This window comes from Talpa occidentalis, unplaced genomic scaffold (genome assembly GCF_014898055.3).
Source record: "Talpa occidentalis isolate TD23 unplaced genomic scaffold, MPIMG_talOcc4v2.1 talOcc4.17, whole genome shotgun sequence".
Classification (NCBI taxonomy): Eukaryota; Metazoa; Chordata; class Mammalia; order Eulipotyphla; family Talpidae; genus Talpa; species Talpa occidentalis.
This window is the reverse complement of record NW_023601754.1, coordinates 49,418,606-49,551,850: the sequence shown is the minus strand read 5'-3', so window position 1 is coordinate 49,551,850 and position 133,245 is coordinate 49,418,606. Positions and strand designations below refer to the sequence as shown.

The 133,245-nt window shown below is 56.0% G+C and overlaps 13 protein-coding genes, 1 long non-coding RNA gene and 1 pseudogene across 20 annotated transcripts; 9 read left to right on the top strand and 6 right to left on the bottom strand.

Annotated features, from left to right (window-relative positions):
- The first annotated feature begins 10,498 nt into the window (after positions 1-10,498).
- LOC119249730 (leukocyte immunoglobulin-like receptor subfamily B member 3) lies at positions 10,499-16,013 on the top strand. Of its 3 annotated transcripts, none has more exons than XM_054697384.1 (10): positions 10,499-10,616; positions 10,760-10,795; positions 10,972-11,256; positions 11,400-11,702; positions 11,900-12,196; positions 12,397-12,699; positions 13,456-13,584; positions 14,205-14,260; positions 14,956-15,114; positions 15,193-16,013. In XM_054697384.1, the coding sequence occupies exons 1-10, from the start codon at positions 10,583-10,585 to the stop codon at positions 15,325-15,327; spliced, it is 1,737 nt and encodes a 578-aa protein (XP_054553359.1). In that variant the 5' UTR covers positions 10,499-10,582; the 3' UTR covers positions 15,328-16,013. The 3 variants fall into 3 exon arrangements, with proteins under 3 accessions (XP_054553359.1, XP_037373085.1, XP_054553358.1); XM_037517188.2 differs by having other exon boundaries at positions 10,555-10,616; positions 14,208-14,260; XM_054697383.1 differs by having other exon boundaries at positions 10,555-10,616; positions 15,060-15,114; positions 15,193-15,227.
- Positions 16,014-23,920: 7,907 nt separating this feature from the next.
- LOC119249729 (leukocyte immunoglobulin-like receptor subfamily A member 3) lies at positions 23,921-32,876 on the top strand. The gene is made up of 11 exons (XM_037517186.2): positions 23,921-24,284; positions 24,479-24,514; positions 24,669-24,888; positions 24,976-25,043; positions 25,190-25,489; positions 25,694-25,975; positions 26,251-26,550; positions 27,656-27,784; positions 28,145-28,200; positions 31,131-31,268; positions 31,365-32,876. The coding sequence occupies exons 1-11, from the start codon at positions 24,140-24,142 to the stop codon at positions 31,509-31,511; spliced, it is 1,821 nt and encodes a 606-aa protein (XP_037373083.1). The 5' UTR covers positions 23,921-24,139; the 3' UTR covers positions 31,512-32,876.
- A 7,065-nt stretch (positions 32,877-39,941) lies between these two features.
- Positions 39,942-46,051, top strand: LOC119248729 (leukocyte immunoglobulin-like receptor subfamily A member 3). The gene is made up of 11 exons (XM_054697534.1): positions 39,942-40,067; positions 40,265-40,300; positions 40,455-40,736; positions 40,886-41,188; positions 41,395-41,676; positions 41,953-42,275; positions 43,890-44,057; positions 44,289-44,434; positions 44,512-44,549; positions 44,745-44,794; positions 45,364-46,051. The coding sequence occupies exons 1-11, from the start codon at positions 40,019-40,021 to the stop codon at positions 45,502-45,504; spliced, it is 1,818 nt and encodes a 605-aa protein (XP_054553509.1). The 5' UTR covers positions 39,942-40,018; the 3' UTR covers positions 45,505-46,051.
- Positions 46,052-46,366: 315 nt separating this feature from the next.
- On the bottom strand, positions 46,367-50,941 carry RPS9 (ribosomal protein S9). Its single transcript, XM_037517183.2, has 5 exons — positions 50,883-50,941; positions 50,521-50,642; positions 50,166-50,288; positions 47,500-47,686; positions 46,367-46,617 (listed from the first exon to the last, which is right to left on the bottom strand). The coding sequence occupies exons 2-5, from the start codon at positions 50,615-50,617 to the stop codon at positions 46,440-46,442; spliced, it is 585 nt and encodes a 194-aa protein (XP_037373080.1). The 5' UTR covers positions 50,618-50,642; positions 50,883-50,941; the 3' UTR covers positions 46,367-46,439.
- Positions 50,942-54,852: 3,911 nt separating this feature from the next.
- TSEN34 (tRNA splicing endonuclease subunit 34) lies at positions 54,853-60,811 on the bottom strand. The gene is made up of 5 exons (XM_037517179.2): positions 60,746-60,811; positions 59,951-60,197; positions 59,485-59,728; positions 59,090-59,347; positions 54,853-55,380 (listed from the first exon to the last, which is right to left on the bottom strand). The coding sequence occupies exons 2-5, from the start codon at positions 60,191-60,193 to the stop codon at positions 55,193-55,195; spliced, it is 933 nt and encodes a 310-aa protein (XP_037373076.1). The 5' UTR covers positions 60,194-60,197; positions 60,746-60,811; the 3' UTR covers positions 54,853-55,192.
- LOC119250277 (60S ribosomal protein L37a-like) lies at positions 57,217-57,496 on the top strand (annotated as a pseudogene).
- Positions 60,812-61,557: 746 nt separating the features above from the next.
- MBOAT7 (membrane bound O-acyltransferase domain containing 7) lies at positions 61,558-72,871 on the top strand. Its single transcript, XM_037517178.2, is given in 9 exon segments — positions 61,558-61,605; positions 62,243-62,321; positions 62,421-62,550; positions 63,188-63,314; positions 64,985-65,144; positions 66,916-67,011; positions 67,014-67,275; positions 68,989-69,165; positions 71,831-72,871. Coding segments are annotated over 8 exon segments (1,419 nt in total). The 5' UTR covers positions 61,558-61,605; positions 62,243-62,245; the 3' UTR covers positions 72,222-72,871.
- A 237-nt stretch (positions 72,872-73,108) lies between these two features.
- TMC4 (transmembrane channel like 4) lies at positions 73,109-80,895 on the top strand. Its single transcript, XM_037517176.1, has 15 exons — positions 73,109-73,187; positions 73,623-73,833; positions 75,547-75,692; positions 75,833-76,062; positions 76,193-76,314; positions 77,001-77,148; positions 77,669-77,836; positions 78,070-78,233; positions 78,490-78,616; positions 78,877-78,974; positions 79,239-79,422; positions 79,771-79,901; positions 79,998-80,153; positions 80,460-80,538; positions 80,647-80,895. Exons 1-15 carry the CDS (start codon positions 73,109-73,111, stop codon positions 80,713-80,715), a joined length of 2,112 nt encoding a protein of 703 aa, XP_037373073.1. The 3' UTR covers positions 80,716-80,895.
- On the bottom strand, positions 73,858-81,000 carry LOC119249728 (uncharacterized). 3 transcript variants are annotated; one of them, XR_008552582.1, is made up of 5 exons: positions 79,211-81,000; positions 78,121-78,566; positions 76,262-76,425; positions 75,437-75,676; positions 73,858-75,035 (listed from the first exon to the last, which is right to left on the bottom strand). It is a non-coding gene; the product is annotated as an uncharacterized LOC119249728 (long non-coding RNA). The 3 variants fall into 3 exon arrangements; XR_008552583.1 differs by having other exon boundaries at positions 75,437-76,425; positions 79,211-79,409; positions 79,809-81,000; XR_008552581.1 differs by having other exon boundaries at positions 75,437-76,425.
- Positions 81,001-81,201: 201 nt separating this feature from the next.
- Positions 81,202-84,358, top strand: LENG1 (leukocyte receptor cluster member 1). The gene is made up of 4 exons (XM_037517181.2): positions 81,202-81,391; positions 82,399-82,578; positions 83,158-83,420; positions 84,042-84,358. The coding sequence occupies exons 1-4, from the start codon at positions 81,260-81,262 to the stop codon at positions 84,256-84,258; spliced, it is 792 nt and encodes a 263-aa protein (XP_037373078.1). The 5' UTR covers positions 81,202-81,259; the 3' UTR covers positions 84,259-84,358.
- CNOT3 (CCR4-NOT transcription complex subunit 3) lies at positions 84,298-99,566 on the bottom strand. Of its 3 annotated transcripts, XM_054697381.1 has the most exons (19): positions 99,318-99,566; positions 95,743-95,859; positions 94,976-95,053; positions 94,813-94,880; positions 94,517-94,591; positions 94,318-94,407; positions 93,969-94,097; positions 93,770-93,865; positions 92,421-92,643; positions 92,196-92,329; positions 91,744-91,800; positions 90,016-90,391; positions 89,819-89,942; positions 88,733-88,931; positions 87,191-87,290; positions 86,898-87,096; positions 86,512-86,644; positions 85,854-85,979; positions 84,298-84,665 (listed from the first exon to the last, which is right to left on the bottom strand). In XM_054697381.1, the coding sequence occupies exons 3-19, from the start codon at positions 94,998-95,000 to the stop codon at positions 84,567-84,569; spliced, it is 2,253 nt and encodes a 750-aa protein (XP_054553356.1). In that variant the 5' UTR covers positions 95,001-95,053; positions 95,743-95,859; positions 99,318-99,566; the 3' UTR covers positions 84,298-84,566. The 3 variants fall into 3 exon arrangements, with proteins under 3 accessions (XP_054553356.1, XP_054553355.1, XP_037373071.1); XM_054697380.1 differs by lacking the exon at positions 95,743-95,859; XM_037517174.2 differs by lacking the exon at positions 95,743-95,859 and having other exon boundaries at positions 92,421-92,640.
- Positions 99,567-102,898: 3,332 nt separating this feature from the next.
- On the bottom strand, positions 102,899-115,376 carry PRPF31 (pre-mRNA processing factor 31). Its single transcript, XM_037517177.2, has 14 exons — positions 115,295-115,376; positions 113,170-113,354; positions 113,024-113,084; positions 111,556-111,639; positions 110,621-110,718; positions 109,897-110,003; positions 108,392-108,561; positions 107,288-107,445; positions 106,357-106,446; positions 105,099-105,226; positions 104,952-105,024; positions 104,240-104,368; positions 104,054-104,152; positions 102,899-103,331 (listed from the first exon to the last, which is right to left on the bottom strand). The coding sequence occupies exons 2-14, from the start codon at positions 113,344-113,346 to the stop codon at positions 103,206-103,208; spliced, it is 1,500 nt and encodes a 499-aa protein (XP_037373074.1). The 5' UTR covers positions 113,347-113,354; positions 115,295-115,376; the 3' UTR covers positions 102,899-103,205.
- A 60-nt stretch (positions 115,377-115,436) lies between these two features.
- On the top strand, positions 115,437-122,109 carry TFPT (TCF3 fusion partner). The gene is made up of 6 exons (XM_037517182.2): positions 115,437-115,840; positions 116,332-116,590; positions 118,625-118,695; positions 121,358-121,427; positions 121,513-121,731; positions 121,971-122,109. Exons 1-6 carry the CDS (start codon positions 115,818-115,820, stop codon positions 122,088-122,090), a joined length of 762 nt encoding a protein of 253 aa, XP_037373079.1. The 5' UTR covers positions 115,437-115,817; the 3' UTR covers positions 122,091-122,109.
- Positions 122,110-122,142: 33 nt separating this feature from the next.
- NDUFA3 (NADH:ubiquinone oxidoreductase subunit A3) lies at positions 122,143-124,571 on the bottom strand. Its single transcript, XM_037517184.2, has 4 exons — positions 124,444-124,571; positions 124,157-124,231; positions 122,768-122,845; positions 122,143-122,330 (listed from the first exon to the last, which is right to left on the bottom strand). Exons 1-4 carry the CDS (start codon positions 124,451-124,453, stop codon positions 122,239-122,241), a joined length of 255 nt encoding a protein of 84 aa, XP_037373081.1. The 5' UTR covers positions 124,454-124,571; the 3' UTR covers positions 122,143-122,238.
- Positions 124,572-127,162: 2,591 nt separating this feature from the next.
- Positions 127,163-131,536, top strand: OSCAR (osteoclast associated Ig-like receptor). The gene is made up of 5 exons (XM_037515603.1): positions 127,163-127,199; positions 127,620-127,652; positions 130,038-130,331; positions 130,895-131,176; positions 131,409-131,536. Exons 1-5 carry the CDS (start codon positions 127,163-127,165, stop codon positions 131,534-131,536), a joined length of 774 nt encoding a protein of 257 aa, XP_037371500.1.
- Positions 131,537-133,245: the final 1,709 nt, after the last annotated feature.

Sequence of the window (133,245 nt, the reverse complement as noted above, 5' to 3'; positions counted from 1 at the left end):
TAAAGTGAAGATTTGATCCTTCAGGTCTGGGATGTGTCTCAGGCCTGGTCCTAGCAGATCATCTGCAACCGCAACTCTTTGAACAGTTTCCAGGAAGTCGCCCCCCACACTCACACTTACTCAGGGTAAGAAGACCCCACGTGAGTCACCTTCCGTCTTGTGGTCAAGGCTGGAAACTTACACAAGCTGCACAATCCTTCACACAGGCATTGTCCTCCCATCACGTCCTGTGCACCATCCCTCTGGGCACTGCCTCCTCAGCAGAGCCGCGCCACGGCATCCCGGCTCACCATGCTCGCATGTCTCGGTGAGTCTGGAGGGAAGGGAAAGAGGAAGCACTGTGGCGGGTCCTGGCCCAGACGGCATTGTCCCCCCATAGCAGAGAGCCCCGTGAACATGGGGCGAGGTGGGCCTGGGAGGGTGATGCTGAGGGGGCATGTGGGGGAGGCCGGGGCTCTGTGGGGATGGATGGCCCATGGTGAATGATTGTTTCTAGGGTTCTTCCTGATCCAGAGGATCTGGGCAGAGGCGGGTGAGTCCTCTCTTCTGAATTGAGGTTGGCGTCCACCCCAATGAGAGGGCTTCCTGCAGCGACACGGAGAGAGGGGGCAAGGCCAAATGAAAAAGCCTGCCGGTGGGGGGAGAGGCGACACCCAGGGTCAGGAAGGGCTAGTGCTGAAGCCACCAGGAGGCTTCGGGGACCCAGGAGGGGTCGGTGTTCCTGGGGCACCCTCAGGGGAGCCTCGTGGAAGCCGGCCGTGGAGATGGCCCAGCCGCGGCGGGAGATGGGCCCACCCCGCAGGCACACGCGTGGACAGTGGAGCTACTGCGGCATTGGCCAAACGGCTTCATTCCTTCCTCCTACCGGGACCGCAGGCCATGAAGTCAAGCACGGTCTGGCCCACGAGAGGAGCTGGAAACGCAGCCAGCTGGTTCCCACCCCCACCGCAGAAGGCACGAAAGGGTCCGGCCGTCGGGTACAAGAGCTGCGGGCCCACCGGGAGCTGCCAGAGTCAGAGGCTCAGGAAACGGGGGAGGGTGGCGGAGAGAACCTGGCCAGAACTCGGGCAGAACAGGACTTAGAGACCCAGAGAGGAAGGAGGAAGGCAGGGACAGGGGCCCTCAGAAGCTTCTTTGCCCTGTGGCACCTCTCCAGGGAGGGCGAGACACACGGACACTGGTGCCCTGATGCGCGGAGCCTCCACGGAACATCCCAGGGCCTCTTCCCTTTCGGCCCATCACCCCCACTCACGGGGGCAGCTACAGGTACTACAGCCCTTCAACCACTCTGATCGCGGGCGTCTCACCCCAGTGACCATGTCTCGTGACCATGGGTGTGCCCAGGAATTCTTGAGAGAGGAAACAATAGGCTAAAAAGGAGAGAGGAAAAGAGAGACAGGGAGGGGCCTTCAGGATCCTCCTTCAGTCCTGCACGGAAGCCAGCAGGGCAGTGAAGGGGGGGCATCTATGTGCCCAGGCCCCTCCAGTTGGGAAGACCAGAGGCTGGTCCCTCACGGTGACCTACATCCCAGGAGCCCCTCCTGACCGCTGCCCCCAGAGGGACTCCCAGGCGGTAGAGAAATCCTTCATACGAGGGAGAGAGGCCGCCCCGTGTCCCCTGTCTGCTCGCGCCTCTCCTGTTCTCTCCCTGAGCCTTGAAGTCTGGGAGGGAGACAAAGCCCGCGGGTTATGGGAAGGGATCCCACCCCCAGAAGCTCAGTGTTGGATGACAAGGGGCAAAATGCCTGTTCACTGAGACGTTCCATCCTAATGGCTCCCGTGACCACCAAAGGAAGGAGAACTGCGGTGTGGGCGGTGATGACAGCGCCAGGGCGGCAGCACGGCTTGTAGAAAGACAGCGAAAAAGTTGGGTAGAAGAGGAGCAGCTCCCTCTCCTCACCTCTCGCGTGTCCCTTTTTCCAGGAAACTCGTCAAGTAATTCCACAGACTCCAAAACAGGTGAGTTTAGGTCCCTCTTCATGCGCGAAGCCTGGGAGAGAGAACACTCAGACTTGAGTATCGTGTCGCTCTCCGACTCTGCGATCACCAGGTTCCTCTGCAGAAGTTCGGTCCCGCCTGGGCTCCGCAGGACTCTTAGCCTCTACTTTTCTGCAGCTGACACCTCCTCCGAGAGAGGGTGGCCATCAGCCTGACCTCCTTCCCAGAATGATTCCGGATGTGATCCTTCGCCACTCCTAGCTGGCGACGGGAATCTTGGGGACTTCAGGGAGGGAAGGGAAGGGGGAAGCGGTGAGAGGTGGGACGGGTCTTAGAGAAGCTCCATTTGCCAAGCAACGAGCTCTCCTCTGTCAGGAAGCTACCCTGGTGGTCTCGTCAGAGCAGGAGCCTGGCTGAGTTCATCCTCATGCGTGACTCCGTGAATTTGCTCACGCGAGCACTGCTCCAGGGGCCGCTGTGCGGTGCGCATCCATCTCCTCTAGCTGCTATAACCAATCCCCAGGAGACAGTGGATAGAGACACTTGTTTTTAATTGTTCTATGGGCCCGAATTCTGAAATGGGCCTCACTGAGCCAAATGCAAGATGGTGGCAGGGCTGCTTTCCTTTGGGAAGCCCTGGGGAGGATCCATGACCTGGTTTTTACAGCTGGTAGAGGCGCCTGCTCTCATTCCTTGATCCGTGGTCCCTCCCTTCCACCAGTAATGGTGAGTCAAGTCTACTCCACCCAAGTTACTCAGCCCTTCCTTCCTGTAACACATCTCTTTCACTGACTCTTCTCCTGCCTCCCTCCTTCGTTTTCAAGGATTCTGTAATTACACTCGCACAGCCCGGATAACCCAGGAAATCTCCCTGTTATAATTCAGCTGATTGGCAACCATAATTCCTCCTCGTCACACACAACACACATAAACACAGGCTGCAGGGACTGGAGCGCAGGCGCTGGGCGGGGATGCCTTCTCCTGTGGGCTATACATTTTAAATAAGATGAACCCGGACTCTCCTCTGGGGAGTCTGACATTGCAGAAAGGGCTGGGGAAGGGCATCAATGAATGCATGAATGGGCAAACCCACTGACAGCTGGGCAGCAAGTATAGGTGAAATTAAAAATTAAATGGCATTTAATGGTCAGTGGGTGGTTTAGGAGATGGTAGCAGATCTCTCACTCAGCAGCCAACACCTGAGGTGTGACCTTGACAACAGGAAGTATTTAACTCTTTGAAGACTGGTGGAAGAATAGTTTCGAGCTCTCAGCCATGCAGGGATCAAGAGGAACAATCTCTGTCCAAGGAGGAATCCGTGCATGTCACACCGGGGAGTGGCAGAGAGAATCACAAGACGCACGTGCAGGGACAGCGGGCCCGGTGACACAGAGCTGAGTAAGAACAAAGAGTTTGTCCTGTAAGTTAGCTGTCCCTGACGTCATCAGGGCTTACAAGGAACCCACATTAGTCAACAGTGAGTCACATGATCAGAATGGACTGTGAGGTGGACAACTTGGCCGCACACCAGGCCAGAGTAAGTTCCACCTTCTGGCGCTCACTTAGATCCTGAAGGAGTGACCGCGACGGACATAAGCTGTTCTGCGGTGGTGGAATCCCGTGAAAAGGTTTCCCTTGGTCTGATTCTCCCAGCTGCTCTATCGAGGGCTAATCCAGTGCTCTCCGAGACGCCTTCTCTCTGCATCTGAGTCCCCACTTGGCAAAGGAGTGAAAGCCGCAGGGGTGCACAGGAAAGGCGCTGGCTGCGAGAAGGGGTGGTCCTGTGGGTCCGACCAGCAGCGCACCCACCTCCCAGGTCTGCCTCAGAAAGCAAACACCTCGTTTTCTGCGGCGCTGGGCTCACGGGCTGTTCTTCACTTCCTGCTGTGTGACATGAGGCGTCCGCCCTTGCTCTGACCTAACTTTCACGTTTTTCCCTTGTATGGGAGAGTTTAATTTCTTTGGTTGCCGTGTGTGGAGGTAGAAATGGTCGTGTATTTACCCAACAATCAACAAATGAGGAGCTATCAAGGGGGGGGGGGCGGGGAGAGGGGGTGTTTCTTGGCCCCTCACTGGAGTCACATCTCCCTCCAGAAGATTCCGGAAAATGGGCCGTTCTGCTTTCAGTCACAGTGATCATCAGCTTCCACGCTGTCCTCCTGTTCTTCCTCTTTCAGCACAAGTGCCCTGCCACAAGGAGGAGGAAGGAAGACAGAGGTCAGTACCAGCAGGCAAGGCGGGCATTTGGGACGAGCGTGTGCGGGCACATGCTCTACTGTTACAGGCTGATACCAGGGCAGGGCAGGGGCTCTGAGGGACTTTCTAGAGCGAACACCAGGGCCCCTGCCCCTCTGCTCAGCGCAGACCACTGCCTGGTTCTCCACTATATCCTCTGTCCAGTGCAGGACACTGGACTCCCCACAGATCCAGGGGAGCATCCATGCAGGGGAGGAAGCAGGAGACAGTTCATGAGCTATTAACCAGGAGCTGCTAATGAGGTGGGTCTTGAAACTTTAGAGAGGTAGAATGTCCGACTCTGCTTTGAGGCAGGTCCGTCATCTCGGGCATCCGCTCCAACCCTCTGCACAGGGAGCTGCGGCTCTCAAGTGAGAAGACAAAAGGTCTCTGCCAAGCGTCTTTAGTAACTTCTGTCCCCACAGATGCTGCAATGAAGGACAGCGGAGCTGAGGTGGCCAGCACGGTGACAAGGGAGGTAAGTGCTCCCTAACGGATCCTCCCCACCCCTACTTCAGTCTGTGGGCTGCGGATGCCGGCTCAGCACACCCCCTTCCAGGCAGGCTCACCCGCTAAGTCACCACGAAGGTGCGCACCCCCTCAGTCACGATCCCTCCTTCCAGGCCCCCAGGGCAGAAGACCCGCAGGAGGTGACATACACAGAGCTGGACCCTCGCGTTTTCACACAGAAAATAATCACCCCCACGTCCCGGAGGCCCACGGACCCCTCAGCGGATACCTGCGTGTATGTGGAGCTCCAGCCCGCTGAGAGCAGACCCAGGCGTGGTCCTGAGCGGCAAGGCCGTGTGGGGGACGCCCACGGAAGCCGCGGTCCTTCTCCGCCTCAGCTCCCAGCTCCGTCTTCACCACAGCTGGGGCCTGGGGCCTAAGCCGACGTCCCGGAGGGCTGGAGGACAGGAAGGCGCAGGGCAGGATCTCTGTGACCCGGCAGCCGGGTGAAGGGCGAGTCCTGGAGCCCTCGGTGGCTTTTCAGGCTTTTATCGAGATTTCCCTGGTACGCGGCAGGCAGGGAGGCCGGGGCCCGGGAGGCTGGCAGGAGAGCCCAGAAGGCCGGAGAGCCCAGCGAGAGAGAAGACTTGCTGGCAGCCCTCCCAGCCCCCGGGAAGTCTCTCTCTCTCTCTCTCTCTCTCTCTCTCTCTCTCTCTCTGGGCTCTCCGGCCTTCTCTCACGGCCTGTACTTCTCTGTTGGTTCTCCTTCATGCCGCTCTCTCGCTCTTCTGGCGTCCCCGTGACGCTGCCCTTGTAAACCCAGTCAGCCCAGGTGAATCCCATCTCCAGAGGCCCACACCCCCCCCAGGTGCCGCCCTCAGGCATGCCCAGGGGCCACAGGGATCCACCATCCTTCCTAAGGGCGGGAGGGCAGAAAAGCCTGACACTTTTTCATTTACCCTGCAGTGGGGTTATCCCAGTTCTGTGGCGTCTCCCCGGCCATCAGTCACTCAGAGAAGGGAGAACACCGCGCGACTCCCTCGTGGGTGGTGCGCAAGGAAACAGAAGCACAAACCAAGTTAAACAAAATACACTTTTAGACTCTATGGCCGGATCAGTGGTTACTGGGAAGGAAGTGGGAGGCAGGTCGGGTAAACCAGGTGAAAGGCCTCAACTGTCTGGTGATGAACGGAATTAGATGTTGATGGAAAACAAGATAACAGATCACATCCAGAAGTGATTTATAGGCATGTGTCCCTGAAACCTACATCACCTCGTACGCCAATGGTACTTCAGAAAATAAACTGAGGGCCTCTGGTGGCGCAGGAGTGAAAGACAGCGCTGTCAAGCAATCCAGCCACTGCAGCACGGGTTTGATCCCGGGCCAGGGAGCTGACCCACAGGGCACAGCAGACCTCTCCTGTCTCCCTGCTGCTCCCCTCAGCAGTGGATTTCAGTAGATCTACCTGTTCTGCTCCCCACTCTCTCTGGTGGATCCTCTCACCCCCCACATCTTTGGCCTGCACCCCAGATCTTATGTGCATAAATAAATAAATCTTTAAAAAAAAGAAAATAGGGCCTCCCTTGTGGCACAGGCGGTTGGTTTAGCGCAGTGCTGTGAAGCTGTCCACAGTCTCTGCAGCGCCGGTTTATCCCCGCCGGCCTCGGAGCAACCCACATGGCCAAGCAGACCTCTCCTGTCTCCCCGCTGCTCCCTCAGCAGTGTGTTTCATCAGTCTGCCTGTTCTGTTCCCCACTCTGGCTCTGGTGAATCCTCTCACCTTCCCGCGCATCTGGACTGTACCCCGGCTCTTGTATAACTAAAATAAATCTTTAAAAAAGAGAAAGAAAGAAAGAAAATAAGTTGAAAATTTTATGTGAGTGTTGAAGGGAATAGGAAGGGAACTGGGCACACTGGGTGAAGGTGGCGGCTTGTAGATGACTGGACACTAGACTTGGGGGAAGAGCATGGCGCTGTGTAAACAGATGCTGACACATACGTGTGTTCGTCTAACGCCTACACAATGCCATAAACCCGTGACTTAGGTTTTTAAAAAAAAACAAACTCTGGCACAGCAGAAGCTGAAGGGCCGTTCCTCAGCCTTCAGAGGATGTCTGCAGAAGCCTGCAGCGACCCCCTCTCGGGGGTAACAGCCAGTGGGGCGGAACACTCAGATAGAGATGGAGACAAGCCCCTGGGGCTCATCAGGAGCCTGGACCTTGGGGGCACTCCTCCTAGCCAGAGCCGCCTGTGGCCATCAGAGGGCACCAGATCATCCATGTCTGGTCACTCCCTGTGGGGCTGGCCACCTGCAGGAGGTGGCCCTCAGTGCTCTGTCACCTTCAGGATCCCCAACACCATCCTACTGGAGTCTTCTGTACACGGGGTTATCCATAGAGGGACCCCCAGGGCTGTCCTGCGGGTGGGGCTGACGGGGAGTAGTTGCAGCTGCTCGCCCTGGGTCCAGGGGATAGTACAGGGGAGCCCCACTCTGACACAGGGGTAACACCCACGGGTGAACACACCTGAGCCATTGTCTCAGCACACTGGGACGTGGCCAGTCAGGGCAGATGTCCCAGAAACACAGGGGGTCAGAGCCCTTGGCTACCCCACCCTGTCCCCTCCCCATCTACAAGGCCCCTGGGTTCACACAGGGGAGTCTCCTCCCCATCACCCTAGGTGGTCCCAAACACCAGGGTCCCCAGCTTTGTCCCCCTCCCCTCCTTGCCCCCCAACTGGGGGAACTTCATTTCCCTTTTCTGCATTGTCTGTGGCTCCACATTTCAGAAACATCATAAGCAGCTCTTCTCCCTGTTGGCGTAACCGTCCAGGCAGCGTCACTCACCCCCAGAACCCCACTCCCCAACCCTGCAGTCACTGTCCTCTCCTGAATGTCACTTAGAACTGGCGCATTGCAGTTTAGAGGAAGGGGCTCTTGGCTGCACAAAGGCACGATTGATTTAGGTGGGAGGGGACAGCTAAGCTAATAATTCCGGGAATGTTCCTCTTTCCCAGGGTAACTGGCAACACCTGTGCCTCAGACACTCGCCTGGGTGCCCTTGGGCCACTTCCAGCAGGGATGGCTGGGAGTTGGCTGGCCCGGCTGGTGCCCCGAGGCTGCAGAGAACCCTCACCCACATACTCCTGCCTGCTCCTTGGAAGGCAGTTGCTGCCCCCCTGCCCTTGGTGGCACCATCTGGGGTAAAACCTGGTCTAGGGAATACCCAAGATTCAGCCTGGGCCTTCTAAGCAACCAGCAAAATGACCCAGTTCAGATCGATGATGATGGGAAGAGGCGGGTCCTGAGTGGGCGGATCCACCCTCTGCCTGACTGTGGAGTTGACCCGAACCTCCCGGGCCTGCTCAGTCCGGTCCAGCCCAGCCTGGAAATGGATGGACAGTGAGAGACCCCACGCTGCACTGGGCGGGTGGTGGGGGCGGGGATTCCTTATAACATGACCTGCCACGGAACCGGAAGTCAGAGAAAGAACATGACCCCTCAGGTCACAGAGCAGGAATAATGTCACAACTGAGTTTAATTTTATTGTTATTTTTTAATTTTTTAAAGGTTAACAAAAGGTTTATTTACAAGGGAAGGGGAATGAGGAAATGTACAACTCAGGGAGAAAAGAGGGAGATAAATTCTTAAATGTGTTCCGCCGACCTGGAATCCCCCATGACCCGCGGAGACCAAACCTGCCCAGCCAAGAGAATGAGCCAAGTGTGCCCGACCCCACTAACATGGCTGGGTTTTATTTACAAACAGAGAAAATGGCTGCTTAACTCCACCCTTAGGTCCCTTAGGTCCTCGCCACTTCCCTTTGGGGATCCTGGGATTTGTCGTTCCTGGTGTCTTGATGGAGTGGGGGTGGCATCTGCAAAGCCTGTATGGAATTAGCTTCACTTTTTGCCATCATTTCCATGGTGTTGACGATCAAATGTATGGATGCTGGGGAAACAGTCTTAGATGAAAATTTTTCTCAGGGTTCCCATTGGAAAGCAAACCAGTCTCTCCAGGTATTGTCCTTTGTGGAAAGCAAAAGTCCTCCATTCCTGGGAAATATTTATCAGTCCAAGCCAAAAAAAAAACCAAACAAACAAAATATCTGGAGGCATTAGCCAAAACAAAACAGCAAAGATATCAAATACAGGGAAAATATTAAAATTGATTCAACTTGTGCAAAAACAGGTTCTCTCAACCTCGATCCCAAATTGTTTCAAAAGTGCAGCGAAAATTTGCAAACCAAATCTTCTTTTCAACCATATCATCTATTTTTGCATAAAATCACAGGGCAGTATAACTAAACAGCAATTTTAGCTGCTTTGTTGGAATACTCCATAAAGGAGCAGAGCGAACTCTTGACATCCGGTCCCCGTAGTCTTCAAGAACAAAGCTGGTCTCATCAGACGCCCCCTGGGCTTCCTCTTCTTGAGGGTACCAGGGCTTTTTCTTTTTCCGGGTTGTCCAGTCCTGACCATGGAGGCAGCTTCCCCACCTCCGTTGGAGGTCTCTGGAGTCTGCGAACAAAGCAACAGGTTCTCCTCTTCTTGGTTCAGCTCCGTTTCAACTTCCTGCAAGATTCCACTCAAAGCCACACAATGAAATTCATGCCCAGTTGTTTTGGTTTAAGCAGACAAAATCCCTGTGGAAGTTATGCAAAAACAGACTCTGAGATAAGTAGTAAAAAAATTACTACCACTATTTTCATGCTGTGTTGGTATCAAGGGGAGAGAAAATGTGAACAAGTTAACTTTGCTGGAAAAAAAAAACCAACATTGCTGCAGATCCTGGTCACTCAAAACAAGAAAACTTTGTGGATTCAGAACAAATGCAAAAAAAAAAAAATGAAATTACCAGTATTATGTCAAAGAAAACGTAGTAATAATCGGGTGTATTTCCAGGTCTATTCAGTTCTTTGTAGGAAATTTGTACTCTCAACAGTTCCATCAGTAGGAATCTGTTGAGGACTTTTCTCCCTGTTTTCTCCAGAAACAGTTTGTGTACTACACACTGCTGCAAGGCAGCAATCACCATTGGCAATGCACATTCATTTCTGTGCATGTGAAAGTGTTACCCGTTTCCCCAAGTGACGATGCTTCCCTTCTCGTTTTACTCTACTAGGGAAGCCAAACAGGACAAATTCATCTAATGCCTTTCCCAGGAGAAAAGGGAGAAACTTTGTGGAGTGTCCCAGGAGCTCTACTGAGGTTCCACAGAATTTCCTTCTATCAACCAAATGACAGGCTACCAAATTTGTACTTGAATTTAGACTGAGTTTCATTTTAAACAGAGCAGTTTTCCATCAAATTCAGGGTTCTCACAAAATCCTGTCCCCTAAAACTGAAGACAAGACGCAGGAAGGGAGGGGAATCTGTCCAGGACAGGGGTACCCAAGGGGCAGGAGGAACTCTCAGGCGTGTTCCCAGGGCGGTGGGGGTGGAGACTGCTGCAAGAAAAAAGAGAAGAGGGGAACCGGCTGTTAAGAGAAAAGCCACAGGCAGGCAGGAGAGGCCCGGCCCTTCCCTGTGCCCCTGAGGGTCCCCCTGGGCTGGTCGTTAATGTGGCCTGGCCTGACTCTCAGGTGGATGGTAACGGGGGCCTCATGACCTCAGCTCTGCAGGGGGCAGGGACCCTCCCTGAGCAACTCCAGGGCCTGGGGACCCTGTCCGGGGTGAGACCACAGGATGTGCTGATGGTCGGGCAGAGGGTGAGGAGATCCAGGGGAGGCTCTGAGGGAGTACGCACCCTGGGTCTCCCTCCCCTGCATGGAGCACCTCAGGAGAGCGCTGTGTTAAAACCAGAGCAGGCCAGAAGGACAGTTCCCCTTCCTGTGGGAGATGACTTGACAACCCTATGACAGGAAAGACCAACCCCCAGTGTCCCCACCCCATGTGTCTGTCCATCCTGCCAGCACCCTGGGCCCTCCATCCCCACAGCCAGGTCACAGAGAGGACGCCATGACCCCCAGCCTCACGGCCCTGCTCTGCCTGGGTGAGTGTGAGGAGGGAGGGGCGCCCTGGTCTGGAGGGACCCCACGGCCAGGCCTGGTCTGTCAGGGGACCCAGGACTCGGGAGGCTCTGGGAGGAGGCTCTGTCAGGACTCGCGGCAGGCCTCTCACTGGCCTCTCTTCCAGGGCTGAGTGTGGGCCCCGGGACCCCAGAGCAGGCAGGTGAGTCTGTGCCCAGGTGTCCCGGGTCCCGCCTCCTCACTGGGGAGGGGCCACCCCTGGGCAGCTGGGGTGGAGACAGCAGGTCTGGGGTGATGGAGGAGACATCTGGGAGGGTCTGGGCTGGGGGCTGGGAACTGGGGTGGGGTTGCCTGTGACCAGCCTCTGATTCCTTCCAGGGGCCCTGCCCAAACCCACCCTCTGGGCTGAGCCAGGCTCTGTGATCCCCTGGGGGGACCCTGTGACCATCTGGTGTCAGGGGGCCCCGGGAGCCCAGAAGTTCCATGTGTATAAAGAGGGAAGCTCAGGATCATTGGAAGGATGGACCACACTGGAGCCGGGGGACAAGGCCCAGTTCCGTATCCCACAACTGACAGTGGACTATGCAGGGAGATATCATTGTCTCTATCACAGTCCCGCTGGCTGGTCAGAGCACAGTGACCCCCTGGAGGTGGTGGTGACAGGTGAGAGCACACTCAGGGGTCCAGCCTCAGGCTCTGTCCTCAGGGAGGGGGTCTGCTCTCACGGTGTCTCCCTTCTCACAGCCCAGCCCTGGGGGACGTGGTGGGAGTGTCCCCGTTTAACACACAGTCTCCCCCTCTCCTAGGATCTTACCCCATACCCAGCCTCTCAGCCCTGCCAAGCCCTGTGGTGACGTCAGGAGGGAACGTGACCCTCCAGTGTGGCTCAGGGCAGGGATTCGACAGGTTCCGTCTGACTAAGGAAGGAGAACACAATTCCTCCTGGACCCCGAACTCACAGCAGCTCTCCAATGGGCAGTTTCAGGCCCTGTTCCCTGTGGGCCCCGTGACCCCCAGTCACAGGTGGCTGCTCAGGTGCTATGGTTACTACAGGAGCACCCCCCAGGTGTGGTCACTCCCCAGTGAGCCCCTGGAGCTCCTGGTGTCAGGTGAGGAGCGCTACCTCATCCACAGATGCCCTAGGGTCTGAGTCAGGCCCAGTGGAGGCCCGAGTGTCACATAGAGCACAGGAGCTCAGGGCTTCTGGAACAAGGGGACAGCCTCAGTGTCACACAGACATTAGAGATTCCTGGGAGAAGATGAGGGTATGGGGAATTCACCCCCGCCATCCCTGGTCTCTCCCCAGGTGGGTCTAGGAAGCCCTCCCTCCTGTCCCCGCAGGGCCCTGTCGTGGCCTATGGACAGACCCTGACCCTCCAGTGTGGCTCTGAAGTTGGCTACGACAGATTCGCTCTGGCCCAGGAGGGGGCCAGTGGCTTCCAGCAAAGCCCTGGCCGGGGGTCCCCAGCTGGGCTGTCTCAGGCCCACTTCCCCCTGGGCCCGGTGAGCCGCCTCCACGGGGGCCGGTACAGATGCTACGGGGGACACAGCCTCTCCGCCCAGTGGTCGGCCCCCAGCGACCCCCTGGACATCCTGGTGGCAGGTGAGGAGCCAGGGGCCGGTCAGGACCCACCATCAGCAAAGACCCTGCTGGGGACTCCGGGTGAGGGACAGGAGGAGGGATATGGGGTCCTCAGGGAGGGAGACAGGAGAAGGGGGGAGGGGGAGACCCCAAGACTCAGACACACAGAGATGAGGGTCCCCAGAGCACGGCGGGCCAGCCCTCTCCCCTCCTCTCTCTAGGATGGCTCCCTGACACCCCCTCCCTGTCCGTGAGCCCGGGCCCCAACGTGACCCGCGGAGAGAACGTGACCCTGCTGTGTCAGTCCTGGGGCCCGAGGGACACTTTCCTGCTGTCCAAGGAGGGGGCCACCGAGCCCTCCCTGCGTCTGACCGCAGAGCGCACAGCTCAGAAGCTCCAGGCGGGATTCTCCCTGGGTCCTGCCACCTCAGTCCTCGGGGGCACCTACAGGTGCTACAGCTTCGACAGCAGCAAACCCTACCTGCTGTCACACCCCAGTGAGCCCCTGGAGCTCCTGGTCTCAGGTGAGGCCCTCCCCTGTCCTCTCTGCCGGTCACGCAGGTCCTGTCCTCGGGGCTCTGATCTGTGGGTGCGAGGGGTCCTAGGCCAGGTCACCAGAGGCAGATCGTTCCTCAGAGTCCCTCCCACACTCTCCACCCTCCTCCCCACCTGTATTCAGCAGGTGCCAGTTGGGCAGCTGGAGGAACTTGAGGGCCACTGGGAAGATGAAGGAGAAGAGTAAGGTGGGGGCAGTGGGGTCTGTCCTGCCCTCACTTTGTCCTATCCTTATTCCCTGGAGCCTCCAGGGACCCCAGCCTGTCGCCCACAGGGCCGAGCTCCACAGCTGATGAGTTTGGGGGTCTCTGCTCAATGGGGCACAGACACCACCCCCACCCCCCAGGCAGTTCTGAGTCCCTCGGCTGATCCAGTGCGTCCCGAGACCCTGTCTTTGGGAGGTGACAGGAAAAACCTGCAGCTGCGAGGAGACACTAGGACAGGCCCCGCCTGCAGATGAGGAGCCCAGAGCCTGAGCAGGTGTCCCCTGGGGGCAGCATGAGGACAGCACAGGACCCCCAATCCTGGTCCAGTCACAGCCCTGGCACACACAGGCTGGTGACCAGGCCGGTGATTAACCTCTCTGAGCTCAGTCCCGTCTGTACAGTGAGGGATGGGCCACGCCATGTGCAAGATTGAATTAGAGGAGATGACGCGCAGACCCAGCATGTGCCTGCACACAGGTGCACAATCCAAGTGTGTCCGGTCCATTCATGACTTCCCAGGTGCCCAGGGTCTGGATTGGTACCTGTGGGTTGTGATCGGGGCCTCGGTGGCCTTTGTCCTGCTGCTCGCCCTCCTCCTCCTGCTGCTGCTTCTCCGACGACCATGTCAGGGCAAACGCAGGAAGTCGGGTGAGTGGGCCCGGGGTGACCGGCCGCATGTGGTGGTCGGTCCTCCCAGGGTGGTGGCAGGGCTGAGGGCACCAGCCAAAGGGAAATAACTAGAAGGGAAGGTTAGCGTAGAAAACCTCTCTGGCATTTCCTCGTGAGAGGCTCTACAAAGAAAGCACTTGATGCAGCGCCTGTGTCCATGTTACGGCTCTTTCACACAGTAGGTGTTCAGGTCCCGTCTTCCTCTGGAGTCCCCGGAGGCAGGTGGTTGTCCCCCAGGGTGGAGCCAGAGGAGGGAGATGGCCCAGAGAGACTGATTCCCGCTTCCTTCAGGGGAGGGCCCTGGGACAGGTGACGCCGCCGCAGACCCCAGACCTACCCACCGCCCTTCTCTGCCCCAACACTCGGGTCTCCTCCCCCAGCTCCAGCCCTGCTGCCACCCAGGGAGAGACCCCAAGTGAGAGGATGAGGCAGGCTGCCTGGAGGTGGGGGGCTCTGGGAACCAGGAGTGAACACTGAAACCCCACATATGGGCCCTCAGTCACTCCCTCCCCTTGGAACACAGGGACCATCTAGGACAGGGGAGCTGCACCCCTGAGAGCACTCAGGAACCCCAAGAGACACGCCCTGTTCTGTCCCAGCAGATGCTGCCCAGACAGACACACAGCCTGAGGAAGGGGGGCAGCTGGACCCTCAGGTGAGACCCTGCTCTTGCCCAGGCACCAGGCCCTTCTTGTCCCCACATTTCAGTCGACACTCTGTCCTCACGTCACCCGCTCTCAGCAGTGTCCACAGCGACTCCGCTTCTGGGGCCCTCCTGAGACTGCACCCTCCTGCTTTCTGTGACCTCATACTCTTCCGCGGGGCCTCCTTCTGCTGTCTTGTCCTCTGCCTGACTTTCTGGTTATTGGGGTGCAGCCCCAGGGCTCCAGGGAATGCATGAGGAAGTGAATCACCCACATTCCCCAGGCCCTTCACCATTCACCCAGCATGATCATGGGGTTCCCTGCTCGCCTGGCCCCACTGGGTGCTGCAGGGCCGGCAGGGGCCACACTGTCCCCTCTCCTGAGAGCAGAGAGTATCCTAGAGAGCAAAGTGTACCGAGGGATAAAGCAGAAGGGAGAGGGACAGGAAACAGCAAGTGCAAAGAACCTGAGGCAGGTGCTTCAGGGAGAGGGTGGGTGGGACTGGAGCCACATGAGCAGAGATGGCACATTAGGATAGAATCAGGACCTTAGAAAGATCCAGATGCTCCAGGGCTTTGGAAGTCCCTGCAGATTGCTCAGGAAGTGACCTGATCTGAGTGAATGTCTGAAAATCTCTCTGTGACCACATGGAAAATTTGCTGGAGGAAACACTGGAATCCATTGTTTCCGTTTCACTGTCTGTCAGAACCCGCAAGATGGAGAGACCCAGGGAGTGAGGCCCACCCAGGTGAACAACTGCAGGGCAACACTCAAGGGGGGAGTGGCCACGTCTCCTTCCCCCCTATCCAGGGAATTGCTGGACATGAAGGAAAGACAAGCAGATAACAGACCGGTGGACAGCCAGGTGGGTCCCGCCCTCACCAAGACCCCAGGCTTCCCCCACCCCAGTCACACACTTACTCCCTTGCATCTCCCCCCACAGGCTGCAGCATCTGAGGAGGTGACCTATGCCCAGCTGAACCGCTTGACCCTCACGCGGCAGACAGCGCCCTCTTCCTCGCCGTCACAGGAGCCCCCCGATGAATCCAGCACGTATGCTGCTCTGGCCACCCACTAGCCCAGGGAGGACCGGACCCCACACTCCAGGACAAGATGCTGGGGCCCTGGAAGGCCCAGGAGCTGCCCCCACAGATGCAGCCCTCTGACCCCAGGCAGCCTGACGCCTAACACGGACCCCCAGTGGCTGCTGAAGGCCTTTGAGTCACCTGATTCTGACATCAGAGAGAACTAATGTCCCACATTTTGGAAATAAAGCCACAGACTTCTCATTAAACAATGGATGTGATGAGATTCAAACAGAAACGAGAGAATGCTTTAGACGGAGTGATAACACAAGCACACCGGCTTGGGCGAGAACAAGACGGCTGCCAAGAGCTGGCTGGAAAGCCACAAACGGAGCATGGCGGGAAGCGCAACTGTGCAGACTTAGGAGTAGATTCCTGAACAAATATTCACCAAGATTTGACACTCCATGAAATGGGTGACGCCTCAGGGCCATGCTGGCCTGTCTGTTTCCAGTTCCAAAATCACTCAATACAATTCAAACGTTAAAAGAAGAAATAGAAAAATGGCCTTGTGAACAGATACAGAACATTTGAAAAAAATGCGTGATTGATTTATGACAAAAAACAAGCTCTTCAGGGGCCTCCCCGGTGGCGCAGTGGTTGAGCGCTGGGTTGCGAAGCTGCCCACAGCCTCTGCAGCGCCGGTTCGATCCCCGGCTGCTCCCCGGCCACCGGCGAGGGTCCCACATGGCGCGCAGACCTCTCCTGCCGCCCGCTGCTCCCCTCAGCAGTGTGCCTCGGTCCTTCTGCCTGCTCTGCCCCCCGCTCTGGCTCTGGTGAGTTCTCTCACCCTCCCGCGCTTCTGACTGTACCCAGTGCTTGTATAAATAAATAAATAAATAAATCTTTAAAAAAAAAAACAAAAAACAAGCTCTTCAGAAATGAGATTTCTGATCATTTATCAAAGCATCTTTTAAAATCTTTAACAGAAATAAACTTTAAAAGTAAAAGCCTGGACTCTTTCTGCCTGTGATTGAGACTAAGGCAAGAATGTCCACTTCCATTCAGGGGGCCCTGGAAGAAAAAAGAAAAAAAAGAAAAAAGATGAACGTGATATGCACTAAATGGAAGGAATAAACAGTATTACTCACATATTACAAAATTGTGTGCATGGGAACTCTAAAATAATGTAAAAATCAATCATTCCCATTTGAAAAGATGGTTCCAGAGTCATTGGACAAATCAACAATTCGTAAAACTCAGTTGCACCAGAAACTATGTAATAAAAAGTCAAGGCTTAATTTCCCCGACCTCATATAATTTGAGGAAGTCAATCATAGGGAAGAATATGAAATAAGGATGAATACATTGAAATAATTATTTGCAATTACATATCCTTGCAGCATCCTCCTGCCTGCAAGGAAAAGAATGAAGGACAGAAGCTGGGAGGTCAGGCTGAAGAACGCAAAGGACAGCCCTGCCTACCTGTGCTTGGATCACGCCGTGTCCCAGGCCCGGTCCCGGTGGCGTGAGCTGTCATTGGCTCGCCCGTCTAATATGAATTAATTGGATGCATTGATGTATGTATGATTCCTACGGGAACAATAAAGACTAACACAAATTAAAAATAAAAAACTCGGTTGCATTTCTTTTTTTTTAAAGATTTTTATTTATTTATTTACACAAGAACCGGGGCACAGGCCAGATTCGAGGGAGGGTGAGAGGATTCACCAGAGACAGAGCCGGGAACAGAACAGGCAGACGGACCAAAATCCACTGCTGAGGGGAGCAGCGGGCGAGACAGGAGAGGCCTGCTGCGCCTTGTGGGACCCTCGCCCGCCAACCCGGATGGAACCGGCGCTGCAGACAGCTTCACAGCGCGGCGCCCAACCGCCTGCGGCACAGGGGATGCCCTCGGTTGCGTTTCTTAGAATTTTGGACAAAGAGGGAATAGTGTGTCCCCAGTCCCACAAAGCACAGGGGATCCCCCACCCTGCAGACAACACGACAAGGACTCTCTGAGGACCACACAGGAGGCAGCAGGAAGACTGAGCCTGTTAGCACCCCAGGGGTGCAGCGGGAGGCAGTGGGGACGCCATGGGCACCTGGACTGTCCCTCCACCCACAGGCGGGTTCAGCGCTCAGGTATCAAAGGCTCAAAGTCACATCCACATTGTCAGCACCATATGCACAATGTCCCGGTTCCCATAAAAGTGTCACGGGTCATGACAGGCGCAGGCAGGGAGAGAAGAGACACACAGCGGCTCACAGACGCTGAGACAGTGTAGGGGCTGGAGTAACTGTCGAGGGCGTAAGGAGCTGTAACAAATGCCCTGAGGGGCGATCACACGCACGGAAAATAAACCCGAAGATCCTGAAAGTTGCAGCAGAGAAACAAAGATACAAAGAACCATACAGAAACCGTAGGCCTAAATAGTCACTCAGCGACCTAAAATCCCCCTGGGTGGACAGGCTCAACCACAGAATGCGCGGCCAGAGGAGACGCCAACTTGAAGACAGAACGACAGAAATTACTCTGTCTACACAGCAGGGAGCAGATAAGCTGGAAAAGAAGGAGAGCAGAGGCCCAGGGCCTGTGCAAGCCAAGCCATGCGTGACCCCGTCCGACTGTTATAGGACAGGGAGAGGGGCAGCCCAAACCCCGCAAACCTGCCTATTCTACATGGGTTCTGCCATCCGCCGCATCAACACAAAACATAGGAGACTTTAATGGGAAGGAACTTTAATAAAACTAGGAAACAATACAGGCAAGGCAAAGAGTCTAGTTTCTAAATGAAGCACCCAAAGTGACCTGTCCCCTCGTGGGTACAAGTCCATCCATATGGGATCGGCCCAGAGCAAGGCCCCAAGGCCTGCCACAAGTCTAAAGCATCTTCCAGTGGGGACCCACAGAAAAGGGTCAGAAACTACCAGACAAGCCCGGAAGGAAAAGAGCAAAATCAACATCAAGATAAAAGCTGCCATTGTCACCTCCCCACGGGTCTCACCCACATCTGTGTCACCCAGTCCACGACCAAAAGACAAGCTCAGTTTCTTCACGTGTCTCTAGGCTCCATGCGCCTCCTCCAGGTCTCCTGGCTCCATCCTGCTTCCTTCCTTAGTCTCTTCTGCAGCTTCTCCTCTTCCTGCTCAGCTCCACCCTCCCTTGGGTGGGGCAGGGAACCTCCCCCTTTCCTGGGGACCACCCTGTTGCACGACAAGCTGAGAGAGAGGACCAGACAAGAAACTGCTCAAGACACAATGGCTGAAATGTCCCCACTTGGCAGAAGTCACAAACCTACATGTTCTTGGCACAGGTGACCCCCAAACACACCAGGCCCAAAGAAATCCACGCCAGGCATGTCATAATCAAGCAAGGAAAACACAACTCAGATTCGGCATGGCAGTGAAGAAAGGTGCCTCACCACAGAGGGGCCCTCTCAAGTGACCACAGGCCATGCCGAATCCTTGCGGTGGTGAGATCAGCCTGCGGGAGGAGGGGGCAATGGACACTTTCAGGTGAGGGGGAAAGAGAGATGCTCTAAGCCGACCTGCCCTCCACGAGCAGCCCAGAAGCTTCCCCAGAGGGAAGGAAAGGTGAAGACAGGAGTTGAGCCTTGACTGAAGCGCAAGAATCAAGGCTCTGTGGACCCCAAATAGAACTCGGAGGGTTCCCAGGAACTGTCCTATCACCTCACCTTCTCCAGCCTGGCCATAATCTTTTCTTTTCATAATACGCTACCTCAGCATAAACAACTGGCAGGGTCAGGCAGCAACCCAGTCGGGCTTCTCCACAGCACTGTTCCCCGAATGCAGGACGTTATCTGACTGACTCCGGTTCTGCCACTGAAGCTCAAAGGCACGCGTTTCTGGCAGAATGACCAGACCATGGTGCTCTAACAGAAAACACCCCAACGTCAGGATGGACACCTCTGGAGTCTTGCCATGTTATTATACATCTAAAGAGAAACTGGGCTGGTGTGGATTGGTCAAGGCAACCCCAAATTTTTGGGACTGCCCCTAAGAGAGCCCAGAGGGTAGGAGGTAAGAACCTACAGCCCCTGCTCCCACCTGGCTGGTTAGGGCCCCGGTCTTCCCTGGACACAAGGGCCTGTGCAGGACTCTCTGCCCAAATCTCCAGCTGGCCTCCCTGCTGAGGGGGCCTCCGGGCTAGGCTGGGCTTCCTCTCTTCTGCCCCCCCCTTTTTTTTTGACTGGGTTGTTTACTTTGTTTTTGTTGAGTCTTATCAGCTCTTTGTAGATCTTTGTGATCAGTCCCTTATCATTAGTATTGTGTGCAAATTTTTTCTCCCAATCAGTGGGGTCTCTTCGTTTTGGTTAATGTCTCTTTCGCTACACGGAACCGTGTGGCTTCAGACAGCACCACTCCCAGGTCGGCCTCTGCACTGTGAGTGCGGGATCTGCTGCTGACACACCTGCTCCTTCCCCAAACGCCACTCTCCTCCTCGATCACGCGAACCCCCAAATCACTTCCCGGGACCATTTCCAGTATGCTTGCCTCAGTGAGGCTTTTTTGTTTGTTCAGTGAGAAACCCTCCTATATAATCTGAAACCTGTGGGCAGAGGGCAGGGAAGATGGGTGGGGAACATGAAGAAAATAGCTGGCTGGGGCCATTTTCCCTCCAGACTGCTCTTCTTCTCGGTTAGTCCTCAGCTTTGGCTGTGAAAACAGAGTTTTCCTTTTCTCCACACAGCGGTGATTATTTCGAAGTCCACAGAAGCAGAGACCGTACACCCAAAAGCACAGCCCGCTCACTGCCGGGCACAGACCGCCCCGTCCCGCACCCAGGCAGAACCCCGGCGGTCAGTGCCGTCCCCCCATTCTTGAAGGAGGCAGAGGCAACGAGACCCCGTCACCTCCGTGCGTAGCGCCTCACTGTCGCCCCTGGAAAGCGCATGGAGAGTGCTGTGACTTCATTTTCAACATTTTCCCATTTTTCTTGAGTTGCTCTTTCCCACGCGGATTATTTAGAAGTGTGTTGTTTGATTTCCAAATAGTGGAAGATTTTTCAGTGAGCGTTCCACCGGCAAACTTTAACTTAAACTCCATTAGGGCCAGAGAAGAAGAGGCGTGTGATATTAATTCTCTGATTAAATGTGTCAAACGTTGCTTTACACCAAGGATACGCACAGCCGTGGTCGATACCCCGTGTGCACTTCAGAGTGTAACAGGGGGGTCCCCAGGAAAGGAGGAGGTTCCAGGTTCCCTGCCCGACCCAGAAGGAGGGTGGAACAAAGCAGGGAGAGAAGAAGCTGGAGAGGAGACTGAGGACGGAAGGAAGCAGGATGCAGCCAGAAGGAGCCCTGGAGGAGGCGCGTGGAGCCCTGGAGGAGGCTCATGGAGCCAAGAGTGTAAAGAAACTGCGCCTGCCTTTTGGTCGTGGACTGGGTGACACAGGTGTGGGTGAGAGACTTGTGGGGAGGTGACAATGGCGGGTTTTGTCTTGATTTTCATTTTGCTCTTTTCCCTCCAGACTTGTCTGGTTGTTTTGGATCCTTTTCTGTGGGTCCCTCTGGAAGATGCTTTAGACTTGTGGCAGGCTTTGGGGCCTTGCTCTAGGCCAATCCCGTTTGGATGGAGTTTTACCCATGAGGGGACGGGTAACTTTGGGTGCTTGATTTAGAAACTAGATTCTTTGCCTTTCCTGTCTTGTTTCCTAATTGTATTAAAGTTCCTTCCCACTAAAGTCTCATATGTTTTGTGTTGATGCGGCGGATGGCAGAGCCAGCAGATTTGCGGGGTCTGGGCTGTCCCTCTCCCTGTCCTATAACATTTTGTGTTGATGCTGCAGATGGCAGAACCTATTTAGATCAGACAGGTTTGGGGGTTCTGGGGTACCCCTCTCCCTGCCCTGTAACAAAAGGAGTGTATATTTTTGCTATTGGTTGTGGTCATTTTTTTTTTTTAAGATTTATTTATTTATTTATACAAGCACTGGGTACAGTCAGAAGCGCGGGAGGGTGAGAGAATTCACCAGAGCCAGAGGGGAGAGCAGAGCAGGCAGAAGGACCGAAGTACACTGCTGAGCGGGCGGCAGGAGAGGTCTGCGCGCCATGTGGGACCCTCCTCCGGTGGCCGGGGAGCAGCCGGGGATCGAACCGGTGCTGCAGAAGCTGCGGGCAGCCTCACAACCCAGAGCCCAACCACTGCGCCACCGGGGGGGGGGCCTGATTTGCCATCTATTTGAACTATCAGTTACCAAGACAGGAAAAATCCCTGACTATAATTGTGGGTTTACCAATTTTCCTTTCATTTCTGTCCATTTTTATGGATGTTGAAGTGCTGGGTTTTGTGCAAACTCATTTAGGATTATTATGTCTTCTTACCCAATGGACTTTTTATCATGTAATGTAGCTCTTTACCCCTGATAATTTTCTTGTTCTTGTTCAAAAGTTTACTTTACATGGCATCTTATGCTGTACAGTCGTACGCAACAGAGCACTGTGGTAGATAAGGTCACTTCCTTTCCATTTCCCAAGAAGCCCAAGCCCTTTGAATGTTATCTTACATGACAACAGGAACTTTGCAAATGTGACTAAATGAAGGATCGTGAGATGAGGACACGATGCTGGCTACCTGGGTGAGCCCTGCGCTATGCACAGGCTCCTTATAAGAGGCAGATAAAAGGGTCAGTGTCAATGGTAGGAAACATGATTTCAGAATCATGAGACTGAGGGATGGAAGGAAGGGACCAGGAGCCCAGCACGGCAGACAGTCCCTGGAAGAGGAAAAGGACAAGGACACACATTCTTACCACAGGGTAACAAAAGCAACCAGTCCTGCTGATCCTCATCATCAGCCCACAGAGCTGACTGTGGTTCTGATTTGCAGTACAGTAAGATATTAGATCTGCGCTGACTGCAGTCACAAAGTTTGTGGTTAGCTACAGCGGCCACGGAAAACTGACAGTTTCTCTTGTGGTCGATGTGTGCATGATGTACTCTGAGCCTTTTTCTTTTTGATCTATTTACATCATTGCATTAACTATTTTTAAAATATACCATTATACAAGTTTTTCAGGTGTGCATAACTCAAAATCAACATGTCTATAGATAACACTAATTTTTAAAATGAATTTTTTGTACACTGCACATAGTTGGGTCTTACTACTCATTAACACAGTCCCATGATCTTTGCCATTTAACTGTGTTTTCTCCATTTATATCTAACGTAATTATTGAGAAGGATGATTTTGTTCATTTTCTCTTTGCCACCCTTATAGTTGGCTCTTCAGTATTCCTTTTCCTGCTTTCTTTCAGCCTTCAGAATATTATTAGTATTCATTTTAATTTAGCTATTGGCATTTTAATTATAAATTTCCATGTTTTTTAAAGTGGGTGTTATAGTTGTTACAATATATACAACCTAATTGTACAGTTTCAGTATCTTTGCTTTCAGCAGACATACAGATTTTAAAGAAATTAAAAAGAGAAAAATATGCTATTACATCTACTAGATATTTACCCATTTTTAACTCATGCTTGGGAGCCCAAGTTTCCCTCCGGTTTATTGACTTCCTGCCTGAAGAATTTACCTTTTCACTTCCTTTCAGGTAAGTTGGCTACAGATTTGGAGTTCCTCCTCTAAGAAAGACTTCATTTTGCTTTCATTCTAGAAGTATGTTCATAGAATATTCATAGGCATATGTTCAGAAGAATTACAATTGACTGTTCTTGTCACCCAGAACTTTTAAATCTTCTGAATGTGATGGATTCTATGTGAAATCTGTGATCATTCAAGTTGTTTTGCTTCTGCATATACCTGGTATGTACCTGGTATTATTCACCCAATACTTTTAATATTTCTTATCTTGTTTTCACTAGTCTGATTATGATTATGATCTGCATGAACAGAAACCACCCCCTACAACCATCTCATCCCAATAAACACCCCGTGATTCCGCAGAGCTCTGCCTTCCTCGGCTTGCCCTTGGCCACACTAACCAGCTGACTCCCTTCCAATCTGAGGAGCACGTGACTCTGGCCCCAGTCCACAAACTGCAAATACATGTTCTTATAGTTCTGTGTAGGGGTTCGAGGAGAAACCCCGTAAACCACTCGCACTGCTGATCCACACGCCATCCAGAGCCCTCCTCACCGTCTCCACACGAGGAGGCTGCTGCTCACCATCTCCCCTCTGCCTCAGACTCCAGACAGCGCCTGCGCTCAGGACCCTGGGACCAGGCCCAGCCCACTGGACGCTCTCCAGCCTCAGCGCAGGCAGGGCCGCTCTGGTCAGGGCTCAACCCCACCTCTAAGCTAAGCCCTGCCCAGGCCAGGGCCGCTCACCCCAGAAGGACCCCCAACCAGGACCACAGAGTGCAATGTCCACGGATGGTTACTCAATCCCACGGTCCCATTTTCGTCTTTCTTCCAACTGGCAGTCTCACAGCAAGACGATGACACAACATTCGCATTGAGCACACCATTATGTGTCTCCCTCCACCTGAGCCCGGGGACCAGGGAAAACCTCTGTCACCCTCACCACAGAGGGACATGCTAACTACTCAATAAACACTGACTCACAGGGTAGCTGATGAAAGAAGGGAAGAAAATTTGCATTTACAGAAACTCAGAAAAGGGAAGTGGCTAAGGCAGACTTGAGCAGCCTCAGGGCTGGCCTCCTGCATCCTCAGCCCCTGGTCTGGGCCCGGGTCCCTCTCTGGATGAGGGTTTGTCACGAGGGGGAGGCAGAGCCTATGGGGGTCTGAGACTCACATCTGCTCTGGGAGGTCCCAGAGCCCCAGTCTCCTGGTCAGGTCCTTCAGGAAGAGCAGAGTGAGGCCCCTTAGAGGGGCTGTTCCCCATCCTGTGCAACCGCAGATGAGGAACCCCTACTTGCCACATGGACATAGAACTGGTCACATCCTCTGCATCTGTTTGTGCTGCCAGATTCTGTCTGTCCTGCCAGGCTCTGTGGACTCACATCGTCTGCACCACAGGGGACATGGGAGGCAGCACCCCGACCCTCATGGTCCTTCTCTGCCTGGGTGAGCTTCAGGGGATGAGGAGGGGTGGCTTCTTCCTTCCATGTCTGGCCTGAGAGTCCCCAAGACTCAGGAGCTCTGTGGGGACAGCACTTCCGGGAGGGGAGATGTGCTCAGCCCTGATCTGAGCAGTCCTTGGGGCCAGCCAGGTCTGAGCTCCCCTGTGGGGGGACAAGTCTCACAGGCCTCTCTTCCAGGGCTGTGTTGGGGCCCACGGGACAAGGTCCAGGCAGGTGAGTGCTCCCCACACCTCCTGCCTCAGCCCAGGGCCCCTGGACAGTGGGGGAAGCACAGCGGTGTGGGCGATGGGACCTGCCTGGAGGGGCTGAGTGACGGCTGGGGAAACTGAGGGAGAGGCAGCCCGACACTCACCTGACTCCTTTGCAGGGACCCTCCCCAAACCCGCCATCTGGGCCGACCCAGGCCCCGTGGTCCCCGTGGGGAGCCCTGTGACCCTCTGGTGTCAGGGGTCTCAGCAGGCGCAGGTCTACCATCTGTACAAAGAGAGGGTCTCTGGAGCCGTGGAGACGGAGCGACCACACAGCTCCAGCGACAGGGTCGGCTTCCACAGGGAACACACAAGTGCGCACGATGCGGGACGATACCAGTGCGCCTATAACAGCTCCAGCGCCGCCTCCGAAAACAGCTCCAGCGCCTCCGAAAACAGCACCAGCGCCTCCGAAAACAGCACCAGCGCCTCCTCCGAAAACAGCACCAGCGCCTTCTCCGAGAGGAGTGACCCCCTGGCCCTGGTGGTGACCGGTAAGTGGGGAAACTGGGTCCCCTCCCGCTGGGGCTCCCCCTCACGGGCAGAGGGAAGAAGAGCGGGCTCAGGGGACCTCACCCTCACTGTCCTCACTGGGTATTGGGGTGATGGTCCCCCTCGAACACACTCTCTCCTCCCTCAGGAGCGGGGACCCCACCCTCCCTCTCAGCCCAGCCCAGCCCTGTGGTGGCCTCAGGAGGGAACGTGACCCTCGCCTGCAGCTCACAGAACATATCGGGCACTTTCCATCTGCTGAAGGAGGGAGACTCAGACCCGCCCCGACAAAGAAACTCAAGTTTTCTCCAGGGGAGACACCAGGCCCTCTTCCCCGTGGGCCCCTCGAGCCCCTCCCACGGGGGCACCTACAGATGTTACCATAATTCCTACTCCTACCCCCTCATGTGGTCCGCGCCCAGCGCCCCTCTGCGTCTCCAGGTCACAGGTGAGGCTGCACCTCGTCACGTCCCTCCAGGCCCAGGGACTGGCTAAGCCCGTGTCCCGGGGAGCCGGGGGTGACGTGGGGCCAGTGACGTGGACTCCTGGGTCCAGATCACAGCGCAGGGGCGTGGGAGGGACGGTGAGAACTCACCGCTGCCCAGTGGACAATGCGGGGTGACCCTCGGTGCCACTGTCCCCGTGTCCCCAGGAGCGTACGGGGAGCCCTCCCTGTCGGCGCAGCCGGGCCCCCTGGTGCCGTCTGGACACAGCCTGACCCTGCGGTGCGGCTCGGGGGCCGGCTTTGGCAGGTTCGCTCTGACCAAGGATGAGGGGCGCACGGGCCCCCAGCGTCTGGACGGGCAGCACAGCCCCGACTTCCCCCTGGGCCCTGTCGCCCGCACCCACGGGGGCCAGTACAGGTGCTACGGGGGACACAACCTCTCCCACGTGTGGTCGGCCCCCAGCGCCCCCCTGGACATCCTGATCGCAGGTGAGGAGCCGCCCTGGGTCCCGGTGGGCTGTTGAGGGCCCGGGCCCAGGTCACCTTGGGGGTGATGTGTCCAGGGGGAGGGTCCTGGCAGAGGCCGAGATGGACAGTGGTCGAGGGAGCGCAAGCGAGAAAGTGGGGTGAGGGGCACAGACATAGAGAGACCCACACAGGAGTGGAGGACCGGGCGTCCCAGAGGCCCCGGACCAGGACAGGGGCCCTCGGCGCAGGGTCAGGGGTGTGGGGTTGGGGGGTCTCTAATGCCAAACCTCCCCCAGGAATGGACCCGAAACCCTCCCTCTCGGCCCAGCCCGGGCCCACCGTGTCCCCAGGGGAGAACGTGACCCTGCAGTGTCGCTCTGACGCCCACTCGGACACCTTCTACCTCTCCAAGGAGGGGTCGCCTGCGTCCCCCCAGCGCCTGCTTCTGCAGGACACAGCTGCCCCCTCTCAGGCCCTCTTCACCTTCAGGGCTGTGACCTCAGCCCACGGGGGCACCTACAGGTGCTACAGCTCACACAGCGCCTCCCCCTTCCTGCTGTCACACCCCAGTGACCCCCTGCGGCTCCAGGTCTCAGGTGAGGAGCCCCTGCATCCTTGTGACCTGGGCTGGGGTGGGAGTAAGGTTAGGGGAAGGAGGGGATCAGCCAGGAGGGGAGGGAATCACCTCCAGTGGAAAGAGAAGCCTGAGCAACTCGCTCCCTGGCCCCCAATGCTACAGCCACCCGGGTGACGCACAGAGCCCCCATCCCACAGGCACCAGGGCCCTGGCGACCAGGGGCTGGAGTGGTGGTGACCTGGGGCACAGGCTCCAGGGACTCAGGACTGTGACCTGGGGCAAGGGAGCTGTTGCCCCCCTCACCCAGGGAGGAGCAGCTGGCCAAAGTGGGAACAGCAGCCCCCTCTGCTCCTGGGAAGCTGTTTGATGGCTGTGAAGGGCCGTGTGGGGAGCAGAGGAGCTCAGTCTGGACTGGGCTCAACCCCTTCCTGAGAGAAGGGCTGAGAAACTTCCTTCTTCTCTCTGGGTCTGATTCCTCCTGCACCGGATGCAAAGGCCGCTTGGACACTGCACGTGGGGCCCCGGGTCGGGGGCATAGGGAATGTGACCCCTCTCCCGTAGGCACAGGGGCTCAGCCTTTTGAGGAGCAGAGTACTGTTAGGAAAGACCCCGGATTTTCCAATCCTGCTCTCTACCCCACATGGGGTCTGAGGGTCGTGTCCCTCCCCTGTGTGGGGTCACCGTCTCCATAACCAGCTTCCCACCCCTCCCCGGGTGACAGGCCTCAGCATGGAGCCTGCTCCCGCCCACAGCTTTCCCTCCTGCGTCACCCAAGGCACAAGCCCCAAGGGTGGGCGGTGCAAGCCTCTGCAGAGGGGGAGAGGGGCTGGGGGCTGGGAGGCGGTGGGGACAGGTCTCTGCACTGGGGTTCTGCCCAGAGAGTGAGGGGACAGCAGGACAACAATTATGATGGGGACGAAGTGGAGGCCCACGCCTGCGTCCAGTCCCAGTCCTGCCGTGTACAGGCTGGTGACCTGGGCCAGTTGTTAACCTCTCTGAGCTCAGTTTCCTCATCTGTATGTGGGGGGCGAGGCGGGGAGGCAGGGAGAGCACAGACCTGCATGTGCCTGCACACAGTAGGTGCTCAATTCAAGGGTGTCCTGTCTCCTCCGTGATGTTCACAGATGCCTGGGATGCTGGGTATGTAAGAGTCCTGACCGGGGTCTCAGTGGGCTTCATCCTGCTGCTCTGCCTCCTCCTCCTCCTCCTCTTGCTCCTCCGACAGCGGCGTCAGAGTAAACGCAGGAAGTGGGGTGAGTAGGGGACAGGGTGACCGGGTCCCCAAAGGCAGTGGGCTCCCCAAGTGATGAGGGTGGACAGAGGGAAACAAACAGGTAGGTCAGCTTAGAAAACTTCTCTAGGATCTCAACTCAGAGAATCTAAAAAGAAAATAATACAGTCCCTGTGTACAATTTAAGTCTTTCATTTTTTTTCAATATCATGAAATATTGAGACACGTAAGCTAGGAGGATGAGGGCCCAGGGGTGAGCACTGAACCCATACACAGGACCTCAGTCACCCCTTCCCCTGGACCTCAGTGCCCATCTGGGACAGGGCAGCTGTACCCCTGAGAGCTCAGGAAGCCCCAAGAGACACTCCCTGTTCTGTCCCAGCAGATGCTGCCCAGACAGACACACAGCCTGAGGAGGGGGTGCAGCTGGACCCTCAGGTGAGACCCCTGCTCCTGTCCAGACACCAGGCCCTTCTTGTCCCTGCATGTCATCAATGGACACTCTCTGTCCCTTTGTCACCTGCTCTAAGCAGCGCCCACACACTCTCCTCTGGCAACTGGGTCCTGCTGGGGTTTCACCCTCCTGCTTTCTGTGACCTCATGTCCCTCCTCAGGGTCCCCTTCTTGTCACCTTATCCTCTGACATTACGGTTGTTGGGGAGCAGCCCTAGGGCTCAAGGGGATGCATGAGAAAGTGAATCACCCGCCATCCCTAGCACATATGCACAAGGACCTCACTGCTCACCCTGCTCCACTGGGTGCTGCAGGGTCAGCAGTGGACACACTGTCCACTCTCCTGAGCACTCCTAGGGGTGAAACAATGTGCAAATGAGTGGAGAACCTCCCAGAGAACAGCATACACCAGGGGAATTATGCAGGAGCAGGGGGTGGGGACAGGAAACAGCAAGTGCAAAGGCCCTGAGGCAGAATGTGCTTCAGGGAGAGGGTCAGTGGGACGGAGCTGAATGAGCAGAGATGGCACCTTAGATAGAACCAGGACCTCAGACACATCCAAATGCCACAAGGCTTAGGAAGTCCCTGAGGACTCCAGCACTGAAAGCCATTTTTTAAAATATTATGAAGTTTTATGAAGTAACATAGTAGTTTATAACATTGTGTCGGCTTCACATGTACATTGTAATTTGACACCTGTATCTGCTATGTTATCTTCACCACCCAAAGTCAGGTTTCCATCCTCACCAAATAATTGACCCCTTAACCATATTTGCCCTCTATTAACCACCATTCTGTTCTTGTAGTCTGAATGTTTTGTTTTGTTTTTCTTACTTGTTTTGTTTCTTTATCTTACACACAGAAGTAATATAATATGGCATTTGCCTTTTTTGCATAATATCCATGTTGTTGCAAGTGGCAGAATTCTTTTTTAATAGCTGACCAGTATTCCCTTGTGTATATAGACCATGTCTTCTTTATTCACTCAACATTCAATTTAAGCTGATTTAAGTTGTTTGCAAACCTGACTCTTGAAAATGATGCTGCAATGAACATAGGGCACATAAATATTTCAATTTAGTATTTTCGGCAGCATGGAGATTTCTCAAAAACTAAAAACAGAAATTCCATGTCATCTAGTTATGTCACTTCTGGGTATTTCCCCAAAAAATACAAAACCTTCAATTCAAAGTCATATATGCACCCCCTAGAAACAACCTACATGCTTCCTGATCATGTAAAGAAGACAATGAAATAATATGCAGGTGTTTTTTTTAAAGACGAAATCCTGCCATTTGCAACACAAGTGGACCTAAACAGTAAGTAGTATGCTTAGCCAAAGGAGCCAGGTAAAGACAAACCCCATATGATCTCACTCACGTGTGGGATATAAAAGACCCAACAAACAAATAAACAAATTAAATAAAAGTAATCTTTTAGACTATAAGACCAAATCAGTGGTTACCAGAAGGGAGTTGGGGGGTGTGTACCAGTAAAGGGGGCCAATGTATGGTGAAAGAAAGGCCTGGACTTTCGGCAGTGAGCTAAGGTAGATGTACACATTGGTTTATAATAATACTTCTCTTGGGCCTCCCTGGTGGTGCAAGGGTTAAGCCTCAGCACTATGAAACTATCTGTGGCCACTGCAGCACGATTTGATCCCCAGTAGGAAGCCCACCCACAGGGCGCAGCAGACCTCTCCTGTCTCCCCACTGCTCCCCTCAGCAGTGTATTTCAGTTGATCCACCTCGGATTCTGGGTGTCTCTGTTTCTGTTTCTCCCCATTCTGTTTCTGGGGAATCCTCTCACCCCCCATACCTCTGGCCTGTACCCCAGTTCTTGTATGCATAAATAAATCTTTAAAAAATAATAATAATACTTACGTAGTGAATGAAACTTACAGGTTATAATGAAATGTTACTTCAATAAAAACTAAAAGAAATAGGGCCTCCCTGGTGGCGCAGCGGTTGAGCGCTGGGTTGCGAAGCTGCCCGCAGCCTCTGCAGCGCCGGTTCGATCCCCGGCTGCTCCCCGGCCACCAGAGGAGGGTCCCACATGGCATGCAGACCTCTCCTGCCACCCGCTGCTCCCCTCAGCAGTGCACTTCGGTCCTTCTGCCTGCTCTGCTCCTCACTCTGGCTCTGGTGAATTCTCTCACCCTCCCGCGCTTCTGACTGTGCCCAGTGCTTTTATAAATAAATAAAATAAATCTTTTAAAAAAACAAAAAACGTTTAAAAAAAAACTAAAAGAAACAAATTTGTGTTTTCATATATTTGTATTTCATGTTAGATCTTCTTTGAAAGTTTGTGTCATTCACTGGAGAGTCATCTAGTGCTGGATGTTTTTTGCAGGGAGGCAGGCCTTTGATTGTTTCAATGTCCTTACACAAGATCAGGCTGTACAGATTTCTCTTGCTGACTCAGTCTTAGAAAATTGTTATGTGGGGGGAAGCAAATATTGTCTAAAAAAATTTAAAAAATGATAAATGTTAAAATAAATAAATAAAAAATAAAGACCCCCTACATCTAAAGAAAATCTAAAAATAAAGAATACAGTGGGAAACAAAAGTGAAAAAAACAAAATTGTTATGTTTCTAAGAATTTTCCATTTCTTCTGGATTATCCAGATTGCTGGCATATAGATACCCACACTAATCTTGTAAGGTTCTTTGTATTTCTGTGTTATCTGTTATAACTTTTCCTCTTTTGTTTCTTCCTCTTTTTTTGCTTTCTCTTGTTTGCTGAGTGAGTCTAAATAGATCAGCGAAAACAAGAATTGATTCTTTGAGATGACTGAATTTTTCAAGGCTCACATTGGCAACTGGAGAAAATCCACACTGAAATCAAAGACACCGTCACTGGAAAAAATCCACACTGAAATCAAAGACACCGTTTCTCTCTTGCTGTCTCTCCAGCAGAGCATGAACAGTGAAGATTCCCAGGGGGTGATGTACGCCCAGGTGAACTGTAGAAGACGCCAGCAGGGAGTGACGGCCTCTCCTTACCCCCTGACGGAGAAACTGCTAGACATGAAGGACAGACAAACCGAAGAGGTCAGGCAGATGGGCAGTTAGTGGGTCCCATCCTCTCAGGCCCCCAGGTGTCACCCACCCCAACCATACTCCTTCCTCTCACTCTCCCCCCTACAGGCTGCCACATCTGACGTCCCCCAGGAGGAGTTGACCTATGCCCAGCTGAACTGTTTGACCCACAGACAGGGGACAGCACCCATTTTCTCCCCATCAAAGGAGTCCCCAGCAGAGCCTAGCGTGTACGCTGCCCTGGCCATTCACTAGCCCGGGAAGGACTGGACCCCACACTACAGGGGCAAGACACAGGGGCCCCGGAAGGCCCAGGAGCTGCCCCCACAGACGCACCCTACTGACCCCAGGCAGCCTGACTCCTAAGACAGACCCCCAGGGGCTCCTGGAACCCTGTAGCAGTCGCCTGACTCCGACAGCAAAGGTAAATAACATCCTCACATTTTGGAGATAAAGCAATGGCTTCCCATTAATTGATGCGTGTGATGACCTCCAAGCAGAAGTGAGAGAATGTTGTAAGCTGAAGGGCAGAAATATTACATTAGAAAATAAAAGCCTAAATATTATATCCAGAATTTTTAAAGAACAGCAGACTATTCCAAATGAAGGTGAAAGGAAAGAAATAATAATGATAACAATAGCTACTAATGAGGACAAACAAAAGTAGAAAAAATAAAGCAAAAAAAAAAATAGTTCTTAAACCATTAACCACACTAACAAATCCTCACCACCATGGCCGAATGCAAAAGAAAGGCAGATGTTACCCTTATCAGGATGCTCACAGACTGTGACCAGAGAACAGAACACAGAGTACACTTTTATGTCAGAAAAGTCATGACTTATTTTTTCTGTTTTCTATGCAAAAATGCATGACGATTTTTCCGACAGCCCAATATTAGCAATGTAGTACCAAAAACCTCAAAAACAGAAGGGTACATAGGACATCTGAGACGCCACATATAGTAAGTATATACAACTTAAAATTTTCCTGCAAAGTAAAACACTGCGTCTGAAAAGATTCACTCATGAACTGTGCCAGACACGTGTGCACCTAGGAAACACACGCACTCACACACACGCACAATGTGCATATCAAGCTGACACAGCCTCTCCTGAGAATGGTGAAGGGATATTTTCCCCAGGACATCGTGCTGTCCAGGAATAAAATGCTGCCAAAACTGACAAAGAAGCTACAACGGGGTGGGCCTCCCTGGTGGCACAGGGGTGAAGTTTCAGAGCTATCAAGTTACTGGCAGCCACTGTAGCACTATATGATCCCCGGCCAGCTGACCCACAGGGCGCAGCAGACCTCTCCTGTCTCCCCGCTGCTCCCCTCAGCAGTAGACTTCAGTAGATCCACCTGTTCTGCTCCCCTCTCTGTTTCCAGTGAATCCTTTCATCACCCCATACCCCTGGCACCTCTGGCCTGCACCCCAATCCTGGTATGCATAAATAAATAAAAACAAATTCTGAAAACAAAAAGAAACTGCAATGGGAACATCACAGGAAGCTCTCCCTTGTGGACTTAGGAGTAGAGTCCTAAACAAATACTTGCAAACAAGATTCTACAATACAGTAAATGAATAATATACCAGGACCGTGCTGGCACGCTTTTTTTTTTTTCAGGAATACATTGTTAATATCATAATTAAAAATTTATTAAAAGAATTAAACACTAAAATAAGAAATAGAAGAAATGATCCTATCAATACATGCGAAGCTTTCGATAACACACAGACACCAATGTATAATGGAAAACAAACTCAGAAATGAGGCGATTTCCGATCATTTACCAAGGCACCTTTTAAAAATCTCTCACAGAACTAAATTCTTAAAGTAAAAACCAGAAATTTCCCTGCCTGTGACGTAGGCTGCCCTGGACCGTTGGCTCCTAGGCGTGTGCCTGTGGTGAGGCTGCAGCCACAGCAGCTGCTGGGGAGCGCGCCGGGTAGCCCTCAGCCCTGGAGGCTGCACTCTGGGGTCTAAAGTCAAGAAAAGGAGGGCCTCCCCGGTGGTGCAGCGGTTGAGTGCTGGGTTGCGAAGCTGCCCATGGCCTCTGTGGCGCCGGTCTGCTCCCCGGCTGCTCCCCGGCTGCTCCCTGGCTGCTCCCCGGCCACCACAGGAGGGTCCCATATGGCGCGCAGACCTCTCCTGCCGCCCGCTGCTCCCCTCAGCAGTGGACTTCGGTCCTTCTGCCTGCTCTGCTCCCCGCTCTGGCTCTGGTGAATTCTCTCACCCTCCCGCGCTTCTGACTGTACCCAGTGCTTGTATAAACAAAACAAACAAACAAATAAATAAATAAAACATGCTTCTATAAAAATAAATAAATAAATAAAAATAAAGTCAAGAAAAGGAGCTGCCACCGCTGTTGCTGTTTCTAGAGATGTCGCTTACAAGGAACTTAAACACCTGTTGGATTCCAAAGATGTTACCTTCATTGCTGGTAGAGATGGGGTTCCTGAGCATGCAAAAATCCCTGGGTCTGTCAATAGGAAATTTTTGTTACAGCGTTCAGGAGAGCACATTTATATGCCAGTGGCTGAGGCAGGGAACGGTCTGTAGATGAACCCAAAGACTCGGAAGAGAAGCACAATGAGGTAAAGAGCCCAAGCTGATGGCGTTTCCTTGCTTAGCCAGAGTGAGAAGCAAGAAGGTGAAGGTGTGGATACAGCGAGACCCCAGGCGCCAGCAGCGCTCAGTACGAAGCCAGAAGGTGGAAGGGGTGGGTAACCTGTGAATTTCCAAAGAAGGAACAGGGAAGGTGAATTTTGGAATCAAGCAGTTTCTCTGCATGTATACAGGCGGCCTAGGATAGCAAAATGAGCAAAGAGAATGTCTGCTTCTACTCGGGAGGGCACTCAGTGTTACGCTCTGATGGGTGGAATAAACTGTTACAGGTTACAAAAGTGTGCACATGGAAAATCTAAAACAATGTATAAAAATCTGTCATTCTCATTTGAAAGGATGTGTCAGATCTCACTGGATCTGTGAACTCTAGCAAATGATGGACCATTGCACAATCTACCACCTGCTTCTAGAAGCAGAGGAGAAAGAGGACCAGACCAGAAGCTATTCAAGACATAATGGCTCAAATTTCCCCAAACCTGGCAAAAGGCACAAACCTATATCTTCATAAAACAAGTGACCCCAAGACAGGAAAAGCCCCAGTAACCCACGCCAGATGCATCATAACCTACAAACACAAGTCGGATTTGGGGCTGCAGTGAGCAGAAAGGTGCCTTACCGCAGAGGGGGCCACTCAAGTGCCCCCGGCTTCCATCACTCCCAGCGTCCCTGGGGGTTGGGCACCACTACCCTGAATTTCCATCACTGCTGGGCGAGGGGTGAGCCTGGGCCCACGGGCAGACCGAGGGTGGCGGTGAGTCCCACAGAGATTTGGTTTAGACACGCGTGTTCCCCATCCACCCACCCTGTCCCCGATGCCTCCCCATCACCCACAGCCTCAGGGCCTGGTCACATGGGCACAACGTGATTTATGCGGTGTGCTGTTCACAACCCCACTCAGGGAGCCTAAGAGAAATCTGAGAGAGATGCCCACAGTGAGCAGACCTGTGGAGGATCGGCAGGATAGTACAACTGTGGTGGCAAAGGAGCCAGCAAGGTGTTAAAATGGACAGACTCGGGCTAGTAGCAATGGCTGGCCTGCACTGTCAGGGGGCTGGAGGGACCAAACTGGACAGAAGACCAGGACACCCAGGAAGGAGGTGCCATGGGCAGATGTACAGGGGTGGGCCTGACACCTTTTTAGTCAGCCACTGAGGCGCCCCAGAGAGCCCACTGTGGAGAGGACCTGGACACCAGCAGGTGGCTGGGCCAGCGGGCTCAGCAGTCTCTGGCCTATGCTGCCTAGCATCGACCCGTGAGGCACAGATGCAGGTGCCTAGAAGAGGTGGGTCCCAACTGCCTCTCACCAAGAATGATTGGCTGCAGAAACAGAGGCTCTCCATTGCTGCGCAGCGGTCAGCGCTGTGTCCTGAACACCCTACCCTTCCCAATGGGAGGGACCAGACGTGTGTTTGCAGGCTGATGTTCCTGGTGGGCTGGGTGTAACGGATCCTAGCCAGTAGGTGTGTGTGCCCGTGCCTTTTATCAGCTTTGGCCAAGGTGGAAATTCGTGGCACTATCACCAACACCAACATGTAAGCGTAGCCGTCATTCCTGACGCGTCCACGGCGACCTTTCACTCAATCTGCTCTCCCCACACCCACAACGAAGCTAACAGAGATCGGATTCCTACATGTGGAAGCTCCTTTATAGAGTCCTCAGGATCTCTGCCACTCGCGATTGTGTGGACTGGGAGTAAGACAGTTCTGTTCCTTCTCTCTGTGCTGGGACGCCTTTGTTCCTGTCTCATCGACTGCGCCAGGTGTCACGAGAGCATCATTGCCTGTTCCCAGCCGCAGGGGGATGTATTCAGCCTGACCTTAGCCAAACAGATGATAAATGCTCTCTGTCTGGCTCATGAAGTTCCCTTCTGATCCTGCGTAGCTGAGCCTTTTGTTGAGTGGCGTCTGTGTGCATATATTTATAGACTGACGTGGGTTTTCTTTCCTACTTTCTTTTCTTATTCTGCTAACATGGAGGTTACTTTTGTGGACTTCCACATCTCAGGATCAATCCCACTTGCCTGTAATGACATATTGATGTCTTATTGCTAATTAGACCTGATTTTCATGCTGGCATATTAAGATTGTCCATTGTTGGTACGGCTGGCTTTCATTGCTGCTATTTTGGTGAGGATTTTGCATCAATGCTGTTGAGAGACATTGGTCTTCCGCTCCTTGTCTGAGTGGCGAGGTGTCTGTCTGAGTCTGGAGTAATGCTTGTTCATACAAATCTCGCTGCATGTTCCCTTCTGTATTTCCTTGAAGAGACTGTGTTATCTCCTCCCAAATGTTTACTAGTCTGTGCCGGTGAGACCATCCTGGCAGGGAGTGTCTTTGCTTGAAAGTTGTTTTAACTGCAAATTCAATTTATTGTTTTCAGAATATTCAGATCATTCCACCTGGAGTGAGTTTTTATAGCTTGTATCTTGCAAGAACTAGTCCATTCTGTTTCAGATCTCAAATTTGCCGACACAGAGTTGCTTCTAGCATTCTTTCCTCACCCCCTTGATGTCAGTGGGGTTGTGGCGATAGCCCACCACTTGCTCCAGGCTTGGCAAATGTGTCTTCTCTATTCTATGGGGAGTCTGGCCAGAGCTTTGTCAACTGAGTCTTTTTAAAGACTCAACTTTGGATTTCACTGATTTTTCTTTTTTTTCTGTTTTCAGTTTCATTGATTTCTGCTCTTTAGCTTATTTTCAGGTGAGTTTGCTCTCCTTTTTTTGTGTGTGTCGCAAGGTAGAAGCTTAGATTAGTCATTTGAAACCATCCTTTTTAAAAGATGAGCATTTGCTGCTCTCACTTTCCTTCTAAACCTGGCTGTACAGCATCCCACAGAGTTTAGTGTGATGTATTTTCATTTTCATTCAGTTAAAAATAACTTTCTAATTTTCCAGGGTTCCTCTTTGCCCCGTGGGTTATTTGGAAGTGTGTTGTTTAATTTCCAAAAAATTAAAAATGCCTAAGATACCTTTCTAGTTAATATATTTTAGCTTAAATTCCTTTAGAGTCAGAAAATACGTGTGATATTCCTTTAGGTGTGGTAAACGTTGCCAAGGATATGAACTATCTTGGCCAGCAGTCCACATGCTCTTGAAACAAATGTGCCGTTTGCTGTGGCTGTGTCTTCTCTGTGTCAATTAGTTTGTGTAAGAGGGAGACAGATGGGTCAGTGTGCATGATAGGCAATGAGATGCCAGCATCACGAGGCTGAGGGGCGGAAGGAAGCAGCCAGGAGCTCAGCAGGACAGACAGTCCCCAGAAGCAGAAAAGGAGAAGGACATACTTTCTTGCCACGGAGTAACAAAAGCAAGCAGCCCTGCCGATCCTCAGCGTCAGCCACAGAGCTGGTTGTGGTTCTGACCTGCAGGACAGTGAAAGATTGCATCTGTGCTGGCCGCAGTCACGGAGGAGTTGTGTTAGCTGCGGCAGCCACGGGAGACCAGCATGGCCGTGCTGGCGCTCCTGGATAATCTCACAGTGCAGCTTTGTCCTTCTACTCTTTTTTTTTTTAGAGGCATGTTTTATTTATTTATTTGTTTGGTTGGTTGGTTTTTTGTTTATACAAGCACTGGGTACAGTCAGAAGCGCGGGAGGGCAGGAGAATTCACCAGAGCCAGAGCGGGGAGCAGAGCAGGCAGAAGGACCGAAGGACACTGCTGAGGGGAGCAGCGGGCGGCAGGAGAGGTCTGCGCGCCATGCGGGACCCTCCTCCGGGGGCCAGGGAGCAACCGGGGATCGAACCGGCGCCGCAGAGGCCGCGGGCAGCCTCGCAACCCAGCGCTCAACCGCTGCGCCACTGGGGAGGCCCAGTCCTTCTACTCTTAACCTATTCACAGGATTGTATCAAAGTGAGCTTCTTGTACTGCATTTAGTTGGGATGGGTGACAGCTGTGCTTGGGGACTGAGTTATTCTATTCTTGGAGGGGAGCCGCAGGGAAACAGGAGAGGTCTGCTGCACCATGTGGGTAGTTGCCCAGCCGAGGACTGAATTCGTGCTGCAGAATCTGCACACAACTTCACGGTGCTGTGCTCAACCCCTTGCACCACTACAGAGGCCCAATTCTTTGAGTCGCAGAGATTCATCTTTTGGTTTCTATTTTTGAGATATCGAACTGCATTTGAAGTACTTCCTAAGTTTCGTTTCCCAGCTCGCCAATCTTCAGGTTCCGTTCTCGGATGCCTATTATGAAACAGCTCTTAGGCGTCCTTTCATTTGATGAAATTTTATCTATGAAATTTCACAGCACTTTCCCCCTAAACGCCTCTTCCTGCATCGAGGCTGCCATCTTTTCCTGTAACTGCCTGAGGATTCGAGCATGCTTACTTTCAAATCACTTTTTTGTCGTCACTCTCGCCTTGCTTGAGATTTCCCAGAGAAAAGGTCATTGTCACCTCCGTGTGAAGGCTCACAGGGGAAGCACCTGCTCAATTTGACTGTAAGAAAACGCTTTGCTCTGATTTTGAGTAAAATGCCCTGCTGCAGGCCTGGTAAGGACTCACAGGCCAGAGGGAGAGCTCTGCGCAACAGAGATGGCTCAGGTGTGACGGAGGACAGTGCAGAGAAACACAGTGCAGCCACAGGAGCAAGGTTTGTGGAAAGAAAACCCAGTCCCAGGTCAGGAGGGGGGTGTTCTTCCTTCTGAGAAGTGGGGCCCGGCCCTCTCAGTCTCTGCCCACGCCATCTATCCCTAGAGTCCTCCTCCTGTGAGCCTCCCTGGCCACTCCGGGCTCAGGCACACTGGACCGGCCTCAGCGGCTCCTCTCCTGTGCTCACGTCCACCACCAGTCACGCCACAGTGCCCGAGCCCTTCATCACACCTCCTGTCCATCACTGGACTCAGGTCTGCCTCCTCACATCAGCTTCCTGCCTGGACCTCACTTCCGGCACCCTTCACTCTATCTCAGGCCTCTCACCTCCTCCCAACCACTGTTCGCACGACTCACTCTGCTCTGAGCCTGTGCTGCCCCCATCTTCCCTGGGGTCCCCCCTCAAGCAGACCTCACATTCAAGGCTGAGAACCATTAGGCTTTGGCGAAAACTGCAGCCTGGCGAATACAGCCCCGCCAAACATCAGCGCCCAGCGACAGCCACCACCCCACAGAGAGCTCTGCCTCTGTCAGCTGTGCCCTCAGCCACACTGATCAACCAACTCCCTTCCAATCTGAGCAGACACCTCCTCTCTCACCCCACCCAACTGTGACTCTGTTATGGGTGTCTGTAGGGGTTCCAAGAGAAACCCCATAAACCACTCGCACTGCTGATCCACACGCCATCCAGAGCCCTCCTCACCGTCTCCACACGAGGAGGCTGCTGCTCACCATCTCCCCTCTGCCTGACTCCAGACAGCGCCTGCGCTCAGGACCCTGGGACCAGGCCCAGCCCACTGGCCGCTCTCCAGCCTCAGCGCAGGCAGGGCCGCTCTGGTCAGGGCTCAACCCCACCTCTAAGCTAAGCCCTGCCCAGGCCAGGGCCGCTCACCCCAGAAGGACCCCCAACCAGGACCACAGAGTGCAATGTCCACAGATGGTTACTCAATCCCACGGTCCCATTTTCGTCTTTCTTCCAGCTGGCATCTCACAGCAAGACAATGACAGAACACTCGCACTGAACATGCCACGTGTGTCCCCCTCCACCTGAGCCCGGGGTCCAGGGACAGCCTCTGTCACCACAGAGGGACGTGCTAACTGCTCAACAGACTCACAGGGTAGCTGATGAAAGAAGGGAAGAAAATTTGCATTTACAGAAACTCAGGAAAGGGAAGTGGCTGCCGGGTCACACAGCTTCCAAAAGAGGCTAAGGCAGACTTGACAGCCTCAGGGCTGGCCTCCTGCATCCTCGGCCCCTGGTCTGGGCCCGGGTCCCTCTCGGATGAGGGTTTGTCACGAGGGGGAAGCAGAGCCTATGGGGTCTGAAACTCACACCTGCTCTGGGAGGTCCCACAGCCCCTGTCTCCTGGGCAGGTTCTTCAGGGAGAACAGAGGGGCTGTTCCCCACCCTGTGCAACCACAGATGAGGAACTCCTACTTGCCACATGGACATAGAACTGGTCACATCCTCTGCATCTGTTTGTGCTGCCAGGCTCGGTCTGCCCTGCCGGGGTCTGTGGACTCACATCGTCTACACCGCTGGAGACCATGGGAGGCAGCACCCCCACCCTGACCCTCATGGCCCTTCTCTGCCTGGGTGAGCTTCAGGGCATGAGGAGGGGTGGCTTCTTCCTCCCATATCTGGCCTGAGAGTCTCCAGGACTCAGGGGCTCCGTGGGGGCAGGACGCTGGGGAGGGGAGATGTGCTCAACTCCGGATCTGAGCAGCCCTCAGGGCCCAGTCAGGCCTAGAGCTCCCCTGTGGGGGGACACGTCTCACAGGCCTCTCTTCCAGGGCTGTGTCAGGGCCCACGGGACCAGGTCCAGGCAGGTGAGTGCTCCCCACACCTCCTGCCTCAGCCCAGGGCCCCCGGACAGTGGGGGGAGCACAGTGGTGTGGGTGATGGGACCTGCCTGGAGGGGCTGAGTGACGGCTGGGGAAACTGAGGGAGAGGCAGCCCGACACTCACCGGACTCCTTTGCAGGGACCCTCCCCAAACCCGCCATCTGGGCCGACCCAGGCCCCGTGGTCCCCGTGGGGAGCCCTGTGACCATCTGGTGTCAGGGGTCTCAGCAGGCGCAGGACTACTATCTGCACAGAGAGGGGGGCTCTCGAACCAAGATGAAGAGACCTCAGAACTTCAGGAACAGGGTCAGTTTCCTCATCGAATCTATGGATGCCCGCTGGGAGGGATCGTACTGGTGTCATTATCGAAGCCGTCATGACAGTTCAATGGGGAGCAATTACCTGGTCCTGAAAGTGACAGGTAAGAAGGAGCCGGGTGTCTTCCCTTCTCGGGCCCCTTCACCAGCAGAAGGGAAGGAGTGTGGGCTCAGGGGACCTCCCCCCTCAGTGTCTACACCCGAGACATCGGGGTGCTGGGCCCCTTTCCACAGCTTCCTCCTTCTTCCTCAGGAGCGTACCCTGCACCCTCCCTCTCAGCCCAGCCCAGCCCTGTGGTGGCCTCAGGAGGGACCGTGACCCTCGCCTGCAGCTCACAGGGCACATCCGGCACTTTCTATCTGCTGAAGGAGGGAGGCGCTGACCCGCCCCAACCCAAGAGCGGGTCTCGGTACCTTCAGGGGAGACACCAGGCCCTCTTCCCCTTGGGCCCCTCGAGCCCTTCCCACGGGGGCACCTACAGATGTTACCATAATTCCTACTCCTACCCCGACCTGTGGTCCGCGTCCAGCGCCCCTCTGCGTCTCCAGGTCACAGGTGAGGCTGCACCTCTTGTCACGTCCCTCCAGGCCCAGGGACTGGCTAAGCCCGTGTCCCGGGGAGCCGGGGGTGACGTGGGGCCAGTGACGTGGACTCCTGGGTCCAGATCACAGCGCAGGGGTGTGGGAGGGCCAGTGAGAACTCACCGCTGTCCAGTGGGCAATGTGGGGTGACCCTCGGTGCCACTGTCCCCGTGTCCCCAGGAGCGTACGGGGAGCCCTCCCTGTCGGCGCAGCCGGGCCCCCTGGTGCCGTCTGGACACAGCCTGACCCTGCGGTGCGGCTCGGGGGCCGGCTTTGGCAGCTTCGCTCTGACCAAGGATGAGGGGCGCACGGGCCCCCAGCGTCTGGACGGGCAGCACAGCCCCGACTTCCCCCTGGGCCCTGTCGCCCGCACCCACGGGGGCCAGTACAGGTGCTACGGGGGACACAACCTCTCCCACGTGTGGTCGGCCCCCAGCGCCCCCCTGGACATCCTGATCGCAGGTGAGGAGCCGCCCTGGGTCCTGATGCGCTGTTGAGGCCCGGGCCCAGGTCACCTTGGGGGTGATGTGTCCAGGGGGAGGGTCCTGGCAGAGGCCGAGATGGACAGTGGTCGAGGGAGAGCGAGCGAGAAAGGGGGGTGAGGGGCACAGACATAGAGAGACCCACACAGGAGTGGAGGACCGGGCGTCCCAGAGGCCCCGGACCAGGACAGGGGCCCTCGGCGCAGGGTCAGGTGTCTGGGGTTGGGGGGGTCTCTAACACCAAACCTCCCCCCAGGAATGGACCCGAAACCCTCCCTCTCAGCCCAGCCCGGGCCCACCGTGTCCCCGGGGGAGAACGTGACCCTGCAGTGTCGCTCTGACGCCCGCTCGGACACCTTCTACCTCTCCAAGGAGGGGTCGCCTGCGTCCCCCCAGCGCCTGCGTCTGCAGGACACAGCTGCCCCCTCTCAGGCCCTCTTCACCTTCAGGGCTGTGACCTCAGCCCACGGGGGCACCTACAGGTGCTACAGCTCACACAGCGCCTCCCCCTTCCTGCTGTCACACCCCAGTGACCCCCTGCGGCTGCAGGTCTCAGGTGAGGAGCCCCCACCCGCCTGTGTCTTTGTTGTCTCTGCAGGGTCCTGTCCCAGAGAGCGTGGGCTGGGAGGGAAGTAAAGGCAGGAGAGGGGAATCAACCTGAATGTGAGGGAATTACCACCTACGGGATGGAGAAAGCCTGACACCCCTCCCCCCAACACAGAGACCAGCCTAGAGGTGACCAACTGTGGCCTCCAGCCCACAGGCACCAAGACCACCTGCTCTGGATGGCCTATTCCCCGGGGGCTGGGACTGGCATAGACGAGGGGACATAGAGCTCTAGGGGCTCAGGGCTGGCGGGTGCCTGGTGGGGCAGAGGAAGATGGTGCCTGCCCCCCCACCACGCAGCAGCAGGCTGGATTGTGCAAATGGCAGCCCCTCTTCGCTCCCTGCGTGATCCCCAGGGTTCCGTGATGAGGCGGGTGCGGATGAGTGAGGGTCTGTTGTGGAGGAGCGCAGTTCTGGAGTTGGCTTAACCACTTCCTGAGATAAAGGCCCAAGAAACTGCTTCTCACTGGAACCCATTTCTCAGGCACATAGACCCCGAAGGCTGCTTGGACAATGTGGAAGGGTGTTCTGGGGCCTGGGGGTGTCTGACCCTTCTATAAGCTCAAGGGGTCAGCCTTCCACAGAGAAGAGGGCGATTAGGAAGAAACAGGCTGGAGTCCCACCCTGGTTCCAACCCCAGCTCTCTACTCCACGTGGGATCTGAGGGGCATGTCCCTCTCCAGGGCCGGGAGCCTCCTGCCATCTCCCCAGGTGACAGCCCTTAGCCTGGGGCCTAGTCTCCACAGCCTCCTACCTGCCTTCCCCAGACACGGGCCACACGCCCCCATGGGCTCCTCAGTCCATGGCAGGTACAGGCCTCTGCAGAGGAAGGTAATACCTGGGGAACTGGGAGTGAGGACCGAGATTCAGGGATGTCTTTGAACTGCTCTGTCTGAAGGACAAGGGGACAGCATAAAATCATTATTGAAAAAGTGAACCCTCAGGGGCCTCCCTAGTGGCGCAGGGGTTAAGCACCGCACTATGAAGCAATTGCAGCCTCTGCAGCCTGAGTTTGATCCCCAGCCAGTCAGGGAGCAACCCACATGGCGCAGCAGACCTCGCCTGTCACGTCCACTGCTCCCCTCAGCAGTATGTTTCAGTCTGCCTGTTCTGCTCCCCACTCTGTCTCTGGTAAATCCTCTCACCCCCCGCACCTCTGACTTGTGCCCCGGCTCTTGTATGCATAAATATCTCTTAAAAAAAGAAAGAAAAAAGTGAACCCTCAGTCCCGGTTCCAGTCCCAGACCTGCCGCATACAGGTTGGTGACCTGGGCAGGTTTTGGTTTTTTTTTTTTGGCATAAAACTGGGGTACAGGCCGGAGGTGCCAGGAGTGAGGATTCACCAGAGACAGAGCGGGGAACAGAACAGGCAGATCGACTGAAATACACTGCTGAGGGGAGCAGCAGGGAGAAAGGCGAGGTCTGCTGCGCCACGTGGCTCAGCTCCCTGGCCAGGGATCAAACTCAGGCCACCAACCCCTAGGCCCATGAGCTCTCTGAGCTCAGTCTCCTCATGTATACTTGGGGGGGGAGCGGAGGAGGGGAAGAGGAAGCAGATCCAGCAAGTGCCTGCACACTCAATTCAAGGGGTCCTGGCTCTCTCATCACCTCACAGGTGCTCAGGGTCTAAACGGGTGGTACCTGAAAGTTCTGACTGGGGTGTTGGTGGTGGCCTCCCTCCTGCTGCTCTCCCTCCTCCTGCTTCTCCGACAGCAGTGTCAGGGTGAACACAGGAAGTCAGGTCAGTGGGGTGAGTAGAGGATGGGGTGACCCAGGTACGTGAGGGGGCGTGGCTCTCCCAGTCACGTGAGGAGGGTGGGCCGGGAACCAGGCAGAGAAAAAAGATGAGAATATCGGCTAGAAAATTTTCTAGTATTTCCCCATGAGAAAATCTGGAGAGACTAAATGTAGTGTACACTAAGCAGTTTAGAGGATTCTTTTGACTCCTTTAAAATGTAACCACCGGTTTTGTTTACTGTTTGAAAGTTCTGTAGTGACTTCTGCAAGGCCATGGCGGGAGGAAGGGGTTTGTATTTTTTATCCTCTGCAGTCTCCACGCAGTCAGATTCCGATTTCCAACTTCCCACAGAGGCTGCCGCGTCCACACCCAAGGACAGGGGCCTGCAGGACAGGTGAGACCTCTGCCAGTGACCCCCCCCATTCCCAAACACCCACCCCGCAGGCCATTAATGCCCCCTCTACTCCCCAGTTCAGGCCCAGCTGCTGGCATCCAGGAGGAGAACTTGTGTAAGTGGATGAGGAGACTGTCCTGGGGAGGAGCCAGGGAACCAGAGACTGCGGGAGACGTAGGATTGGGCTTGGAGGTGACAAGGCAATAACCAACCCTGTGTGGCCCTGGCCACGTCACTAATCCTCTCTGGGCTTCTGCTGAGCTCTCAGGAACCTCAGCTAAGGTGGGACCCTTTGCTCTGTCCTCGCCAGATGCTGTCGTACAAGACCCACCGCCGGAGACCAGGCAGCTGGACCCACAGGTGAGCTCCCTCGGCCCAACCAGCACCCTGCCCCTTCTTGTCCAGCCACCGCACACAGCAACCACTCCTCCACCCTCACCCCTCACAGCAAGCAGGGGCACGGGATCCGCCTTTCTGGAGGAATGCTCTCTGGGTGGTTGCACCCCACTCCCTCTGCTGGTCTCCCCAGCCTCAAGCTGCTGCATGCTCAGGCCCAGTGGCGGGGCTGGAGGTTATGGTGGACAGGCAGTGTGCCTTCTGCGACTGACCTGCACGGAGGTCCCTAAGCAGCTCAGCCCCACCTGCCCGGCCTCTTTCCTTCTGTCCAGTGGGTGAGGATGGGCCCATCCACCAGGGCATTCGTTCTGCCCACACTCGCCAGTAGGTCAGACGCTCTTGCCAGGCAGCAGACTCAGAGAGCCGACCACCAGTGCCAGCTGCCGCCACAACAGAACCAAGGAAACCAGACTCCCCTCCCCCGCCCCCCCCACCCTGCCCCAGCCCCTTCGACAAAACCCCCTAGGACTACATCTCTTCCTCTCCGGCTTATCCCACCCCATACCTAGACCCCCACTCTCCCCTTGATCTAGGCTGCTGCACCTGAAGGCCCCCAGGAGATAACCTACGCTCAGCTGAACTACTTGATACTCACACAGGAAACATCATCCCTACCCTCCCCCTCAGAGCTGCCCGGGCATGGGTCCGTGTATGCTGCCCTGGATGCCCACTAGCCCCCATGGACATGATCACCAGGAGCCTTTGGACTGCGAGATGCCGACTGCTTCCAGGGCCTACCATAGGAGGCTGCCTCAAGACTCTAATTACACATGGAAGCCTGGGGGTGAGGGGAGAGGCAGCAGTGCCAACCGAAGCAGTGGACTTGGCAGAGGGGAACATTTGTGAAGCTGGGCTGAGTTGACCTCAAAGCCCAAGGCCAGGCCAGAGGGCAGCTGCAGTTGCTACGGGTTACAAGGGTTTCTCATTTCCTGAAACGAAGCTGCTTCCTCCCTTGCCAGTTACAGCTTCTCAAGGTAGAAAGGCAGCCCACTTCCCTCCAGACCCAGCATCGTCAACCCCAAAGGCAGGGCCCCCAGGCGCTGTAAAAGTCCCTACCATAGGTGACTGAGGGGGAGGGCTTACCTGCCTCCCACCAACAGAACCCAAATCCCAAGATGAAAACAGGAAGTGTGACATCAACCACACCACAGTGGGCTTTGCTACCTGGCTGTATTCTGTGCCATACTCCCCGCCAATAATACTATTAAAAGTTCATTCCACCGGCAACTACAGGTGAGTTGTCTCCGTAACAGCTGTCAGCCCCCTCCCCAAGCACACCCTCCCCTAGGGTTAGAGTTGACGCTGACCTCTACTTCCTCTGCTGGAAACAGAGTGGCCTTTGAGAACTGATTTGTGGTTTTGGCTCTAAGAACTTCCACAGAACACAGCTGCTCTTTGCTGTAATAACACTCAGGCCAGAATTAGCTCAAGTAACTGGTCAAGGAGGTAGCGAGCGGCCTTCCCATCCCCGGGGCTGAAGTTCAAAGCCTGGGGGAGCAGAATCAAGGAGGGAGACACACAAGAAACACCGATTCCAAAACACTGACAACATGTTTACTGTCTGACTGCAAACTGAGACATGCCGCCAGCCCAGGAGGGCGTGGGACCCTTAATCCTCCTCCTCATCGTCACCGGCGCCAGCCCCACCCTGGCCCTTCTTGGCATTCTTCCTCTTCACGCGGCCCGGGCGGCCACCCCCATAAGGCGAGCGGAGGGAGAAGTCGATGTGCTTCTGGGAGTCCAGGCGGACAATGAAGGACGGGATGTTCACCACCTGCTTGCGGACCCTGGAGGGGAGACGGCAGGTGAAGGGACAGGAGGTAGGACCCTGCTCCTGAGACCCCTCTTCTTCAGTTGTGCTGTGACCGTAAGGCTGCTGCTTACACAGCAGCACTGAACCTGAAGCAATACCAGAAAGGGCTCCTGACAGCATACAACTAGAATGCTTCATAAAGCTTCTCATTCATTTCCAGAGGGGCAAAGAAGTTCAGACACAACCCACAGAAGAGGCGAGGTGGCAGCGTATACCCCCGATGTGATTTTCCAATATTCTGAATGGTGCCATCATTAGGTGCAGTTCCGCTCTCCTTGGAGCAACCACCCAAGACTAGATTCTATGAAAGCAGCTCGTCAGGCTCCTGCCTGCAGGTGGCAAGGCGAGGACTGAGGCAGAAATCCAGTATGCAACTGCCCACATGCATCACCTCCCACCTCGGCAAAGAGCAAGCCATTTGGCCTGACTGGCCCCCTGGAACCAACTACCCTGCCCAAGCCTGCAAGCTCCCAGTCCCTGGCATTTTAACTTCAGGCTTTGACAGGTGACTTCATCAAGTGAGCCCAAGAGCTAACTGAACCCCAAGTCACCTGAGGCTCAGCAACTCCAAGGGCTATTACCTGTCTTGCTGATTGCCCAGAAGCCTGGCAGGCAGAAGCCTTCGCAAGGTGTACGACTTAAGCCGCATTGACCCTTGCGCTGGGCCATGGGGGGAGTGGGGAAAGTCTGCTCCCACAACCCCCACAAGCTGTTTGTGGGAGTCAATCTGTACCCTCAAGGTGAGCTCATGCCTTTGTCACCTCCAAGGGCTGCACAGGAGACGGAGAACAACAGGCTTAGCAAAGTCAGGCATGAGGGGAGGGGAAGGACTCAGGGAGCCCACCAGCGGTGGTACCTGATATGGCGCTGGCGGATCAGCACACGGGCATGGTGGATGGACTTCGCCAAGCCCAATTTGAAGACCTGGGTTTGCAGGCGCCTCTCCAAGAAGTCCTCGATCTTCAGGCCCAGGATGTAATCCAACTTCATCTTACCCTCATCCAGCACCCCAATCCTGACAAGCCGCCGCAGCAGGGCATTGCCTGGGGAGAAAAGCATACACCTAAGCTGATCTCACTTTTTAGGTTCAAATCCTCCGCCTTTCATCAGAGCAGAGTGGGGGAAATAGGTAAGAGCTAACACTCATAATATGGGACTTGAGGCACTGGTCACTGTGACCAAAAACCTCACACAACTTAAAGCAGGCTGGGACGGCTACTTCCAGCTTATCCAGGTCAGGTGTCTCATCTGAAACAAGAACCTTCTCCAGTCATTAGGAGAGTAAAGGAGACAATCTTAGGGCCTGGGGCCTCCCCGGTGGCGCAGCGGTTGAGCGCTGGGTTGCGATGCTGCCCGCGGCCTCTGCGGCGCCGGTTCGATCCCCGGCTGCTCCCAGGCCAACGGAGGAGGGTCCCACATGGCGCGCAGACCTCTCCTGCCACCCGCTGCTCCCCTCAGCAGTGTACTTCGGTCCTTCTGCCTGCTCTGCTCCCAGCTCTGGCTCTGGTGGATTCTCTCACCCTCCCGCGCTTCTGACTGTACACAGTGCTTGTGTAAACAAAACAAAAATAAACAAATAAAACATGCCTCTATTAAAAAATAAATAAATAAATAAAGGAGACAATCTTAAATCTAAGTGCTACTGATATTAAACTATCACTTCCATGACAAAGCAGAGTGGTTTACAGGTCGTAGTCTGGAGTAGATAACCGTACAGCAGATGCAGCAACCTTTCTTCCAACCACCTCGGGATCAGAAGGCCATGCTATTTATTTGCCCAATGTCATCCACAGCCGATAGCTCCTGACCACTGGAGTCTGGACTGCCCCAGAACCCCAGGGGCAAACCCTCCAGCCCCAGACTCTCATCACTGGGTTTCTCATCACCACAAGCTAATGCTAATTAACACCTTCATAGTACAACAAATATCAAAAACTATTTTCTCCTTAGAAAGGAAGAGCTTCTGGGGCCTCCCCGGTGGCGCAACGGGTTGAGCACAGCGCTGTGAAGCTGTCCGCAGCCTCTGCAGCACGGGTTTGATCCCAGCTGGCCGGCGAGAATCCCACATGGCGCAGCAGACCTCTCCTGTCTCGCCGGCTGCTCCCCTCAGCAGTGTATTTCGGTTGTCTGCCTGTTCTGCTCCCCGCTCTGTCTCTGGTGAATCCTCTCACACTCCCACACCTCTGGCCTGTACCCCAGCTCTTGTATAAAAATAAATCAATCTTTCTAAAAAAAAAAAAAGAAAGAAGAACTTCTCTTTAATTTATATATCACCTTCATTTATAGCAAAAAGAACATCTAAGCAAACTCCATGAAAAAGGACCCACATTTACTGGGCACTTGAATGTGAAGGAAACCTGACTGTGAAGACAGACAGCAGAGTTAATGGGAGATCAAACCAAAACGAACTCTTTCCCAATGTCAAGTCATAACACGGCTTCGCTTTTTCACACTATTGAACGCTGAACCTGAGACAAAGAGATACACCTGTCCCAAAACTGGGAGAATGAACTTCATACGTGTCAAGAGTGCTCAACAGGACAAATGCTGTTAGCTCATCTTAAAAGAAATATGAGACGCCGGGAAACTTCTTCTTTCCTAAGTAATACACATTAGTGGGAAACGCTGGATTCAAGGATGCACCAGTGAGCAGACAGAGCTTGCAGGCTCATCCTTTCTGTTCCAGGCTAATGATTTCATTTCCTAAAAAAGACTAGTATACCTGAGGGTGCCGCCTTCTCCCTTGCAACTTCCACTTCTACCCTGGAAACCACAAATCCTTTGACACTTGCCCTGCATCACCTCTGCCATGGGGCTAACTATGAAGCCATAGACATACTTGAGTACGTTTCATTGTGAATAGCTCAATCTTCAAAGTCTTTCCTCATAGTTATGCTCTGCTCCCTGTAGACTCTGGAAACTTCCCTGTTCTTTATAATGTCAATTTTTGTTCTGGTAAGTCATGCACTGATTCCCCATCTCAAAGCAGGAGAGAAGACTGTCAGCAAAGAAGTCTAGAAAGACTATAAATTTTCTATGTCTATAAACACACATATATATAAAAAACCAAGTTAGAAAAAGAACTTAAGCTCCTATATAAGATCTGTATTCCCTCCCAAAGTCTTCACCTGAATGTTTTGTTCAGGTCTTGTTAAATGTCACCCAAATGTCCCACATTATGAGAGCAGGCAAATACACATACCCAAACTCCTTCACCCTGTTATTTTCATCCAACATTCCAGAAATCCCAGTATCTATTCCTACCATTAACAAGACACACAAGAAGTATAATTGCTTTCCCAAAACTTTTTGGCATTGTTAGTTCTTGTCAACAATAAATTATAGCCCAGTGTTTGGGTAAAATAGAGGTGTAAGCACATAAGGTATGGGGCAGCGACGGACTAAGCCTCTTGTCCTACCCCAGTCTGTGAAACGCCACTTATTCTATGTATCTCTGACCACTGAAAAGTAAGTCTGGGAGACCACCGTGGCCCTGCACTTCATCCCTTTCCTCTCACGCACCTTCAAACAGACGCCGTGGATCTTTCTCGTCCAGGGTCAGCAGCTCCCGAGCAGCTTTGCGGATCTTGGCCAGGGTAAATTTGACCCTCCAGACTTCACGTTTGTTCCTTAGTCCATACTCGCCTGAAACGAGAGCGGGTGGTTGACGGGAGATCACACTCAGTCCCCTGACTGGTACCAAAGTTGGACTGGTGACTTCGGAAACGAGAAACTTTCTGAAGAATGACGGGCTCTGACCGGGTCGACGGGAACTGGGCGACACCTGAGGACTCCAGCAGGAGGAGCACGTGGGCGGCCTCCCCACGTGTTGGCACTGCCCGGACCCGGGAGGCCGAAACCCGCGTTTGTTACTTACCGATCAGCTTCAGCTCTTGGTCGAGGCGGGATTTCTCGAAGGGTCTCCGCGGGGTCACATAGGTTTTGCGACAAACCCAGCTCCGGGCAACCGGCATGTTGGCTCCGCTCGCCCGTCCGCGCCTGCACAGGAGAAAGGGATGAACGCTGCGGCGCCTGCGCAGTCTCAGCTACGCGAGAACCTCGCGGCGCGCAGCTAAGATCTCGCGAGAACCGCCACTGAAGAGTCGAATAAACTCTTTAATCCGCGGGCCAAACACTCTCGCCTCACCCCCAACTTCTGTACCGTGCTCACTGAAGTTCACAAAACCGCATGACTTCGTAACCCACCCCCTGCCTAGAAACCATGACCACCCGCCTCACCTCAGCGGGACCCCAAGACAACTGAGAAAGAGGCGCGCGCCCGGCCCTGGCGCGTTTTTATACGCTGCCTGTTCGTTACGTCATCACGCACGGCGCACTCCTTCACCAATCAGAAGCAGCGTAGGCGGGCGGAAACGTGGAAGAGGCGAGTAGTTGGGCCAGAGCGGCGGAGGGAGCTGGGAGGGCCGTCATTTCCCCCGCCCGGGGCGGGGCTACAGAAATGGGGACCCTCCTCCAGCCTTGAGGGTGGCCCCACGAGCCCCGCCGGCCTGCTCCAAGCCGCGCCTGAGTGCCCGAGAGGTGGCCTCCCCAGGCTGCAGACGCCTCCCGCTCTGTGAAAAGGCGACCAGAGGCCTGGAGCCTTGCGAACTCGGAGCGCCGGGCCGGGAAGCCCCGTGAATCCGTGACGAGGGAATGTCATCTTTCCTGTCAAAGGGACGCCAACCCCTACACCCCCCAAAACCTGTCAGCTCCTGAGCCCTGCCTGCCAGGATTCGTGCAAACCGGCTTTCCGTCCTCATGGGCTTCCACGTCAGCCCGGTTTTTGTAGAGAAGGGGTGAGGGGAACGACCTGGGTGGAAACCGGTCACATCGGGGTGCTGCTCACCCAGGGCCCTTGGCCACCGTCTAGGGAAGCCGCTTGTCCGCAACCTGGACAAGTGTTTCATTATGTGACGGTCCTTTTTCTATGCACAAGGTAGTACTCTGCCCGAATGCCAGCCTCTCTCCTCAGAGAACAGAGAAGAGGGAACATAATGTTAGATAAACGAGGTCCAGCATTTCAGAGTGTGCGCTATGAACAGCTGAATAGCTGCCAGCACCTGAGCAAAGGCTGGAGGATCCAGCTCAAGCTTGGCATAGTACCAACATGTGGCCCATCGAAGCCTGGAGAAAGTCACCACAGCATTTACCAGCACCAAGGCCTTCTCCGTGAGGTTACAGACAGATTGGGCCATGGTTCTAGAATGGGAAGTCCATGGCCCTGAATGGCCAGCTCAATGTCACCACCTTGGCTTCCTACATGGTTGCGCATGTTGACAGTCTGACTTCCTAAAGCCTCCCTAACATTTGGCTGCCTTCCTGGATGACTGTTATAGACAAGTGTGCTGGCTTCCTGGGCTGTTTCTTAAACACAGGGGGGCTGGTTTCCTAGGCAGGTGCTGCAGGTTGTGGGTCAGAGTTCTATTTTTATATATGATCTGGTCATTGTTCATTTGTAGATCCAGTTTCTCAATAACTAGAGGTGGGGCCATCAGGCTCCTTCCCATTCCTATCATAGCTGGTGCCCTCTACCCTCAACAGTCAGTGTCACTTCCATGCACTCCTCCGTCCTGTCACACCAGCCTGTTCTCTCCAGATGTGTGGGCTCAAACCAACAATCACCACTGGCCAGCTGCAAGACCTTGGACAAGTATCTCTATGAATCTCGGCTTCCTCAGCTATAAAATGGAGGTGGTAGCAGTGCTGCCTTTAGGGCTACTGGAGGGCTAAAGGACCAGTCTCGGCAGAGTGCTCAGGATGGTGTCTGCCAGTAAGGGGGCACTCAGCATTAAGTAGTATCACCACCATTATTTCTGCATCTTTCAAACTACCTGTTCACTTTTTTTTCCTTGTTTACAGATTATCTCCCAGACAAAAAAAAGTTAGAGGGCAGGGACCTCACATTCCCTACTTGTCAATGTCTTAGCGTAGGCCCAACATATGTCATTTGGTGACAGTCAACAAATTGTTAAATATATGATTAATGATATATTAATACTACATGTATCATCTATAGATCAGAGGTTCCCATGACCCCCAACTTGAGTTTGATTAATTTCCTAGAGTAGCTCCCAGAATTCAGGGAAATAGTTGACTTAGTGAGATCACTGATTTAGACTACAGGATGTTACTTAGGAGCAGCCAGCCAGACAAGATGCACAGAGCAGGAATGGAGGACGGGATGCGCAGTTGCAGTGTCAGGGCTCTCTCTACACACATTGTTCTTCCCAAGTTACCATGTGTTCACCAGCCCCAGAGCTCCCCAAACTCCATTCTTTCGGGTCTTTGATTATTTAGGTACGATTAACTCATTGGCTATGGGTTAAACCTCCAGCCCCTGGCCTGGGGGTTGGGGGTTGGTGGAGGCTGAATGCCGGTCCTCTGACCCTGACCCCTGACCCACAGGGTGGTGCTTGGTTACCCTGACCACCTGTCCCTTCTCAAGTGCTTTACAAGTCGCCTCATTAACATAAACTGAGATGTAGTTGATAAAGGTCTGATGTGAATGGGAGGACACCTTTATCTCTTACTTACCACTTAGGAAGTCCAAGAAATATAGGAGCTGTGTCAAGAATGAGGCCAGAACCCAAACATGTATTTTGTATTAGCAATCACAAAATCACATTAGTGCAAGTAGAACAGCAAATAATCAAGAAGGAGGGGAGCATTTGGGAGGGGTGTTAAATTTTAAGGAAGGGTGACTGCCTGAGACCTGAGAAGTGACAGTGAAGGAATGATCAGCCAGCAGCGAGGGACAAGACCAGGTGACCTGCAGGGGAAGACATTCCAGGTAAGGTATGACCAGAGACTGGTTTTGTAATCTTTGCTTTTATTTCCAGATGGGGAATACAGGGGAGTTTTAAATGGTGGAGTGACATGGACTCATTTAGCTTGTGTTGAAAGCGGCTGTAAGAAGGGGAAGGAAATAAGTCAAAGAGATGAGGTAGGAAGCCATCACTCATATGAGTGATGTTCTGGCTTTAGCCAACTTGTTGGAGTGAAGATGGGACGAAGAGGTCAAATCCTAGATCTACTGCATTGAAAAGGTAGTACCTACAGGATTTAGTGGCTGACTGGATGGGGGGACATCAGTCACAAAAGGTGGGTTTTTTTTTTTTTTTTTGGACTTTTAACAGCAGTTTTTAGATATACAGCAAAAATTGAGAGGACGGTACAGGGATTTCCTACAAGTCCAACCACCCTCCCCCCCGCCCCCAAACATACACATAGCTTCCCCTGTCAGTATCTTCCCACCAGAGTACCACTGTCACAGCTGAACCTCCACTGACATGTCATCATCACACGAAGTCCATCGTTTACAGTAGGGTTCACACTTGGTGGTGACATTCTATGGGTCTAGACAAATGTGTGACATGTATTCCATCACAGAGTATTTTCATCTCCCTAAAAATCCCCTGGTCTCCACCTCTTCATTCCTCCTCCAACTCTGGCAACCACTTACATCTACTGTCTCCATAATTCTACCTCTCCTGCCTCACCTGCTGCTCCCCTCAGCAGTGTATTTCAGTCAGTCTGCCTGTTCTGTTCTCCACTCTGTCTCTGGTGAATCCTCTCACCTCCCACACATCTGGCCTGTACCCCGGTTCTTGTATAAATAAATCTTAAAAAATAAAATAAAATTGGGCCTCCCCTGGTGGCGCAGCGGTTGAGTGCTAGGCTGTGAAGCTGCCCGCAGTCTCTGCAGCACCGGTTCGGTCCCCAGCCGCCGGGCGAGGGTCCCACATGGCGCAACAGACCTCTCCTGCTGTGCCCGCTGCTCCCCTCAGCAGTGTATTTCATCACTCTGCCTGTTCTGTTCCCCGCTCTGGCTCTGATGAATTCTCTCACCCTCCCGCGTTTCTGACTGTACCCAGTGCTTGCATAAACAAACAAATAAATAAATAAATCTTAAAAAAAAGAAAAAAAAAGTTAAAATAAATAAATAAAATAAAATTACAACATTCCCTCCCAGCTTTTCTTCATGATATTTTGATGTGTGCATTTGAAATATTTTTTCAAGACTCCTTCCTAGAGGAAGTTTAGTGAGGCAGGAACAGCCTAGACTTCAGAATCAGAAAGACCAGATTTGAAACCCCAAATTCCAGCCCTGCCACCTAGCAGCTGTGTGACCTGGTATCGTCATTCCCCACCCCAGCCTTTCATTCTCTGTATAAGCAGCTGCCAATACCCACACTTCCCAGGATTGTCCTAAGAATTCAAATCACAATCTCCACATTTATTCAACAAGTTTATTGAGACCTCTTGGGACCTATGCCGGGTAGAAAACAGAGATGTACCAAACCCCGTCAAGATGTTCAAGAAGCTCACAGTTTGGAAATAGGTAACTAAAAAAACAGCACAGCTGGCATGTGCTTTGTAACAGGAGGGACTTAAGGAGCACGTAGTGTTCGTGTTCGTAAGTCTGGAATCAAACCTAACCACAGGGAGAGGCAGGAGGGTGCTCAAGCCTCCCCAGCAGAGATGAGTATGACCATCCAGAAAGGCTGCTCTCGCCCCCGCCACAGCCACATCCCACAGGTCTCTGGAGCTCACTGCAGGCTGGCCCACTGCAGGGAGGTGTACACCACCTTACCATCCGGCTGTGGCGAACACAGGAGCAGTGTCTTCCGCACACTGGTTCCCAGGCGGCCGGCAGAAACCAGGTCCTGGAGTGGGATGGGGTCCCCGGGAGCCCAGCACTGAGCAATGTAGTGGGCATGGAAGCGGAGTGGGTCACCTGGGTGAGAAGAGAGGCATGCAGCCATTTCCAATGGCACAGGCCTGGACGACACTGGAACATGTCTTAGCAACTGCTATGAGTGTCCTAAAACAGAGAGCCTTGGACACATCAATTCTACCTCTACGAATTTTTTTTTCTTACAAGAATAGCAGCACTGGGCCTCCCTGGTGGCGCAAGGAGTTAAGCACTGCACTATGAAGCAATCCACAGCCTCTGCAGCACGAGTTTGATCCCCAGCCAGCCAGGGAGCAACCCACAGGGCGCAACAGACCTCTCCTGCCTCGCCCGCAGCACCCCTCAGCAGTGAATTTCAGTCAATCTGCCTGTTCTGTTCCCTACTCTATCTCTGGTGAATCCTGTCACCCCCGCCCCCCCCCCCCAGCATCTCTGGCCTGTACTCCAGAACTTGTATGCATAAATAAATAAATCTTTAAAAAAAAGAAAAGAATAGCAGCACTAAAATATACCTATAAAGATGGTCACTGTTATCATTTACAATGCTAAGCAATGGAAACAAACAAACCAGAGATGGGTTAAATGCATGGTGTGTCCATAAAACTGCTAAGGTTAAAAGAATGTACCAACTTCAACAACAGTCCATGATACCCTGGATGGGGAGAAAGGGGAGAGGAGACAAGTTTTCACGCATACATAACATAACCTTACTTAAAAAACAATAATTGAGATAAAGCACAAAAAACAACACACACACAAGAGAAAAATACCACTCTCATGACCTGAGAACTAGGACCACAACGTCCATGCAAGCCACGAGGAACTCAAAAGTACAGTGTGACTATCCAATGAGAAGTGACTTGAACAGATTTGAAAGAAGAAAAGAAGGATGGAAAAATAAATAGATGGGACAGAGAATCAACAAAATTTTCCAGAAACGGGCCAGAGAGTAAATGTTTTCAGTTTTGTGAGTCACACTGCAAATACTCAACTCTGCCACAGTAGCCATGGACCATACACAAGTGGACAAGCTGGCATTCCAAAAAACTGTATTTAAAAAAAGTCAGTGGGCCAAATGTGACCGAGGGCTATAGTTTGGATTAGAGGAATCTCAACAAGTGCAACAGGAACCTGAGCCTGGGCATCATACAGAAGATCAAGAAACAGGTCATATAAATCTCAAAGAGCAAGCCAATGAGATAGCCCACTGAGCACTGCCTTAGCAACCTACACAGGCGTTTCCAGCAAGAACCAGGGGCTGTCAGGACACCTTAGTCAGCAGAGAAGGGAGCATCAAATGCTTGAGAAGGGGGCCTCCCTGGTGACCTGGAGGTTGAGTCTTAGCACTATTCACCTCTATGGCCTGAGTGTGATCCCCGGCAAGGGAGGTGACCCACATGGCGCCGCAGACCTCTCGTCTGCCCACTGCTCCCCTTAGGAGTGTATTTCAGTCAATCTGCCTGTTCCGCTCCCCACTCTGTCTCTGATGAATCCTCTCACCTCCCCACACCTCTGGCCTATACCCATTCTACGCAAAACAACATATTAGAGAAGTTAGGTCAAAATTATTTTCTTGAGGCTTAGCATCTTTTACCTTTGGAAAATTTAGATTTAAAAATATTTAAGAGATTCAGAGCATGAACACTAATCCTTGGAAAACAAGATTGTATGTACATCTTATATCATGAGTATTGTTTTAGAAATGTTGAACTATTAGGCCAGCGTGTGGTTCAGTTTCAAATGAATGACTGAGTAACTGACTAACTTAACCTTGCCATTTTAAACTGAAAGTTTTTATAAGTCTGTTAACAGTGTTAGTACATACGCGCTTAGAGATTCACCCCATTTACTCTCTGAGCGCTCACCTAGTTTGCAGACATGACCACAAACACCAAGAAGGTGGGTATCACTGGTAACTACGGGACCCATTATAGTGCCTCCCTCAGGAAAATGGGTGAAGGAAATTGAAATCAGCCAACATGCCAAATACACACGTTCCTCCTGTGTCAAAACCAAGATGAGGAGTTGTGCTTTGGGGACCTGGCACTCTGGTTCCTGAATGAAAATGGTGGCTGGGGGTGCATGGACCTACAAAATCGCTTCTGCCATCACAGTCAAGTCTGTCACCAGAAGACTGAAGGAATTAAAAGACCATTAGAAGTTCCACAATTTGAAACACTGCCAGCCTATATAATAAATGGGTTAACAAAAAAGAAAAATTCACCCCATTTATAATTGACTAGATTTAAGTTATTTGCAAGTTCCAAAATATGAAAACTGCAGGACTTAAAAAGGAAACTATCCTCAACTTTAAATTGCAGCAGTTTATAATACTTAAAACTATTAAACTCCTTTTGCAAATGGGATGAAACATGAACTTATGATCCCTTAAAATCTGCTAGATTAGAAAAGATTAGAAGGTTGAACTGAAGCTTAGAAGAGAACTAGGCATTAGCACTTCTATGTTTAGTAAACTCAATGTTCACGTTCCAAACCAAAGTAAGTCTTTTACATACAAGAGTCCCAAGAAATAGTACTGAAGTAATTAAGCCGAGGTAACCCGTCTTAGCTCCTAGATCAGTCACTTTATTATGCTTTTCACCCATGAAGATTTCACGGGTAGAAGACTTAGTGGGCAAGTTCCAACCACTTATCAGATTCTATATTTCTGTATTTCCTTGGTTCGTAGGGGAACAAAAAGGGTGATTTTTGCAGGTTATCTTTTTAGCCTCTTTTTCCACAATAAAGGCACTCTGACTACAAATTTGTTTTTTTGTTGTTTTTTTTTTTTTGACTACAAATTTGTAAGTTAACTAACCTATATCTGATACAAATTCCCTCCCAGAGGTAAGCACTATTGTTGGTATGGAGTTCATCCTTTGTTTTTTTGAAAGATTTATTTATTTATACAAGAACTGGGGTACAGGTCAGAGGTGCAGGAGGGTGAGAGAATTCACCAGAGACAGAGTAGGGAGCAGAACAGGCAGAAGAACCAAAGACACTGCTGAGGGGAGCAGCAGGCGAGGTAGGAGAGGTCTGCCGCACCATGTGGGTTTCTCCCAGGCCGGCCGGGAATTGAACCGGCGCTGAAGTGGCTGCAGACAGCTTCACAGAGCAGCACTCAACCCGCTGTGCCAGCAGGTAGGCCCTGGAGTTCATCCTTTGACACGCCTTCTAGCTTGCTTGATAGGACTCTCTTAATCTACTTAGCACTCAATTTTAAGTCCTTCTCACAGGCTTTCACAGAAAGCATGATTTACAAGCTACTTAATGCCTTCATAACTACCAAACAACAAAAACATGATCTGCATTTTACCATACATGTTTTCTACAAACTACTCTTTTTTTCCTCCCTACAGTCGTTTTTTCATAAATGTATGTGGACCTGCATCAATTTCTGGCAACTACTGCAGTTTCTCTGACAACCAACAGGAATGTTTAATCGCTGCCCTTCTAATAATGACTCTGGTTGTTTTCTAACTTTTCAACAAAGCAAAGAATCCTGTAGTGTACTTTTTTCGTATATTCTGTACACATATCTAAGTATTTTAAATGAAACTTCTGAGTCAAACCAAGGGTTTAATAAGAATCATTAAACTGCCCTCCATGTGATCTTGGATTCCCAAGGGTTTCTTGTCCGTCCTTGGTTTCAGAGGTTACCAGAATATGAAATAAAAAAAAGGAAAAATGTAGAATAGAGTGGCATTTGTGAAAAGAGAGACAGCAACTAGAAGTCCCAACCCAAACTCACCAGGGTAGACCAGGAAGTCACCCCCAAACTTGCCAGCAGCACTGAGGAAGAAGCCTCGTTCCCACAGGTCTCTGTAGATGCTGTAGCGCAGCTCGTGGGCAGGACGGCCAGCATGGGGCCAATCTTTGGACTGGACACGCCAGTCCAGGGGCCTAGCCTTGATGGGACGAGGCCTAGCAGTGGCCAGCTGGACCAGCAGAGCAGATCTGGGCAAGGGGGTTACCCCATTTGAAGGCCCTGGCTGCGGAGAGGAGGAACCTGGGGAAAGTGAATTCAAGGCTTCGGTAACTCTAGGGACCAAGAACTCCCCATCTCCAGGGAGTCCCAAGCCCTGCAGCCCAAATCCTCAAATTCCCTCCGTCCCTTGGTCCCTCAATCCCAGCTCCCACCCTCACCTGCTTCCTCGGTCTCTCCAGAAGTCCGGCTGGCACTGGCCTCATTCTCTCCCACAGGTGGGTTCCCACCGGCCTTCTGGCTCTCGTTAGTCCCTGAATCCTGTTCTAGCTTCTGCTTCTTCGAAGCCTGGCCCTCTGCAATCTTCTCTAGGAGCTCCTGCCGCCGGGTCTCACGGGCCTCAGCTGCCAGGGCGCTTTGCTCCTGGAAGCCCTGCTCTTGCTGGCTCTTGAAGGATGCCAGAGCCTGAGAAAGGAACTTAGCTGGAATCCCAGGATCCAGGCATGCTCCAGTGATCCTGACTCCCTGGCCCCTCCCAACCTAAGAGCCCGAACCAGGGGATCCCAGTGTCCAACTCGCACATTATTCCAGAATTCAAGCCCCTCCCCACCCAGAGACCTGGATTCCGGGCGTCCAGTCTCTCTCCCGCAGGCCCAGGGAGTTCCCGCACCCAGCCCGCCCCCTTACCAAACTGTGTTGCCGGGGATCCGGGCGCGGGGCGCTGACCAGGGTCACGGCGCCGATCTCCGCCAAGAGCCGCGCCTCTTCGGGCATTAGCAGCAGCGGCAGGCCCAGGCGCGAGTTCTGGCGGGGCCCACGGGGCAGGGCGCCCACCGTGCGGCCCCCAACTCCCAGGCGCTCCCGCAGCGCCTGGACCGCCTCGGCCCCCCACACCAGGGAGCGGCCGTTCGCCACCTCCACCACCAACATCCTCCTGCAGGAGCCGGGGCACAGCGGTCACCCCACCCGCCGCGCCGCCGGAGGACCCCACCGCCTCCCGGGCCCCGGCGAGGCCCCGCCCAGACGCCAGGGGCGGAGCCCCGGCCGGGCCGCGGTTCGCCGCCCGCCCCGCCCGGAGGCCGGGCCCCGCCCCTCGTGGAGCGGCCCGGGTCCCGCTCGGCCCTGGGCCGCCAGTCGCACTCGGGCCGGCCCCGCGCGCAGCACAAGGTCACGCCCCCGCGCAGCGTCCATGTTGGCGCCGCCCCCTCGCGCCGCGGGCGTCTCCTCGCCGGAGCTCCCGGCAGGTGTCGGCCACGCCCCTCGGAGCTCGGCCCCTCCCCTGGCCGAGCCGCCGAGGTTGAGCTCAGGGCGTCTCCCTCCGAGCAGGACCCCCCGAGAGCCGCCCCGCCGCCGCCGGGCCCGGAGCCGGCGCGCGACGCCCCGCCCCCTACGTCACGGCCTGCGCGGCGCCCTCGGCCCCCGCCTCGCCGCGCGCGCGGCCCCGCCCCCGGCGCCCGCTGGCCTCCGCTCGGGCGGGCTCACCCCACTCGGAGCTCTCGGTCGGCCGCCGGCCCCCCTGCGGAATGTCGCGCCGTCCTCCGACGGACCCAGCGAGTCGGCGCGCGGTCCCGGCCGAGCCACCGGCTACGCAGCGCGCCGCGCGCCGCTGCCTCCACCCCCCATGCCGACCCCTGCGTCAGCCTCGTCACGCAGCCACCTCAGCGAAAAGGGACAGCCGGGACCCGCCCCGCGGCGCCGTCGCCCCGCCTCCCCCTGAAGGGGCGCCCTTGGCCCGCCCCCTTGAGGCGCGCCCCCTCCGCCCTAGAATTCGGCGGGTTGCCCGGGTCCCGCCCTCCGAGCCCGCCTGGCCGGAGCCCCGCCCCCTTCCCCGGGCCGCCAGCCCTAGCCCCGCCCCCTCCTGGTGGCGTCCAGCCTGTGGCCCCGCCCCCTCCCGAACACGCGGCTCCGCCTCCAGCAAACCCGGGCGCCGGTCGGCCACGGCCCCCCCCATCGAGCCGACGCTCTCGGCCCCGCCTGCGGCCGAGCCGCGCGCTTCCGCGCTCGCCCGTCTCCGAAGGAGCCCGAAGCGGAGGCCCCGCCTCCTTCCCGGGCTCCGACGCCTGCCCCAGCCCCCCCGGTCCCGGCCCGGCCCGCCCCTTTCCGGGCTGCCGCTCGGCGGATCCGATCGGGGCCGGCCGCGGGCGCGTGTTCCTCGGTCGGGTCCGAGCGCCTCCGGGGCCGCCGCCGCCTGACGGGGCCGTGCCCGGGCCCCGGCCGCCTTCCCGACAGACCCCCGACGGGAGCGGGGGCGCGGGCCGGGCGGGGCGGGGGAGGCGTGGCGGGGCCGGCGGGCTCTGCTCGGCCGCCTCCTGCCCGCGCGCGGCGCGGAGCCGCGGGCCCAGGTGGGCTGCGGGCCCGGGGCGCCCCCGCGGCGCGGCGGGGCGGGGCGGGGCGGGGTGGGGTCGCTGCGGGGCGGCGGGCGGCCGGGTGCGGGGGCGGCGCCGGGCGCGCGGCCGGCTGGAGGTGGCGTAACTGCCTGTGGCTTTGCCGGGGAGGATCTGACCCGCGCGGGGTGCACGCGACCCGGCTGGGCTGGGGGCCGCTGCCGGCCCTTAGGGAGCCGGGGCCTCAGCTCCCAGAGAGGGGGCGGCTGGATGCTTGGACTCCTGGTCCTCTGGAAGAAGGTCTGGGGGGTCTGGAGTGGAGGGTTCTCGAAGAGGGAGGGGCGGGGGGAAGGAATCTGGCTGGAGCGGCGGTTCCTGGATCCTCGAACGAGGATGTTGGGGGCCTGGAATCCTGGGTTCTCAAAGGAGAAGAGAACTGGAGGCCTAGGATGTCAAACCAGGGGGGCCCGGGGGTGGACGACTCCATCCTCCAAGGAGGAAGTACCTGGAAAGGGTCCGATTCCAGTGTTGTCAAAGAGCCGAGACAGGCTCCATGAACTTCAACAATGGGGGGGGGGTGCGGATTCATGAATTTCCTGAAGGAGAAGGGGACCCCCCCTCAGTCCTGGGTTCTTATCACCTGCCCCTCCCCCAGACCATGTCGCCTGAAGAATGGACATATCTGGTGGTTCTTCTTATCTCCATCCCCATCGGCTTCCTCTTTAAGAAAGCTGGTGAGTCAGGTTCCTTCTCCAGTGGAAAATAAGGGGGGAGGACCCAGGCGGGGGACCCTTTGGAAGGTTCTAGTCTTATGCTGTCCTTTCTCCCTGCAGGACCCGGCTTGAAGAGATGGGGGGCAGCAGCTGTGGGCCTGGGGCTCACCTTATTCACCTGTGGCCCCCACACCTTACATTCTCTGATCACCATCCTTGGGACCTGGGCACTCATTCAGGCCCAGCCCTGGTGAGATTTGGGGGTGGGTGGAGGGAGACTGGAGGGGGAGAAGGAAGCAAGAAGCAACCTGTTTCCCCTTGGGGGCTTCCTTCATTTCTGGCTGGTTCTCTGGGTGTCTTGTTTATCTCTGCAATTGCCGGGTCGTTGTGTCTTCAACTTTCCTTCGCCTCCTGCCTTGTCTGGGTCTTGCCCCGTGTGTTTGTCCCCATCCTGTGCCTCCATGTCGTGGACTAGGGAGAGAGGGGGACCTTACTTGTCTGCTGGTTCTGCCGTCATTCATATTCCTCTTCCTTCCCCCTCTCTCCTCCTTTTCCTCCCTCTCTCCATCTCTATTCCTCTTCCTGTCTCTCTCCTCTCTCTGTCTCTCCTCCCTCCTCTTTTTTCCCCTTCTTCCAGAAAAAAATGGAGGGTTGATGCTCCCTGATGCTTCACCCTGATGCTCCCCTTAATCCCTCTTCATGCTCTTCTTTGTTACCTCACGTTTCTAAGTGGCTGTGCCTTTTATTCTGTTTCCGTCATGCTCACATTCCATCTTCCCCGCCCCCATTTCTGGTCTGGGGAGGTGGGGAGACTTTGTAGCTAGAATCTGGGGGAGGCCAAGGCCAGATCCCTGTGCCCAGCACAGCAGCCTCCTGCCTTTGCCCAGCTCCTGCCATGCCCTGGCCCTGGCCTGGACCTTCTCCTACCTCCTGTTCTTCCGCGCGCTCAGTCTGCTGGGCCTGCCCACTCCCACGCCCTTCACCAATGCCGTCCAGCTGCTGCTGACACTGAAGGTCAGACTCCATCCTGCCCTCCATCCTCCCCAACTTCACCCCCTCCTGGAAGCCACTGTGGGGAGGATACATGGGGGTGTGTGAAATTTTATCTCCCAAACCCTGGGGCCAGGTGGGACATTGCCGCTCTCTCTTCCCTGGGGTAAAGATGTATCCCCAAGTAACGTAACAGTGGGAGCCAGAGCTAAGGGTCCTACCCATGTGCTCCTTGCATCTCTGCAGCAAGCCATCTTGCTAGGGAGAAAAGACCCACACTGGGGAGGAAAGGCTTAATAGGACTTCAAACCGGAACACCCAAGTCTGACTTGAAACCACCTGGGAAAATGGGTGAAAACAGAGTCCCAGGCCTCGGCCAGACTGAAAAGTCATGCCTCCCTACTCAGTGCCGGGCCTCAAGGACCTATCAGTGGCCAGAACTGTGTGACAGGTAGTGCAGTGGGTGTCTTTGGATTCCAGTGCCCTATGGGGGTTCAAGGCCAGGCTTGGTAGGCTCAGGGGAGGCTTGGAGGAAGAGCCTTTGGGATGCAGGGAGCAGCGTGTATGCAAGGTTGCTCAGCCAGCCGCCTTGCATCCACGCCAGCCTTGCCGACTTTCCCTCAGGAGAAGGAAGGAGAGCGTCCATAGGGCCTCGTTGGCCAACGTGAGGAGTCTAGACACCTTTTTGTGGATCCAGGAGGCACCGGAAGAGGTTTTCTGGTTTGTTGTCACCTTTTTGGCACGAGAGGTCATGCAGGCAGATGTACACATTTAAAAACGCTCACTTGAGGCTGAGAATTTCGCACAGGCTGGGATGAGAAAGGGTCCTTATCCCAGTCCAGCACAGTCAGGCAAACTTGGAGCCCGCTGCATTTAGGGCAATTTGAGGCATTCCTATTTACACCAGTGGGGCAGGATGTAGAGGAGCCAGGAGGGTCGATGTGGGAGCCTGGGCCCAAGGGGCCGAGAAAAGGAGCCAGTGGTGGAACCTGGAAGGAAAGGCTTGGGGAGGCCATAGATCCACCACCTGGAGACAGTCCATAAAGGTCTGTCAACCCAAGATGTTCTTACAAGGGAGCCCCAGTGCTGCCCTCATCCTGCCTTCCTCCATTTCCACATGGGCCTCCCACCAGACAAAGCAGAAGAGGCCTGAAGACCAAGGCCTGTTCGCGCATAGCAGCCTGGGGTCTGGGAGGGGCAGTAGAGCATACCCAGTCCACACTCAGAGACTTGAGGACTTACAGATCAGGGGTCCAGAGAGGATGGTGGTGACATTTACGAGGGGGAGACTGGAAAGAGGATCAATTTGCGCTTCAAAGAGTAGGTGAAACCACATTCCACAGTGGAGGTGGGAAATTTGAGAGGTGCCCAGAAGACATCAGAGTATTGATGACAAAAGGCACGTTGATGAATAAGTTTGAGGTGGGGGAAGAAGTCTGGACGGGACAGAATTAGAGGTAGTCCGTGAGGATCTGGGTAGTATCTAAAGGCTCAGACTTCAGGGAAAACCCAGAGCAACAGGAATGATCCCAGGGGAAAGCCCCCCAGCTTATCGGACTAAAACCCTTACTCACCACTCGAGATTCTCCCAGCTGCCCTCAGTGCAGACGCTCAGCTCCCTTTTGCAGCTGGGGAGGTGGGTGTGAGGAAGGACCCCGGTCTGACCTGTCCCCACCCACACCCCCTTCCCCCAGCTGGTGAGCCTGGCCAGTGAAGTCCAGGACCTGCATCTGGCCCAGCGGAAGGAGCTGGCCACTGGCTTCAGCAAGGGGCCCAGCCTGGGGCTGCTGCCGGACGTGCCCTCTCTGATGGAGACGCTCAGCTACAGCTACTGCTACGTGGGAATCATGACCGGTGAGCGCTGGCTCCTCCCGTCCCCAGGGCTGTCTCCTGTACCCCATCTCCTGCCAGCGTCCCTGTTGTGGGTTCCCACCCTCTGTTCCAGCATCTCCAGCTCTGGGGATGAGCCTCTGCTCCCAGGTCTGGGTCTGACTCCCCCACTGTCCCATGGCTTCTCCAGAGTGGGGACAGACTGTTCTGCTAAGTGATTCCTTGTAGCTGATGGGAAGCAAACAGATGAAGAGAGAGATCAACTTGAACTTGGTGTTTTCACCACCCTGGCAACATATTCTTAGTTTAGGATCCCATTTTCTTTTTCCTGAGATTTTTTTACTCATTTTGTGACCATGAAAACCACAGTTTGACCATCATCACATAATTGACTAGGTAGATGGTCTGAACCATCCTGTCTGGCTCACTGTAGAGACTCTGTAGATGTGTTTGATCTTTAAAAACATGTCTTAATTTTTCATTCTTAATTTTCAGAAGAGCAGAGACATTTTACCACTTAATCTCTTGAAGTGATTAAGTTGCTCCTACTTTGTGAGTGCTATCTCAGGGGCTGGCCACCACATTTGTAGCTTTTGGCCACTGGGGCATGCTTTGTTTTTATATTTCTTTTAGATTTATTTTATTTATGCATACAAGAACAGGGGTGTAGGCCAGAGGTGCGGGGGGCGAGAGGATTCACCAGAGGCAGAGTGGGGAGCAGAATAGGCAGATCCACTGAAATCCACTGCTAAGGGGAGCAGCAGGGAGACAGGAGAGGTCTGCTGCACCCTGTGGGTCGGCTCCCTGGCCAGGGATCGAAATCAGGCCGCAGTGGTTTCCCATAGCTTGATAGTGCTGAGACTTTAACCCCTGCGCCACCAAGGAGGCCCACTGGGGCACCCTTTGGTTTGCTGTTACTATCCCATGTTCAATTCAGAAACTATTTTATTTTCCCGTGTTGACCATATAGGTTTTCAGTGTTTTTAACAACTTTTCGAGTTCTCCCTGCTGTGTTGCTTGGTGTTAGACTAGCCACAGAGTAGGGTAACTTTCACCACTGCGGAGGAGTGTCGTCGCCCCAGAATGAAACCTCGCACCCTTAGCCGTCAGCCCCCAAACCTCCCTCTTCCCCCAGTCCTGACAACCACTCACTTTCTCTTGTCTGAGCTTTTATCAGTGGTGCCACACGCTATTGGTGTGGCTTTGTGACCTCTCTGGCTTTCAATGCCCGTCACGTGTCTTAATTCCCATGGCTGCCTCCTCGGCCAGGCCCTCTTCTTACCATCGCTGCCTGTCCCGTTCCTGTTAGTGTCCCGCTCTGCGCAGCAGCCAGAGGAGTCTTAAGAAAGGGTGACTGGGGTCCCAACACTTCCCTGCTGGAGATCCCCCGTGAGTCTGCCCAGCACCCCGACTTTTCACACTGCTCACTTCCTGCTGTCCTTTAGACCCAGACCACCCCTGTCTCTTGGGGTCTGTCTCCACTTGTCTCGGCACCCCGGTACCGCTCATTCTTGGGAGTCTGTGTCCCTCTCTGTAATTGTCTGTCTGTCTCCCTGTATTCCTCCCCGCCCCTCCAGTTCTTTGTGCCTTTCTCTCTGGGTGTCCGGCCCCTCCCTCTGGACATCATGCCTCCACCCCCGGTCTCTGCTGCCTCTCTCTGTCTCTACCCCATTGTCCTCTTGCTCTGAACCCCCTCACCCCCTCACCTCCCACACCCCAGGCCCGCCTGCAGACTGGAGCTCTGCCCACTTCCCCATGGGTTCAGACTCTGACCCCGGCCTCCCTCCTGCCACAGGCCCGTTCTTCCGCTACCGCACCTACCTGGACTGGCTGGAGCAGCCCTTCCCCGGGGCCGTGCCCAGCCTGCGGCCTCTGCTGCGCCGCGCCTGGCCGGCCCGCTCTTTGGCCTGCTCTTCCTGCTGTCCTCCCACCTCTTCCCACTGGAGGCCGTGCGTGAGGACGCCTTCTACGCCCGCCCGCTGCCCGCCCGCCTCTTCTACATGATACCCGTCTTCTTCGCCTTCCGCATGCGCTTCTACGTGGCCTGGATTGCCGCCGAGTGCGGCTGCATTGCCGCCGGCTTCGGGGCCTACCCCGTGGCCGCCAAAGCCCGGGCCGGGGGCGGCCCCACCCTCCAATGCCCACCCCCCAGCAGGTCAGGCGGCGGGAGGGAGGCTGCCCAAGACCAGGCTGGCCCCCTCAGCGGGGGCTGGCCCTGCCCCTAGCCGGGAGGAGAGTGGGGAGAAGGGGGCGGGCCCACCACGAGTGGTTGGCAGTGTCACTTCTCGCCACCACAGCCCGCTTTCCCCTGTCTTAGGGAGACAGTCCTCCTGACACCCACAGACTGCCCCTGTTGCTAGCTTGTCATCCCCTTGGGATGGAGACTCGGTCTCTGTGACTTGAAAAAGGAAAGTGGGATCTTTAGCACCTGTGCCGCCCTAAAGGATTACCCCAATAACCAGATGATTCCTGGTTGCCCAGGATGGGTAGCCCTTTGTTGCTAAGGAAGTGGTTCCCTAGCAACTGGACCATCCCAGTTTGCTAGGGAAGCAGGTTTCTTAGCAACCAGGGTCCACCCTTTCCTCACAAAAGGCATGTTCTTTGTTGCTATAGAAATAGCATCCCCTTAGTTGCTACGAGCCAGCATCCTCCCCCTGGGATGTCCTCACAGCCTATCGTTGCCCCGTTTCTATGGAAATGGCATCCCTAACTGTGCTGTCCTCTGGTGTGTTGGAGGGGAAGATACCATTCCGAGCAACCATTGCTCAGGAAGCCCCCTGGTAACTCTGGGTTGTCCTTGATTCTGGTATTGCCACCCCCAGCACCTTCATTGCTAGGTAAGGCAGACTGCTGATAACCACAGGCCCTCTTGTTGCTAAGGAAGTATCCCTCCTGTGTTGACAGGGAACTGGCTCCCCCTAGCAACTGGGAGTGGACTGTGCTCTCCGCTCTTAACAGCCATAGTCTCTACCACCCAGGGCTGGGGTGGGACTAGGGGAGCAGCCCTCTGTAGTTCTGAGGACGACTCCTTGCTAGGGCCATGCCCACAGTGAAATGCCATTCAACACAAATTTATCGTCACTGCTCCTGTGGCTAGAGTGTACCCCAGAAAAAGGTGAAGCAACCTGATGAAGCCAACCCTGATGGCATCCCTCCTGTGATCAGAAGCAGAGTTCACGGGGCCAAGCATATTCCCCACTACTCAAACAATCACAAAGACCAATAGCAGGAAAGGCCCTTTTATGTTTTTTGTTTTTTTCTCCTTTCTGTTGGTCGGAGAGTGCCGGCTTTGTGGGTGGGGGAGGGTAGCAGGGTTCTGATCAAGGAAAGGTCCTTGTAGAAGCTTTTCTAAAACCAGCTAGACCTGGTTGCCAAGGAATGCCCTTTCCCTAGCAACAGAGATCATCCTGCTGTCCTTGGGCTCGGCACATCTCCCTAGCAATCCACGAACCCCCTCGTTGTTAGGGATGCCCTTTCATTAGCAACCACAGTGTCTGACCACCTAGAAGGGCGCACACTTACAGGTATCTCTAAATACCCTGAGCTCAGGTGCCAAGGAATGGCCCTTCCCTAGCATCTGAGACTAGTGAAGGGTGAGGCTGCTAAGGACTCGTAGCTTCGCAACCGTAGCCTTTCCACGGTTTTCGTGGCTGTCGCAGGCCCCGTTTAAGAGAAACCCATTGCTGTTGAATTGTGCCCCCAGGACTCCCCCCAAAGGCTCCCTCTGGGCTACCCTCCCCTGTTGCCCTAGCAAATATGTCAGCCCATGACCCCCTCCTTAGCAGCGGGGCTGGGACAGTAGCCAGCAGTGGGAGGAGGCCTGGCTGAGCTGCATGTCTGTCCCCCACCCTCATCCTCCACCCCCCAGTCCGGAGAAGGCGGCCTCCTTGGAGTACGACTATGAGACCATCCGCAACATCGACTGCTACGGCACGGACTTCTGCGTGCGGGTGCGGGATGGCATGCGGTACTGGAACATGACGGTGCAGTGGTGGCTGGCACAGTACATCTACAAGAGCGCGCCTGCTCGCTCTTACGTCTTCAGGTGAGTCCTTCCTGCCCGGGAGGCCGCGGCAGAACTACATCTCCCGGGAGCACCCTGGGCAGCCTCTGCCTCTTCAGCCAGCCTCTCCCCAAGGCGCACGGGAGTCGGAGTCGCAGCGCCTTAGGCCTGGGGTTGGGCCGTCAGGTTGGTGTTACTCTGGCATCAGTAGTTCCCCTTCTGTGACCCCTGGTTTCGATTTCTGTAAATGCAGCCTCCTTCCAGAGATTCAACCCTGTGGACTCAGTAGCCGGACTTTCCCAAATGTTGGCCTCGACCCTTCGAGGGGGTTAATGCTGTTACCATTTCCTAGGCTGATGGGAGGACCGTCAGGTCCAGTGCGACGCGCGCTTGCCGAGGTGCTGACAGCCGCGCGCTCGCTTCGTGTTCGCTTTCACCACTTCACCCTGCCGGTATTTCCTGGGTGGTCAGTTTATGTGGGACATGGTTATTTTTACAACCTTAGGCAGTAGGGACCCTTATCACCCCCAGAGTAGTATTTTTTAAGACAAAAAGTCAAACACGTCTATGTCCGTCACCCATGGGTAGAGACCCGCGTGCCTCCATATTTTACTCCCTTGGCTTCAGTCCCCATGTAAACAGCTGAGACAAGTCATCCCCCAGTTACAGATGAGGAGACCGAGGCTCAGGGGTTGGGTTACCTGCCGAGTGCCACCAGATGCGCTCAGAACGCGCATTCTCAAAATAAAGCCATTGATGATGGCTACTCGGGAGCGCCACTACCTGGGTACGTGACCCCGGGTGTATGGTTTAAAGTCTGCTCGGCTTGGTGTGGGGAGTGGAGTGGGGGGGAGGGGCAGGAGGTAAAGCGGGGAGACAAATTCAGAGGCCTGTGGGGCTGGCCAGGTGGGAGAGGATGTCCCTGCAGAGGAGTGGACAGTGGCTGGAAATGAGTGGATGGGTCGGACATGGCACAAACTGGACGTGAGGCCTGGTGCCTGATGGAGGGCCAGGTGGGCCATTTGCCTGGAAGGGGGACAGCCTGGGCAGGAAGAAGTTTCTGGAGTGGGGAAGATGCGGAAGTGAGACTTGGGCTGAGTCCCACTAACTTTGAGGCAACTCTTGGATTTCTGGGGCGGGGGTTGTGCGGGGAGGCCATTAATTATGTGATTCTGGTGTGTACAGGGAGGGTGGTGTGAGAAGCAGACACTTGAGCACTCTCAGGTAGAGGTGATACTTGCAGCTCCCGTCTCAGGATAAGGTCAAAGCATGGGGTGCTTCAGGTGTTAAGACAGGGGACTACCAAGTGCGGGTGAGAGCCATACCCCCAGGGGGCATTGGGTAGTATCTGAGAGTTTTTTGGTCTTCAAAGAGAGGTTGTGCTGGCACCTGGTGGGTGCCACCACCCTCCTCCCCAAGTGATCAGCTCCAAAGAGCAGTAACTCTGAGATTGAGACTCCTGGTGGAGACTAGGGACCTAGAGAAGGAGCCAGCGGAGACGCAGCCAGCAAGAGGGAAGGAGAGATTAGGGAAGAGCTGATTCCTGAGGGAAGCCCAGGGCGCCAGAGGCTCAAGGAAGGAGGGATCAGCTGTGCTGCAGGTATAAGCTCTGGGGCAGTGGGATGAGAGGCTGTGGGCTCTGGTTACCTTGGCAACCCTGATGGGCGCCTTTGGAGAGTAGAAGGGAAAGCTGGAACTGTGTGGGCTCAAGAGGAGCAGCAGAGGAGAAGCGAGGGGCACATTCACTGCACCGGGGAGAGCCAAGCTGCTGTCCTGTTCCCCGCCTTAGGGGGAATTTTTAAATCCCACAGAATCTTCTCTCCACCATGAGTAGGAAAGAGAGGAGCCAGTTTCGTAGTGAATAAGCAGTCAGCCAGATTGCAACATTCTGTCTATGTTTGAGATAGAATCTAGAATTTCTAGAGCGCAAGGATGCTTTGGCCCCAAATTAGAGGACTTCCCAGCCTGCTTGCTGCGCCTTTCATCCCCGGTTCGCCGGGTACTGTGGGCAGCCAAGTGTCTATCTGAAGGAAGAATAAAACTCCTGTCTCTAGGATAAGCAAGTGGTCACAGCTGGGGCCAAGCTTAGGATGAACCCCAACAGGGGCGGGGAGATGTGCGCCCTGTCTCCCTTGTCTTGTCTGGTTCCAAGAGATGACTTCCAGGCCGCCGGGGGCAGTTCCTGGATGGCAGTGCTTCTGGAGGCTTGTTAGGCTTTTTTTCCCTGAAGATTTACATTTATCTCCCAAGGACACAGAAATCGTCCCAAGGACAATTTCAGGGAAATTGTCTAAGAAGGGAGGGAAGGAAAGTTGAAGGAAAGTTCTCCCTGACAGCAACAGGCCGGTTCAGCCTTTTCATGGACGCTGGGCCCCCACGCTGGGGACCGCAGAAGAGATTGTGGCCAAACATCTCTGAATCTTCACGGGTCAGGAATATACCCTGCATCCCTCAAGGAGGAAGCAGCTAGAAACTAGGGTTCCTCCATCCTGAGACAAATGGATGCTGGGGAGAGTTATTGGGCTCCAGAAGAGAGTCTCTGGTCTGATGGAGAAGGGGCTGGGGGTCTGGACTCCTGGTCTGAGGGAGGAGGTGGCTGGGGGTCTGCATTCCCTATTCGGAGGGAGGAGGGGCCGGGGGCCTGGACTCCTGGTCTAAGGGTGGAGGGCAGGGACTATCCTGGTCCTAACTCCCAGCCCCTCCCCAGGAGTGCCTGGACCATGCTGCTGAGCGCCTACTGGCACGGCCTCCACCCTGGCTACTACCTAAGCTTCCTGACCATCCCGCTGTGCCTGGCCGCCGAGGGCAGGTTGGAGTCGGCCCTGCGGGGGCGGCTTAACCCCGAGGGCCAGAAGGCTTGGGACTGGGCGCACTGGTTCCTGAAGATGCGGGCCTACGACTACATGTGCATGGGCTTCGTGCTGCTCTCGCTGCGCGACACGCTGCGGTACTGGGCCTCCATCTACTTCTGCATCCACGTCCTGGCCCTGGCTGCGCTGGTGCTGGGGCTGGCTCTGGGTGGAGGAAGCCCCAGCCGTCGGAAGCCGGCCTCCCAGGCCGCTGCTGGCCTCGCGCCGGAAAAGCTCCGGGAGGAATAAGCTGCCATCCTGCCCCTTCTGCCTGCGGCCCAGCCACCAAGCTTTTGCCTGGGAATTCTGTGAACCAGGCTGCCGCCTCCTTTGCCAGAAAGAACCCTCATTTGACTTGGGGCCTGGAGAGGATTCCCACTTCCCCAGCACAACCCTGGCCTCCCATAAAGCACAGGTCTGGGTAGGGGGACAACCCCCTGCTACCTCACCTCTGGCCCGGTCTCCAGAAGGGCAGTTTCCCGCCCGTAAAGTGAAGCTGTCCAGACAGGAGTGTGCCCGGGTCCCTGTGCCTGTGTCCAGATTTTCAGAGCGTGCTGCCCTTCCCACGTGGTTTCAGGGACCAATTCCCTTTGGGCCATGGTGTGGGAACGTAGCTTCAGGACACGTTCTGGGAGTGGGAAGTGCCTTTCTCGCAGCTCTTGCTCCTCCTCAGCCAACCAGTATTTCAGAGCTGGGAGGGGTCTAAGCTTCCCTTCCACGTGGGGGAAACACGGGCGCTGATGAGCAGGCCTTGGGCCCTCTGATCCTACGGGTTGCATCAGCTACCACGGGGTCCCACCGCTCCTGCCACCCTTGTCATCCTCTGGCCTAAGACAGGCTCGGAATTCAACAGTCTCCCCCAATAAAGTGTCACACAAAGATGCTGTGTCCGAGTGTCTGTGGGGGTGCCGGCTGCCAGCCCGATTCCGATCGTGGGGGTGCCAGCTGCCAGCCAGGCTCCCAGAAGCCGGGCGGGCACCTGCGGGCTTGCCTGCCCAGAACTAGAGAACAGGAAGTGCTCGGCAGTCCTTGGGCCACCTGGCGGCCAGGTGCAGACCCGCCCCATTCCTCCCGCACCTGGGGCAGTCCCCGCCCCAGTGGCTCCAGGAGACGGAAGCGCAGCAGTGCCTGGGGCCATGGACGAGAGCCCAGCCTGGGACCCTGAGCCCCGGGGCTCCTCTGGGAGGTGGCCTGCACCCCGGGAAGCCCGAGCAGGTCGGGGAGCAGGGGGGAGGTCAGGTCTAGCCCCCCAAATTAGGTAGAAGTCCCCAGGGAGGAGAGCCACCAAGGCCTGGGCTCTGGGTCCAGAGGGCGGAGGGGGAGGGGTTTCGATTGCTGGGTTTCTGGGGAGAAGGCTGGGACGCCTAGTTGGGGGAGGAGGGGTACTGAGATCCAGATTTGAGCTTTGTGGGAGGGAAGGAGAAGAGCTAGGACTGGGACACAGATATTTGAGGAACAAGAGGAGCCAAGGTCCTAAAATCCAGAATACAGGGGGTAAAGTTGCAGGATTCATTGCTGGGGTAGCAGGGTTCTGGGGGTGCCACACGTGGGCACTTGGGGAGGGGCTGGGGATCTGGTCTCCTAGGTCTGACAGAGGAGGCTGGGGATCTGGACTCCTGGGTCTTCCCAGCACCCCGCCTCTTGCTCCAGGCCGGGCACTGTCCTCTGTGCTGAATGAGCTCCCCAGTGCTGCTACACTTCGGTATCGAGGCCCCGGGGTGCTGCCCTGGGGAGCCCTCCAGGAGGAGGACGGGGACCAGCAGTGGAGCTCCCAGGCCTTCGCTGAAGCTGCCCAAAATGAACTGCAGGCCCACCCTTCCCGGGAACTGCCCTGGCCCATGGAGGCCAGGCGAGCACACAGGTGAGGCCCTCCCCCGCTGTGGGGGATACCCCCGCTGTGGGGCGCGTGCCACCTCCGCCTTGTTGGGTCCCTGTCCATCAGTCTGCCCTGTTTCCCTCTGCCCGGGTGGATTCCTTTTCTCCCGTCCGAGTCTGCTTCTCTGCCTCCCAGTTTCCATGTCTCAGGGACGCTCTTCTCTGCCTCCAAGCCCACCTTTGCCTCAGTTTCCCGCTGCATCTATTGTCTCTATCTTTCCTCTCCCCTTTGTGTCCGTCTTGGCCTCCCCCTCACAGCCTGTTGCCCTTCACTTCTTCCTCTCGACGCTACATGATTTGCCAGGCACAGTGTCAAGGGAAACGCTGGACCTGTTGTTGAACAACTATGGCCCTTCTGAGAATGGAGTGCTGTGCGCCTCTCTGAGAGGCCTGGAAGTAATCATCCTTTTGTTCTACAATTCTGGGATCAATCCCTGGGGGGAGCAGCTTTTCCAAACCACCAAGCTATTTCCTAATACCAGCAGCGTGTCTGACTATTGAAATTCTCCCATGATTTACTGGGGGACAGTGTGAAGTCCCGGGGTGCTGCCCTGGGGAGCCCCGGAGGAGGAGGAGGAGGAGGGCCAACAGTGGAGCTCCCAGGCTTTCGCTGGGTAAGGGCTTGGCCAACCCGCTGCCTCCCCACCTCAGATGCCAGCCCACGTCCAGGCTGTAGCCTGCGCTTCTGACTGACTGGCTATAGGCGGCAGTTAGCTTGCCAGAGCAGCTCACAGGAATCGGGGAAACCTGCACTCACTAGACCACCGGTTTGTTATAAAAGGGGATAACTCAGAACAGCCACATGAAAGAGATGTAGAGAGCGGGATATGGGAAAAGGGCACGGAGCTCCCATGCCAGCTCCAGGGCACCACCCTCGAATCTCCATGTGTCCACCCACCCAGAAGCTCTCCGAACCCGTCCTTTGCGGTTTAGTGAAGGCTTTATTACCTGGGTGTGCCGGATTACCTCACTGGGGGCAGATCCCATCTCCCGCGGTGCTCCTTCCCGCGCAGGCCCCGCCCTTTACGCTCAGCTCGGTTCCCAGACAGCCTGTACGCATCCTCCCTGCCGCCAAAGCCAAGGCCTCGAGGTAAACTCGGGTGCCGTTGAAAGCGTTGTCAACGCGCAGACACCTGGACCGCTCTCAGTATCACTGAGGATATGCCAAGGTTTTTAGGAGCTGTGTGCCTGGAATGGGGGCAAATGCCAAATATAAATATTTCTTGTTATAAATCACAGTATCACATTTTCCTCCTGTCTTTTTTTTGTTTGTTTGTTTGCATTGTTTTTCTTGCAATTAGCCTATAGAGAAACGCAGAAGCCTTGACATAGGCGCTAAGTACTGAGAAAGCAAATATGCTGGGGGGTGTGGAAGGGAGAAAGAGGAGCAAGGTTGCAGCGGGGAGCATGCACTGCCTCTCTGCGTCCCTCTCTGCACCTCCCAGAACCTCTTCCCAAACTTGCTTTTCTTTCCCGTTTCACCCCCATGCTCGCTCCTTAAAGAGCAGAGCTGCTGCCCTGTCGATCAGTAGCCAGTTGCAGCCTGCTTCCCCTCCACCCGAGGTGGGAGTCTCCCTGCTGCGGCTTACCTGGGCCCCAGGACCACCCCATCAATGGCACGATGTTTCTCCACTTGAGTGGCTTCCACGTGGGGACTGCTGGGGCCTTCACTTTCTGTCTGACTCTGTTTCCTGCCCAGGCAGAGATACACCAGGGACCAAGAGGCTCAAGCCTCGGGATCCAGAGCCACCCACTGGGCCCGACAGCTTCGGAGATCCAAAGAGAAGCTTCGGAAAGGCCTGCACACCTTGAAACCCTGGTCGTGGACGCTGAAGAAGATAGGGGGTGCGGTGGGGCTGCGGGTGGCATCTTGGGCTGTGGCCAGACTCCTGGCTACGTGGGAGGAGGGGCTGGGGATCTGGACCCTGGAGGCTGGGAGGGGAGGGGTTAGGACCCCAGGCCTTTCTGCTGCACCCCCACCGCAGGCCAATATGGCGCTGGCACCGAGTCCTACTTCTCGCTGCTGCGCTTCCTGCTGCTTCTCAATGTGCTGGCCTCCGTGCTCAAGGTGTGCTTGACGCTGCTGCCCACCTGGGTGGGACAAGCTCCCCCGGGGCCCCCAGGTGGCAACTCCACGACGTGTGGCACCTACAACCCCACACAACAGGGCCTGGTCTCCTTCTCCAGCCAACTCTTCAACTTGCTCTCGGGACAGGTGAGTGCCCTGGTCCCTGGGAGCCGACCTCTGAAACCCCCAGTGCCCTGGTGGCCCTTCCATCTCCTGCTCCCGGTACCCTCCAGCCGCCTTACTCCACGGTGACCCCTCTCTGTCCTCCCCTCCCTAGGGCTATCTAGAATGGTCACCTCTCTTCTACGGGTTCTACCCGAGCCGCAACCCCCTGGCGGTCACCTACCTGTGCTCTGTCTTCGCCATTGGCCTCCTCTGCCTGCTGCTCATCCTGCATCGGTCAGTGACACGTGGGATCCCAGACCCCCTTCTCTGGTGGGTGGAAGGGGAGTCATGGTGGAGGAGGCCCTCTCCCCAAGAATCCGGAGCCCTTCTCTGTTACCCCTTTCTCTGTGAATTGAAATCAATTTTAAAAAAATGTAAAATGTATTTATGCAGACAGGAACTGGAGTACAGGCCGGAGGTGGGGGTGGCGGTGGTGGTGAGAGGATTCACCAGAGACACAGTGGGGAGCAGAATGGGCAGATTTACTGAAATTCACTGCTGAGGGGAACAGTGGGGAGACAGGAGAGGTCTGCTGGGCCCTGTGGGTAGCTCCCTGGCTGGGGATGGAACCCATGCTGCAGAGGCTGCGGACATCTTCACAGTGCTGTGCTCAAGCCCTTGCGCCACCAGGGAGGCCCTCTCTCTTATTTCCTGGACTCCTGCTTTCTAGGTCTCTTTTCCTCCTTCTGAGTCTTTGTCTCCTGTTCTTTAGTCTGTCCCCATTGGAGTCTCAATGTCCCCTTGAAGTCTGTCTCTCCCTAGTATCTTTGTCCCTCTCCATCCACCCCTGGTCCTTCCCTCTGGAGTTCTGTCCCTGAGTTCCAGTATGCCTTCCTCGGGGTATCTCTAAACTCTTCCGTTGGCCCTGGCCCAACGGCTCTCCCTCAGGCTCCTGCCACACCCCGTCTCCTCTCTCTTAGCTCCGTGCGTGGGCTGAAGCAGACATTGTTGGCTGAGTCGGGGGCTCTGACCAGCTACAGTCACCGGGTGTTCTCCGCCTGGGACTTTGGCCTCTGTGGAGATGTCTATGTGCAGCTGCGACAGCGCAACATCCGCTTTGAGTTGCAGGTGGGCCTAGGGGGCAGGGTCTACCGCCAGAGTGGGAGTGGGGCCTAGACCAGAGTCGGAGCTCCAGGTAGATGTTGAGCGGAGCTTTCTCCTCAGGAGGTGGGCCTTGGGGGAACGTGTGGGCTGGGTGGTGACCAGGGTAGGCTTGCCTAAGGTCAAAAGGTACAGGAAAAACAGCTGCAGGAAGGGGATGGGGCCCAAAGCCCCTTGGTGTAAAGAGATGGGTACGGCCAGGAAGGGCTTGATAAAGTAGACCTGTAATTCTCACCAGGCTCCAGTGTTGTATGGAGCCATGCAGGGGTGTGGCTGGGGTGCTGAGCAGGACGATGAAGGGGTGCAGCTAGGGAGCCCGGCAGGGCCGTGGAAGGAAGGGGCCGGGAGAGCTAGATCATCACCGGGAGGGGTATGACAAGGATCACAGAAGTCTAGAGGGGCAGTGTGGCTTCCCTTCAAGTCAAGGCGGGATGCTGGACCACTGGACGTAGGGGAATGGGGCGTGATTAGACATCTCTCCTCTCAGGTGGAACTGGAGGAAGCGAAGGTGCGGCAAAAGGCTGCAGTGCGGACCCTGGGGCAGCAAGTCAGGCTGTGGTCAGTGAGGGTGCTGCTCAACCTGGTAGTGATGGCGCTTCTGGGCGCCGCCTTCTATGGTATCTACTGGGTTACGGAGTACACCGTGGAGCTAAAGGTGCGGAAGGCTCTTGAGGGGAAAGAGGGGACACAATCTTGAAACCTACATTTCCAAGGGTGAAGGGGATTAACTTTATGATTCCCGGGTTCTTACAGAGGAGGGGTTGGGGAGGCATATTAGGACCCAAGGCTTCCGGGTCCTCAAGGAAGAAGAGGCTGGGGGAGCACCTTAGACTGGCTCCTGCAAGACCCAACAGCGTCATCTCTTGGCCCACCCTCCTTCCCTCACAGAAAATGGCCTTTGTCCAGAAGACACCACTGGTAGCGCTGGGGGTGGATTACCTTCCGTCCGCCTTCATTTCCGGGTTCAACTTCGTGCTGCCACCCGTGTTCAAGCTCCTCGCCCCGATAGAGGGCTACACCAGGAGCCGCCAGATTGCTCTTGTCCTGCTAAGGTTCCAGCCTTCTGGGGTGGGCGGGAATGCTGGCGAGGCTGGTCAAAAGACACAGTTTAGCAGATAAGACATCTGGGGGACATGGGATCCAGTGAGATGTGAGATCTGGATGCAAATTCTCATGCTCCGTCATTGAGCCTCAATGTCTTCATCTGTGAAATGGGAGAATTGTGAGTGTTTCCCAGCAGGAAGGTCCTGGCACGCGGTGGATGCTTGGTCCGTGCTGATTTCCCTTCCTCTTGCTTGCCCTTGCCAGGACGGTGTTTCTCCGCCTGGCCTCCCTGATGGTCTTGCTCTTCTCTCTCTGGGATCAGATCACTTGCAGCGGCAATCCTGAGGAAGAGCAGTGCAAACTCTGTGGCTATAATTCCAAAGAGTTTCCGGTAGGAAGGACTGGGGTGGAGGGGCGCTAGGACTCCTAGGTCCTGGAAGGAAATGGGAAGCTGGGGTCTAGACTCCTGGTTCGGGGAGGAAAGAGGAGCTTGAGGTGCTAGAATGTCCTCCCTTTGGGGACGGGGGTATGGACCTATCCAGACAAAGTGCTGATACTATGCCCATGTGCTAGCAATTTGGAGACTCAAGGGCTCAGGCCTTTAGGTGCCTGGGTCCTGAGGTCTTTCTGCCTGGTTTCTTCTTTTCTCAGTGCTGGGAGACTCGACTGGGGCAAGAGATGTACAAACTTATGCTCTTTGATCTGCTGACTGGATTCGCCGTCACGTTCCTCATCCAGTTGCCCCTGAAGTGAGATCCCCGCTCCTCATCCACTCCCTTTGCCCCGCCCCTTTCCATCCCGGCCTCTGACTGCTCAGTTTCTTTAGGCCAGGTCCTCAGCCTCTGCCCCTTTTAGTGTTAGGTGATCTTCTCTCTGACCACACCCCTACCTGGCAAGCAGGCGCCGTCCCTTGGGCACACCCCCTCCAGAACCGCACTTCCCATAGGGCGGGAGGGGAGAAGCTTGGAAATCACGGGTGGCGCACCCCTGACTCAGCTGGTCCTGCCCCTCAGGCTGTGCGGTGGCCTCTGTCCCGGAGCTCTGGGACGCATGTTGGGATCACGGGAGTTCCAGGTGCCCGACGAGGTGCTGGGGCTCATCTATGCACAGACGGTGGTCTGGGTGGGCAGTTTTTTCTGTCCTCTCCTGCCCCTACTCAATGCGGCCAAGTTCCTGCTGCTTTTCTATTTAAAGAAGGTGAGGGGGAGGGAGGATCCTTGGGTGCGGCGAAGCAGGAGGGTCTGGGTGCTGGGTGAGGTGGGGACTGAGGGGTGTGACTTCAGGGTCCTACAGGATGAGGATGCTGGGGCCCCAGACTACTGAGTCCTGAGAGGGGAGGGCACTGGGTGTGAGAGAAGGGGTGTAGGTCATCCTGACTTTTAGGTTTGAGGGATGAGGGGCGGGGTACTGACTCCTGGGTCTGATGGTGGGAAAAAAATGAGGACTCCTGGGTCCTGACTGAGACAGGGCTGGGGGCCAGGGTTACTGGATGGTGAAAAAGGAGAGGCTGGAGCTCACACTGCTTTCCCCTCCTCTCCCCTCCAGTTCATACTTTTTTCCGCCTGCTCCCCGGCCTCGCGCACCTTTCGAGCTTCCACTGCAAATTTCTTCTTCCCTTTGGTCCTCCTCCTGGGTCTGGCCATGTCTGCTGTTCCTGTTCTTTACAGCATCTTCCTGTAAGTGTGGGAGGTGCCTGCCTCTCTCCCTTCCCTCACCCTCATCCAAGACGCTGACTCTTGACTATGTTGAGCTCTGCCTGCCTCTGACTTCAGGATCCCACCTTCTAAGCTGTGCGGTCCATTCCGGGGACAGTCATCCATCTGGGACCAGATCCCCAAATCTATTTGTGACCTCCCTGAGACGGCCCAGAATTTTCTCTTCTTCCTGGGCACCCAGGCTTTTGCTGTGCCCCTTCTGCTGATCTCCAGGTGAGGAGGTTCAGACTTTCAGGTCTGAGTTTGAATGTGTGGGATCTGGGGACCCTGCTGCATGTGTGTCTAAGAAAGGAGGGAACTGGGGACCCAAACTCCTGGGAGGGAGAACGGGGGCCTGGACTCTTAGGTCTGAGGGAGGAGGCTGGGGGCCTGGACTCCTGGTCAGAGGGAGGAGTCGGATGGAAATTGGCCTTCCTGGGTCTGAAGTTAGAGATCCAGGCCCGCGGTTTCAAAGGCATCGTAAGTCAGTGACACTGGCAAGAGCGTTTCGCGAGCGGCTGTCATTCCGGTCTCCTCTAGCATCCTGATGGCGTATACCCTGGCTCTGGCTAACTCATACGGACGTCTCATCTCTGCACTCAAACGTCAGATGGAGATGGTGAGCCAAGTGGGGTGCCTGAGAAGGGCTCCCCGGGAATATGGATGGGAAGGGGCTTGGGGGAGAGGGATGCGTCTCACCGCCACCTCTCTTTATCTTTCACCCCAGGAAGCCCAGAATAAAGTCTTCCTGGCACAGCGCGCCGTGGCGCTGAGCTCGGCCCGGGCGACTCTTTGACCTCCCAGACCGGCTGGGGTGACGTCCCACTCTGAGATGCCCCAGGCGACGTCCTCTACAACACGGCACAACCGGAGAAGGCCCGCGCCCTTCCCACCCTGCGATTCGGAGAGTTCCAGGGCCCCCAAGTCCCTGCCCAGTGTCTGTCCCCCCAGCATCAATAAACAGCGCTGAGGCGTCCGAGCGGGCTCTGAAACTTGCGCACGGAAGTCCGAGGGGCACAGGCCAATGAGATGGTGGGCAGGGAGACCGGCAGGCGAGCCAGCCAATCGGCAGCCGAGCCCGCTAGCGTCGGGGGCAGGGCCACTAGTGATTGACTCAGGCCCGCGGGAGGAGGCCGTCGCTAGGCAACATCAGAGCCACGCGAGATCCTGGCGAAGGGAGGGGGCTTCTCAGCCAATCAACCCGCCCCGCACCCGCAGGGGGCGTGCCAGCGGGCCCGGGCCAATCCCGGGCGAGGGGGGAGCGGCAGGGACGGGGCCGCGCCTCACCAATCGGAAGTGCCGGGAGGCGGTCCCGCCAGGCCGCGGACTCCTCCGGCGCCATGAATATCTTGCCCAAGAAGAGCTGGCACGTCCGGAACAAGGACAATGTGGCCCGCGTGCGGCGTGACGAGGCCCAGGCCCGGGAGGAGGAGAAGGAGCGCGAACGCAGGGTGCTGCTCGCCCAGCAGGAGGTAGGCGCGGCGGCCCGTCGGCGGGGCGCCCGGGCGGAGCGCGCAGGCGCGTCGTGGGGGCCGGAAGTGGGGGTGCGCGCAAGCGCGGGGCGCCCGGTGCGGATGTCGGGGCCGGGTACCTGCGACCACCTGCGCCGACACCCCCTCGACCGCCTCGCGCCTCGGTTTCCTTCACGCGTGTGCTTCCCGTCGCCAGAGCAGCACCTGGCACACAGTAGGAGCTTGATAAGGGACTCGTTGCGCGTGTACGTGAACCCTCGGGCAGTTCAAGGAAACTGAGACCGGTTTTTTTTGGTTTGCACCCCCGTTTGTTGAGCGCCTGTACTGTGCGCTCACCCCGTGCAAAGTGCTTGACTTGGCGGATTCTCTCAAGCGCCGTTCGTTCCTGTAAAGGCGCGGTGGTCATTAGGCAGAGACATGAGATGGTGCCAGAGAGAGGAAGCCACTTTGCAGGGACCACAGTGGGACAGCCAGCCCCGCCCCATCTGGGGAGACTGTTCCCTGACACCCCCCCCCACCACCACCACCATTGCCAGAGACTTTCTTTATAGCGCCTAACGTGTTTCGTTTACACTTAGCTCTCCGTCCTTTCAGGTAACGTGATCCTCGACGCTGTCTGTGTGGTGGTAGGGATTTTAAAAATTAATATATCCGTAGCAGCTCAGATTTTTCCGGGCTGACTTAGAACTGTCTGGAATAGAAATCGCTTGACCTGAAATGTATTTTGGCTGCCTTCACAGCTGTTCTTACTGTGTTACAGCTGTTCTTACTGTGGGCTGGGAACCCCTCTGGCTTACTGTTTGTTTGATCTGCAGCTTACAAACCCAGGCATTCCCTTACTCCACTCTCACCAACTGGGACATGGATCCTTCTGGGCTCACAGTCCCTCTGCTTCCTGTAGCCCCCAGCATCATGGACTGAGATTTCCTGTGGTTTGCACTAGATTTGCAGTTAAGTTGAATCCCATCTTGGCTCTCAGTGTACTGCCTCATTTCTTTTCCCTCCAGGCTCGCACAGAATTCCTTCGGAAGAAAGCCAGGCATCAGAACCCGGTACCTGAGCTTGCAGCAGCCGAGGCGGGAGGCTCAAGTTTTGGCCCCGTGGACCTCTTCCGGGAGCTGCTGGAAGATGGCAAGGGGGTGACCAGTGGCAATAAAGAGTATGAGGAAGAAAAGCGACAGGAAAAAGTAAGCTGGCTGAGCCCACTTCATCAGCAGGGAGAGTACCTCAGGTTGTGACACCATGTGGGGAGCAAGCAGGCTGACAGAGATTGTGGAGAACGTGAACTGTAGTCAGGAAGCTTCTGTTACTGCCATCCAGGCCTGCACCGGGCTCAGTAGATGCTGGAGCCCCCAGAGGTCTCCACTCTGGTGGCAGCCCCCACAGCGATTTGGTTGGGAGGTGGTAAGGAACTTGTCAGAATTTAAATTAGGCCCTGCCACTCCCTGGCTCACAGGGATTTATTTCCCATCGAACTCGGCACTGGCCTTCTCACATCAGTCACTCCTCTGCTTTGCTTTTCAGGTTTTCTCCAAGTGTCTCCCAAGTTGCATCTCCTGCCCTGTCCTCCCTTTTCTGGGCTGTTACAGAACCTGCCATGCCCACAGGGCAGGACCCCATCTATGCTGATTTGTTGTGTCCCCATTCCTGGCAGTTGGCTCAGTGACTGCTTTGGCCTCTCCAGCAGCCTTGAGTATCCCCATCCAGGGCTCCCAAGGAAGATACACTTGAACTTTACACTCACTTCTATTTTCTAATTCTCTTAGGAGAAGCAAGAGAAAGCTCTGGGCATCCTGACGTACCTGGGACAGAGTGCAGCGGAAGCCCAGACCCAGCCCCCTTGGTACCAGCTTCCTCCAGAGCGAGGGGGTGTCCCATCTGGCCCGAGTCGAGATGACAAAATCAAGAACCACCTAGACCCTCTGCGGGAGATGCAGAAACATTTGGGGAAGAAAAGAAGGCCCAGCAGTGACAATGGGAGTCGCAGCAGGAAAGAAAAGTGGGCACCTGAGAAACAGCAGCCTAAAGCGTAAGCAGGAAGCTGGGTTCCAGGCCTGGGGGGGTGGTTTTATAGGCCCCGAGGGAAGACTGTGAGCTGAAGGCACTAGGCCAGGAGCTGACTGGGTGAGTGGTTCTAAGAATGTGGCCTGTTGACCCCCACTGTGTCCGACTTCCCTGCAGAGGCGTTCAAGCCTGTTTCCATAACACCATCCAACCTTCTCAGATTTGTTAAGCGCAGAGGGGTTTGTTCCTGCTTGTCAGAGCAGCCAGGGGAGCATGTACTTGTGCTTTTAAGATTTCTCAAGTTTCCTAATACGCCAAACGTGGCAGATAAAACCGAGACAGCTCTTTGGGATCCTCCACTTTTAGACCAGAGTTTGAGAACAGGGTTAGAGTAAAAGGGCTTGTGTGCCAGAGTGGACTGTTGTTTCCTATATAAGGAGAGACTGAGGCCCAGATGGTGCTTGGTATCCTACAGCTGGGTTAGGGAGGGACACCCAATTGAAAAGATGGGTGAACACAGGATTGCAGAAAGGGAGGCCCTGATCCTTGTACATGGGTGAGGGGTCTCACCTGCAAGTTTCATCAACTAAGAGGCAGGCAGGGGGTCTGGAGGACCTATTTCTGACCTGGCTTCTCTTCCCCCTAGATCCCCTTCCCTAGAGCAGCTCCGAGCTGAACGTCTTCGGCGGGAAGCAGCCGAGAGGGCTCGGGCTGAGGCCCTGCTGGCTGGGGTCAGAGGCAGAGTGCCCCAGGAAGACCAGCCAGAAGAGGAGACAGATGATCGTCGCAGGCGATACAATTCCCAGTTCAATCCCCAGCTGGCCCGGCGGCCCCGCCGACAGGAAGCCCCGCTTGCTCACTGAGTTCTGGGGTGGGTACAGGAGAGGCCGCTGCCGCCAGCCTTCATATAAAACTATTTATTCATAAATATTTTCCAAAATGAAAATAGGTTTACCAAAAAATGTCCCTCACTGGGGAGGGGAGGAGGGGGCAGCCCTCGCCCCCCCAGGATGGGGCTGAGAGGAGAAAGCCTCCCAGCCCCCTCCCTGCTTCCTGGGGGAGGGGACTGCCCCAAGGCCTAGGGCCACCCCTGTCTTCCAGGGCAGGGCCCTCACCTGGGCAGGGGGATCAGCATGCGGGGGAGAGGGGAGGGCAGTGGGAGGGGCCGGTGTCACTGGAGGTCCCGGTCCTCCAGGTAGCGGTACTCAAAGGTGAAGCCTTCCTTCTTCCGCTGGCCCCACTTCTCGTAGTCAAAGTAGATGTAGGTGCCCTGGCCAGGGGAGAAGGCGGTCAGTGAGTGGACGAAGAGGTGGCCGGGGATCTGGGCCAACTGAGACAAGGGACAGTTCCTAAGGCCTGGCTGGGCCAGCTTCTCCCTGCAGTGCTCTTCTTGGGTGGGAGATGTGACCAGCCTGCTGGAGAAGCTGCAGAGGTCGTGCCCAAGGTCCCAAGGCTGAGAGTGAGGCCTTGACCTGGATACATGTACTGAGTCTTCCACGGATGATCAAGACTCCTGCGGCTTTTTGGGCTACCGAGCATTTGACATGTCCTAGCATTTAGTCTTCGAGAAACGTTGAGACATGACACCACCCTAGAGTGGAAGGGGCTCAGGAGAAAACTCTGGGGATGGGGGTTTTCTTGGTGAGGGTGTAGTGCGGTGTGGGACTTTGAAATGTACTAAAGTGGAGGATGACTCGGACCAAACCAGGGTGGGACAGGAGGCTGCATTTAGTGTCAGGACGTAAGTGGGAGCAGAGCTGGCCTCGCCATGAGGGTTAGTCTGAAACGCTCCAAGAACTTGAATGAGGCAAGGGGAAGGGACTGAGCCCTGAGGATAGGACTGTCTGGTACTTGGCAGGTGAGTAGCTGGTGGAAAAATCCACCGTGGACGCACCAACTAACAGTAATCTGAAACGAGACGTAACGTCCGTGACGCTCACTAGGTAGCAGGCAGCACTGAGCACTCACATGTTATTAACTCGTTTAATCCTCATGACTGCAGGTACCCAGTCCTATCACCCCATATTTACAGAGAAGGAAACAGAGACAGCTGCAAGTAACGCCCAAGGTTACCAGTGAGATCTGGGTTCAAACCCAGGTGGCCTGGCCCCAGAGTGTTGTGCCAACGGGAGGTTCAATCAATGAACCAGCTTTCCCTTTTGTGTCTGCCAAGCCCCCGCTCTGCTGGGGACTTGTGGGACAAGAGCCAGTCTCAGGCACTGTGCAAGGGAGCCGAGGCTCGGGCAGGAGACACCACACCTGCTCGTGCTAACGGAGGTGTAGGCCGAGGGGGGCTGGGTTGGGGCTGACGGGACAAGGAACCAGCCAGGTGCACAAGGACGAGACCATGTCCCAGGCAGAGCGGTGGGCCTGAGAGAATGAGCTGGGGTGCAGGGGGAACTCTTCCCCTGACTACCCCCTGAGGTCAGGGGTGTGGGGTATGGGAAGGGGCCCTCACCTGCTCAAACTCATCAGTGATGGTCTTGGGCTCCTCATGCCTCTGGAACCACATCATGTACTTGGTGTGGAATCGCCACGACTGCTTCTTCAGGGCCTTGGCTGCCAGGTACTGTGCCTTAGTGCCCTGGGGAAGGAAGGGCAGAGCAGGGATTAGCAGGCCCCTGAATGGGGAGGGGGCCAGGGTACCAGGGCTGAACCTGGGCCCCACCACAGACGGAGGTTAGGCTGGATGGGCCTGGCGCACAAAACATACCGATGCTGGCCAGAAGAAACATGAGACTGAAGAGGGAATGGCTTTCAGAGACTTGCAAAAGAAACTACTGTGTGAGGGGAGCTAAGGGAGCCGGTTTAGACAGCTCCCTGGGGGGGTTCCACAGAGGCCTAAGAATGTGCACTGAGCACCTGTAGGGACAGCTGGGACCTAGCAGGGTGGGGGCTGCGGGCCCTGGTGGACTGACCTAGCTCACTGAACTAGGTCCTGAAGTGGGGCCTGGGGCAGGTTTGGTTTGGGCGGGTCCAGGTCTGGGGGACAGGGTAGGGGTTTGGTCCCGGTGGCCGCAGTGGGACACCCACCTCACCCCTCCAGCCCGAGGGGGAACGGCGGCGGTGGCGGCGAAGCCGGGGGTGCCGAGGCTGCCCCGGGGGCCCTGCTGTACCTCCAGATAGTAGAAGATGAAGAAGAGCGTCTCGGTTGACAGGCGCTGGTAGAACTCCACAGTGTCCGAATGCGGGGGTGGCATCTGGTGGTGGTAGGGGGGCGTCGGACAGGGGTTCCGGGGGAGGTACTGCCTGCAGGGGAATAGCAGCATTGGCGCGTGTGCCCACTAGCCACCCGTCCCATGTCCCAGCACAGCCTGTAGGCTGGGAGCACCTGATTACCTCCACTTGGTCTGCTCAGTCCCCACTGCTGTGTAGAGACCCATGCTGATGCCCATTGTTCTCTGAGCCCAGCACGCACTCCTGAAACACTGCCCGGCAGCCAGACCCCCAGTCCAGACTCCTCCCTCAGGTTCCCGGTCCTGCCCCTCCTATGTTCCCTTACCGGATACGCTCGGAGTCTGAGGGATGGGGCATGTGGTGCCAGGCGGCCTCTTCCATGGCCTGCTGGTAGAGCTGCTCCTTAGTGAGGGGCACAGGTCCCAGTGGACACACCCCCAACGAGAGTGGTATGTTCACCTCTGACAGCTGTAGAGGTGGCTGGGCCGAGGCTGGAGGGGCCGACGTGCTGCTCAATATGATGTCTGCAGGGAGGGGTGGGGCCAGGCCCCTCAGGTGAGGCCAGCTCAGGACCAAGCCCTCCTTGCTGGTCCACACCCACCGTGCCCGGACCCTCACCTCGCTCAGTCAGGTGCAGTGTTGGCACAGGGTCCTCGATGCCAGAGCTGATGGCCGCCCGCTCTGCCATGGACTTCAAAGAGCTCAGAGGTTCGGGGGCCTGTAGAGGGAAGCAATGCCTGGCCTCAGGCCCAGAGAACGTGTAGCCGTCTGCAAATAAGGATGTTCACCAAAGCACTGCAACAGCAAGGGAAGCCAGACACCAACACCCCCAACAGTGGTGCACGCCGTGTGTGGTCTTGCTGGATGATGCTAAACACATCCACCACATTACAACACGCAGAAAAAGCTGCTGCTGTGTGTCTCCAGATCCTGTGGTACCCGCTCCTGAGTGCACCCCAGGGAACACCAACACACTGGCCAGCCGCAACACTGCCAAGACCCAGGGGCTGCGCTCTCCTCTCTGTCTCAGGCAGGCTCCCTCCACCTCCACCCCCACTCCCCTGCTTGGTAGAACAGGCTGGGCCACCCGCCTCAGGTACCAGGGACCCACCAGGTCTAAACAGTCTCCCCACTCTGGAGGGGTCCCTTCCTGTCTTCCCCAAGTCCCAACAGCCCAAGTGTTCATGCCCCACCGCCCCATACTCAAAGCCCTAGGGACTGTGCCAACATCTGATCGTGTCCTTTCTGTCAGACGTGTTCCAGGCCCGCCGCCCAGCCTTTACGTCACTCTTCTGATGGCTGCACCACTTCTGAGACTCTCAAAGCTACGGACCCCCTTCTCCAGAAAAATGCACACACCGCAAATTTCCTGTGCACTGTACTCTGAGAATTTCCTCACTGTGGGGTGGAAACTGTTCTAAGAGCCTTCAAGGGCCACTTAGCTTCCAAAGACACCGTGTGTGAGGGGTGTGTGTGTGTGTGTGTGTGTGCCCTTGAGGAAGGCAGCACTCGAGAGCTGGGCAGCTGGGCGCGCTCGCCCTGCCTCCCGTGAACCCGAGTCACAGCACACTGGCCCGGAGACAGCCCCCCAACACATCCTGGGCCTCAGGACCCCCACCACGGCCTGCAGCCCTGCACCTCCTCCCTCCTGTCTTACTCCCAGGTGGGCAGCACTACTTCCTCTGACACTGACCCCAGCTGCCCTGGGCCCCACCGCCCCAAGCCTTGCAGGGCCATCTCCCAAGTTGGGCCAGATGTGCCCGTGGGACCACCATGCCCCCACTGCCTCCTTCCCAGCACAGCACATAACCAGGAGGGGCCCCGGAGGTCACCTTGACTCGGGACTTAGGTACGTCAAGGAAAAGGGAAGATGAGCTGGAGAGTGGCCCAGGTGCAGCAAGAAGCAGGGTTACGTCTTAGGAGAAGGGAGATGACGGTGCAAACCCAGAGAGCAAAGGAGCAGGGCGACAGTCCAGCGGAGTGGGGGAGGCCCCCCAGAGAGCAGAGGGAGGGGATGGCGGGCAAAGGAAGACCCAAAGGAAGAGCAAGTGTGTGGAGACAGGTCAGAGGGACAGTGCCAGGGGTGGAGAGGGCAGGTAGCGGCCTGGAGGGACAGGAACATTCAGTGCAAAGCTGCAGTCCAGGACACAGGAGGCCCACCTTGATCTCCGGGGCGGTGCTGAACTGCGGAGGGCCGTTGAGCAGGGCGCCGGCCGTCTTGGCCTCACTGAAGCTGGGTGTTGGGGAACTGGGAGGGTTCACGGGAAGTGGCACTAGGAGGCTGGGTCCCCCAGAGTTGTTCCCTGAGCCTGGGGCAACGCCCCCAGCCCCCGTTGGGGCTGCCGCACTGGGTTCCTTCCTGGGGAGAAGGGGAGTCGTCTTCAGAGGAGGGTCGCTGAGAGCAGGGTGGAAAGGCCCGGGAGGTCAGGGGCAGGGCCACACAGAAGAATGCAGAGACAGGCCCTGCCGGGGGCAGTATGAGGGACACAGATGGAGAGCAGGGTTCTGAGCAAAGGTGGAACCAGCCTTTGAGACCTTCCCCAGAGCCCGTCAAGTCAAGTGGTGCTGGGAGGTGGCAGGCAGAGAGGGGTCTCAGGATGCTCCAGAGCGCACACAGGGCCCAAGGACAAAGGAGGGGATGGCTCCTGAGATGTTCACTAGGGGACAGGCCTTCTGGAGTGATCCGCAGAGGTGTGAGAAGTGAATGTTCCAATCATGAAATAATCCACCTTGGCTAGAGAGCTGCAGGCAGATGCCTCTTGGGGTGGCTCCCCGAGAGCCTGGGTGAGGTGGCCCAGGTCCTCCCTGCACGCCACACAGGAGGTCGGGCTCTCCTGATGGAATGGCTGGACGCAGGTTTGAGGCTATCTGGGAGGAAGGGAACTTGGGATCGTCTATTGGGAGAAGTGGACACTGAGCCCACCAATGGAGCAGGTGAGCCTGGGGAAGGGAGCAGACACGGGGAGGCGGTGGAAGACTAGAGCTCCTCCAGAAAGAAAAGCTGTGCCATCCAGCACCAAGGACACGGGCCCTGACAGCAAGCCCACTGGACAAGGGGTGTCTCTAACATTCCCAAGAGCAAATGTCCCAGCCAGAAAGAAGTGGGAATGGAGCACCTGACCGGGAGGGGGGGGAAGGCCCAACTGGCAAGGGCAGGGCCTGTATCCTGGAGATGTGGCCTCCATCAGGGCAACCCCAGTCTGTGCCAAATCCCCGCCTCCGACTCTGCTGAGGTCAGACACTCACGAGGTGCTGGAAGGTGTGTTGTGGGGGCCCGTTGGGGGGCCCAGAGCCTGGCTGCCAGTGTTGTTGCCCCCACTGCTGCTAAGCACCACCTCTGCCGGGATGTCTGCCACCACTGAGCTGTAACCTGCGAGAGAAGACAGCATGAAGGAGGCCATCACGACCACCCTGGGTGCCTCCCCGCCAGCCTCCCTACTTACTGGTGGCGCCATTCTGCTTGCCGGTGCCTCCACCTCCACTGCTGCTACTGCTGCTGCCACTGCCGCCTCCACTGCCGCCGCCTCCACCAGGCTGGACGCTGGGGGGCCGGGGCTGGGCAGTGCTGGGCCCACTGGGAGCAGGTGGGGCCACAGCTTGGGCGTAAGGGGCAGGGGTGCCTGAGTTGTGGCTGGGGGCTGGACTGGCCTTCGGGCCCAGAGCACTTGGGGGTGCTGTGGGGGTGGGGGCCCCATTGTTGCCAGAGTTGGTGCTCAGGGGAGCAGCAGGCGAGGGACCAGAGGAGTAGCTGGGTGGCACGGCTGGGGACTGAGGGTGCTGGTTGCTGTGGACTGGCTTGGAGCCGTTTTTGGCTGGAGACTGGTGGAGAGAGATGACAGTGAGGGCCTCCTGCATACACTCCTCACCGCTCCACCTGGCTGCCCCAGTCTGCCTCCCCTCTGAGGCCTGGGTGGTCTCCTCCCCCTCCTGAGTTCAGGTGCAAACCCCTCAGGTGCACTCTAGCTCACACCGGGTCCCCACGCCTGCCCCACGTCTCCCCATGCTGTCTCTCCAGGCTGTGACACACAGCCCGCTGTAGGCACAAGAAACCACCCACTCCAACCACAACCACAGCCTCGACATCCCAGGGACGCGGTGAGCTGTCGGCCAACGTGCAGGAGGGAGACAGCAGAAAACCTTTTGGTCACTGTGAACGACACTTGAGGGCCACAAAGCCACCCATCAACACCAGCAGGCAGAGGCCGCAGCATGCGCACGGCACCCCACTGCTGCGGACCCCCTCGGGCTGCTGTCCTCACTGCTTCCCGATGGTCCCCCTGACTCATGGGCACCAAGTGGGATTCACAGCTGACTCCTTCCTGGCACCAGACCTGCCTGCTCACAGATCCCACACCAGCCTCAGGGGCCTCAGAGGGCCCACCTAAGCACATGGTTCTCATGCAGCAGTTCCCTGAGGCGGGAGCTGTCAAGAGGACCCAAGGGATTCGGAGAAAGACACTCCGCAGAACGCTTCCTCTCTGACACTCAGTGAAGCCCAGGCCTTGACAAGCCCCCACCCCAGGAAACCTGCTTGACCCCGAACCACAGAAAACAATGAACTGTTAGGCGATGAGACCTAACTAGGGGTACCCAGAGGGGGAAGGACTGGGTTAAATCGGGTCAAAGGCTCAATGTGTTGAGGATGGACAGGACGTGATCCCAGGGTGGTCCAGACAGACACCGACTTACCACGCGTGCCTGAGACCCACGTAATACTAGAATCAACGTTACTTCAATTAAACTAGCGAAGTAATTTAAAAACCTGTCTGATTTTTGACCTGTAACCACTCAGGCGAGTTGGACCCTTTCGGAGTTGATCCCCAGGTCTGGGCCCCTCAGTCTGCACCCCTGCTCACTTCTAAGCTCTCACTCAGGAAGCCAGCAAGCAAGCATCCACTGCCTAGGCCAGGAGCGGCCCCTTCTCCTGTGCGCAGACTCCACTTGCTTACGACCCCTCGGGGGCAGCACCCGCTGAGCGCCCACCAAGGTCTGAGGCACCCGTGCCTCCCCACCACAGCACCTGTGGGCCATGCCTGCCCCTGTAACTCGGCAGGCCCCCAGGGCAGCACTGCCTCCTGACACATCTGTCCCCAAAGCCCCACACTCGTGCCCAGACAGGCTTCAGGGAACCGATGAATGAGTGACCATCCTGTCTGCACCACTGGACCCACCTGGCTGACTTCACTATCCGTCGAGCGTCCCCTCTTCTTGTCATCCTCAGAGTTCTCCTAAGGTGGGAAGGAGGCACTGTCAGGCACCACGTGACCTGCATCAGCTGGACCTGGCTGACAGGCCGTGGGCCCCAAAGTGACGCAAATACCTAGGCTCTGATCTCTACGGAAGCCTAAATCCTGCAGCCCAGGAGCCGGCGTCACTGCCAGCCCCCGCAGAGTCTAGGAACCTGCTGTCCTCAGGGAGCCCAACCTGACCCCTGCTTCCTCGGGTCCCTTCACCATCCCTCTGCCACCAAACCCAGGACCCACACGTGGCTCTGGCTCGCTGGGATCCCCAATCTCTCCAGCACTTGGGTGGAGAATCCTGATGATGAGACACGTGCCCACCCTGCTTTTCGGCCGTCTGAGGCCCTGGCCCAAGCACACCGCTGTGGCCTGCGCCTCCTCACCGTGGTGCAGTTGGCTGGACTGGGTGGGATGGGGGAGCTGGAGGTGGTCGAGGTGGGTGTGCTGCTGGACTGGTTGAAGATCTCATCCTCCATGTGACTATGGCTGGGGGGGGAGGTGGCGACCAGCGCCTGTGCTGTGGGGGCAGGGGGGCGTGCTTAGCCGGGCTGGCGCCCGCCCCAAGCCCACCCCGCCCTGTGTGCTCCAGGTCAGTCCCCCGGCCTCACGAATGTCCTCGAGGTCCAGGTCGTCATAGAGGAACTCATTCTCCTCAAAGTCAGGATCCTGGGATGAGTCGACATAGTACTCGACATCGTCCTTGATCTTGCGGATGGCGTCCACCAGGATGGAGTCGTTGTCCAGCATGCGCAGGATGGTCTCCAGCATGCGCACGTGGTAGCGGTGCTTCTCGATGTGCCGCTTCAAGCCCTCAATCCGGTCCTGCTTCTGCTGGCGAGCCCAGGGCCAGGCTCAGGGGCCGCAGGACACCTGCCCAACCCCGCCTGCCCCACAGAACCCGTCCTCAGTCCCTGACCCTGTGAGGCCCAGGGGCCCACTCCAACCCCTCCGGCCCTGAGCAGTGTGGTGTCTGCCCAGCCCTCAGGCACCCCTCCTGAGATGCCCCAGCGCCACCCTACAACACCTGACTGCCCCCAACTCTCCATGCAGTCTCCACCTCTCTGCTGAGCCACCCACCAGGTCTGACCGCCTTCTGGTAGATGCACACACCACTCCTGGTCTCCCCTAGCAGTGACAAAGAGGGCTCCCCCGTGGGGGTCCGGGAGGCTTGTAATCTTTGTCATCCCTGTGGTTCCCCACCTATGGGCCCTAAGGGAGCCCACATTCAGAAGTCAAGCTCTGAGGCACTCCAGGTGCCTGACTCCCATCCCTAGCCCAGTCCCTTTAAGGTCTGACATTTTAGCTCCAATATCAAATCCTCCCTCTCTGTGAGGACCTATTTTATTTCCTCCCCAAGCTCATGGTCCCCCAACCCTCAGTCTGAGACCCCCACACTCTGGCCCACCTCCTACATCTTGAGGCAGCCCCTGCCCGCTCTTGCTCCCTGTATTTCCCGTGCCAACAGGTAAACAGTCTGCACCCCTCCAGACCCACAGCCTATAGCTCTAGGTCTCTGGGAGTCCAGGTTACAGCACGCAGCCTCCGGCATGTCCGGACTACTGAACTCCTTAGGCCAATGAAAACACTTCTCCACATGGCCCATGTACCCTTATTAAGCCCTCCCGAAGTCCTGGGGCCTCCCATCTAGGACTGTGGGGCCACAGCTTCAAACCCTGACCTGTCTGCCCATGGTGCTCACCCTTCCACTCAGCAACCCCCTCCAAGCCCTCCTCTTCCCGATGGTCCCACTCTGTGCCCAGACACCAAGGTGGAGCACTGAGGGGGCCCGCCTCCTCCCTGCACCACACCCCTCCATCCTGCCTCTTGAATCCCTTACCCCAGTGCAAGCCTGGCTTCCTCAGGAGCTCAGACCCCCAACTCCCACAGGCCCAAAGAGCTAGCCCCTCCTGCTTGCCAGCCTGTCTACGTCGTCTGAGTGCTGGGTCCCCCCACTCACATCCTTGTCACCCTTCTTCTTGCGTGTCTGCACTGACAGTGACTCCACTTCACTCTCAAACTGGTCCACCTGCATGTTCAGTGTGTCGATGGTATTCTGGGGGTGGGCAGGGATGGGGTGGGGAGGAGAGGTTAGCCATAGTGCCTTCACATCCTGGCTCAGGGACCGCACCCACCTTCTCTCCTCCACCCCAACACACCGTGAGCCACTGGCCGACCTCTTCCTTCTCCTTCTGGGCGGGGTCCACCTTCTGGGCCAGGCCCAGGCCCTCCTTGCTATAGGCTTTGGTTTTGGTCTCTCGTTCCACAACTTTGAACCGTTCCATTTGCTGTGGAGAGTGCAGTTGGCAGGGGGCTCCCGCGGGCAGGAGAGGAGCTGGCCAAGGGCCAGTGGACGTGCAAACCTGATCCCACTCGGCGCCAAGCCCGTCACCTCTCCCCTTCCCTTGGCGCAGGGACCTTGCTCTTCTCAGGACCTCTGAAGTCTGGCTGTCCTACCTCTGCCCTCTGGGGACCCAGGAATCTGACCACCAGGCCCTGGGCGCCTACCGTCTCAATGAGCTTGCGGTTATCTATGAGCTGCCTCTTGTCCTTGATCTCGTTGGATGCCACCCATGTCTTGATCTGGTCCCTCAGCCGCTGCAGATGGGACAGACTTCCTTAAGACTCGGAACTGAGGCCTCCAACCCTTCTTCTCCCTGCTCCCTCCACCCTCAGGACACAGGAATCCAGGCTCCAGCCCCCTCACTTGAAGCTTCTTAATCTCCTTCTTCAGGTCAGCCTCATACTTTTCTTTCTGGTTCGCATTGGCTGCATTGTGGAGCTGGGGGGAGAGAATCCCGGCATCAGGCTGGGGCTGGCTGCCCCGCACACACTCCAGAGGTCAAGCTCCAGGCTCTCTCCCCCAAACCCACCCGAACTGCTCCTCCTAGGTCCTCAGCACCTGGACACACAGTACCCCATTCTGGCTGACACCCAGAGGGGAGGCATTTGCTATGCTCTCCTCCTAGAGACCCAGTGTTTTGGGGGTGCCCGGGCACTTACCTTCTGCCAGATATCTTCAAACTGCTCCACACCCTCGGACACTTTCTTGAGGCAGCGATCAATCTCACCTGGCCAGGGAGGAAGGCAGGCTATTAGAGGCCTGTCTGGGAAGCAGGCATCCAAGAGGAGATCTGAGGGCAGTGGGCAGTCCACCTCATCATACCCTGGAGTTTGCGCTTGTCCGCCATCTTCCCTGCCCTACAGACGCCCTCTCTTCATACTCCCTTGAAGACAGACGCTGCTGCAAGAATCAGGAAGGAGTACAGTTAGTCCCTAGTCCGAACCCAGACATGGACCAGGCTGGGGACAGTGGGCCATGTGGAATCGTAAAGATGTATTTTCTATCTAATGACAAAGACGAGGCCCAGTTCTCCCTATACTGCCTCAAGTACCCACAGAAGAACCCCAGAAATCTGCTGAAAAGATACTTTTTGTGTGCCTCTGACCCACGAAGCGGACAACTCCTAGAGCACGGAGTACCTTTTCCCCAGAGGACACTCAAATGCAGTTTCGAGCAGGAACCCATCACTGCCCACAGCCGACTGCTGGGGATGAAAGTATTAGGAACCACACTGCCTATAGGAATCAGGGACACAGGTGACCAGAATTCTGGCAGAGGTATCCCCTCAGACACATCGGGGGTAAGGCTATCCCCTCAGGCACATCAGGGGTAAGGTTATCCCCTCAGATACACCAGGGGAAAGGCTATCCCTAGACATATCAGTGGAGAGATTATCCTCTCAGACACCCCAAGGGACAAAGAGAACCCACAGTGCACGGCTGCGCACACACACATGCATATGTATATGGGCTGTAGAGGAGGCCGGAGGGAGGTCGGGCTGGATCTCAAGCAGAAGAGGGCCTCAGCCCGCAACGAGTTTATTCTGGGACAGAATCTTAAAAGAACATCCTTAACCTAAAGAACCTTACCCAGAAGGGTTATAGAGGTCTGGGGGCAGAAGATCACACCCAAGAGAAGGCCGGGAGAAGACGACTCTTACAAAGACAAGAGGGTGGAAAGGGGGCCTTAGCTGTGAGTGAGCTGACCTGCAACCAGAAGGAATTACGCATCAGAAGACTGGATTTAGACTTGGGAAACGTGACCCAGCAAATACTCGATACTCAGAGCAGCAACTTCACCCTAAAGGAAGGTATTGGCAACCTACAGGGGACTAAGCTAAAAGGGGAGGTAACAGGAGCGTTAGCCTAGGGTAGAAGCCAGGTATGGATAAAAAGAAAAAAAGCCCCCAAAACTTCACCCAAGGGGCGATGACATCATCACACAGAGGCCAAAGAGAAGCAGGGCTGAGGCGCAGCTACTCCCCACCCCTGTCCAACCCAGGGCGCTGTCACATACGTGAAGGCCTGACACTGAGACCAGGGGAGATACGGGTACTATGGAGAGAGACAGTTATGCCAAGAGAACGCCTGTGGTGCCAGCAGAGGCCATCCCACAGAGGGGGCCTATACTGCAAACATGACGCTCTGACACTGGAGGAGCTGCCACCCTACAGACCCAGCGCAAGGCCATCCCAGGACAGCATGCCAACCCCAGGTGAGGCATACCCACAGGGTCTCACCCACAGGCAAGGCAACAGCTTGAGAGCAGCAGTCTAAGAGGGTGGAGAGTTTGCTATCGACCACTGGACATTTGTAGTGTGGTCACAAAACAGAAGGACAGAATTTCCACTTTCAGTTTAAATCACACGTGGCTGGTGGCTACATCCAGCACACCTGGGCACAAGAGACCCAGAGACCAGGGCAGGTCCCGCACCCTCAGGAGGCTGTCCCTGATCTCCACAGGGGCCCATTTGTTACACGGCAGGTAGGTGTGACCCCTCAGTCCTCCAGAGACCAGCTGGGGAAACGGCCACACTCAGTCAGGGCGAGAGCCACATGCTAGCCTCGGGGGCCTGGACAGAGCTTGACAGAGGAGATTCATGGGAGGCGCCGTGTGGGCACTTAGGGGCCTGGCCCCAATGCTACGTCCTGCAGGCGCATAGACCCAAACTGTCTTAGCCCCAATACAGAGAGGCCCCTACCCCTGGGGGGAAGGAGGGGAACAAGAACCTTAAACAAGAGCTTGTTCTCACTGACCTCCAAGCGCCCATCACAGGGGCTCAGTCCGGAGAGAGCAAACACCCAGTTCCTACCCCTACTAGCGCACTGCTCTCCTTAAGGGGGGTGGGCAGGACACCCAGCCCATAGGCAGTTCCTGCCCCACTCCCGAGAGGGGAACAGCCGGGCAGCTGGCAGTCCTGGAGCACGGGACGCAGGTTTCAGGGGAGAGCAGTCCGAGCTTGGGGGATGGTGGTTCCAACAGAACCTCAAAGTACCAACCTGACGTGGGGGAGACCACTTCTCCCTGGAGCAGGGCAAGGGCCGTGGCCCGGAGCCCTCACCCCTAAACAGGTAGCCTAGCGTGGGCAGGAGCTGCAGTCACAGAGGCCACAGCCCCTTGAGAAAAAAACTCCACATCGAGGGCCCCCCAGCAAAGAGCCGGAGAGAAAGGAAGCTGGGGCTGCAGAGGCCACCACAGACAAGATCCATGCGTACAGGGCTGGCAGCCCACTGATCTAGGAGGACCCACCAAGGTCCCCAGGATAAGGAACCGAGGCAGTCCTGCTCTGAGACAGGCAGCCTGCTCAGACAGCACCAAGGAAGCTGGGAATCTTGGCCTAGGCAAGCAACCAGAAGTTCCAGGGTGGGGGAGGAGCATGCGCCAGACCCACAGGAGTCAACAATCCTAAAAAGAAGGGAATGATGGGACAGCACCAATAAAAAAGCACCCAAAACCTCACCGAGGGGTGATGACATCATCACACAAAGCAGCCAAAAAGAGAAGCAGGGCTGAAGCGCAGCTACTCCCCACCCCTGTCCAATCCAGGGGGCTGTCATGTCTCTAGAGAAGTCTTCCGCCATGGGAGTGAGGAGACCTGGCCTGCTGGGAGGCCAGGGGCAATCCTTAACTAGGGGTGCTGCCCCACCACAGAGACGATCTGAAACCCTGGAAGAGGACAGTTACCACCCCTCTGCGGTGTTCAACACCAAGGGCTGGGAACCCCACCTTGGAAAGTTACACTGGAGGGATCGTCCTAGGAAAGACGACAGTGTGTGGGGGGGGATCTTTTCAAGTCAGGGACACCTCACAGCACCCACAGCTAGGAAGCTCTGCCTCCCCAGAGCGGGCAGAAGCTTCAGTCCCATACACGGAGACCACAGGAGGGTTGTTGGCACTTTAGTCCTTGACACCCACTCCTGAGATGGTCCTTTGCCCCACAGAGGAAGGCTGGAGAAGACAACACACAACTCCATTACCAAGGCTGGCAGAAACCTTACCCGAGGGAAGGCAACACCAAGAAAGTTTCCTTACCCTGGAGAAAAACCACAATCTGCGCCAGAAAGGCCAGGAAACTCAGGTCTAGGAAGTGGGACAATTCTAGGGGGTTCCAGCAGAGTGGGTGTGGCTAGGGCTGATCTCCAGCTCTACTACTGCTTACACCAAGAGGTGCTTAGTGTCCACCACACATCCAGTGAGGGAAGGACAGCGGGGGGTAGGAACTGGCCCCCACAAAAGACTGTCACCCGCAGTGGAGGATGTGAATGGGGGTAGAAGCCACAGAAGTGACAGCCTCCTGGTGAGTGCGGTGGACAAGGTGTCAAAACACCTGTCCCGAAAGGGTCGCGGCAGTAATCTTGGGGAGCGGGAGTGTGACAGCCCCTGCAGGGGAGACTGGTGCTCAGGAAAAGGGGCGCTCGCATGGCGCACGAGAGCGAGACCGGCACAGAGAAAGCGGGCGCTGGGGACGCTGAGCCTCCCCAGGCGCCCGACCCCAGGGGTGTTGCTGCCCAGGCCCCCGTCCCCCGAGTGGCCTGGGCCGGCCGGAGCCGGGGGCCGGCACCCGGCAGGCAGACAAGGGCTCTCCCGGGTGGGCTCTGCTCAGAAAGCGCGGCGGGGACCAAACGCCGGGTCAGAATCAGAAGGCGGACGGCGGGGAGGACGGTGCCGGGGGCCGGGTCCCGCGGCGGGGGCCGGGCCAGCCGCCGCCCGGGGGCTCCTCCCGGAGAGGGGCGAGCTGCACGCCCAAGAAGTGGAAACTTTGCGCCGGCTCCCGGTGGAGCGGGTTCCCGCATCCGGGGAGCTCAGCCCCCGGCCCGTCGCCAAGGACCAGAGACGCCCCGGGACCGGGAACCCGGCCCGCCGCCCGCCAGGTCCCGGCCCCGCCGCCCCCGCCCCGGCCGCCCCCCGCGGAAGGGGATGCAGCCCTCGGGCCCGGGGCGCCTCCAGCCCGGGAGCCGAGCCCGCCGCGGAGAGGGGCGGCGCCGCGCACACCCCACGGGCCGCCGCGCGGGGCGGGGGTCGCCGGGGCCGCGGGGGCCGAGGGGCGTGGAGGAGCCGGCCGGCGGGCGGCCATGTCGCGACAGGCGGCGGCGGGGCGCGGGGGCGGCGGCGGGGCGCCAGGGGAGGGGAAGGGGCCCGGCCCAGTCGAGCCCGACGCTCTCACCACAGGAGCTGGCGCCGCCGCTGAGGAGCGTATCGCGACAGGCGGGGGAGGCGAGCACCCGCCGCCTTTTTCTCGCGCCCCAGGCCCGGGTGCTATCGCGATAGCGGCGCGGAGCGGAAGTGGGGTGGGGGTAAATGGGCCCGGGTGGTTCTGAAGACGGGGTCGGGGCTCAAATGAGGCCGCGGCGTCTGCCGATGGCTCCGCGGAAGCTGACCGGGCCCGGTCCAAGATGGCGGCGGCGGAGGAGGCCTCCCCTCCTCTCTTCTCGCCTCTGGCGCCGGCCCGCCCCCCAGCTCCGAAAATAGGCCTCTCATTGCTCCTGCCGCACGTCGCTCTAGCCCTTCGGGCGTGCCCTATTGGTTCTTGTCAAGGATGCGGCCGGCCCTCTCTGCCGGATTGGGCAGTCGCTCCAAGGCGCGGCGTTCGATTGGCCTCCCGCGCAGGCTGCTAGGATTGGTTCAGGTTTTCGTCTCCGCTCCTCCTCCTCCTCCTCCCGCCTCAGGGCACAACACGCCAGCGCGAGGACCAACACGTCAGTCAAGGGGCCCGTGTCGTGCTGATTGGATGCACCCGCCCCCCTCTCCTGCACCAATTGGCGGGGGGGAGGAGTTAAACTGATCAGGGGCGGGCAGTCGCCCGTCAAGTGAAGGGCCGTTTGTAATTGGCCCTGTGCGCGGGGGCGGTCTGCCCTGTCCCGAGCCATTGGCTGATCTTGGAAGTGGGTGGAGAAAGCGGAGGAAGGCATGGAGAGTGGGCGTCAAAGGCCGCGTACCTAATGGCTGCCAGACAGGTGCCTTAAACGCGGGGGCGGAGCTGAAGCCCCCTGCCAATCAAAGCGGGCCCCGGGGGCGGGGCCGAGCAGGAGGGCCCGCCCTCTTCCCGTCGTCGGCTCTGACTGTCACCCTTCCCGCTTCGCCCAATGGCGTGGCGCGCGGGCGGCCAAAGCGTGTGAAACGGGGCGTAGCCGGAGGCTCGGGACGGGGGCTCATCCCTCATCTCTGGGTAGGCAGGGTAGGCAGGTCCGTTCCGGCCTCGCAAAGGCACCGTCTTCCTCCAAGCGCCCGTTTGGCGCACCTGCGGTTCAGCACCTGCGGGAGGAAGGAAGCCCGAGACGGCGTCCCTGGGCGCTGGCACCTCCCGCTAGCCACATCGCTGGGAGGCGTTTCGGTGCTGTTCGCGGTTAGCGGCGAAGGGCCATGGGGCGGTAATTCCCCTCTGCCTGCCCCGTCCCTCTCCTCCCCTCCCACCCCGTTTCCCCGGGTTGTGAGGACGCTGCAGAAGGTACAGGAACTACCCGGTTCCCGCCTCCTAATCCTGCAGATCTCAGCTCCGTGACTTTTTTGAGGGGGAGAAACTTCTTGACGAAATTCCTGAGTACCCAAGAGACACCGGTTCGCTCGGAATGATGTCTGCACATATGCCATCGTTCTAATTGTCAGCGTCTCTGGATGCTGCATCCCCAATGCTCAGCAAGAAGGCAGGTTCATTGACCGCCTGCTGAATGAATGAATGAATGAACACATTCGAGGCATGGCTAGTGTTTAGCTATTGTGAGGCACTGCTTTCATGAACCATGGAGGCAATCGCCAGGGTCCCAGTCAAGATGGGACACCAGGTGTGCCCATCTCCAGCTGGAGGGAAAACAGGGAAACTGGAACAAGAACCGCACCCCTGTGGCAAGGGAGAAAGACTGCTGTAACCATGCCATGTTCTGACACTGCCACTTCCACAGACTCAAAGAAGTGACTCCCTGATCTGAGTTTCCACAAGGTGTCCAGTGCACCCTGTGCTCTCTGGCATTTCAATTACTGACCTAGAGATTCACTGTTCAAACTGTGGTCCCTGGAGCAGGGCGCCTCCTTGGGGATCTCGGGGATTTACTGAAATATTGATTGATTCAGGGGGCTCCAGGGAGTGCTTTTCTGGCATCTTCCTAGGTGATGATTGACCACACTTGGAATAACAGGGATCCGGAGTAGTGGTTCCCAAACTTGACTCCTCCTTGGAGGGGGAGGAACTTTCTTACTTTGGAACAATGAAATCAACTTGTGGGGATGGGAAATGGCAATTTCTTAAAATCCTAAGAATACATGATGCTGCTGATCTGAGAACCACTGATAGAGAATTTTCTAGAGCAGTGGTTCTCAAAGTGTGGCACCTGGAAGCCTAATGGAAATGCTTTTGAGTCCCCCCACAGAGAAATTGATTCACAAATTCTGGGCCTGGCAACCCGCTTTAACAAGCTTTCCAAACAATTCTGCTGCATAATCAATTTTGAGGTGCTGTCCAGAGCATAAATGGGGTAGTAGCGCCAGGTGACTCAGATTCTTCCCTGAGGTCTCCCGACCGCCCCATTGGATGGGCCCGGGGGGGCCATAAGCAGAGGTTGTCACCCTCTAAACAGGGTTGATCTAAAGGCTGTGATAAATGTGGGAAAAGTTATGTGACCTGGGTCATCTGGCCAGTAAGAGGAACTTCTCAGCTGTGTAGACACTTTGACCTGGGGGTGGGAGACTCAGAGTAGCTGATGCCCAGAGATATGAGCTGAGGGAAGGACTGGGGTTGAGAAATAGAGCCCAAAGTGGTGATGGCAAGAGCCCAGAGAGGAACAGGAAGAGCAAGAGCTCGGACAGGCAAGCCAGCAATTCAGAGACCCCCAGGGAGAAAGTATGAGCTGGAGAGTAGGAGATGGGCAGAGATACAGGCATCACCTCCCACTGGGAGGATTATTCCCAGTGCAGCCACCTCCTGGGTAAGGGAAGTGCCCAGGGCTCCCTCTTTAGAGCTCTGTGAGCGCAGCTCAGACCACAGGGTCTCCGGGCCCAGCACAGGTGGCAGGTGGTCTTGCGTCAGGCACTGGGACTGCTTGAGCTGTTCCCTGCCACCTGGCCCCTCAGTCTAACCTTTCTGCCAAAGTGAAGGAGCCTGCTTCCCCAAGACAGACTGGGGTCTCCTCTGGCTTCCCCGGCAGGAGCACTGATAATGAAGGGAGCCTATCTGCACCACCCTAGTCCGAATTTGGCACCCCACGGTGGGAGCAAACATTGATTAGAAAAGAGAGTGTACTGATGGTGAGGGGGCATCCTACACATAGAACGGGGAGGCCCTGACCTACCTGTCAGCCTGTGTCAAAAGCTGGGACTTTTAGCAACCACACTGCTTGGGCATCAAAATGGTGGATGTTGGGAACTCCCTGGTGGCGCAAGGGTAAGTTAAGCTTCAGCATTATGAAGCGATCTGCAGCTACTGCAGATGAGTTCGATCCCTGGCCAGGGAGGTGACCCACATGATGCAGCGGACCTCTCCTGTCTTGCTGCTGCTCCCCTCAGCACTGTATCTCAGTCAGTCTGCCTGTTCTGCTCCCCACTCTGTCTCTGGTATGTCGTCTCACCCCTGCATCTCTGGCCTGCACCCCAGCTCTTGTATGCATAAAAAAAAAAAAAAAAAAAAAAAAAGGTGGATGTTGGCCTAAGGGTCTACAGATGGAGGGAACTTTTCCTTGGATCCCCCAACAAGGAAGTGACAGGCGGGGCTTGGCCCAGACTCCACCTAGGTCAGGAACCAAGCTCTGTCTCCTCCAATAAATAACAATTCCCCAAGCACAAATCCCAGTAATGTGCTTTTAATTGTACTTTTTCCAAAAGTATCTCCTCTCCCAGCTAAAAATAAAAAAGACAGTGTGATAAGACTGGCTCTGCCCTCAAGTGGGGCAGCAATCTTGGTGCTGGAGGCTGGGTCCTTTCCGGTGCCTCCCTGGACAGACCTGGCACAGGCGGAGGGGAAAGAAGGCTCTCTGGGCCAGACCTCCCAGCTCTACTCAACCTTGCTCCCTTCGGAAGGGCAGGGCCCCAAGTCCCTTCAGTGGGCAGCTGCCGAGGGCATGGCCCCTCAGGTGGACATGATGCCGCTCTTCTCACCCTTGACCTTGAGAAACTCGGCCATGCTGGAGAAATACTTCTGGTTGGCCTCAGCCACCTTCTTCTCAGCAGCTTGTGGATTCACAATCTCCAGACCCTGGGCAGGTGAAGGACATGGGGCGATGAGGACAGACAGTCCGGCCCTCGCCAACACCTTCCCAGCCCCCCAGTAAGAGAACTATGAAATGCCAGGGCCCCACAGGTCCTTTTGGTGGGATTCAGACTCAGGCAACATGAAAGGCACTGACCAGTCCCCCAAAGCTCCTATTTAGGGAACTCACGAGGGCGAGGCTTTCTGTCTCCTGTCTGTTCTCTGTCCTTAGACCTTGACCATTTGGGAACCTCCTAGGTGCTCAGAAGATACTGCTGACAGTACAGGAGCTGTTACCACGCACATTGCCATGGCCACACTAGCTGCTTGGCAGGTGCGCACCAAGGTAGAAAGGTGTGACAACCTGCCTGGCCCCATCCTGTGCTCAGTGGTGAGGACTGGACTTCCTAGACTACCCCAACAGTCTCGTGTGGGCCCAGGTGGCCCCAACACATCAGCCGTTGGATAGGTTCGAGGACCCTGAGCTTCAAGGAGGGGTTGCAGCCGGCTCAGGGGAACAAAGGACCTGGATGCCCCAGCAGGGTCCCAACCCAATCCTATAGACAGCCCAAGCTCATGACCATGGCCGTTTCCTGCCTCTGGTCCCAGCTAATCTCGACACTCAGTGTATAGAAACCACCTGTGTCCCTCAAAAGCCATCGCCATTCCCCGCAAGCTGGAGCGTGGGCAGGAGAGGGGCCACCAGTGGCAGGGAGCAGAGCAGGTACCTGGAGTGGGGTGAAAGCCACACTTGAGGCAGTCCCTGAGGAGCGGTCGCGGATGGTGGACTTGCCGCCGTACACCACACTCTGCTTCTGCAGGGTCCGCTGTGGGGGGAAGACAGGGGCGATCCGTGCTGTCAGGGGCTGTCCCATTCATGTCCAGGCCTCCCTCCCCTGGCCCCACACCTGTACCTGCAGTGTCTTGGAAATCCTGGCTTTGGTGGCCTCGTTCACCTGTGTCTGCCGCACACGCCCACTGCCCGACTTGCCCAGGTGTCCCAGGCTGAAGCCCAGATCCTCCTGGTAGGCGTCCTCCTCAATCTGGAGGGAGAGGCATTCTGGAGTTAGCTGCCCCCTCGAGCAGCCAGAGGCCCAGGCTCACTGACCAGCCGGTCCTACAGGCACCAGTGCAGGTCCCTAATGAGCTGGAGCTCTCAAGGCCCAGTGAGGCACCCCAGGGCACCTAAGCACGGGGTGATGCTGGGGACCCAGTGAGGAGGTGGGACCGGTTTCTTCCACCTGAGCTGAGAGATGAGGGGTCGTGTGTGTGTGCGCGTGTGCATGTATGTCTGAACGGGAACAGATACAGAGGCACTGAAGTTAGTCCTGCAGGCCCAACGCGATGTCGGATGATGACTCCAGCAGGCATGACGCTGGGAAGGGACATGCGTGGCAGGGCAGGGGGAAGGGAGTGAAAGGGATGATGGAGGCCTGCAGCAGCCTGGGCTGACAGGCAAGCACAGAGGGTGGAACAGTGCCCCTTGGGGCTGGCTGGTTGGGTGGTAGCACCGGTATGAGCTAGACTGGAAGACGAAGAGGAAGAGTGGGAGGCAGGTGGGCAGGAAAAGGAGGAAGCGGCGCCCCCCCAACCCCCCCACCTCCACGGCAGGAGTTGGGCACTGACCTCGCCAAAGCTCATGCGGTTGGCCTGCTTCCGGATCTCAGTCAGCCCCAGACGTTCCTTCATCTTGCGGTACCTTGGGGTAGGGGCACCCCAAGTCAGCTGAGTGGGTGCAAGCCCCTCCCCACCCCACCACCCCCGGGCACTCACCGGCGGCCGCCTCGCTTCTTGCGCTGCCCATCCAGAGGTGCAGGCAGCGGCTTCACCTGCTTCACGGGTGGCGGCTCCTGCCACTTGTCAAACTTGCGCTCAATCTCGTCCTTCAGCTCATAGCCCACCTGGGGAGGGGAGGGGGCGCAGGGGTCTGTAGCCATTCCCAAGGGTGGCCCCACATGCCCCTACCTGAGCCTGGAGGCGCCTGTCTGCTCTCGGTTCTTAGGGTTTAAGCTCTGCCTGCAGCGTAACGCTGGCTCGAGTGCAGACCTCTCCTCTGATGCCGCACCCACAGCCAAGTGTTCCCTTGACCTTGGCCAGGAACCAGCCCCGTACTCAACACAACCACCCACCCAAACTCCCTGCACTCAGTCAGGCAGTCAACCTCAATACTGCCATTTCTCCTACACCATCTTCTCCCGGAAATCTCACTAGGTACTTGCTTCAGGAGAGCCCTCAAATCAGTCACCTTTCAGCACTTCCACGGCAGCCGTGTTCTCCCTGGGGCACACGGAGCTCCAGACGATCTGCCCCAGGTCCCTTAGCTGCTGCTCCTGGGCTTACTGCTCTTCGGCCTCAGGGCCTTTGCACTCACTGTTTTCTCTGCCTGGGTCAGTCACTCTCTGCCCGAGGAGTCAAGGGTTGCATCTGCTAACTTCACTCAGTTCAACCCAAACTTTGCTTGCTCAGAAAAGCCTCCCTGATGGCCTGGCTAAGTCAGCCTCTAGCTGTCCATGCCACCAATATCCTATGTTCCTCTCTGGCATTTGCCGGACAGGCCAGAGATATGTTGCTTCTGCCTCCTCAACTAAAATGGCAGTGCAACTAGAATGGGAATTTCTACACCCAGGCACCCATTGCATGGCTCCCTGCAGTGTCCTGGCACGGAGACCAACAGTCAGAGGGAGTGAGTACTACACCTGGAAGCAATGCCCGCCTGGACACCAGGAGAGCAACTATGCCCGCTGTGGAAGTCAAGGGTTGACTAAATTTTATCCAAAGGTGTCCTCGTCCTAATCCCTGACCCCAGGAGTGGGTGCCCTGACATGTGAGCCATGGAACCGTCAGATGACAAACCAGACTGCTGAAAGTCTGTGGGGATTTGTTGCAGCAACTACAGAAAACAAGTGTACCCGAGGGAGGGGAAGCCAACCTCGTGGGGGCCGCAGAGACAGGCCACGAGCACAGCACTCTTGTGGGTCTCCTGGACAGACCACTGGCCCCATGGACTGACAGGCAGCCGCCCGCTCCTTACCTTCCCCTCTGCGCTCTCATGGAAGCTGTCCACACGGGCTGCCAGCGTGCACTTGGCTGCCACCAGTCGGGCTGCTTTCCGCCGGAGATCCTGAAGCAATGCAGAGGGAGGCAGAGGTGAGGGTTTCCAGACCCCCACCACTGCCTCTCCCCTTGCCTGTCGGCGCGTGGCAACGGGGCACATCAGATCACCCAGGCTTGCTTTCAACCACCTTTTACAGAATTTTAAAAACTTACACTGGTTGGCATAGACAACCGGGCTCCTACAAAAAATGATTGGAGACAAGAGTCTGTACTTAAAGGAACAACTACCCATCTGGGCCAAGAGCTATGACAGGAAGATGGCTGGGAAACATCAAGATGAGCATGTGAGAGCCACAGCCACAGGCCGCGGTGACAACAGAATCAGCAGCAATGATAAAACCAGCACAGCTGTATGGCGAAGAACCTCAACTTACCTGAAGAGTCTGCCCTTGACTCTGGCTCAAGGGCACTGATCTTCTCTGGCCTGGGCAACTATGGCGTTCAGGGTGGGGTCTTTGGGTTACAAGGGTTCAGCCCCCCTCCATAGCCCCACGCAGGCAGGCGCGGAGCCTTGCAGAGGACACCAAACTCCAAGGCCTGCTGGGCTCCCTGCGCACTGGCACGTGGAGGCCAGAGGCTGGTGCCTCCTGGGAAGAGGTCTCGGGAAGCCAAGTGCCAGGCTCTGGACCCTGCGCTGCAGCTTCCCTGGCGGGGGCTACTGGCTGACACAGACCGTAGTTTCGCGAATCTTGGGGCAATGTTGGGGATGCCCTGGACTCAAAAGCTAGTGTTCACATAGCTTGGTAGGCGCTAGGCCTGAACAAGTGTTGGGGCACTCCAGTCCCCAACAGACCCAAGGCAGGTGCTGTTCTCCCCACTTACAAATGGACCCACAGCCCGGGCCTCACCGGGGGCAGGGACTGCACGATGTCGCTGTGGTAGATGTAGCCAGTATGGGGCAGCACGGAGGTGGATGAGAAGCCAGACAGCGTCTTGCGCTGGGCGCCGAGCAGCATGATGTTGCAGGCAGGCATCTTGGAGAGGTTGGTCAGACCACCGGCCACGCCTGCAGTGGGGGAGGGAGATCAGACCACGCGTGGGCATCTGTCTGGGGTTCAGCGAGTACTGCACCCTTGAAGTTTCTGGTTGGTTCCCCATTGGGACCACCCTAGGGAGGGCTCATGTGTCTCGCTTCAGAGGGGGGACTCAGAGAGGCTCAGAGAGGGAAAGCAAGCGCCTGAGAGTGAACAGGGAGTCAGTAGCCCGATAGGATCCTGGCCCCAGAGTCCTGAAGCCCACATACCCCTGCTTTGGGGCTGTGTCCTATGGGTGTTATAATGTTTTCACTACCCAGGGGGTGATTGACCCAACCCACAGACTAGGTGTGATTTAGCTCGGGGCTCCCTGGGGGCCCGTCTGCGGGAAGAGCAGCCGTGGGTTTCCCCGTGATGGGATCTGCTGTGTGCCAGGCCCCAGCTGGATGCTTTGAAGGACTGGGAGGCCTGTCTCATCAAACAAATGAATCAAGACCAGCCCCTAACACAGGCGTGGTGAGTGGGCAGTAGCAGAGCTGGTGGTGGCAAAAGCCACCCATGACTCGACCAAACTCCCCCAGCTGTCTTTTTGGGTGGAAGGCTCTAGGAGCCCAAGGGGGCCCTTGAAGACTGCAGACAGTGCCCCAGGAGCAGGGAACCTGCCCTTAGTCCTACCATGCCACCAGGCAGGAAAAACGAGGTTCAGCGCAGAGCCTAGGGCTGCCGGCCTCCTCACTAGGCTTGTGGTCACCTTCCTTTATAGCCTGTGTGCCCCCAGCTGTGATGGGGACGGCAACCTCCCTGCATCCATAAAAGGCAGGCTGGCTGACCCCTGAGGTCTCCAGGAGAGGCGCCAGGGAGATGGCCTGGGATGTGGTGCTGGGACCTGGGGCCAAAGCTGCTGTTATACAGAAAAGGTGAATGACTTCCTGAGTCACCAATTCTGGAACCTCCCTCGACTGGGGCCTGGTACCTCACCCATGATCTTGGCAGCTGTGGACGCCCCAATAATGATGGAGAGATTGGGTGCGATGAAGGACATCCGGGACTCCACGTACTCATAGATGCGGTGCTTGGAGGCGTTCAGCTCCAGGGCCATGTCGCAGGCCTCCTCCAGCCGCTCCAGCTCCTCCTCGGACAGCTGCTGCCTGCGGGTGGGGAATGGCTGGAGCAGACTATACCCCCCAGCCCCGTGGCCTGCCTGTGGTGGGGAGTCCCAGGCACTCTGCTGTGCTGCACACGCACATGGGTACACATGTGTGAGGCACCAGGACAATTACAAGTCCCAGGGACTGAGGCCTGGAAGTGAGGGCAGCTGGGCATCGCTGTCCTGGGCAGCAACCATGCTTGCTAGCTGGTGTGGGGCCTTACCCTGCCCACTCTGGTCCCTGCTGGAGGGAGGCAGCCCTGTACCAGGCCTTTGCATGGGTCCCCTCTTTTTGGACCTCCCTTCCCCAAGCTCGCCAGCCTAGTCCTCCTCCTTCAGCTTTGAGTCTCACCACGGCCACCACCAACGTGTTCCTCAGAGACTGACATTGGCTGCTATTAGTCAGGCCTAGTGAGAGCCTCTCCACGTTTCAGACCTCCTGTCAGGTGAAGGCTGGGCCTGCCCACCTCTCAGGGGTGCCTGCACTCAGAAAGTGCTGGGTGAGCACTTGAGGGAAAGCGCACAGGGTCGATGGCTGACATGGCTGCTTCCCAGGGGCTGAGCCCACTCTCCTGCATCCCAAACCCCAGCCCAGCCCCCTCAGCTCCCAAGGTGCTGCAAAGCACACAGGGGAGGGCCACGGGAGTCATGGGAATGCTCAAGGTCACTGCCCAGCAGTGGCAAGCTAAGACCAGCCTGTTCTTCCACTAGAGAGCTCAGTCTTGCTGAGGGTAGGTTGCAAAGCTCCCCACTCCCCAGTGACCCCGTCAGGCTGCACCATAGCCCTCCTGGCACCTGCCCTTCAGTCTTGTACCTCTGTATACACCTGCTTCCTTCCAGACAGGAGGTGTGAGAGGGCAGCCCCCCGGGCCTGCTACATTCTGCGCCCGTTCCCAGGACAGTGCCTGTGTCCATGTCTGTTTGAGGGACAGGTGACGGCCCAGGGAGATCTCCTTCCACAGGGCTCCACCCTGGGTTTATAGACAGTCCCTGATCTTAGGTGTGCGCAGAGACCCAGAGATCCAAAGCAAATTCCCGTCCCTCTGTTCCCCGCTCCCAACCACATTCGTTCCAGCTGCACAGGACACAAACACTGCTAATGACAGGCTCCTCCTCTGCCTCACCCTCAAGACCAGACTCCAGGTGTCCTCATTCACTGGGGACACCAGAGCTTGGCACGGCGCCTGGTTTGCAGGAGGCACCTATTAAACATATGTGCATTGAAGCAGACTGTCCTGAGATCGACTCTGTGCCACCAGGACTCGAAGATCATCGTCTGCCGTCATGGGGGCTGAGGCTGGCCCTGATGCCCACCTTCTCCCTGCCAGGTACGCACCCCTGGGTGGTGGAGGCAGTGACGCTGACGACCATGATGGTAGCGTTGGTCAGGATCTGCTGCAGGTTTTCATTGTTCTTGCACTTGTCGAGGCTGTTGCCCAGCTCCTGGGGGGTAGCCAGAGAGGGTATGGGCCTCAGGAGGGGCCTCCATCACTTGGCCCGACCCTCCCTCAGCACTCCCTAGGGCCCAAAGTCAGAGGCATCGGGTCTCTTCCTGCCGCCTCCTTGCTGTCTCATTCCCTGAAGGTGGTCTGTGGCCACCTTGGCTCTTAGGATTCTTCCCTTATCTCCACAGGGCTACGCCGTCAGCCTCTGGGTCTGATTCAAACGCCACTTGCTCTGACCGATGTGGGAGAAGCACTGGCTGGGGCAGTGGGGGGAGGGGGACTCCTCTCAAGCTGCTTCAGTGGGCTCTGATCCTCTCAGAGATGCTGAGGCAGAGTGGATGGTGGAGCTGGAAAACCTTCCTTCCAGGCTCCAATCCCTCCCAGCCTGGGGGTAGGCAGTAGAGGATCTGGGGCCTCCAGCATCACTCCTTCTGCCTCTTTCACCTGCTCCCATTCTAGCCCCGCCAGGAGCATTCTGGCCAAAAGCTGAGTGAAGGGAGCTTCCCCCACTCCCCCCAACTGAGACAGGGGTCTGTTGGCTGGTGCTGCTGGCCTCCACACTTGTGTTGGCAGAGAGGCTGCAGTTCTTCCAAGCCTCCCCTCCTCTGCGCTCACCTTGACCGTGCGGATGTAATCCAGCGCATTGGGGACCAGGGATTCCAGTTCAGGGAATCGCTTCGAGTACTTGTCCCGGATGAACTTATGGATGATGTCTAAGGAGGACAGGATGGGAGGTGTCCGGTGAGGGGGCAGGGCGACTCTGCTGCTGTCATCTCCCCCCTTCCCATGAACTTTAGTTGGGCACTGGGCACCAGCATAAGGCTCCAAGTCCTGGTGACCCTTGCTGCTAAATGCAGCCACGCCAGTTAGTTCAGGTTCACGAGGTGTGGGCTGAAGCCACATGTCAGCCCCTTAGAGAAAAGAACTGCGCTCTCCTCTTCGCTCCCATTTTGCTGGTGAGATGTGAAGAGACGGCCGATTGACAAGACAGAGCCGGGCGTCTGAGGGCAGCAGTGACAAGCTAAGGCCAGCCTGTTCTTCCACTAGGGAGCTCAGTCTTGCTGAGAGTAGGTTGCAAAGCTCCCCACTCCCCAGCGACCCCGTCAGCCTGCACCACACCCCTCCTGGCACCTGCCCTTGTACCTCCATAAACACCTGCTTCCTCCCAGACAGGAGGTGTGAGAGGGCAGCCCCCCTGGCCTGCTACATTCTGCATCTGTTCCCAGGACGGTGTCTGTGTCCATGTCTGTTTGAGGGACAGGTGACGGCCCAGGGACATCTCCTTCCACAGGGCTCCACCCTGGGTTTATAGACAGGCCCTGATCTTAGGTGCCTGGAAGGCTCACCCAGACTTGCGCAGGTGAGCCTCCTTCTGACTTTAGTCACCTCCTTCTGACATAAGCCACGGTTGCACCTGGGCCAGAGCTAACAGGAGAGCTTGGGGCAGCACCCCAAGAAAGACCTGAGTTCTGCCTGGCCCTCCTGGGAGACAGCAGTCTGCTGTGAGGGAGAGCAGGCAGGCTGGCTCTGCGGCCCTCCTCGACACTCACTCAGCTCATTCTCGATCTCCACAGTCAGGTTGTTGGCATCCACAATAACGCGGTATTCAGGGGCTGCCTCCACTGGTCCCATCACTGTGAGGGCAAGAAAGCCTGAGTGTGAGGGTGAGTTTAAGCACTCCCTTCCGGGTCCACAGCCAGGGAGACAGGGGGTGGGGAGGAAGCAGGGGCTAAAGAGACAGCCAGGGGAGATATTACATGTCCACAAACACCCCATTTCTCCCTCCATTCTGTCCTCTAGGTACACGCAGACTAAGCCCTATCTTGCCCTGAAACTAAACACTCTCCTGGCTCCCCAAGCTCCCCAGAACTTGGAAGCCCCTTGAGGACAAGCAGTGTCCATTTCCCAGGCTGCCAGGAAGACTCGGGACATGAGGAACTTTCCCTCAGCTCTGGGGAGGATCAGCGTCTCCTCACTCCCCCTGCATTTCCATCACAGCCATTAAACTCAACTGCTACCCAGTTTTGACATTTCCTGCTCACCTCCCCTTCCATGTTCTAGGCGACATCAGAAAATGTCACTTTGTGCCTCCCCACAGCTCTCTGGACTGAGATGAGATGACGCCCCCCCAAAATGCACTTCTTTCTCCCATGCATGTGGCACTCAGCCTGGCCAATATACTCCAGCTTCAAAGGCCCACCCAGAGACCAGGGCTTTACTGCCCCTGAAGCAGGCTTGGCACCCTCCTCACAGCCAGCCCTGCTCAGCAAGCACCCTGGGCCTGGCCTAGCTGCACTAGTCGCCGTACCTTCTCAGAGCAGGCTCAGCCCCAGGGCATCCCAGGAAAACTTTAAAGAGTGAGTCACCTGGAAACTGCTGATAACACCCCACAGCCATGCCCCAAAGCCTCCCTTGGCTCCCTGTTACCAACAGTTCTGTCCCAGAGTCCCACCTCAACAGGAAGGACAGGAAAAATAGGGGCGGACAGGATTGCCCTCTGAGAGCTGAAGTGAACACCCTAGACGTGACCCGCACAAGTCACGCCTGGAAGGCAGAAGAGGTCCCAGGCGATGCTCTGACAGTCTAAATGCTCACGAGCACTATCCATGTACCAAACAATACCAGGTCCCCAGTCGCAGCAGCAGTGACCCCCCTCCTTAGGTAAGCACCAGGAAAAGAAGGTACTGACTTCAAAAAAATGTTCAGTAAATCATCTGACTAGCAGTTTCCAGGTGTGGGGAAATCCTCTGACTGGACAATGAATCAGTAAGGTCAGGGAAACCTCAAGTTACATCCAATCACAATTGCTCAGCACAGAGCAAGAACCTAAGAAGTGTCAGATTTATAATACGAGATATTTTCAGGGAATAGAGGCTGGGTTGAGATGAAAAAGAGGCCTCTGGAAAAGGTTGAGAGGAAGACAGACCCAACTTTCAAGGTCACAGGCAGCCAAAGAGCCAAGAGACGGGGGTGGGGTGGGGGCGGGGGAACGTACAAGAGTGAGGTGGAGGTAAATACCTTCCGAAGCTTTGGCTTGCTTACTGATGTAGTCCTCGATCTTCATCATGATCTCAGCAAACTGGTCAGGAAGGAGATGGGTCAGAACCCAGGGCCGGGCCCATGTCCCCACCCCCCCGATCCCCACCTCTTTCTGGTCTGCTCACCATCTTGCTGTCCCACAACTTGGCAATGCTCTTGACCGAGTCCCCAGAGAGATCCAGCTGTGTTTCTTCCTGCACATCCTCAATAGTTGGCTCCTCTTCCTCCTCCCCATAACTTCCTCCTTCCTCCTCATCAGCCGCCTCCTCCAGGTCAGCCAGGAGCTCATCTGCCAAAGACATCCTGCAGCCTGTAGTGGGAGAGTAGGGTTCCCTGAAACTTCACTCCCCACCACGCCCCTCCTCATTCACAGTAGGGGCTTCTCCCTCAGGAGGCCCGGTCCTCTTCCATCAACCCCACTAGCAAGCAGGCACCACAGGAACATGTAACTCCATTGGCTTTGGTCTCCAGCTCCCAGCTGTGCCTGGTACATAACAGGCGCTCAGCAGACACCTGCTGGATGCATCCACCTACACGCCTCCTGAAACCCGTATGGTCCCCAGTCACACCCACTTCCCTTGACAAGACTCATTATGCCCTACAGACCTCGCCTCTCTGAGACATCAGAGAGACCTCCGTTTATGAGAGGTGACCTCTGCTCATCTCTTTTTCCCCCCTATAAACTTACCCCCCTCCCCGTTTGACCCTAAATGGGTGACAGATATGCTAAAATACTGACCTCCTTAGCCATCAGGGCAACTAGGCAGGGTCTCATAGTCTAATGCCCCCAGGAGGCCACCACTAACCACAAGATGCCTCCCCTTCTAACCCCAGTGCTGTACAAATGTATTTTCCACAAGTCCTGTGAAGTCAGAAAGGTTGGCAGCACTCCTTCACAAGGGGTACCCCACCACTTTATCTTCCCCACTGCTTTTAGTTTTTCTTTTTTTTTTTTTGTGGGACCCTCGCCAGCGGCAGGGGAACGAACGGGCCACTGCAGAGGCTGCGGGCAGCCTTGCAGGCCAGCACTCAACCGCTGCGCCACCAGGGGAAGCCCACTTTTTGTTTTTCTTAAAGAACTCTTCCTCTCCTGGGGCCTCTCCTCTCCTCTCCATAAGACCAACCCCTTCTTTGTTCCCTCCCCTTCTGTGGCCAGCTTCCTAACCAGTATAAAAACAGGGATGCACAGCTAAAATCCACACACCATGAATCTTGCTCTTTTATTCTTTCTTTTAATTTGCCATTCTACATATTTTTCTATATCTAATATCTTCCTACTTTTTCTCCCTTACATCCACTTGGCCCTCTCTCTTCCCTCTTTCTCTTTCCCTCTTTCTTAGAAACCTCAATTAGGTAGGTTATCAGTATCCATTAGTTTACAGATTACTTGTTTCATCAGCTAACCTGCTTTATCTTCTTATGTCACTCATAGACGTGAAATTGCTAGATATTTCTCTTTCTTGCTAACTTCACTCTGAATACTCCCCTTATTTCATTTTGCTGTAAATGACAGCATTTCATTTTTCCCTATAGCTGAATAGTATTTCATTATGTGGACAAATCACGTCTACTGGATCCAGTCCTATCAGTGGGCTCTTAGGTTGCCTCTATAGCCTGGCTGCTGGAAATAATGCTAACTAGACATTATTTCTTGAGTTTGAGTCCTCTGACCCCAGACTAGATACTCCTGGACTGTGATACATCTTCTTAATTCTTTAGGTTGCCTGAAGGCTTCCCAGAGACTCTAATTTACTAACATTTTGTTTAATGCCTGTCTTTCCCAAGAAGGCCAAATTTCTGCAAGAAATTCACGCTCACTACCCCAACTGCTTGTCACCGAGTAGGTAGAACGACCTTGCTTGATTCCAGCCAACCGCTCCAGCCGCACCTCTACCACTATGCCCCTGGTCCATGGGTCTGACTCACATTCCCTGAGCTCACGAACTTCGTCCCCAACACCTCGTTAGCTCTAGTCTTACATTCCAGCTCCCTGACCCAAGAACCCCAGTGCAGACGAGACAGGTTCTCGGTGAGACACCCGCACGCCCTGTGGGAGCCCTAAGGCGCTTCCCCCCCACCCCCCGAGTGGTTATTTAAATAATTGTAAGCCGAAGCCTCTCCCCACCCCCAGGCACCAAGCAAAGCTCTCCGAGCCGTCACCCGAGGGAGGAAGGCCCGCCTTCCTGACACACGTCCTGCCCCGGCCCGGGGAGACGGCTCCCCTGCCGCCCTCGTGTGCTTCACACTCACCTCTCGCCCGCTCGCCCGACTGTTTCTAGGAAAACCGCGTCCAGACACCGCTCGGCGCTCACTGATGACGTCTCAACCCGCGCCGCGAGCGAGACAAAGCTGCGCGCTGATTGGTCCGCGTCACGGCCGCCTTTGCAACAACAACTTTATTGGCACCTGGCGCGAGGCGGAGAAGGGAGAGCAGGGGCGAGGAGGCGCAGTCGGCGCACGGCCCGCCGAGGACGGAGCCTGCCAAGCGGAGGATCGCCGGCGTCGGACGACAGGGCGTCGAGTCAAGCATAAAGACTGAGGCCACTCACACGACGGTGGGGCGTCCCACGACAGAGCGAGGCCTTCAGCGGGGACTCGGGGTGGGGGTGGAGGGGCTGGGAAGCGGAGCCGGAAGCAGGAAACTACGACTCCCAGAAGGCGTAGCGGCGGCCGCGAGGCCTGATGGGACAGAGAGTTTCTCGGGCTCTTCACCTAGAGGTTAGGTTGCGAGGTTGAACGTTCTGAGGCCGAGGGCGCCCGGAGCGGGACGGAGATGGAACTGGAGCAGAGAGAGGGGTAAGTGGTGTGGGGGTGAGCGGCGAGCCCCAAAAGGCCGTGCGCGTTCATTCCGAGGGCTGCTGGGGTTGCAGTTCATGCGCGGCTCCCGCTTAGCCCTCCGCAGCGACGGGGTCGCCTGAGCCGGAGCATCCCCGGGCCGGCGCCGGGGGTCTGGACCACGGGATCTGAGCGAAGAGGAGGTTCGAGGCCTGGGCTCTCGGGTCTGAGTGAAGAGTCGGGGCCTTGAACTCCTCGAGCCCTTGGGGAGCAAGATTCCGGAGTCCGCATTCCTGCATCCTAGAAGCGTTCGGGGTTCGAACGCTTGTGCGCCCTGGGAAGAAGCGGGCGGGGGTTTGGACTCCCGGGCCTGAGGGAGGGGGGCTGGGGGCCCGGACGCCTGGTCTGAGGGAGGCCGGTTTGGGCAGTGGAAACCCACGTCTGGGGAGGAGGGCGCTCGAGCAGGGTGTTAGGGTCTCTGAACCCAGCTCCCCCTCCCCGCATCCTCCCAGGACCATGGCAGCCGTGGGCTTTGAAGAGTTCTCGGCGCCGCCGGGCTCCGAGTTGGCGCTGCCTCCGCTGTTCGGCGGTCACATCCTAGAGAGCGAGCTGGAGACTGAAGTAGAGTTTGTGGCTGGGGGTTTGGGCGGTTCGGGGCTCCGGGAGCGAGAGGAAGAGGAAGAGGCTGCCCGAGGCCGGCGGCGGCGCCAGCGGGAACTAAATCGCAGAAAGTACCAGGCCCTGGGTCGGCGCTGCCGGGAGATCGAACAGGTAGGTGAGTGCGGACCCCCCAGTTTTGAGATCCCGTGGCCTAAATTACCACCCCCTCCCGTTCTCAGCCTGTGCGCCTGCCCAGCCTTACTCACTTAGCTGAATAGAACGGCACTCATTGCTCCTTTACTCTGCGTGGATTATGGGCCAGTCACCCGGAGAGCTCTCCAGGACCCCTGGCATCAGAATTGGGGGGAGATGACACTTCTGCTCCCCACTGATAAAGTTCTTCAGATCTCCCCAATTCCCAATGCCTGTCACTCCCATCCATCCCGCTTTTGGGTCTTCTTGTGTCTCTGCCCCTTCATCCCCATGGCCCCTGCCCTGGACCTAGGTCTTTGGGCCGAATCACTGTTATTAGTCTTTCTGGTGAGAATGATGTGGAGCAGTGGGCAGGGCCCCACCCTGAAAGACCCCCAACATTGGCGCCAGAAGCTTGGATTTCCTTTCTTTTCTGGAGAGAGGGAGACTGCTGCTGAAGTGTTTCAGACAGAGGGCTAATGCTGGGGCTGGGTGTCTGAGACTGAATTGGTGGTATTTGTGAACAACCAGTTCATAAACTGGGTGACTGAGTGGCCAGATTCCAGACAGGTATCATAGTTCTGGAGACTGGAAGCTCAGGGTTGCTCCTGAGCACTGGTGCCAGGTAGCCCTGCTGCTCCAGGTGTTTTGCAGGGTGCTAGCTGGCATTTTGACCTGTCTTCACTTCATGTGGTAATCTCACTATATGTATGTCCCCCAGCTTTCCCTTTTGATAAGGACACCTTTATATTGGGTTAAGGCTCATTCTCGTGACCCCCTTAACTCGATCACCTCTGTGAAAAACCCCTGTGTCTAAATAAGGTCACATCTTGAGGTCTTGGTTGAGGACACAGTACACCTTTTTAGGGGAACACCATTCAGTCCACCACAGTGGTGCTGGAGGAGTTCTGGAAGGGGGGCCTAGAGGCCAGAAGACTAGGCAGAAGGCTGGTTTGGGAATTCAGGTGGAATAGGAGGGGCTGAGCCGGGGTGGGAGTCAAAGAAACAGGAGGGGATGTAGCCAAGAACAAATAAGGAAGCTCTGTTGGAGCATAGTCATAGGCCAAATAGGAATGTTTGGGGCTGACTGGAGGGGAAAAGTGCACTCAGTATCCTGGGGAGCACACTGAGGACTTTGGGGAACACTAAACTCACCCAGGACTGGAGAAGAGTTCGGCCCAGAAGGGAAATGGCCTGCATGCCAGGCCAAGGGTAGAAGGGGCCGTGGGAGCACCAGGAGCAGGTCTGCTCTGGTATTAAACATAAGTCCCTGAAGCTACACCAGAGCCAAGGGCTCACACACCCTGTGGCAGCCGTGCTGCTGCTCAGCACCTGGGACAGCGACAGCCACCCGCCTGTTCAGTGTCTTTGTAAGGCGTGAATATACACATGTGTAGTTGTGCAGTGACACTGTAGAGATGGGCCAGGCATAGAAACTGGATACTGTGTATCTTACCAGGCAGCTTTGGCCTCTGCTACAACCTTCAGCTCAGGGAAAAATGGTTCCTCCTTCCACAACTACCCCTGTCCTCTCCGGTTTTTCAAGACTCCCCAGAGTACCTGCATCTGCAGACATGGGCCTCCACGGCTCTTCCGACTCTCTCTCCTCCTTTCCCAAGCTAGTCTTACAGATGAGTGGCTGCCTGAAGGAACTTGGCCCTTGTCTCATACAGCGCCCCATTCCCAGGTTCTGCCAGAGGTACTAGGGACCCAGCCACAAACGCCATCCTGGAAGGGGAGACTAGAGAGAAGGGCTCTTGGGCACTAATGAAGCTTCAGAACAAGGGAACAGAGAAGTGGGGATGGGGTGCAGGTGGGTGAGCAGTCTGGGAGGACCCAGAGTTGGTTACATTGAGCTGAGATCTGAGGGGTAGAGCTACGAGGCGTGAACCCTACATCACCTTGGAGGCAGCAAGGGAGGGCACAGGTGGGGAAGGGGTGGGTGCAGGAAGCTTTTTAGCCACAGTCACAGCAGAGAGTCAGATGACAGCATGCTGTCTCCACCTCCCACAGGTGAACGAGCGGGTCTTGAACCGGCTCCACCAGGTCCAGAGGATCACTCGGAGGTTGCAGCAGGAGCGGAGGTAACCTGGAGGGAACCGGGCGTGCCCTCCACCTGCCTGCCTCTGTTACCTAATGTCTACACCACCTTCTTCCCCATCTGCCCAGCATCAAGGGCTGGGAAGTGGCTGGGGGAGTAGGTGGGTGAGACCAAAGAGCCCAGGAGTGGAGTTGGGCCTGGGAGGGCTGCCCTGGGCTCCGACTGGAGTGTGTACACCACCAGGGAGCATGGCCCTAGAGGTTCACACCTGGTCGAAAGCATTTTTTACTGTGTGACTTCCCATTAGCGAGTCCTTCTCTGAGCCTCAGTTTACTGTCAGCTAAGGGTGCTACCCAAATGACCCAGAATCACAAGGCAGCTGTGAGTGAGCGCAGCATGTCCCTCCTCACGTCACTATGACCCTGGAGGCAGGAACTCTGGGGCTAGCCTGCCATGCACTGTGTCCCCATCTCTGCCACCCAGGAGTGAAGGGCACAACAGTGCTGGCCTCAGTCCCCCCACCTTGCTGATCCTGGGGGGGCGCACCTTCTTTTTTGAAGCCCTTTCTTGGTGGCCAGGTTACCCACCTGTCTAGAGCCCCCCCACCCCAATTCCTTCTTGCCTGGCTCATCCCCTGTTGCCCAAACCTTAACCTAGTGGGCCCAGGGCTGCACCTGCATCCTCTTCCCCCACCCCCGCAGTGTGTGGTATAGTGGCCACAGATGGTGACATTTAATGAAAACAAAATGTAAGTTCATTAAAATAAACTTTAACATGATATTGAAAATCAGTTCCTCTGCAGCTTTTGCTACAACAGCGCCCAGCAGCCACGCCTAATTATTCAAGAGAATGCAGAACTTCACTTCCTTGCTGGCACTGGCCACCTACCCCTGCTCAGTGGCACAGTTGGTGCTTTCATGAACTGAAATCTAATGACAAATCTCAATTCCTCAGTGGCCCCAGGTGCATAAATGGGCCATGTAGCTGGTCCAGTCCTCAGCCATGCCCCCACAGGCTAAGGGCTTGCTAAGAGCAGCAGTTGGCAGTGGTCATCGCAGCGGACAGCACAGATGCAGGACATTCGTCCTCCTGATCTGTGGATTGGTGCCTCTGGGAGGCCTCAGTGCCACTTGGATGCTGCCAGCCTCCCACTTCAGCTACTTTCTCCACGGGTCTCCAGTCCCTTGTGAGCTGCTGCTGGAGAGTGACATCACTCACATGCACCCAAAACAAACCCTCTGCCTAGAGATCCAACTCTCCCCTTTGCTGCTTACTGTTACCACACAGCTGACCTGCTGGATCGTTGACTCTACCCCCAAAATCCATCAGGCCCCTGGTCTCATCTGGTCTCTGAGGCCACTCACATGATTATGGCCTCCACCTAATCTCCCTGCACCTCCCCCCTCAGTGTCCTCACAGCTGCCTGCGGGAACCCCCTTTTTCATGTGTCCCACTAGCAAAGCTTTTACTTTATGAAAGATTCTGGTGGCTGACTTGGCCCCACTTTCTGAGCCAGCACCTGGAGCCCCGCCCAGCGGGTCTCAGTGGTCGGGTGCTCTGGAACACACTATTGCAGTTCCCCAAAATTTAAAAATAAAACCACCATTGGGTCCAGTGATCCCATTTCTGGGCACATAAGCAAAGAATGAAGCAGGGACATGGACAGATAATGCACATCCTCGGTCACAGCACCGTGACTCACGCAGCCAGAGGCGGAAGGCCCGAGGGCCTCTGCAGGTTAATCACGAGGTCTCTCCTGGAACATTACTCAGCTTGAAAACCTAGTGCCACTGCTGTGTACTTTTCAAAATGGTTAAACTGGTACATTTTATCACATCTTTTACCCCAGTTTTTAAAAAGAAAATTGATTTTTTCGAAAGTTAAATTGTAAGGCAGACCAAGTCACTCCTGCCCCAAGCTCTGCAGCAGGGATCCCACTGGCTCAGGGTGACATCTTGGCAGCCAGTGGGCCCTCCATCAACACTCCCGGCACGCTTGCACCTCTGGGTCCTGGCACTTGCTATTTCTTAGGCCAGAAATGTTCTGCTGCTCCCTACCCTTCTCAGGCGACCTGCCCCACTGTCCTTTTGAGGTGCCCATGAGTATCACCCTCCCCTTTGCTCCCTTCTGACCTCTTGCAGTGCTTATGGCTGGCTGCCCCTGCTGACTCCAGTTCTGTCAACACAGGAATGGCTGTGTGTCCCTGGGGATCGCCCCAGCCCCAGCACACTGATGGGCACACAGCAGGTACCCAGTCTGCACTGGTAAATGAGACTGGACGTAAAATGCTCGCCTCAGGCGATGTCACACAGGGAGCAGTTCCTCAGAGCTTGGGAGAAAATCTCCAAGGGCTTTTTGAAGCAGGGCTGGGAAGAAGGCAGAGTAGCAGGGTCACCAGAGACTGGAGGTCACCAGCCGGGGAGCTATGACCGGCGCTGATCCTCGCTCTTAGAATTACGTACATTCCAGCATTTCCTAAGCCACTGCCTGTGGGGTGCCAGAGACAGCACCCGGTTACAGGGTGGGACGGAGGCTCAGGTCACCCTGTTTTGCCCAAAGCTCCCCTGGCGTGTCAAGTGCTCTCAGCTTCAAACCTGGCTGAGGACACCTTGGCTTCAAAGGGAGTAGAGCTGAGTTGTAGTGTCTGTCTGTCCTTCCCCACCTCTGGGAGACAGTGATCCTACTGGGGCTTCTCTCGGGTGCAGGTTCCTCATGAGGGTGCTGGACTCCTATGGTGATGACTACCGGGCTGGCCAGCTCACCATTGTGCTGGAGGTGAGGGGGACTCCTGGCGGGAGTTCTGGGCGGGTTGTGGACAGGCAGGCTCAGGACACAGCCTTACCTGCTGTCTCCCTGCCAGGATGAGGGCAGCCAGGGCACTGATGCCCTCACCCCAGGCAACACTGAGAACGAGCCTCCAGAGAAAGAGGGGCTGTCACCGCCCAGAAGGACACCGGCACCCCCTGAAGCCAGCAGCCCAGCTCCAGGTGAGGGGCCCAGTGGGCGAAAGAGGCGGCGGGCTCCCCGGGATGGACGCCGAGCAGAGGCCATACTGACCCCAGAACTGGCCCCAGTACAGGTAGGCTTGGGGGCCCATAGGCTGGTCTGGGGAGTGGAGGTGAAGCAGGAGGGACTGGAATGGGGAGGGGAAAGCGGGCAAGGAGGAAGTGGGAAAAACTGGAGCAGGGCTTGGGAGGACAGGACGGACCAGAGGCCATGACGGGGAAGGGGCTGGGGGTAGGACTGCAGAGCTCCGGGCCCAGGCCAGGAGGAAGCCACCAGCTTCCTGCCCACTCACCTGACCCTGATTTCTCCCAGATTAAGGTCGAGGAAGACTTTGGCTTCGAAGCGGATGAGGCCCTGGATTCCAGTTGGGTTTCTCGGGGGCCAGACAAACTGCTGCCCTACCCAACACTAGCCAGCTCCCCCTTTGACTGATCCCCCAATAAACTCACCCTTCCGTGCACCTTGGCTACTGTCTACTGTTCCCACCTGTAATTACACATACTCCCAGGTTCTGCAGTTGGCTTTCACATTTTTATTGGGGATCCAAGGAGAGGGGTCTCTCCCTGTCAATGGAGGTTGCTCACAGTTTCTTCAGCCACTCCAAGCTGCGGCCCTGGGGATCCTGGGGGTGGCTGGGCACATCGGGCATGTTCCCATCGTCCCGGACGGGCACTGGGGACAGAAGGTTGGGCCACTGAGACCAGCAGATCTCTGGGGGCCCACAAAGAGGGACCGATCTGTTCAGTTTATAGTCAAAGAGGAAACAGGACCCTGGGGTAGAGATAAGAGTGTGATGGCCAGAGTGAGACATGCAGATGCAGAGACATGGAGGAAAGAGGGAGGTGGATACAGAAAGACATCTAACAGAGCTAAGGAAATAGAAGACAAAGACCTGGAGAGACCCAGGAAGCAGCACAGATGGCAACCCAAGGACAGCAGGAAACTGAAGTGCAAAATTGGACAGGAAGTGAGTTTCATGGCATATGAATTCCATCTCAGGACAAAGAAAAGAAAAAAAGGAAGTCCAGACTGCACTGCAGATCTCAGGGCCTAGCTGAGGAAAGCCCTGCCCAGAGTTACCCCCCACACCCAGCGAGGTCCCCACTTACCTGGGTAGGTGTAGGGTGTGACCTGGTTGATCATGATGGAATACTTGGTATAGGGGCTCAGAGGGGGCAGAATTACAGCTGTGGAGAGACACAGGCATGAGGCAGGTGGGGGAAGGGGAAAAGTTGAACCTTGGCAAAGTTGGGGTCAAATGCACGGGGAGGAGGGCAGTAGGGCATGACCTGGTTGATCGTAACAGCATACTTGGTATAGGGGATCGGTGGGGGTGGGGGTGGGGGTGGGGCAGAATTACAGCTGTGGAGAGACACGGGTGAGGCTGGGGGGAAAGGGGAAAAATTGAACCTTGGCAAAGTTGGGGTCAGATGCATGGGAGGAGGGCAGCAGGGAGGTTCAGCACTCCCAGGAGGCCCCTTGGCACCATGGGACCCCCTCCCCGCCATAAGAAGGGTTGAAACCTCTTATTGGAGGAGGGACCCAAGTACTCATGGATAGTGAGACACAAAGCAGGTATGTGGGGGTGAGCAGGGAGTGAGTGCAGAGGGCCATGGCACATGGATGGGCAGTGTCTTGAGAAAGTTCCAGAGAAATCATGAACTTACAAACTGAGGGAGAGAGGATTGCACAAAGAATAGTTGCTGAGAAATTACACTCCAACCAGAGTAGGAGCTAGGAGTTTTGGGGGGTGGGGTAGGGTGTACAAAAGGTATGTTCTAGGCCAGTGCTGTCTCATAGAAATAGAGCGCCACATATATAATTTTACATTTTCTACCTGCCACATTAAAAACATCTAAAAGACACAAAATTAAAGTATATTTATAACTGAAATGTCCAGAAACATTTCAACACTAAAACTTTGATATTTACATATACTTTAAACCACAAATCTTTGAAATCCAGTGTACACTTTACACGAGCATAGCACTGGACCATCTCAATTCACACCAGCCCCATTTCAAATGCCTGTTGCAAAAGAGACAGCTGTGTTCTAGAACAGAACCCCCTATCTGTGTGGGGCCTGTGCACTGGCAGTGTTGACAGCACCTGGGAACTTGCTGGAAATGCAGAGTCCCAGGCCCCACCCAAGACCTACTGGATATTAACAAGAGCCCTCAACAGGACCCAAAGGAACACCAAGTATGAGCAGCTCTGTTGTAGAAGGGCTGGATCCGGATATAATCTTTGAATTTAAGAGATTGTTTTTCAAGCTCGGCCTCCTGAGAGGGATGATGGACGGCTCCGGTTTATGGGGTGGGGGAAGCCAGGGGACGTCGTGAGGTGTTGGCACCGGGTGAGGGCACAGCGTTGAGGGCGGCGAGGGGGCCTGGCGGGTACAGGATGGAATGCCAAGGGGAGGAACCTTGGGGGGGCGGAAGGTGAAGCCAGGACGCCAGCGGGGGCGACGCACATTGGCGCCTGGAGCACTCACGCACCGAGGCCCGCAATGGTGAAGGACGCGACCAGCACCGGCTCCTTGGCCCAGGCGTTCTTGAGGAAGGCGGCCAGTCCTGGGGAGGCGGGGAGGGAGGGTCACCCCTGCGCAGCGTGCCCCGGTGACCTCTAACCCTCCCCTCCATTCCCGCCCTGGGGGAGGCCTCTAGTGACCTCTGCACCCCCCTCCGGCCGGACCCCACCATCCTCACAATGTCTCCGCCACAACCTGCACCCGCCACAGCTCAGGGTTCCGGCAGCCACCCCTCGCCGCGGCGCTCACACTTACTCCCAGCCATCTTGGTCTCGGCGGCGGCGGCGGCGAGGCGCGGAGCACCCTGGGAGTTGTGGTCCCTGCGAGCCAGGCGCTGCCGTCCGGGTCCGCGTGTGCGCACTAGCACACAGCGGCGGTCGTAGGCGGTGGCGAGGGCGCGGGGCACCCTGGGAGTTGTGGTCCCTGCGCGTCAGGCCCCGCAGAGTAGGCGCGTGAGTACTCGCGCAGAACCGTAGTCCCACGCGGTGACCAGACCGCGGCGCAACCTGGGAGTGGTGGTCCCGGCCGGTGAGGCGCTGCCGCCGCCGCCTGACCCCGCGCGTGCGCAGGACGCAGACCAGCGGCCTAGGCGGAGGGCGGAAAGATGGCGGCGCCCCAGGGCGGGTCCAGTGCTCACCTGCCTCGGCCCACCTACCGCCGCGCTCTCTCAGCCGAGAAGCCGCTCCGGAGGACACACTCCCAGTACTTCTGCCGCGACCCTCCTGAAACAGGATGCAAGGGTGGCGTGTCACAGTTGACTGTGGAAACCCATTTTTTTAAATTTTTTTTTTATAGAGGCATGTTTTATTTATTTATTTGTTTATTTTGTTTATACAAGCACTGGGTACAGTCAGAAGCGCGGGAGGGGGAGAGAATTCACCAGAGCCAGAGCGGGGAGCAGAGCAGGCAGAAGGACCGAAGTACACTGCTGAGGGGAGCAGCGGGCGGCAGGAGAGGTCTGCGCGCCATGTGGGACCCTCCTCCGGTGGCCGGGGAGCAGCCGGGGATCGAACCGGCGCCGCAGAGGCTGCGGGCAGCTTCGCAACCCAGCGCTCAACCGCTGTGCCACCGGGGAGACCATGGAAGCCCATTTTGCAGAAGGAGAAACGGAGGCTGGGAGAGGGCGAATGGCTGACCTGTCATTTGAGGTGGCAGCTCAACACGGGCTCTATCCCCGAGGATGGGGGTACTTCTGTGCATCTAGACAACGCCCTATGCGACCCTCATTATGTAACAGGGTGGTCCCCAGGAAAGGGGGAGGTTCCCTGCCCCACCCAAGCGAGGGTGGAGCTGAGCAGGGAGAGGAGAAGCTGCAGAAGAGACTGAGGAAGGAAGCAGGATGGAGCCAGGAGACCTGGAGGAGGCGCATGGAGCCTAGAGACACGTGAAGAAACTGCGCTTGTCTTTTGGTCGTGGACGGGGTGACACAGATGTGGGTGAGACCGGTGGGGAGGTGACCATGGCAGCTTTTATCTTGATGTTGATTTTGCTCTTTTCCTTCCGGGCTTGTCCAGTTGTTTGTGACCCTTTTCTGTGGGTCCCCACTGGAAGATGCTTTAGACTTGTGGCAGGCTTTGGGGCCTTGCTCTGGGCCAATCCCATATGGATGGACTTTTACCCACGAGGGGACGGGTCACTTTGGGTGCTTCATTGAGAAACTAGACTCTTTGCCTTACCTGTATTGTTTCCTAGTTTTATTAAAGTTCCTTCCCATTAAAGTCTCCTATGTTTTGTGTTGATGCGGCGGATGGCAGAACCCATGTAGAATAGGCAGGTTTGCGGGGTTTGGGCTGCCCCTCTCCCTGTCCTATAACAATTACAGCTCCCGTCACTTAAAAAAAAAAACAAACTCATCTTGTTAGGGGGAAAAGGCTGTCCTAAAGCTAATCCCATACAGGCTTTGTGGACTCCACCCCCACCCCAGGCCAAAGCCAAAGACACTGGGAACTCCAAATCCCATCCCCACCAAAGGGAAGGTGGCTGGGACCTGAGGGTGGGGTTTAGCAGCCAGGTTGGTATAAAGCCAGACACTGGGCTTTGGGGGGGGGGGTTCCCCCATTTTGGCTCTCTGCCAGCTCGCAGCATCCGGCCAGCTCTGAGAGTGCCTTTGGGTTTCCAGGCCGGCGGATCGGGTAGGACGCATTAAAGACTTTATTTCCCTATTTTCTCCCTGAGTTGTACATTTTCCTTATTTCCTTTTCCCTTGTAAATAAACCCTTTATTAACCTTTTGTGTGTGCCTGCAGTGGAGTATTCATAAGTCCCTTTTAAGCACGCAGGTGAGGACCCACAGCCAGGCAACCCGTTCAATATAGGGGCTGCCTAAAACAATCTGTCTAGGTCCCATCTATGTCTCCATCAGATGGGGAGCTGCTTGAGGGCAGTAATGGCATCTGATTCATCTCTGCTCCCAGAATTGCGCAGCAGGTCTGGCATATAGGTGCCGGTTGGAAAAAAAGGGGGAGGACTCTGGTGGCGCATGTGGTTGACAGCAGCGCTGTGAAGCTGTCCGCAGCCTCGTTAGCATGGGTTCCAGCCCAGCGGCTGGAGCTACCCACATGGTGCAGCAGACCTCTCCTGTCTCGCCCGCTGCTTCCCTCAGCAGTGTATTTCAGTCAGTCTGCCTGTTTCTGCTCCTTGCTCTTTCTCTGGTGAATCCTCTCACCTTCCGCACATCTTGACCTGTATCCCGGATCCTGTATGCATGAATAAATAAATCTTTAAAAAAAAAAAGAAAAGAAAAGGGGGAAGGTATAATGAATTAACACCACCAGTTATGACTACCCTTGCCTCCTGATATTTTCCCACAGTACCATGGGGCTGTGACACAACCACCCAGCCCGTCCCCTCCCCAGCACGGTTCCCTTCCTAAGCAGGCCTCTGACTTTGATGAGTTCTCATTTCCTGGAAGAGGGGAAGGTTGGCTCAGCCCTGGCTCCTGCTCCTGCTCCTGCTCCAGCCAATACCTGCCCATCATGGCCCTCCTGCTGATTCTTCAGCTGCTGACCTGCTGTGAGCCACCCCTTCTTCCAGAGGATGGGAGTGCAGAGTCCTACACTCTGATGTGGGCGGGGATGGAAGTCAGGACACCAGAGTTCCTGGTGAAGGAAGGAACTGGGGCCCACACTCCTGAACCCCACGGAGAAGAAACTGTGAGCTCAGATTATTGTCTCCTGGAAAAGGTCTGGCCTTTTCCAAGGGCCTGACCTCAGGTACAGAGACAAGAGGGGGCTGGGTCCAAACTTCTGGCTTCTTAAGTAGGTGGGGGCGGGAAGTCTGGATTTAAAACACCCAGGCGAGGACAAGGGTGGGTAAGATCCCTGTTTCCCAGAGCAAAGAGAGTCTGGGGACTTAGATTCCTGGGTTTCCAAAGAAGTGGTGCTGGGAGCTGCCCAGGGCTTTGAGGAAACCTAGCCCCTCAACCTTCTCTAGGGCCTCTGTGTCACGCAGACATCACTCCGACTGGTGAGTAAAATCCCCCATCGGGTCTCTTGTGCTTCGCTGACATCCCCTTTCCAACGACTCAGATTTTATTTTGGTGCCAACCTCACCCCAGATTTCCTTATCTACCTCGCTTCCTCCTCCCTTCCTAGTTTTCCTTTCTTCCTTTTGTTGTTTCCTCCCCCCCCCACCCCCCACCCCGGTTTCTCTTTTCTTTCATCTTCCCTCCCCTCTCTTCCCCTCCCCTCTTTCTTTTTCACCTCACTCCGGTTAGTGTCCTCTGGGGGTGAGGACTGAAGACCATCCACTTTGGAGCTATAGACTTAACCTGGAACCCCTTTTTCACTGCCTTAATCACTTTAACAAACCTCTGCAAGCTAAGACTCAGCGTCCTTCTCTGTGAGATGGGCTGTTGTGAGGATCTGATAAAATCACAGGTATGAAAGCTTTCACTCAGAACTTCACATACTGCGGGGCACAAGACAGAGGACCTCCCTTTTCACGAGTGTCGGGCCCTCCGCCTGGGTTTCTTTCTAGGTTTTCTGATGGCTGAGACCGCTCCTTTCTCTCAAACCTCACGCCCCACACACTACAACTTCAGATAAGAATCTCCTAGAGAACAATCGATTACCTTAGCTGTCAATTTATGTTAAATGATCATTTCCAATGATAAAGCTGATGTGTATTCACTGTTTGAAAATTAAGAAATCACAGACTTTTCCTTCCTCATCTTTCGTAAATAAGCTCTGAGCCCTCACCGAGAATTTCCAGGCATTTAAACATGCAATTGTACTTCTCTATTTTCTGACTCATACCGTTTTACCGCTTACATTTTTCAGCCCACAATCTCTCTTGAAGATACTCCCGTGTCATGATAGCTACCTGTTTTTCTTTTTTAAAAAACTGCTGTCTAGCATTTGCCAATATTTGGCTGGATTCTAGTTTATCTGGTTTTTCTGTAGCTTTAGGTGGTTTCCAATCCACACACACACAATCGCTGCTGCAGCCAGTGCCCCTGTATGAAGTTTTCATACCCATGTGTCTTTGTGTGGAGTGGAGCGGGGGAGTCATTAGACCATGGGTCATGTGCTTTGTATATCCTGCGAGAAATGGACAAAATGCCTTCTAAACACGCACTCAAGTGCACCAAAGTACCTTTTTTCATTGTCTCTTCACCCCAAATGTGCACTAACAATTGTTTTCATTTTTTAAAAAATGGTAGGTGAGGGCCTCCCCGGTGGCGCAGCGGTTGAGCGCTGGGTTGCGAAGCTGCCTGCAGCCTCTGCAGCCGGTTCGATCCCCGGCTGCTCCCCGGCCATCGGAGGAGGGTCCCACATGGCGTGCAGACCTCTCCTGCCGCCCGCTGCTCCCCTCAGCAGTGTACTTCGGTCCTTCTGCCTGCTCTGCTCCCCGCTCTGGCTCTGGTGAATTCTCTCACCCTCCCACGCTTCTGACTGTACCCAGTGCATGTATAAACCAAACGGACAAATAATAAATAGGTAAGTAAATAAGACATGCCTCTAGAAAAATTAATAAAATAAAAAATGGTAGGTGAAAATATCCTTCAGTTGTTTTAATATTTTAAAAATAACTAAATACGTGTAAGCTATATTTTAGAAGACATATTAATATAAAGTAGGAGTATGTAAGCATTTTAAACTACTAAAGTATCATGGATGTTTTTAAAGATTACTACTAAAGTTGGGCAGTCCCCACCACCAATGTGTTTTGGTCAGCTGGCTTCCATCTGTGAATTACCTTGCCCAGCTTTCACTTGGATTTTGTTCTGTACTCTTCGTGTATGAGATTTATAAGTCATGTCCATCAGTACTGTCTTTTCAGCTTAATTTCTTGGGTCTTTTATCATACACACCTTAAAAATTTTGAAGTGGTCAAAAATATTAACCTAGAACCTTCTGAAGTTTTCATTTTCTATTTTAAGACAACCAGCCCTATCCCCAAGACATATTTTCCTCTTCAATATATTTCTTGCTAATACTTCAGTTGTTGAAAAAGCACCTGTAGGTCTTTAATTAATATGGACTTTGCTGGGGGACTGGTGTGATCTATGGCTCCAACAACAGGTACCAAGTTTTGGCAAATGTTGAAAGATGGCAAGTAAGTCACAGCGTAGAAAGACACTGATAATTGCGGATTTCTGGGGCCCAACCTCTTGTAACTATGCTTAAAAACTGCAGAGTAGGGCTCAGGAATTAGTGCCCTACTTGATTTGCGGCTAGTTTTGTCAAGCCACAATTGGGGCCCCGCACCTCCCCTATTTTACAGTCCAGGACCTGAGGGTAAGAAAGGGGCAGTGACTGTGCCAGGTGCTGTACCTCCTCCCTCAACTTCCCCTCCATTTCCTGGTGCTCCAGGCAGTCAGAGAATCCAGAGCACCCATTTATTCAGTCCTCCCAGATTCATACCCCAAGCCATGGCTGGGGGTTCAGCCAGCTGCAGTTGTGACCCCAGGGGTGAATGTGACCTTGAGGTGCCAGGCACCCCAACCTGCCTGGAGGTTTGCGCTCTTCAAGTCTGGAGATACCACAGTGCACCAGAACGTGTCCCAGGCGGTGGCAGAGTTCTTCCTGGAGGAGGTGACCCCGGCCCAGGGGGGCCGTTACCACTGCTGCTACCAGAGGCCAGGCTGGGGGCATGGTCTCTGGTCCCAGCCCAGCGATACCCTGGAGCTGCTGGTGACAGGTGAGGTCCTGGGGTGGGGGACGAGAAGGCACACAGGGGTGGTATGTGGGCCGGAGAGGAGGGTCAGAGAGATACAGGAAGGGAGAGAGAAGCAGAGAAACAGGACTGATTCTTCAGCATAACTGACGCTGTCCCCCAGGGGCTCTTTGGCAGTAAATCTGGAGGCATGTTTGCTTGTCACAATGGGCACTGGGTGGTGGAGCTGGCATCCAGTGCGTAGAGACCGGACATGCTGCCCAGCATCCTGCAGTGCACAGTTCAGCTCCCCGCCCCCCAACGATGAATTATCCAGATATGTCCAAAATGTCCCCAGTGCTGACACTGAGACGCCCTGGGGGGGGGGGCACATAGGAACACAAGGAGAGAAAATCAAAGACCCAGGGCGCGGGACACCCATGCACGGGAGCCCAAATCAAAGACACCCAGAGGGAGGTTAGGCGCGGTTTGGGGAAGGGGTGTGAAGTGGGGCGAGGGGCACCGCCAGGCGGGGAGGGGCGGACGGAGGCCGGGCAGGGGCGGGCGCCGGCAGGCCGGGGTGGCCAGCGTCCTGTCGTCCTCCCCAGACGAGCTGCCGCGCCCGTCGCTGGAGGCGCAGCCGGGGCCGGTGGTGGCGCGCGGGGCCAACGTGAGCCTGCGCTGCGCGGGGCGCCTGGGCGGCATGAGCTTCGCGCTGTACCGCGAGGGCACGCGGGCGCCGCTGCTCTACCGCCGCTCGGCGCTGCCCTGGGCCGACTTCCCGCTGCCCGCGGCCCAGGCGCCCGGCACCTACAGCTGCTACTACCACACGCCGGCCGCGCCCTACGTGCTGTCGGCCCGCAGCCCGCCGCTGGTCGTCCGCTCAGAGGGTGAGGGCCCAGCGCGCCGCCAGCTTCCCCCCCAGACCCGGGGTCCAGGCCCCCCCCTCCCCTGGCCTCCTCCCTCAGACCCCCGGAGCCCAGGCCCCCTTCCAGCCGTCCCCTCAGCTTTGAGACTAGGAGTTGGGCCCCCAGCTCTGCTCCGGAGGTTAGAGACCCAGAATACTGGGTGCCGCAGATGGGTGCCCTGCAGTGACCGTCTCTCTCCCCTGCTGGACCCCAGACTCCTTGGACTACACCCGGGGGAACCTCGTGCGCCTGGGGCTGGCCGGCCTGGTGCTCATCGCCCTGGTCACCCTGGTGCTTGCTGACTGGCGCAGCCGGCCCGAAGCCCCACAGGACTGGATCTAGACACCTGCAGGGGGAGATTTCCCAGAGTGGCAGCCAGGAGCACCGACCGCCAGGGGCTCTGCAGCCCTGAGACTCCAGCGTCCTGAGCAAGAACCACATGGACCCTGCTGGCTGTGCACGGGTGCATCTTCCTTCTGGGTCATCAGTTACGTCTTTCTAGACAGAAGACCTGAGTTCAAATCCCGTTGTGCTGCTCTACTCACTGTGGGCTACTAGGAGACAGACTTCCCCAAAACTTGCATGCCTGACCTGAAAAATGGGTGCACTGAGAATACCCACTTTTCAGAATTGCTGTAGTTAGTGGACAACGCACATGAAAGTTTAAAACATAGTGAATGCTCAATAAATGTTAGCCACGACAGAGCAGCGGTCCACAGCAACCTCGCAGGAGCTGCGTGCAGGATCTGCTTCCCTAGGACTCCCCTGCTCCCCGAGTCCCCATCCATCCACTTATCACACAATCGTCTTTGTTTTTTTTCTTTGACTCATATTATTTCCCCCCTCCGCCACTGCTTAAATCTCTTTGACCCTTTCTCCCTTCTGCTTTCTCTTAACCTCAGAAGACTCACCTCTTTATTAGTGTCCATTAGTTTTTGTAAATACTTTGCGCTGTCTTATCGTCCCCTGTGTAAAATTCAGTGTTTGTCTTTGTCATTCTGACCTGCTTTACTGCGCATAATTCCCTCCAACTCCTTCCACTTTGCTGTGAGCAACAGCTGCATGGCAGCTCGCTGTATGCACAGACCCCATCTTTCCATCCAGGCCTCTACAGTGGGCGCTCAGATCCCTCCCATGTCCTAGCTATTGTAAATAGTGCAGCAATAAACATGTGGAGCACATAATTTTTGCGTTGATGGCTTCGTGTTTTGGGGGGAGTTTCCCAAAAGTGATTGCTGGGTCACACGGTGTTTCCATTTGTCCTTTTTAAAGGTGAATCCAGATTGCGCTCCAAAATGGCTGCACCAGTATCACATGCCATTTAATGCCACCAGATGCGAGGCACTCTGCCAGGAGCTGGGGATACTACAGGGAGTAACAGAAACCATAAAGTCTGCCGCTGTGAAGCTCACAGAGAAATGCATGAACCAAAGCACAACTCACTGTACGATGAGGGCGCACTTTAAGCTGTTGTGACAAAGAGCTCCTCTACCCTATGGGAAAACATCCACATAAACATTTCTTTCTCCCACTTACCAGTACACAGTTGAGCGGGAGACGGTGTTGCTTTTACCAACATGCAGGTCAGAATCACACCTGGGTCTGAGCCAGCAGGAAAAGAGGAGGGGAGTTGAGGTCACACAATAATTTTTCAAAGCAGGACCGAGAATTTGAACCCATCTCTTCGGTTCACATTCTGTTACCCAGAACTTAGTCACCCAGCCAGGTCGAGCTGTAAAAGTGACTGGGGAAAAAAGTGGTCTACGGTGTGTCCCCTTCTAAAAATGGGGGGAGGGGTACATTACTTAAAGGAAGAAGGGAACTTGGGGGTACTGAGACACTATTAATCATCTCCACCATTACAAATATAGCAAAAGAAGGAGGGGGGAGCTTTGAAAGTCTATAACAGGAAGGTTTGTTCTAACCACAGAGCAAACTGTGGCTGAAGAAGTGATGTGAGATCAGAATGTGGAGCAGATGTTAACTGCTCCATGGATGAAGGGAGGCCAGGCAAAAGGAACAGCATGTACAGAGGCAAAGGGAACAGCATG

Bases quoted from the DNA above. Each gene is read 5' to 3' on its own strand.
- LOC119249730 (XM_054697384.1), top strand. From the start codon at position 10,583: ATGACCCCCAGCCTCACGGCCCTGCTCTGCCTGG. The intron at 11,257-11,399 runs GTGAGAGCACAC...CCCCTCTCCTAG, and splicing joins CCTGGAGGTGGTGGTGACAG to GATCTTACCCCATACCCAGC. The intron at 13,585-14,204 runs GTGAGTGGGCCC...GTTCTGTCCCAG, and splicing joins GGGCAAACGCAGGAAGTCGG to CAGATGCTGCCCAGACAGAC.
- LOC119249729 (XM_037517186.2), top strand. From the start codon at position 24,140: ATGGACATAGAACTGGTCACATCCTCTGCATCTGTTTGTGCTGCCAGA. The intron at 25,976-26,250 runs GTGAGGAGCCGC...AACCTCCCCCAG, and splicing joins CCTGGACATCCTGATCGCAG to GAATGGACCCGAAACCCTCC. The intron at 31,269-31,364 runs GTCAGGCAGATG...TCCCCCCTACAG, and splicing joins AGGACAGACAAACCGAAGAG to GCTGCCACATCTGACGTCCC.
- LOC119248729 (XM_054697534.1), top strand. From the start codon at position 40,019: ATGGGAGGCAGCACCCCCACCCTGACCCTCATGGCCCTTCTCTGCCTG. The intron at 41,189-41,394 runs GTGAGGCTGCAC...CCGTGTCCCCAG, and splicing joins TCTGCGTCTCCAGGTCACAG to GAGCGTACGGGGAGCCCTCC. The intron at 44,435-44,511 runs GTGAGACCTCTG...TCTACTCCCCAG, and splicing joins GACAGGGGCCTGCAGGACAG to TTCAGGCCCAGCTGCTGGCA.
- RPS9 (XM_037517183.2), bottom strand. From the start codon at position 50,617: ATGCCGGTTGCCCGGAGCTGGGTTTGTCGCAAAACCTATGTGACCCCG. The intron at 50,289-50,520 runs GTAAGTAACAAA...CTCTCGTTTCAG, and splicing joins CCAAGAGCTGAAGCTGATCG to GCGAGTATGGACTAAGGAAC. The intron at 46,618-47,499 runs GTACCACCGCTG...TCTCCCCTCCAG, and splicing joins ATCCGCCAGCGCCATATCAG to GGTCCGCAAGCAGGTGGTGA.
- TSEN34 (XM_037517179.2), bottom strand. From the start codon at position 60,193: ATGTTGGTGGTGGAGGTGGCGAACGGCCGCTCCCTGGTGTGGGGGGCC. The intron at 59,729-59,950 runs GTAAGGGGGCGG...TTCCTTTCTCAG, and splicing joins ATCCCCGGCAACACAGTTTG to GCTCTGGCATCCTTCAAGAG. The intron at 59,348-59,484 runs GTGAGGGTGGGA...CACTTTCCCCAG, and splicing joins TGGAGAGACCGAGGAAGCAG to GTTCCTCCTCTCCGCAGCCA.
- TMC4 (XM_037517176.1), top strand. From the start codon at position 73,109: ATGGACGAGAGCCCAGCCTGGGACCCTGAGCCCCGGGGCTCCTCTGGG. The intron at 77,837-78,069 runs GTGCGGAAGGCT...CTTCCCTCACAG, and splicing joins AGTACACCGTGGAGCTAAAG to AAAATGGCCTTTGTCCAGAA. The intron at 78,975-79,238 runs GTGAGATCCCCG...CCTGCCCCTCAG, and splicing joins CTCATCCAGTTGCCCCTGAA to GCTGTGCGGTGGCCTCTGTC.
- LENG1 (XM_037517181.2), top strand. From the start codon at position 81,260: ATGAATATCTTGCCCAAGAAGAGCTGGCACGTCCGGAACAAGGACAAT. The intron at 82,579-83,157 runs GTAAGCTGGCTG...TAATTCTCTTAG, and splicing joins AAGAAAAGCGACAGGAAAAA to GAGAAGCAAGAGAAAGCTCT. The intron at 83,421-84,041 runs GTAAGCAGGAAG...TCTTCCCCCTAG, and splicing joins GAGAAACAGCAGCCTAAAGC to ATCCCCTTCCCTAGAGCAGC.
- CNOT3 (XM_054697381.1), bottom strand. From the start codon at position 95,000: ATGGCGGACAAGCGCAAACTCCAGG. The intron at 92,644-93,769 runs GTGAGTGGGGGG...TGGGCTCGCCAG, and splicing joins AGAAGAAGGGTGACAAGGAT to CAGAAGCAGGACCGGATTGA. The intron at 89,943-90,015 runs GTAAGTAGGGAG...CTTCTCTCGCAG, and splicing joins CAAGCAGAATGGCGCCACCA to GTTACAGCTCAGTGGTGGCA.
- PRPF31 (XM_037517177.2), bottom strand. From the start codon at position 113,346: ATGTCTTTGGCAGATGAGCTCCTGGCTGACCTGGAGGAGGCGGCTGAT. The intron at 108,562-109,896 runs GTGCGTACCTGG...CCCCACCCGCAG, and splicing joins ACTGCCTCCACCACCCAGGG to GCAGCAGCTGTCCGAGGAGG. The intron at 105,025-105,098 runs GTGAGTGCCCGG...CCCTACCCCAAG, and splicing joins AAGAAGCGAGGCGGCCGCCG to GTACCGCAAGATGAAGGAAC.
- TFPT (XM_037517182.2), top strand. From the start codon at position 115,818: ATGGAACTGGAGCAGAGAGAGGG. The intron at 118,696-121,357 runs GTAACCTGGAGG...TCTCGGGTGCAG, and splicing joins AGGTTGCAGCAGGAGCGGAG to GTTCCTCATGAGGGTGCTGG. The intron at 121,732-121,970 runs GTAGGCTTGGGG...GATTTCTCCCAG, and splicing joins CAGAACTGGCCCCAGTACAG to ATTAAGGTCGAGGAAGACTT.
- NDUFA3 (XM_037517184.2), bottom strand. The intron at 122,846-124,156 runs GTGCGTGAGTGC...GTCTCTCCACAG, and splicing joins CTTCACCATTGCGGGCCTCG to CTGTAATTCTGCCCCCTCTG. The intron at 122,331-122,767 runs GTAAGTGGGGAC...TTCTGTCCCCAG, and splicing joins CACACCCTACACCTACCCAG to TGCCCGTCCGGGACGATGGG.
- OSCAR (XM_037515603.1), top strand. From the start codon at position 127,163: ATGGCCCTCCTGCTGATTCTTCAGCTGCTGACCTGCT. The intron at 127,653-130,037 runs GTGAGTAAAATC...CCATTTATTCAG, and splicing joins CGCAGACATCACTCCGACTG to TCCTCCCAGATTCATACCCC. The intron at 130,332-130,894 runs GTGAGGTCCTGG...CGTCCTCCCCAG, and splicing joins CCTGGAGCTGCTGGTGACAG to ACGAGCTGCCGCGCCCGTCG.